General features: G+C 38.2%; 2 protein-coding genes across 2 annotated transcripts; both read right to left on the reverse strand.

Moving 5' to 3' along the window:
• Window positions 1-471: 471 nt before the first annotated feature.
• Window positions 472-73,782, reverse strand: LOC139730920 (intermembrane lipid transfer protein VPS13A-like). Its single transcript, XM_071641805.1, has 10 exons — window positions 73,622-73,782; window positions 68,073-68,262; window positions 38,892-38,935; window positions 37,962-38,004; window positions 35,807-36,007; window positions 12,338-12,402; window positions 6,488-6,586; window positions 4,657-4,716; window positions 3,548-3,692; window positions 472-710 (listed from the first exon to the last, which is right to left on the reverse strand). The coding sequence occupies exons 2-10, from the start codon at window positions 68,170-68,172 to the stop codon at window positions 472-474; spliced, it is 996 nt and encodes a 331-aa protein (XP_071497906.1). The 5' UTR covers window positions 68,173-68,262; window positions 73,622-73,782.
• A 20,393-nt stretch (window positions 73,783-94,175) lies between these two features.
• On the reverse strand, window positions 94,176-94,976 carry LOC139730930 (NXPE family member 3-like). The gene has a single exon (XM_071641815.1). The coding sequence runs from the start codon at window positions 94,974-94,976 to the stop codon at window positions 94,176-94,178; it is 801 nt and encodes a 266-aa protein (XP_071497916.1).
• Window positions 94,977-144,179: the final 49,203 nt, after the last annotated feature.

Genomic DNA, 144,179 nt, shown 5'->3' on the forward strand with positions numbered 1-144,179 from the left:
ACTGTCATTTTAAGCATCTGCAAAATACACACCAGGTACAGTTGTATGCTCCAAGAATCACTGCGTGACAGTGATAGGATGTAACTGATCAGTTGTACAAGTGATTCACGTGATATCAATCAGATGTATCACAACATACAAGTAGCATCCTTGTGCGCTTTAATATTTCCCAGGAGTATGAGGTTGTAGTGCTCGAATCTTCTCGAAGTATCGAGTCGACATACATTGTATTACTTGCTTCATTAATGATACCATTGTAAATAGCATGGAAAATGCACTATATAAATGTATTCCATTTTTTCATCATCATTATTATAATTATTATTATCATTATTATCATCATTATCATCATCATCATCATCAGTAATATTATCATTATTGGAATTAATATCTCCCGATGCAAATCACCCTCAGCAAAACTCCCGATGAAACTAAACAATCAGCCTTCTTAGAGTGCAACCCCCGACGATCTTACCATCTTCTTGCATTTCCTTTCACTCCGACGCTGGGCCTGTACTTCCTATAACGCTCGTTCACCGCCATCAATTGCAGCGACCTCTGCAGGTCGATGGCCGCAAGGAACTGTTGCCGTGAGAACGAGATGGAGAGGGCTGAGGTGAGGATGTCCAGCACCACCTGGGGCTTGCTGTAGTCCAGCTGGTCAGACTTGTCGAAGGTCAGCCGCGCTGTCGTGGTCACCGGCTCCACCACTGGAAATGATTTGATATGATTTGAAGATGATCAATTTGTCACTTTTGATAACTACATCAGATCTGATGTTAATCCAAAATTGCAATTTTGCAGAGCAAATGAACAGTACACTTGTAAGTTTTACACTTGTTTCATTTGTGCTAAGAATGTAAAACCTTGTAAATTTAGTGTCTGAGTGTGTTATCAAGACTTACACCATGAAGAGAGAGAAAAAAAAATATCAAAACACATTTTACATTTGTTGTTTCATTTCTAAATTTTAACAAATGATAACCAGCATTTATTACCACATCCCAAAGTACACATGCCAGGTACACTGTAGTATTCAGGCCTGTTTTAATGACAGGGCTGACTATAAACTGATAACTAAAATGATAAATATCTGCAGTTGTATCATCAACTCAATGATGTACTATGTACCTGCATGTGGTAGGAGGTACAGTGTATAGTCATTCTCACGACAAATTAAACTGTATACTTCAGAGCCTTTTGCGAGACTACAATGTATATATTGAAGTATATCAAATGAATGGAAATTTTATGTCAAAAGTTCTAGAAATCTTAACAACATTTCACCAGGACACAGAACAACACCTAGAAATGTTGGTTGATATACACGTTGAGAAAAGCAGAGACTGTGTTCTGTTCTGGTACATAATACGTAACTACAAGAAATAAACAGTAGGGCCTAAAGATCTCCAATTCATGTGTACTGTACATGATTTCATCTTGTACAATTATTGTACTTTTCCGTTATTGGTTTTTCATAGAAACATTTTTATTTTTTTAAAAAACCAATATTAGTAGAACACATCAGTGAAAGTTTGAGGAAAACTGGACAATCTATTCAAAAGTTACGAATATTTTAAGTATCTGCGCAGTCACTGCTGGAAGAGAAGACTACTACAGTGTATGATGTCACATGCGTACAACTGTATAAGGAAAATAAAAAGAGAATTTCACAAAACTTTACTTTTTGAATAAAGTGCACATTTCTTCAACTTGCTATCGATGTATGTTAAGGGTAATATTATTCCCCCTGCCTTCTGAAAGAGAGAAGTCGAGTGTTCTTTTGTTATGCGAGAAAAGTGAAAATATGTTGAACTTTCTCTATTCTTTCTTTATATCGTTGTACTCATGTGTCATCACAAGCTATAGTAGTCTTCTCATCCAGCCTTGAGTGAGCAGAAACTTCAAAAATTCATAACTTTTGAACGGATAGTCCGATTTTGCTCAAACTCTCACTGGTGTGTTCTACTAATATTGATGCATTTACTCAACCCACATGTCTATGAAGGTGAACTTGTCCTTTAAGAGTGCAATGCTCTGCCTTTACTGTGTGTGGTCTTATACGTAATGCAGCACATGATACAATCAAATGTTTATCTCATATTCCTTGAATACTGGTATAATTCATACAGTCTGTAGTACTATACAGCACTTACAGTGCATTTACACCTCACAAGCTGGTGTTATGATGTTTGTACATGAATAAATTTGAAATTCCCCACAGTATGAGATATCAATAATCTCCTAATTTGAGAACAGCATTACACATAAATCCTGTAATTCCTCTAAACCCAGTATCATTGCATTGACAGAGAAATTGAAACATCCTAATAACAATCTCTTCTCTGCAGACATATTTCATTTGCACTAAAAGAGAGAGAGGAAAAAATATATATAATGTGGTTGAAAATAATCATTTCCAGCATGACAGTGCTTCATCAAGTTCATCTTTTCATCAAACTCATTTCCCCATGATCAAACTAATCATTTCTCAAGGTCTGGCTTACGTGGTAAGATTAGGATGCGGTTTGATGTGAGCCTCCACTAATAAACATGTCACCATGCTTTCATGGGAACACGAAAGAATGTGTCAAAGTTGCTAGTTGCACAGGCTGATGATTGTTGGCACTCTAAAATCTAAGCTCTTGTCAAAATCCATTTTAGAAATTTAATTTTGATTTGATATTGCCAGAAGAGTAAAATACAAGTGTAGGTTGTGGCTCCATGCACTGCCTGATCGAAAGCATGGTGCAATGTAAGAAAAACGTTTGCTTCATACTGTAAAAGCGGATATTTTCGCGCGGCTAATTTTTCGCGCTTGGCCAGGTAAGAAGAGTTTCGTGTGTTTTTAATTCCGCGGAATCAAGACATTACGCACAGGAACATATGGCAAGCAAAAATATTCGCGTGCTTTTATTTTCGCGCTAGTTTCTGGTTGCGCGAAATGCGCGAAAATTTCAACACCGCAAAAATTTCCACTTTTACAGTAATCCTGTTAACCCGTTGAGGACGAGTCCCGAGTATACTCAGGTAGGAGTCTATGGGAAGTGCGTGTTGTAGCAGTATTAGCCTGTCCTCAACGGGTTAACTGTACACGTTTGTGAGGTGTCATATTTTTCTATTGCAATTTGCAAAATGCATATTTAATGCTAGCGCAGATTTGAACCCTATAGTACATTGCATCAATCCATACCTCACCTGCATTTGGAAATGGCGCATCCCTTGACAATATGCATCATTGATGTGCACTGTCATGTTCATTCCATTATCGCTAATTAATATTCACATACACTGTACGTCAGACGTGTAGTATGGTACATGTACATTGTGCAACTTACAAATGGCAAAAAAGCAAATAAACAAAACAACTTTTAACACTATGCTACTAATCTGAGACAGCCACACTGTTCCATCATTCTATTCCTTTTCTGGAACATACATGTAAGGATGTCTTACTGATGACTCCAACGTATGGAGCAGGAGAACTAAACATTAAACAGTACACGGAGCATTTCACCCATACGTGAAACTACAATAGTGTGCTCACCAAAGTCAAAAGGTTGACCCTTGACCTCATGACCCAATATGGAGCTTCTGAGGATCTCCCTCCATTCTCCCGAGGCCACGTAACGAGAGACTGGATCCGACACCGATGTGTTCCAGTAGGCAGAGAAACCAATGGCTTCCATCAGCTGGGGAATAAAAAAAAAAAAAAATGCAGTTTCAGATACAGTGCACATGAGGTGAGTCAGTGGACATTTGCAGTCTTGCGGATACTTGTATAATACATACACACAAATTGTGGTATTATCACTATTCAACTTCATTTCTATTCTCAGAGTGGTGATCAAAAGTTACAATGAAACACTGTCATGTTCCCAATATACACTGTTAAGCTATCTTGTTACCAAGATACAGTAGTTCACTCTGATAACAATGAGAAACTGGAAAGTATTCTTTATATTCAATAAGAACACAAAACCAAACAAAAAACTAAACACACAACAAAATGGACCAACTGTTTGATAGGAAGGCATAAAATAAAAGTTCCTTTTTATTTTTTTTATCAGAATTTGAAATATGACAAGGAACATCTCACAGTTTTGTATTTCCAGATTTTTTTATCTTTCTAAATTTTGCAACTCTTCAATCACCTAGATACATACAGTTATATGTAAGTACAGTGTATACCCTTTCCACATTTTTGCATAACATACATATTTTTTTGCTTCATTGATGGGTTTAGAAGATAATAACTGCCGTCTTTCCAGGATATACTTCTACACGTAGCTTGCAAAAATATAACTGGCAATGTACATACTGACTGTCTCACTTCGGCTGTTTTCTGCCAAAAGGATTGTGATCTGTTTCCACGAGGAAGAAAGGATGCTTTTTTCCCCCTCCTCCTCCTCCCTGCTTCTTTACTTAGCAGTGACAGAGAAGACAGATGATGTGCCAACATCAGTATTTTTTTTTTTTTTAATCTTAAAAGAGGAGAGATTGTTGCTTTTTGCTGTGACAGGGACAGAATGAGGCGGTCAAGAGTCGACACTTGTGAGGCAAAAGCGGGGATGGTCCCTGAGGACCTCAAGAAAGGAAGAGGTGGCATTCCTCCCGGCAGCACAAGGCTGGGGTGATGCCTTCATCCTAACTCACCTTTCTCATGATGGTTGCCGTGGCGTCCATCTGGGCTGGCTCCCATTCTTCATCTGTGGTCTGAGGAGAAGGGGGGGGGGGGGGGGGGAGGGAGAGAAAGAGTAAGAGATGTATACAATGCCATGAATATTCTTGCTAATCTTTAACACCATAACCATGGTGCTCAGCATCTCATACAGTGCACACCACAATGCACAATGCCAGCTCCCTTGTACACATTTTGTTACATGTAGTTTTTGATACAGGGAAGAAAATGTCTTCATTACTGATACAACCGTGTACAAATGCATGCCATATCTTTGTGAGCAATATGTGACATTTTGTGGAAGCTACAAGCACCTTTGAATGTTCTTTACAAATAAATGGCACTAAATACATGCTGTTCATCACCATCATCATAATCATCATAATACCTTTTGTGGATATATTTTGCAAATCTGGACAACTACTAGTATATGACAGCTTTGGTAGAAAAGTGGTAGAAATCAAGAGAACAAAAGCTAATGAATACAAAGTTTGAGTACTACCACTATTCAAGAGGCAAAGATGGTAATTTTTCACCTTGGAGATGAAGCACATTGCATTTGTAAAAAATGAAACAATATTGTGGTGTGTTGCTGATTTTGAGATAATCAGACAACTCACAAAATTCACAAAAATAGCAGCCACCACGCGGTATAAATATGTATTAAAAGGCAATGACATACACAGCATTTTAAACTAAAATCAGAAGACATGAAATTTGGAAATTCTGATTCTTTTTCTACTGAATAGTCCCTTTTATACCACATTTAATCTACCAATATATAGTGGCTGGGGTCGTTTTTATGAGCTTGTGCATGTACCATTAGTGAGCAGAACTCTGCTTTTCACTAGCAAAAGCGATGCCATCATGAAATATAGTGTATCACGAGAGTTCATGGATTGTACTTCTTTTGTTTGTTTGTGTGTCTAGCAGAATAGTTTTGGCCACAGAAAGGGTCAAAAACCTTGAATAAAAGAACAATTTTTATACTGTATGTTTTTTTCTTTATTCAACCATGCTATTACGGAAAAATCCAACTACAATCCTGTCAAAACGTAATTTTTTTCTCCGCCCTCTCCATCCCTCTCCCTTCTCTCCTTTGCCCTTCTCATCTCTCTCTCTCTCTCTCTCTCTCTCTCTCTCTTTCCTCCAAGCATGCACATCGTATTTTTAAAGCACACAGACTATTAACCTAACAACAACAAAATTCTACCAAGACTTGTTATATATTTCATCCTATTGCCTTGCAAAGACACACACACACACACACACACACACACACACACACACACACACTCAAAGAGTGTTCCATTCATAATGAGTAAAAGAAAACAACAGAAGAAGAAAAACATACAATGTAGTTTGCATCTAATACATGTACAATTTATACCTAGACGTGCTATATATCTCATCCTATTGCCTTGCAAAGACATACACATAAACACAAACTCTCTCTCAAAGAGAGTATTCCATTCATAATGAGTAAAAGAAAACAACAGAAGAAGAAAAACATACAATGTAGTTTGCATATGACACGTGTGCCTAGACGTACAATCTCATCCTATTGCCTTGCAAAGACATACACATAAACACACACTCTCTCTCAAAGAGAGTATTCCATTCATAATGAGTAAAAGAAAACAGAAGAACAAAAACATACAATGTAGTTTGCATCATTCCTTTATACTGCAGCTTCTACCACTGTGCTTGGTAATGACAGAGCACTGGATTGATAATGCAGGAAGTGTGCGCAGTGTTTGTGCAATGCTCGAGAGACTTCCTAACGTATTTTCCGGACGTACTCACCAGGGCCGACAGGCGATGGAGCGCCACACCGAATGCAAACGGCCTGCCCGGGTAGGTGCTGCAGTCCTCGTATCGTATGTGCACATTGGAGACGTTGACCTGGAGGAGGGTTGGGATGTGAACAAAGCATCACCTTTGCTTCACAGAAATTCAACACCACATGTGTGTAAAGTACCCTAGCATGTTCACACCGCACAAATGTTTCACGCTGTCCGCAACGTCATTCCTTGCCATAGGTGAATATCTCAATTCATACTTTTTTTTTTTCGATGAGATTATGTATATTTGTTTATAAATCCCATGAAATTATGCATTTAATATTTGTAGATGGAAGTGCATCTACATTGATCTTTTTTTTTCTAAATATAGAAACAATAGTGGCTTCAAGTTGACTACTGTATAATGCCAAATATTTCACGAGGTTTTTACTTTCGCGAATTTTGTGAGTGGTTGCTATTCACTACATTTTCTCTGTTCAGTACAGGACTACACGATCGTGAATTTAACCACTCGTGAAATCGTCGTGAAGTCCCGATTCATGAAAATTTAGAATTGCTATTATATAATTATATGACATGTACAGTATCAACTTCATGTTAGAAGATATATAACTAAGCCATTCAGGAATGGTGATAGCACAAATCAAATTCTTTGCAGGTTGTGCAAATAATTTTAAGCATTTGATTATAGTCACAAGCATCATATCCAGTTTTGCTGTGTTTCTTGAAGAAATTCTGGCAATAAAACTTCAGGACAGATTTTTTTTTCTCTCTCTCTCTTTCTTGATTCTAATGTCTCATGCCACTTTGCAAGACAAAGTTTGATGTCTTGTTGTCCAGAAAAATTTCAGGTGTCTGTAAACACTCTCATCTACACTGCCACCATGATACCTGTAAGATGCTAAACATTTTGCCTACAGGTATCGGGTATGCCACATAATAACTCTACATGGGAATATGTTACAGTACACTGTCAAAGGATTAATAGGCCACTCATATACAGAAACAAGAAACTGAGATAATTTTTTTTAATCAAATCTAGTTCACAATTCTATTTTCATATCATATAAACATACATATAGATACAATATTGAATATTTGCTAGTCTAATTTTTCACGAATCAGGACTTCCCAACAATTTTGCGGGTGGGTAAATTTGCGATTGTGGAGTATTGTAGAGAAAGTGTTGGGATCAAAGTTAATATTTTTGAGTATCTTTAAATTTGCAAATGGCACCGGACTAGCGAAATTTGCGAAAAATAAAAACCTCTCAAAATATATTTGGCATATACAGTATTAGGTGATTTCAGTGAGAGTTTGGGCAAATAACTCTGGGATCAACTTTTATGTTCCTCTTCTTGGTCTTTTCTTCTTTATTTGTTTTATCGAGAGAGGAAAATAACCCAGGAAGGTCAGAATTAGAAATGTGGCTGAGGACAAGAAAAAGAAACATTGAATTTTTTTTTAAACATAGCAACTGTATAATATCCTATATGAAGCTTATTGAAAATTAATGCATTTTTGGAGCCATTATACACAGCAAATCATGCATAGATCATAGAATATACTGCTTATATTCAGCCATGTTCCACAGCCACATATATATACAGCCCTCTAGTGGGTATAGATGAGATATATGGCCTCTAATGGCTTCTATCAATCTCACAGTCATCTGTATCTGTGGCAGTAATGGTTTCTGCTGCAATTTGCCACACGCATGATCCATTTTGCGCTGGTGCCTGGTGCTAGCTCTTATGCACAAAATCTATTACATGGCATCCACCTCTCCTACCCAGAAAAACATACACAAACATAAAGAAAAAACAAACAAACAGGCAAACAAATAAATAAATGAAACTGCCCATGCAGCACTGGTTTATGTACTGTACACATATTGTGCTACTTTGCAAATGTATTCAACTTTATGACTGTTGATAATTTTCTTTTGTTTTGTCTGTCTGAAGACAGATTTTTTTTTTTTTTTTTTCAGTTGACACAATTTCACTGCAAATCTCATACTGGAAAAAGATTATAGATGGGACTGGTTTATATACAAATTCATTGAATGCACAAAATCAGAAAGAAATTTACATATAATCTAATAATTTGAGAGAGAAAGAGGATTACCAAAAAGAATACGTTGTATGTTTATCGACAAAAAAGGCTTTTGAAAAATGTTTTTCAAGTGAAACAAACTACATTGTATAGGAGAAATATGGAGCTGAATTGGGTAAATAGGATGAGATTATCATTAATTTGATCACTCTTCTTCTCCCCCAACTCCTTTTTCAATATGTCATCATTTCCTTCATTATTCTAATAGATTTCAGGGAACCATTTCAAATCACTATGAGTATGACAACAGAATACTCTGACAATTTAACCCATTCCATACTGAATTCTGAAATGCCCATAGACTTTGATACGCAGGCCACCAGATTCCCGTACGGAAAAGGTTAAAGGTCCTGTTTACTTTTATGAGCAGTGATTTAAAAAGTTTTCACGAGATCACATTTGATTCATATGTGTATGTCTGTTGTATCACAAAACATCCATCCTACCAAATAAAAGTTTTTGCAATAAAGCCTTTTAAGGAGATATCAGTATTTTTCTCAATAAACCATAACTGTAGACAGGTGAGAATGGAAACATTTTTATCATTAGTACCTATTGTTTACATTTTGTGTATTTACACGTAACAATATTTAACATCGATAATACGAATTCAAATTTTTGCAGTGGTTGTTTCTATCCCTATCTCACATTCTAGAACTATTTTAAAGCACTAATGCTTGGCTTTTGTTTCTTTGACAAATGGTAAATTATGCCTGTAACACCTGCTTGTATTTCACACTTATAGGGTGATACAGTTTATGAAGAATATAGATGACCTGGGATCACATGCTCGTCGATGCCAAGACTCTGACATGTTTATGACATGTCAAGATGAATACTAAAGTGTGGGAAGTGCACATGTATACGACATATACATGTATACCAGCAAAAAAATTGTGAAGGCGACAAAATTACAATTTTAGACAGAGGCCTTATGTTGCACATCTCATATGTCCTACAGACTTTCAACAAAAGTTATCATAGGACAGCAATTGATAGTTTGGCATCTGTCACATGTGGAAATCTAGGGTAGTGCATTCATATCAAAGTGCTATTTTGGTGTCATCCAATTTCGATGATTGCTTGAAGCCACTGTGCAGTTGATTGAACGCCAAAGAGTCTGATGTGTCCTGCGCAATCACTGATAGTGGAATTGCGTCACAACTTGTCAGCTGTTGGCTCAAGTCACTAAACCTTTTTTTTTTTTCCGGGATCCACAATGTCTCGACACTGAAACACTTGCTTTGAGAGCTAGAAATTTGATCAGAATTATAAAGAAGCTGTCAAACATCATATGTGACTGTGCACCTCAAAACGAACATAAAGTCGCACACACTGATTTTGCGTGAGGACTGAAAATAAGTGAAATGGGTCAACCTAGCCGAACTTGACTTTTTCATATTTTCTGAAAGAACGGGTCTTCTTTTACATTATGCTAAAATTTGGTATCATAAAACGGGCAGGAAAGTGTGTTTTTTAAGCAGTTTTTCTCGAACATTTTTGGTGGAATAGTGTGATTAGGTGTGTCTTTAGAATCCCCTTTTCATTTCTGAAAAACCTTGTCCACACTCTTCACTTTCAACTCTAATAACTTTTGAAAGGATAGTGCTACTGCTTTGAAAGTTGGCATTAATTATGGACAGAATGTGTTAATGAGGCATGCCTAATTTCAGTTTAATCTAATAATCCCTTCATTGTTGTTACTCTGGTGGTTTACTTCCTGTTTTTTGTCCCATTCATCGCACAGCCAGCACGGTTTGGTAAAGATTAAGCGCTTGAATAGACACTGTACTTCAGAGCCTCTTTTCTCAGTTCACACTTTTCCTGAGTTTGTGCTTTCTTTCCAATATTTAGATAGGTTAGGAGAGTCCATTTGATTTGAGTTATACATCATTTTAAAGCTTAAAGTCTGCTCTATCAGAATATGGTCTTAACTAAAAATTCATGCCTGGCGACTTTTTGTTTGTTTTGAGGTGCAGGGTCACATATGTGAATACAAGATACCTCTGCTCACAGTGCTATTAAAGTAAATATTTGTGACTCATATTTTCTTGAGATATGATTAGTATTCAGCTTGTGATATTGCAGTCAAGTATGCAGAGAAACTGTATCTGATTCCACATTTGCTTGGTATACTTTCGACCAATGAATACATATCTATACAGGCTCGACACTAACTTTATTTTTCGGTGGCCCGATGGGGCCACCAAAATCATCAATTTAAAATTTTTGGTGGCCCGAGAGAAAAATTTGGTGGCCCGAAAAAAAAAAAACATTGATAAAAGTCCATTTTTTAAAAATAAGTTGCACACTCACTGCATGCATTTATGCATTCCCAGCGCAAAAAGTTACGAATTTATTGACGCACTTTTCAAAAAATTTTGGTGGCCCGAGGTGGGCCACCAAATTTGCCCTTTTCTGAAATTTGGTGGCCCGACTTTCATTTTTGGTGGCCCCGGGCCACCGGGCCACCGTTAGTGTCGAGCCCTGCTATATGTATATGTCGCTTGAAGGATAGCTATACATGTACATGTACAATGTATGTTAGTCAACAGATACACCTGTAGATATGAAATACAATGTATGGGATATCACAGAGCGATTGCAATTCAACAAGGCACTTCACAAAAATAGCCAGCCATCAAATGTGGCATAAGAATAAGATGTAACTACACGTACCATAAGCAGTATATTTTCGTTGAAGTCCTACATACTCATGTGGGGGGTTCACAGCCATGTCATGTACAATTTACATCAAACACACACTATGCTTCAGTGATGAATTGGCCATCATGAAAACATCTGCAGACCACACTTTCTCATGTCAAATTAGTCACTGATGTAGTTCACAGAACAGCTTTTGGCATACACAGTGGGGGTGGGGGTGGGGTAGAATAAAATAACAGATCAAAACATGACACCATCTCATGCAAGAAGAAGAAGGATCCAACTCTATCATCTTTCTCTCCAGATATTCTCTGGCTTAGTTTCCTTGGTGATAATAGGTACCAGTATTTTTTATTTTTTATTCATTTTTATGAGAAGAATGGGTGAATATGAGGGATATCATTCATATCACACCTAATCAATTCCTATCAAAATATCTTGGTGACTTTTCCTCATCAACAAAATTTAAAGATAGCACGGATGGGAATTCATTTTCTTTTTTTTAATTCCCTTTTTACATGGCTATCAGAAACAAACACACACTGGCATCATTCAATATCATCATATTCACTGGCCTATTGAAGGAGATTGCATCTCAATAACACAGGATCTAGGTATAATGTACCTTTATGACTTTTATATCTGGTCTCTTTCAGGTTTGGATCAAATTTAATCTAATCACCGTAATCTGAATGTAGATGTAGAATTCATTCTGCTATCCAACTTCAATTTTGATTTGTTACATATACATTTGAATGTCCTTCTTTGCATCAATATTTAGCACCATTGCCATCAATTATTTTACCATATCTTATCAAATCTCATCATAATCATCTCCATCATCATCTTTGTCATCATCACCTTCATCATCATCACTTTCATCATCATCATCATCACTATCATCATCACTATCATCACCACCACCATCATCACTGACATCATCATCATCATCATCATCACCTTAATCCCCATCACCATGGTATCGCTGCAGCACAAAAATATAGATTGCATCTGAGGTGAGGGGGAAAAAAGAGACAGGACCGCATTCATTGATCATATCATGTCTCACCTGTATATTGTTGATGATGGCTGCAGTGAGCTTTTCTGTGAAGGACATATCATGGTCTCCAGAATCTGTAGACATTACAGAAAATGAAATGAAATTCATTCAATTCAATTCAATACTCAATTCAATTCATTTCATTTCACATAGATCTCTTAAAAATGCACCAACATAGACGTAAATTGTATGTAAACACGGAAGTATACAAAAAACAAAACACAAACAGTCCATGTACAAGGACAATTACACATACAGTAAAATATAAATACAACTAGAAATGTCGCTATGGCAACTGGTATGCCTCCGCCATAATGCATGATTCTCCTAATAGGTCTACATACACTTTTTGTAGTACATGTGGACAATGTGTGATTACATTTTCACAAAATTGGCAAAATATTAAAATTACAAGTTTGTCACAAATGTGTAGAATGTTCACCTTCCTTGACCTAGCTTTAATTGGATGAATAGGAGAGCATGTATTTGGGATTTAAGGACTTTAACTTGACTTTGACCCATTCATACGTTCATGCATTGAGTAATTTTCAAGGTGTGGAGAAAAGGTGCAATTTCTGTTACCACTTTCATCTGGCCTTTGACCTTAAAATTCATAAGATAATCACTGTCAGGCAAAACATGCATAAATATGTAGTACTTTTCAAGATAACTTGAGCCACTTTTGAGATATGGAGGAAAAAATTAGTTCAGCACCTTCACTTGATCTTTGACCTTTTGACCTTTGAGGCAAAAACAAAAGGAAAAAAAAAATTCTGGAGAATCTCTATAGGTTATACATGCATACACCAAGTGTAAAAAAAAAAAAAAATCCTGCTGGCATTGCATAAACATGAGGGAAATGTAGTACAATTTTGAAGTGTTGCCCTTGACCTTTGACCCCTGACCTTTGACCCCATGAACCCCAAATTCTCTAGATAATCACTGCCGGTCAGTACATGTATACTATGTTTCATGAAGATACCTTGAACAATTTCTAAGGTACAGAGAAAAAAGGTGAAGTTTCTATATTTTTACTTGACCTTTTGACCTTTGACCTTTGACCTCATGACCCAAACTTTCACCAGAGAATCTTAATTGGGTAATACATATACACTAAGTTTCAAGAAAATGTCTTCAGGCATTGCACAGATATGGTGGAAATAATAAAATTGTATGTATTTGACCTTGACCTTCTGACCTTTGACCTTGAGCTTGTGCACCCAAAAGTTGACAGGCACAACTTCACCCCCTAATATATCTACATGCCAAGTTTCATTAGGATTCCTCAAAAGGTTTTGATAGTTACCCTGTCCACAAAATTTATTACGGACGGACAACTCAAAAACATAATGCCTCCGGCACCACTTCGTGGCGGAGGCATAATAAAAACAGTAAGAACTGCAGCAGATGTGAGGGAATGACAAAATGAGAAATATTATAAGGAGAGATAGTACAGACAAATGGCGCAAAGGGGTGGGGGTGGGAATACTGTTTCCCATCACCCAAATGTGTAGACAGAAATATGCCCACAACAATGCAAACAGTTTCTGTTTTTTCTTGGGGGGGGGGGGGGGAGAGGGGTGAGAACATTAGCTTTACAACCATATCTAGAACACCATGAACCAGAAGAAGATTGGCATCACATTGAAAATAGAGACTAAAATTCATGGTCATCTGCCTTCTACTGTCCTATGCAGCTTGTAACTGAATCTCTCTAAACTGTCAGTATATAAAGTTGGTTTGTTGAGGACAGTGCGAGAATCTGCTCGTCCACTGAAATGTGAACTTCCAAAAATACCGGTAGGCGGTGTGATCAATAAAGTCTTTATAGAACTTCCTTGATCTATATTTTTGGCCACAGACACACAGATGCTAGCACTATATAAAACTGCATTGCTGTGGCCACTAAGAAGCAGGTAAACATGGCTATCATATCAACACCAGACACCACACTTTTAGATCTAGATCGATTCTTACTCACTTCTGTGTACAACCACCCTCCTTGAGAACTGTTGATGTACATTACCAGTGTGAATTAGAAAAACACCAATATCAATGATAATGACAACCATCACAACAACATCAACAACTGCAGCAGAACTGTTGGCATTGTACAAATAGGAATTATCTTGGTTCTCACTAGGTAAAAGTACAAAGTTGTAGCACAAATACTGGCAGTTAAATTGAGCGATCTAAACATTTTGTATAAACAATAGATACTCCTTGTCATCATCAGCATCATCATCACATTTATCATTATATTTATTAAAAAAAGAGAAGTATTGGCAATGAACAATCTTTGGCTGCATTCTAGTTTGTTGCTGTTGTTTGTTTGCAATGACTACAAGAGACACTCATAAATGATTACATAGTAATTGGTATTTGGGTGGTAGACACCACATATTCTTTCTACAGTATGTGTTTGGCACTGGACGTTTCAGCAAGCATGTACTTGCCGTTCTCAAGGTTCTTCATTAAAATTTGTTCCTTCGTGTCCTTGCTATACTTAAAACAACAGCAGCTATGGTGGATTTACAGCCCTGGATCCAAGGAGCTTTTATTTACAATACGTACAAACTGTATGTGCATGAAACTACAGTAACATGGGGGAGGTGGGGGGGGGGGGGAGGTGGGGGTATCTCAAACAGAAGTGAGCTTTGATACTGTACAGTAACCCTGAATTTTAATTCACTGAGCAATTAAATATCACCTTCATGTGAGTAAGAAAACCCTCAAATAAACAGGCACAAAACAGGAAGAGGCCAGCAGCACAAAAATGAAAACAACAACAACAATAACAACAACAACAACAACCAACCAAAGAAACAAACAAACAAACAACGAAACCTAAACCTGAAATGAAGGTTTAACCTATTTGGGGAGCTCTGATTAAAAGGTTAAAACAGTACAAGAACATCCATACAATCAGTGCCAATGATGGGATGATGATGATGATGACGATGATGATATACTAATGATGAAAACTATAAAAATGATGTATCTATTCTCATAATAGTAATTGAACGCATAATACATAATATGCACTTGAATAATGACAAAATGATGAATAACAAAAGCACCCTCATTACAATGTTTTTATGATGCCAAGGGAAGGTCACCCAGGATTGATGCTCCTATGTCTACAAAGACTTTGCCAATATCAAATATCTCTGGCATTTGTTTGGTACTTATTCATTTAATACTTGGTATGCATCTTTGGTCGAAATGGAAATATTGGGTACAGACATTTTGTCTATGCTGAAAGGATATAATTAAGGGTGTTCAGCTACATGTATGAATAGCTAAATCATCAACCAAAATCATAATAAGATTGGTATTTTTTGTGCACATTGTGAGGTGATGACATCACGGCCTCCGCAAATTTGTGCGTGAGGTTGTGACTACCATCATTAGTTGATGGAAACATGTGAAACTTTTTCTGAAAAAAAAATCCTACAACTGCCTTGAATTTCTTGTCCCTTTTAGACAAAACTTCCATCATTTTATTCATCTGATTTTACTCTTTTCGTTAAAATCTTTAACAAGATGTGGAAACGCAGAGTTAGTCCAGTGCCTCTAGATACAACAGTACTCCCATTTGGGCTGTTTGTCCGCATAAAGAGTCTGGACTGATATTTGATTCATGAGTCTACTGCAGGGCTGCCAAATCTCATGCACTCAGTGTGAGATTTATGCAATTCACTCAATTCTAATAATGGTCTCTGAAAAACATAATCTCATGCTGAACTCCAAAATAAAAAGTAAGAGAAAAAACCCCAATAAAACACGCCAAACCAATGTCTCCAAAATCCCTGATAATCTGAACAATTGATATACAGCAGCCCGAATTTTTGAGATTTTTCTGCAGGTGCACCCTCTCTATTATGTGAGTCATGACTAGAGTATGTGCCAGATTGCACCATTCAAAATGTAAAATTGGCAAAGTTTCCTCAGTGAGGGGATTCTCTCCCCCCCCCCCCCTTTGCTCCCTCGCAGTGTCTCACCCCAAGCTCTTACTCATCATATATGGTTCACATTTATTATGGGCAGATGGAGAAAGCTATGATTATTCTAAACCCATATGCCTCCTCTACTCTGAATTTCACTTAATACCATTTTTCATAACTTTTTCTCAAATTATCATCAAACAAAAATGCATGATCACGCAAAGTATGCTGCTGAATTCATTTGGTTGACCCATATGAGAGCGTGCATATTTCTGAAGGAATAACAGAAGTCAATGATCTTTAAATAAAGCATATATAATATCTATGCTGAGCTCGTGCTGTTAGATGGATATATGTGACCCGCGACAACGGTTTCAGGCAAAAGTCGGGCATTTTGAAAATTCATTTTCTCACTGAATCACATTGCCCATTTCCTAAGCTTTGCATTGATATAAAACACTTGTATTCTTCGGCACCATAAGTGGGCATAGAAAGCGAAATAAAATGCACTTTTTAAGTTGTTAGCCAGACAAAATTGCGAGAAAACGGGCTTTGAAGATTCACCTCTTACTCAAAGACAATGTCCGAGCGGCGATGCGAGGTGAGAATCACCCATCCGTACGATGGTGCCAATCGATGTGAAGCTCCGCCTCTAGCAACCACATCGCCTTCTGATTGGCTCACTGAGAGAGTCAAATTTCCCGGGCACCCTTCCTCGGAGCTCAGCGTATGGAGCCGAAAAACAATGCGGTTCGCTCTGGTTCGTTTTACCAGTACGTCTTTCAAGATGGCGGATACGATAATTGCACGTATGGTGTACATGTGTATGGCGCACGCATTACGCAATGGCGACATCCACACGCCATGATCTGGTCCATGTAACAGGAGCGGGTGGCGAATCCACACATTTACAAATCGCGTTTTCATTGTTGTTGATTTGACTTTATCATTGGCGACCCTTTTGAAGGCAGAAAAATGCCAGAGCTGGCAAGGGTCACGCTTCCTTTTTGATTTGTTTTTACAAGCCGTGCATATGTTGCCTTGATCGGTGGTGTTGATTATATCAAAACAAACAAACAAACACGTACGACTCGTTAGTTTGGTGCGATCTTGATGTGTAGTATTTCAATATAAGAGGTTACATGTGACCTCTCCTTTCCTCTCATCATCCTTCCCTTGAGTCAGTCTGCTGTCACAATTTTTACTACATGTACAAGTAGACTTTTTTTTCTTTTTACACGATTATGTCGTGCTACATGATTTTTTGTTTCACTTCCGTTGTCGAACATTGCGGAAGAATAGTTTGGAAAGAAAGCCAAACGAAGAGCACGCACTACAGAGCGAGCGTATAAACCACTATAACAAGAACAATGGAGCATGTACATTGTAATCATGCACGCGTGGACAAAGCATTCCCAAAACGCTGCAACTGGTGTCTCCGAAAGCCGAATTATGTAAATGTGTGCGACGCACCAGCCAATCGCATGCGAGACCCTGCGCCGTAGCAACGCTGGGGATATTGGCGCGGCGTTCGAAAGAAGCTCGAAACTGACGAGTGCGATTCAACATAGGGTGCTTAAAATTCCATTTTCGATAGGAAAGACGTAGTCTTATGCTATGAAATTTAGTGTAGATGTAGAAAACATATCAAAGATTCGATTTCTGCAAAAAACCCAAATCGACAAAAATTATGGTAAAAATCTTTGTGCCCCGCCTAGGAGGGAATTTGCTCTTGCGACTTTTGCCTGAAACCGTTGTCGCGGGTCACATATTATTCTCGAATTTCATCCGCCTGAAAGCTCTCTTATTTTAGGCTTCAGAGAGGTTCAGACAATTGTTACGACCAAAATCACTCTGAGAATGATCGCACAAAAGGAAACAATCAACTGATGTTCAGGCGGTTTATTAACAGTGATATTGTGGGTACAGACTGGTAATCGGTTTCACATCAGTACAATAATGATCAATAGAAACAGTTATAAATCGGTAATAGAATCACTTACACGTATTAAATAATCCTTTGAAAGTGTCCAAATACGATGTTCGATGCACAGACGAATGATCCTTGACGCACCGATGAATGATTCCTGCGACGTAAATCCAGAGGCACAGGTTACAATAGTCCGCGTTATAGATCCGGGGTAAAATCCACGATATACGTCCACGGCGAAACGTGCAGAGTCCAAATGTTGTGACGACCACGTCCAGTTGATGCGTTGAATGATGATTCACTTAATATTGTCCAGCTAGGAATCCAGCCCGTCACAGCTTTTCCGTAGCAATGTCCATTGACATAAAAATGGTGTCTATCCCCAATGAAGGCAAATTAATTATCTGCAGGCAAAATGTCTCCCAGGCTTTATCTCCACAAACATAACAGGTCAGCAGGTAACACAGGACTGACTATAACAAGTCGCTTCAGAGCCAGAAGTGACGTAACTCTCAGAGCAGAGGTGTTGGGTACTCTGCCTACTGCAGAATTTCTCTAGCTTATATACTATCTATTCACCCCTTCTAGCACATTCTATAACTCTCTCCAACCTACTAGCCAGTCTAAGTTCCAGGAAACCTGGATGACTCACTGCCTAACTATGTACAAAACATCACTGCCAAGAATAACTACCAATCACATTGGGCTACAGGGACAGTGCCTCACTCAGCCAAATATGTTAGCACTTCCCAGAACTTTCTGGAATGGGTGAAATCATTCTAGATTGAGTGAGCTATAATGTATTTCCTGCTACATGCATGTACTGTATAGCTACATTGTATACCACCTAGAAAATTCTCCACTTATCTGGTCAGCCTGTATGTACTATATAATCTATACCACATAGAATGTTCTCCATTAATCTGGTCAACCTGTGTACATACACATTAAAACAACCATGCATACAGTACATCATACATGTACATAACTACTAGTGTGTACATTTGTGACACCATCCCCCATGGGAAAAAGAAAGCCTTGCTGTAGCAAGGGTTTCTTTTACCTTCACAATTTCTCATTGTTATTTACAATGAATGTGAGGTAAAGTCCAAGTCAAGCAACAATAATCACATACTATCACATGCCTTTTGGATAGCTGTATTAATTCCATGTTCTCTTTCCATGGATACTATTTACAATGATATTGCTTGGTTTCTCGGAGCTTATACAATCATATCAAACTGTTTTGCACACATTAATGAATATGCTTAACACATACACTGGAAATGATATGCGGTGAAAACTTTTCACCTTTGATACTCTCTTCATGTTACACTCTTGACAGAGCGTCGGCAATTACATTGTTTTTGCCTGCCACATGTTTGATTTTGAGTGCATATGGCTGCGTCATCATGCTCCATCTGAACAACCTGTTGTTCTTCATTTTGAACCGGTCTAAAAAGACCAAGGGGTTGTGGTCAGTATAGACCGTGATCTCCCCTTTGCTATTTGTCAAGTACACTTCGTATTGCTGGAGGGCAAGGATGAGACTGAGAGCCTCCTTCTCAATTGTGGAGTACTTCTTCTGGTACGTGTTCAATTTTTTGGAGAAGTAGCTAACTGGTCGTTCAGTGCCTTCTTCATCTTCTGGGAGCAAAACCGCTCCCACTCCTACATCGCTAGCATCTATTGCCACCTTGAATGGCTTTGAGAAGTCAGGAGCTGCCAAAACAGGCTCATTAGCAAGGACTGCCTTTAGTTTCTCGAAGGCTCTTTGACACTCATCAGTCCAGGTGTACTTTGCCTTGCCCTTCAGCAGGTTTGTTAGGGGGGTGACTACAGTGCTGAAATTCGGTACAAATTTCCTGTAGAAACCAGCCATGCCCAGAAATCTGAGCAACTCCTTCTTGGATTGGGGGATGGGAAAGCCTAGTATAGCCTCTACCTTGGCTTCTCTTGGCAATACTTGTCCCTGACCGACTACATGCCCGAGATACACCACTTTGGCCTTTGCAAATTCACTCTTTGCCAGATTAATCACCAATCCGGCCTCCTTGAGTCGATCAAAAAGTTGCCGCAAGTGTGTAATGTGCTCCTCCCACGTGTCACTATACACTAATATGTCATCAATGTATACGACACAGTTGTCAAGTCCGGCAATGATTTGGTTTGTCAGCCGTTGGAAGGTGGCTGGAGCATTTTTCATGCCGAATGGCATTACTTTGCATTGGAACAAGCCATCTGGTGTAGCAAAGGCAGAAATCTCTCTGGCTTTGTCGGTCAAGGGCACTTGCCAGTATCCCTTTAGAAGGTCTATTTTACTGACATACGCAGAATTTCCGACCCTGTCAATGCAGTCTTCTAGTCTGGGAATGGGGAAAGAATCTGTTTTCGTCACGGCATTCACCTTTCGGTAATCTATGCAGAATCTTTGAGACCCATCCGGTTTGGGCACCATGACGATTGGGGAGCTCCAACTGCTTTTACTCGGTTCTATTATGTCATTGTCTAGCATGTATTGAACCTCTTCCCTTACTTTTTGCAGTTTGCTCGGATTTAGTCTGTAAGGGTTTTGCTTGATAGGGTCAGCATCTCCTACATCGACATCATGTACAGCCAGAGGGGTGCAGCCTGGCTTGTCCTTACACAATTCTTCGTACTCGTGTAACAGACTAGTCACATCTTTCCTCTGATTTTCAGGTAGGTAGTTCAGTGCCTCATCTACTTTCCCTAACATCTCTGAGTTAGACAACCTGGCACTAGAGGGCTCACTTCCATTCTCATCTTGAGCTTCTCCCTCTTCATCTACTTCTTCTACTACCACCTGAGCTACGCCTACCGGCTGACTAGCCTTTCTCTCGTAGTACTCTTTCAGCATGTTTATGTGACACACCCTCTGATCTTTTCGTCTATCTGGCGTACTGATCACATAGTTCACCTCATTGAGTTTCTTTTTGACACTGTATGGGCCACTGAACTTGGCTTTCAGTGGTTCACCTTGTATGGGCAGCAGTACAAGAACTTTGTCACCTGGGTTGAAAGTTCGGGCTTTGGCATTTTTGTCTGCCTTTCTCTTCATAGAGTCTTGTGACACTTTCAAGTGTTCCCTAGCTACCTCACAAGCCTTTGAAAGCCTTTCACGAAACTTTGACACGTAGTCAAGTAGGTGGACCTCATCATCCTCAGTCATGAATTTCTCTTTGATGAGCTTCAGTGGGCCCCTAACTTCATGACCGTACACCAACTCAAATGGGCTGAAACCCGTCGACTCATTTGGGGAGTCCCTCGTTGCAAACAGCAGGAAAGGGATGCCCTTATCCCAATCCTCGGGATACTCCTCACAAAATGCCCTAATCATTGTCTTTAGGGTCTGGTGGTAGTGCTCCAACGCACCTTGGGATTGGGGATGATAAGCTGACGACTTCAGCTGCTTCACACCCAAACGATACATCACCTCTTGAAATATGCCTGACATGAAATTTGACCCTTGGTCAGACTGCACTTCCTTGGGCAACCCATACCTAGTGAAAAACTGCACTAGAGCATCTACCACAGTCTTAGCAGTGATATTTCGCAATGGAATAGCCTCTGGAAACCGTGTAGACATATCCATGATTGTCAAGAGGTACTTATGACCTGACCTAGTCCTAGGCAAAGGTCCAACACAGTCAACTAGAACCCGACTGAATGGTTCTTCAAACGCAGGTATCGGAATCATTGGCGCCGGCTTCACCGAATGCTGTGGTTTACCAGCCACCTGACATGTGTGACAAGTCTTGCAAAACTCAGCCACATCCACATTCAACCCTGGCCAATAAAAATGCCTCATGATCCGATCCTTTGTCTTTCTGACGCCTAAATGGCCGCCAACAGGTAACTCGTGAGCAATCCTCAAGATCTCACCGCGGTAACTAGGAGGGACAACAACTTGACGGACCACCGTCCAATCCTCATCAGCTGGCCTATGGGGAGGTCTCCACTTCCTCATCAAAATGCCATCTTTGACATAATAGCACTCAGGGACCTTTTCAGCCTCAGCCTCAGAACACGCCGTCTGAGACAAGCCTTTCAACTCAAGAGTCTGCCTGCTGTGCTTCAACCAAGGAAGACTTGCTAAACAGCCCATCACTGTTAGCCTCGGAGCCTAATACAGCAACCCCATCATTCAAATCCTTGAAAAAGGTTTCTGCCAACCAAACACCGGAATTCTCCTCCACATCAACAGAATCCGCATCATCTTGAACAGCTCTACGAGCCTGAGACCTAGTCACAACACAATCTGGGAAAATCCCAGGAAACTCCTCCTGCAACTGCTCAGTTTCAGCAACCACCACTGGTTTATCTGAAACAACTGGAGACGCAACCACCTTGTCCCCAGCCAAGTCATTCCCCAACAGGAAATCAATCCCTGCCATGGGCAACTCAGGAACAACTCCAACAGTCACAGGACCAGAAACTAGGTCACACTTCAAATCCACTCTATACAGTGGCACTGACATATAACTGCCATCAACAGTCTGAATCAAGACTTTTGCATTCACTGCACTATCTGGTGGAAAAGTCATACCACCATCCACCATCAATGACTGAGAGGCCCCCGTATCCCGCAGGATGACCACTGGCTTACCTGCCTCACCAGAAGTACATGGGGTCACCTCACCATCAAACAAAAAGCTATGATAGCTCTCATCCACCTGCTTCATCCTATCTTTGAATTTGGGAGATTGACTTTCAATGGCCTGTGTTTCACTGAACGGGACACTGTTTTCGGGTAGGACACTTTTTGACATGACAAATCCCAAGTCCTTCTTTGTTTTGTTTTGCAACTTCCAACACTGTGACTTTACATGCCCTGTCTTGTTACAGTGAAAACATTTGATGACATTTGCACTTGTACTGGACCCTTTGTCAGATTGAGGCTTTGGTGCCGATGAAGTGTCAGAACTCGTGCCTTTTTCAGGACCAGCATTCTTTGGATTGCTCGACTGAATTTTGTCTCTCTTATTTCCAGAGAAATTCCTGAAAGGTGGTCTGTTGTCATTTCTGTGGGTCAGCTCATACTCATCAGCCATCAAGGCTGCTTTATGGAAACTTGTCACTTTGTGATCATCCAAATGTGACCTCACACTGAAAGCAACACTCTTTTTGAATTCTTCCAAGAGAACAACCTCACGTAGGTTATCAAAGTCCTGATCCACTTTCAGGGATCTGTACCACCTATCAAACATCATTTCTTTTTCACGAGCAAACTCGACATGTGTCTGGCCTGGTCTGCGGTACGAATTTCTGAACTTGTGTCTGTACGCCTCTGGCACCAACTCATAAGCATTCAACACTGCCTTCTTGACTGTAGCATAGTCACGTGATTGCTCTTTTGAGAGAGATGAGTACACATCGGCTGCTTTGCCGACAAACACACTTTGAAGGAGCATGGGCCAAAATTCCTGTGGCCAGTTCAAACTGTCAGCCACCTTCTCAAATGACACAAAATATGCATCGACTCTGTTTTCTTCAAACTTTGGCACCAATTGAATGTTCTTGGCCAAATCAAATTCAGAGGGAGCCCTTTCATGATTTCCAACAGTCTGTGCATGAGTCAATTCCATCTCACGCAATTTCAGTTGTTGCTCCATTTCCTTTTCAATTCTCTTCATTTCTATTCTTTCCTTCATTTCTAATCTCATCTTCTCTTTCTCCATTTCCAATCTAGCAAGTTCAAGCCGTGTTTGATCAGAAATTTGAGCTTGATCTGGAGTGTCAATTTCTTCTTTGAGCTCCATGTGACCAGCTACTAAGTCAAGAATCTCTGCCTTTCTTGCACCTTGTGGAACATCAACATTCAAATGCTGTGCAATAGCAGTCAAATCACATTTGCGTAACCTTTGCAAATCTTTGAGCGACAAATCTGTCCTCTGAACAAATGCCTGAACATCCATTGTACTGATTGACATTGTCACACACAATATGCAATTGAACAATCAAATCAACTGGTATTTTGTTTGTACCAATATTCTGGATTCCGGAACGTTCCAAATTCTAAGTTTTGGCTTTAAATTCAATTCCCGGACAAGCCCCCAATTTTGTTACGACCAAAATCACTCTGAGAATGATCGCACAAAAGGAAACAATCAACTGATGTTCAGGCGGTTTATTAACAGTGATATTGTGGGTACAGACTGGTAATCGGTTTCACATCAGTACAATAATGATCAATAGAAACAGTTATAAATCGGTAATAGAATCACTTACACGTATTAAATAATCCTTTGAAAGTGTCCAAATACGATGTTCGATGCACAGACGAATGATCCTTGACGCACCGATGAATGATTCCTGCGACGTAAATCCAGAGGCACAGGTTACAATAGTCCGCGTTATAGATCCGGGGTAAAATCCACGATATACGTCCACGGCGAAACGTGCAGAGTCCAAATGTTGTGACGACCACGTCCAGTTGATGCGTTGAATGATGATTCACTTAATATTGTCCAGCTAGGAATCCAGCCCGTCACAGCTTTTCCGTAGCAATGTCCATTGACATAAAAATGGTGTCTATCCCCAATGAAGGCAAATTAATTATCTGCAGGCAAAATGTCTCCCAGGCTTTATCTCCACAAACATAACAGGTCAGCAGGTAACACAGGACTGACTATAACAAGTCGCTTCAGAGCCAGAAGTGACGTAACTCTCAGAGCAGAGGTGTTGGGTACTCTGCCTACTGCAGAATTTCTCTAGCTTATATACTATCTATTCACCCCTTCTAGCACATTCTATAACTCTCTCCAACCTACTAGCCAGTCTAAGTTCCAGGAAACCTGGATGACTCACTGCCTAACTATGTACAAAACATCACTGCCAAGAATAACTACCAATCACATTGGGCTACAGGGACAGTGCCTCACTCAGCCAAATATGTTAGCACTTCCCAGAACTTTCTGGAATGGGTGAAATCATTCTAGATTGAGTGAGCTATAATGTATTTCCTGCTACATGCATGTACTGTATAGCTACATTGTATACCACCTAGAAAATTCTCCACTTATCTGGTCAGCCTGTATGTACTATATAATCTATACCACATAGAATGTTCTCCATTAATCTGGTCAACCTGTGTACATACACATTAAAACAACCATGCATACAGTACATCATACATGTACATAACTACTAGTGTGTACATTTGTGACACAATATAAAAGGAAGATGCTGCTAGTAAATCTGAGGAAAAGCTGATGTCGGTATGAAGACATCTTATTGCAGCTGCCAGGAACAGTAAATTGGAAGTCGACTCACGTCTTCTACGAATCGAAGAGAGTGGTGAGTCACTTGCGTTGTGCATGAAGAATGAAATTTAAAGAACTCGGCACGGCTCATGAAGTAAAGCACTGGGTAACCAAAAACCAAAATATTCCTGTCTTTGGCTGTATTGTGCAGTTTATTTTGATATCACTCATTAAACTATAATAAACTTTAAACATACTTTGCATATCTGCAATCATCAATTAAATTGCCCCTTTGATTTTTTTCCCTGCTTCCACCCTCATTGCTACAAACTGTTTTAAATCTTACAGTCTGCACATAGGTACATTATTGAATGATATCCTTCTGGCATGTAGCATTATATAGGTATTCATCTTCACACAGGTTTCAGTGGAAATCCTGGTTCTGGTTACTAAAACGATTGTGTTTGTCTTTAACACAAAATAAAATGGTACACCGAAATGAGCAAAGGCAAGGTAAAGATTTTAAAAATGTTGCATTAGAGCACATTTGCCTGAATTGAGGCTATAAGATATCAAATGTTATGCATGCATGTGTGTTTATGTGTGCGTGTGTGTACTGGCATACAGTTGGTTTGAGCAATACTTGCATACACAGTCCCATAATTGCTTTGTTTCTGTCCACTGAGGATGTACACTAGAGTGAACGCTTTATATAGTCAGACTAAACCTTGTACACATTCAAATTAGAAGAGGCCCTGATGCGGGTTATTATCAACCCCATGAATATAATCTCTCAACTCCCTCTTTCACTGGCCATGTTCAAATTGTTTCCTCAAACTCCTCTATGAAACGAAGGTGATAAAGGGTAGCAATGTAAAGGATGAAAAACTCTTCATTTTTTTCACTGCAATCAGTACATGATGACCAGCCTGAGTCACTATACACAGTCAAGGTGGAGAAAGCTGGAGATCAGTGGTTTTAAGATGGTGCATGCCCCTCTAACTCTTTATGTGCCATGTTCGCACATCTCACTCAGTCGACGGCGTGCCAACTTCGCATATTCCGCTCAAACGCACTAATCCGCTTAAACCGATCGATAAATCGCCTAATCCCGCGGTACAATGAACGCTTTTCTCTCGCTTTTGTTCCTTTTGCATACAGCTTGCATTCGATGTGGTGATTGACTATCAAGCGGTGTTCCCAAGTAAATTTGCGTGTAAATTCCAAGTTTTTCTCACGATTTCATGTGCAAAAGTCATGCCTTTACAGTAATGTAGCAACTGGTCATGAAAAAAAATTAATAGAAATAGATTTGTCATACAATTTATATCAAGGCAAAGCTTGGCATTCCTCTTCAACTCTGCTCACTATCATGTCCAGCTTAACACAAATTTGTAGAAGTTATAGATTGGAAAAACAGAATTCGTTCTCAAAGCATGACTGCCTTCGTGTCTCAGAATAACGTGGCACACAGGGGGTTAATAGCCACCATGGCAAATAAAGAGTTAAGAAACTGACTGATAGTGATGACTAGTATGTGGGTGGCATTGACTTTTCTATGACTCTTCTAAAGAAAATGTAGCAGGGGCTTGTCGGGAGGGCAGACATGTTGAACTCCTACGTGCAAGATAATGATCATGATGAGTCCCGAGTATACTCAGGCAGACTGTGTCTATGGAAAATGTGTGACGCAGCAAAATCAGCCTGTTGTCAACGGATTAAATGTAAGAATGAGAGATTAACAGAAGGCAGGACAGAAGGACAGAAAGAGACGAGCCAGAGAAGGACATTGCAGGAGATGCATAAGATGACAAGATCATAAAATGAATGTCAGATGGAAAAAAAAAAATATTTTGATGTGAAGTGACCCATATCATAAATTCTTCACGTGCCATGTTTGCACGGTCGACTCAGTCGATGGCTTGCCAACTTTGCGTATTTTGCTCAAGTGCACAACCACACAAGAACCGGTCGATGGATCGCTACTTCTCAACGTGCATAGAGCTATGGTGAAGGGTGACTATAGTGGAGTTTCATCTGGGTTTTTGAAGTAAACTCTGATTCGCTGACAAGGTCGTGTCTTTAAAATAGTCACATCTCTGAGACCTACACATTGTATACAGTGCAATCATGATAAAGAATAAAATTTTGCAGTCTGCTTTTTAGGTTCTTGAATACTAGTCGTCTGCAAGTAAAATCTCCATTATTGCTCCATCATAAAATTTACATCACAGCAAAGTTGACAATTTCCCTGACAATTCTGTTCACTACATTTCTAGCACGAATATTTCTATTGACCAACTAAATGGCTTTTAAAAAACAAAATGTTTTCCAAAAGTGCTTATGCCTTGCAGTCTTGGAGTAATGTGGCACACAGGAGGTTAAGACTGTGGCACACAACTAGAGTTTTAACACAGGTTGGAGGAAGGGAAAGGCAGCATATGAAATATACAGAGGAAGAGTAAGAGAAAGATATGAGAGAAGGATAGATAGATTAGCAATGAGAAAGGGAGAAGAACACAGGGGGAGAAATTGAGAATGCAAGGGACAGCAGTCTGAGGTCATAGAGAATTCTATGTTTGCCAAGTAGAGTAAAAGCCTAGAGTGGTACCAGGTGTTAGATGCATTTTTAATGGCCACTCAGGAGCAGTGCATTAAATACACAATCAGGTCTTGGCGCATATATACCATTGGATTTCCTGGGTTGAGCGTACTCACCGATGAAGAGGAGTAAAGAAAATTAGAAAAGAAAAATAAGGTCTGCAGCTAGTGATCTAATCTATAGAGTGCATGAGGTGGCTAAATCCAGAACATGACATTTAGAGGTAACACAAAGCTAATAACCTCTGAAACTTTAACTACAACATTCTATCCACATCGTGGGACCTTGCACGCACATCACAAATAGAATTCACTTGTTCATATCATTTCAGGAAATATATGCCCCCACCCCTCGCTAAACATTAGGAAACAAAACACACATACATACACACACACACACTCACACACACAAACACACACCATCAAAACAAAAATACATAGAGCAGTGCCAATGGTTCTGAAACTGCTATCAATCAAGCCACTCTACTTGTATATTCTTATACTGTAAAAGTGATGATTTCGTGTGACATAAAATTTAGGCAAAAATGCATACACAAGCTTACAAATAAGTCACTGAAAACTTAATACGAAATAATCAACTTGCTGACTTTCAATATCATTATTATTATTTGTTTTTTTTAAAGATGTGTGTGTGCACAATATTCGCAGTTTCTATAAAAATGCTTCCTACACATTGCTGGATGGGCCAGACATGCCATGTGTAAACATTTATGCTCTACTATACTTTTGATGAGCAATCTAGATGTATGCAAAAGAGAACTTGGTGTCATGCATTATTCTTGGGAACTATATCAAGCTCTACAATCTGCACATAAAAGATGCTTTTGCAGTGTTTAGGTCTAGGAGTGTAATGTTTTTTTTTTTAAATATGGGGTTCATGGTTTCTGTGAATTTAATCAATGATCACTTCTTTCAAGTGTATGAAATGTGTGATGGAATGAAAAATGAACACATCACTGGTATAGATGCTGCCAATACAACACATCCATCCACATGTGATTTGTCAAATACTGTGCTCATGTTATGGCAATTAACAACAAGAACAACATTTGATCTATTTTCAAAGCACACAACAAAATTCAATTTCATCTCTAGCTAACTAGGTCATTATACGGCACGGTGCCATTACAGTCCAATTTGCACACCGATTTGCGGCAAGTGGGATGATCATGATTTCACTGACAGGCTGGTTCCTGCATCGGCTATTATCAAATAGATTGAGCATTCATAGGCATTCACGGTGGGGCAAATTCTGCAAAGCAGACCGACCACATTGCAGCACAATATCAGCAAATCTAACGAGAGGATTGTATGTGACTGCTGCATGGGCATTCCACGGTAATGCAGAGGATCTAGCTCAGGTCACTAATATAAATATAATATTCATCTGTTAGAAATATTTGTTCCCCTTTAATTGAAAAAGAGATTGTTTACAGGTGCACATGCATGTACTGTAAAACATTTTGGCGGCATGAAACTTTCGTGAATTGGAGCTGACGACCTTTCTTATGGCATGAAATTTTTTGCGAAGTGCCTCTGGCATTCAATGCATATAGTGCAGACAAGAGTCTTTGCATGCATTTTAATTTCGCGAATCATGGCTCTCGTGAAATATGCGAAATTTAAATGCATGCGAACATTCCTATATTTACAGTACCTTGGTGATACACAGGAAGAAAATATTTCAAGTCATTGTCTACACCATACTAGACATAGGTTTTTCTTCACAACATCAGACAAGACAGCCATACAAAGTGTATGCCGCTGTCAGACATCCCTGCCCAGGAAATATTTCCTTGAAAGAATTTATTAAATGCTATTTATGGCACACAACCGGAGAAAAATCATATAGACTGCGATGTTAGGAAACAATCAGACATAGAGCGGGCAGTGCGATTTGACATTCATCATCTTTCCGTTATTTCCTTGAAATGACCTTTAGAGAGCCATTATGTTTTACAGATTTGCAATATCAGTCTGGCAAACATACCGACTCTGCTTTGAGTATATAAATATCTCAGTATCAACAAAGATGCCATATAGAACTGCTCGCTGCCTGATGTTTTTGATACATCATGAGAGCGAATATTTTGTCTGCTAATAGCTTGTCTTCATATCTACTTTGATATACAGTCAAATCTGTCTATAGTGACCACCAAAGGGTGATTTAAAAAAAAATGGCCATTAAAGACAGGTGGCTGCAACAGACAGGGTGGTTAACAGCATGTTGTTGTTTATTTCTCTGTTGTTTTTTTTTTTTGGGGTGGGGAGGGGATTGTGTTTAGTAGATGATTATGGCAGGTTTGACTGTATGCATTATTTCACCACTGTAATTGTAATATTGATAGAAATGTACATGTAAGAATATTTGCATACATAACAGAATATATATACAGTATTCATCGCATAATCGGGACAGGTTGGGAGTAGCAAACACGGCCCCTTTAAGCGAGGTGCCCGATTTCGCGATGAGCATTCACCATACACTAACGGCATACGACATGTACATGTAGTGCACACACACATACACACACACACGTGTGCATGAATACACTACCACGCTACCCCTCGGCGCGACCCTCTAGCTCATTCACAACTGAGGAAGATTGTGACGTACGCACAGATCACAGTGTATTGAAAGTTGAAACACTCAGAGACAAGGAATTTGGACTTTGCCCTCAAAGTGTATGACTGAGATTAAACAACGTACACAGCCTGAGTTGTGTGAGCGAGGCATGTTTTTTAAATACATGTATCAACAAAATCAAAGATCGCTTGAAGAAAAATTGGCCCGTTTATCAGAGGTCCCCGCCCGATTATCCAGTGAAAATAACGTGCATTGGAAATGTTTCTGGGAAGCGTATGTCATTTAAGCGAGGTTCCCGATTATCAGATGCCCGATTATGCGATGAATACTGTATATGCAAAATGTTTTGCAATGTATTCTGAGACTACCACTATCTTTTGATCACAGGAATCAAGTCCTTTGCTTTGACCTGAGCAGTGTACTAATGTTGTGGTGGAAGAAAAAGCAATACAAGCATTGTGAAAGTCACAATTAAACAATAATTGATGACAAATATGGTATTGCTACTAAACAAGCTATGGCTATGACTGCTGTGCAGTGGAGTATAGAAATCATGCTAGTTTCACATCTAGCCTAGATATCACTGCTTGTTTTGATTGCACATAGCAAGCTCTGCACAGGTCCCTTGCCTTTTACTGTCAACTTCTGTTGGAACAAATATTATTGTACTATATAAATTTTCAACTATTTGCCAGTTTATGCATATCAAACATTTAATTCATGAATAATTCATTTATTTCCTTTCATCTCCATCATTACAAGCCATGCTGTTTGATTTTTTTTCATTTTGAGGCTTGAATAATTAATAATACACTAGAATCATGGCCCAGGAATATATGTACAGTGTATGTACTATATTTAGGATTATACTCTCTGTGCACAGCATTGCATCTAATATTTCATTGAAATTTCCAAGAATCCTAACTGTGTTTGGCAGACTGCCAGAAAGTCAGCAACGACACATGAATTAGCCGAGTGTAGTCCCTTGAGCTGAAAGGATGTGGGCCTTGAAAAGGCTCTCTCAAATGCTTCTGTAACTAGATCCCACAGTGTGATAAAGAAACAAACAAAAATCCTGATTTGGGCATTTGGTACCTGGATATGCCCAAGGGGGCGACTGAAATAGGGGGGGGGGGAGAAAAGGGGGAGGAGAAAGACGTGACAGAGAGAAAACGGAGGAGAGCTCACAACTGAGGCAGACAGGCAGGAGAAAGGCATGAAAACAAGGTAGAGTAAATTACCACCATAATCCCGCTGATTTGTATCCTTCAGACTGTACTCATTAGACGGATTTATGATTAACAGCAGCACTGTTAATGTTTAATGGCTAGCCCAATATTGCAAGAAAAAAAACATGGCTGAAACTGTTTCATAAATATTCTGTTGGTAAGACTTGATGTTTTTGTTTTTTTTTTCAATGCCCTTGCTGAAAATTGGTTTCATTCAGCCAGAGAGGGCAAACACAAGACACGGGAAAGCAGCCTTTGACATTTTCACGTTTGAGTAGCATTCAACATTCCCAGTGTAGTTCTTACATACACACAGTTGATTGAACAGAAATGCCCATGACGCAATGCACGCATCACGGAACACCCCCGGCCTTTACATGACACTTGAATTTCAAGTGGCTTACACGCTGATACAGTGAAGGCCCAAGTGGCATAAAGATATCACTGGGGAAACAGCCGCATGGTTGAGGGAATTAAGGAACGTTGCATCACACATTGTGTTTGTGGCAACGCTATCACCCCAGATTTGACAAAAAGCAGAGAAAATCAATTTAATCCATGCAGTCTTCATCTATCTCTCTGCTGTCTTACATAGCTTTTAATAGCTTTAATCTGTTCCTTGGATTAAAGCTGCTTTCAGATATCTCTCTCACCTTCTCGTATACTTGCATTATATATTCTGAAGAGCTTCTACTCCTGTGTAATTTTATCTCTTTCTCTTTAAAATGTCCCTTCCTCAAACTCCAGTTTTTGTGGTACATTCATTTTTGTGTATTTCGCACTACTTCTGGCTAAGCGCGAATTCTAAAACCCACAAAAATATCTTCACAATTTTCTCTGCACATTTTGAATGGGTTGACAATATTGTACATTTGATGCGAATTCGAGAACCTGCAAATATGTTTTTGAGCCGTTCAGCGTGACAGATTAATCATTTGAAAATATAATCGTTTACAGTACTTATCTCTCTGTATTTCATCAACCATTCCTCATTCTTCTCTTGGTCTCTTCTTTATTAAGGGGAACCCCATAACAGCCTAGCTGCCACCAATTGCAATTTTGAAGGCACTTTTATACTACAAAAATGTTTCCCATTCTCCCTATGATGGTTATGTTACTGGCAATGGTCACTATCTAAATGACTATTTGCACAATGCGAAAGCTATAATACTCTCTTTTTTTTCTTTGTTTGTGGTGATACTGAACATTAAGGCTTATCTGTATACTGTAAAAGTGGAAATTTGGGGGGGGGGGTCTTAAATAAATATAAAAGCACTCAAATATTTTTGCTTGCCATATGTTCCAATATTTGAGGTCTTGATTCCATGGAATTAAAGATGTGCTATACTCATCTTATCCAGCCAAGCGCGAAAAATTACTCACACAAAAATATCCCCTTTCACAGTAGCATAGTAATACCTTTCTCCCTTCTTTTTTGTCCTTGTATCAACTTATTCACTGTTTTCAAAGACAGTCTTCAAGTCAGTCAACTGGGCAAGATTAACCAAAAGTCACATATTTAGGTACTGCAAAGTATTTTAGCAACATCGTCTGATAGAAATATACTATTGTACCTTATACTGATCTCTCTCTACATGTATTTCTGTCACCATTCATCATCATCTGGGTGCTTGAAAGAGCTATTTTCCTGTACTCAACAGAATTCATGCCATTCTGGTCACAATGAACTCACATATAATTTACAGCAGCATGGTACAGCTACTGGTCTAATTGAGCATGATTTTGATGTCATAGAAATTACATCATACCCTATCTTTACACCATAAACATAACAGAGGTGATGGCATAATTACCTATGGCATCCCTGTGATGTGCTGATACATACATGTATACACACACACACTTACATACACACATACACACAACTACACACAAGCACGTATGCACAAACAGCATAAAATACACAAAGAGGCAATGGGAGTCACTGTATCATGATGAACAACGCATGATGCCGTCATGATTTCCATGAATAACTCATTATCATTAATATTCATGAGAAAATAGTGACATTAATACCCCAGATTGGAAAACATTATCTGGGTATCTAGGACATCCTATCACACCCTCAGCTCTTCCAATAGGCACACAACACAGTCACACACAGTATATTACATTGTCTACAACGTATGGCGACAATAATGAACACACTGTAGGGCCTTAGCCCCAAAATGCAGCCGTCTGGGAGAGTGTGCTCTGTGCTATGCATGATTAATAAAGCGGAGGGAAGACGTTGGAAGGACCTGAGCGGTGGGTTTCCACGGTATCAATCCCTACACAAGACTAGCTAGTCAAGGATATCTCATATCACATCGTGCCACTTGAGGGGGATCAATGCCCAGATTGCGGATCGGTGGTAGCGAGCGGATTACAACCACATTTGCTCGCATCCTCTTGGGGTTTATAAACCAATCGCCGCGAACAGATCTCTCGAATAATTTGTTTCTCGTCAGCTTTTTTAATCAAGTTATGCGATAAATGAGACATTCTCTGTGCTAATCTGAACCTTCATTGGCAAGCATGAAGGTACTCAGTATCTAGCTGCACTGTGACAAACTATCAATGTGATACCATTATGATTCTGTATTCTGTTGAAATCAAACAGATTACCTTATAAGGAGCAATTGGTGTGTTCAGTAGCCATCGCCACAGAAAAATAAAGAAATTGTGATACATATGTTATCTGCTTCATCTTAGGCTGCGTTTATCAACTTTCCCCTGTTTAAACGGCTTTCAAAAGCCGTTTCCAAAGCCCTTTAGAAATGGCTTCCAAAATAGTTGCGTTTATCAACTCTTCGCAAACACAATAACTGGCCTGTACTGCACAGCTGCATCGCGCAATTCGACCCGAGGAGAAGAGATCATATAAGGCGTGCATTGTTCATAACTGCAGTACAATACTACAAAGCCGTTTCAAAACAGCTTTGCATTTATCAATTTCTGAAAACCTGTTTAGGAAACCTGTTTGGAAAGCCACAATTTTGCGGCTTTCGAAAAGGCTTTCCGAAAGGGCTTTCAAAACAGCTTTGCGTTTATCAACTCGTAAAAATTCCTTGAAAGCTGTTTGGAAAACCTGTTTCTGCCGAGAAAAAGAGTTGATAAAAACACCCTTAATGGCACATGGAGACACTGTGTGTTCCAAGGAAAATTTCATGCCACACAGTTTTTATCAGTGTTTGGCGAATGGATTTCCACTTTCTAAGAGACACTCCCAGAGCTGCCTACCACTTTGTGAGAGACAAATAGGATGGACTATTTGCACCTAGCAGCTACTAAGAATAATCCAATAAATTGAGCATTGTGAAGGTACTGTAGTCTGAAACTAAAACATGGGTATTTTACGGTCTCTCATTTTGTCTTAGACATAAACTTTGTCCCAGGAACATATTTTTTAATGTTGTATTGTATAATTAGTATTATAATAATCACCTATTACGGATATCATTCAAATCAAAATTCACACTCACACAGTAGGAAACTTGCACAAATGTTGCGGATTGAGCTGGCTCCCTCATTCTTGGATGAGGTACAAACACATTCAGGGACATTGTTTTTGTTTGCTTTTTCAAAAGTTTTCTGTAATGTTTTTGGTTAGATACGTAGGCCCACCACGGTATTATCGTTTGTTTGATTAGCATGTTTATAAAACATCATTGTACAGTTATTGTGTGATTGTATGTATTCAGATTCAGTGGAAAAACTGTACCTGTCCATGTATGCTGTATTTTGTGTAAATATCATAATTTTGAACTTTTATGATTGTATGTGAAGGGCCCCCAGGAAGAACAGTACCTGCCTATTGATGAGGCTACCCTGTTGAAATAAGACTGAATAAATGAATAAAAAAAACCACACATATACACACACAAGTACAAAAGGGGAAAGAGAACTCTAGATGAAAAGCCGCTCTGCACGGGCTTACCTGAGTCTGAACTTGATGACTTTTTGGGCTTTTCAAGGGACGACAGTTTTTGCTGTTTGAAGGCATTGGCCAAGTCTCGAGCCTTTTCCTCATCGTACGGTCGGTCAGCGAGCGGACTGACCAACACGAGTACATCCTCGACGTTGACCACCACTGGCTCGGAGAAGAGACCGGTCCAGGAGAAATCCACATAGATCCTACCTGAAATTGGAAATGCAGAAATGAAAAAAAAAAGAGACAAACAAACAAGTGACTTCAATGGGAAATTACACCCAATATGAATGTGGATTAAGTGTATGAAGAAATCTTTGAACACATGAGTGCAGTTTGTGGAAAATCAGACAATCCATTCAAGCGTTTCTTAAGTTTTAAAGTTTTGAATTTTAAGTTTTGGTATTACAACAGCTGGATAAGAAGGCTAAAACAATTTGTGATATCACAGCAGGACAATGATATTTAGAAAATAAAGAAACGAAAATTCCACAAACTTCCTATTCTATAATAAAACATATTTCTCCAACCTGTTACTGATATACATTGTTGAGGGTAACATTATTCCCCCTGTATTCTGAAAGAGGTAATAAGCCAAGTGCTCTTTCATTAGGCTAGATATATATTGTTGTCATCTGCTTATCCATCGATGGCTATACCAAAACTTTTGATATTCGTAGCTTTTGAAAGGATTGTCTAATTTTCACATGACTTCAGATATGTGTTACTAATATTTCTGCATTTACTCAATCCACATACATACTATAGTTTTACTCCCTGAAAGGAAATGTATAGTTGCCATAGAGATTTGTTGTGGGAACCTGAACTTTGTACATTTGTATCACTTCGCACACGGTTAAATGTGAGCAGATGAAAACTTCAGAAACAAATTATTCTTTTGAATGCCTTTCAGATGCAAAGTCAGAAAAGTCTTTATAATTTTTTTAAAATACTTTTTTTGGCATTTCTGATAAAATTTGAAATAGCTGCTGCCAGAAGAGTACTTGAATATGAGATGGCGATATAATGACTGTGTGATTCTATAGAAGTCCTCTCTTTGAAATGATGGTTGTTTGGTCAATTCTAAATCTATATTCAATATGTGAAATGGGTAATGGAGTAGTTTCACATTCTGAGTGATTTTCTGAATTCACTGGACCCATTGTAAATAACACCCACAGATGATTGCAATTCTTCCTTGATGGCTCTGAACATTCAGAAGACATAATGAGACAGGAGATAATATCGGGTAGCCAGTTTCCTGGTAGAAAAATGCTATTCCCTGCATGTGCACTTCAGACCTTTTTGCACGCAACACAAATGTCATTTAGTGAGCATCAAATCACCCTCCTTCTGATGCCTGTTAATGTGTTTCAAGGAAACCATTGACTCTAAGCTCCATAAGTGATGAGGTTTATGGGCCAGCTCTATTTTTTTATTGTATTGGTGCAGATGCCATTACCCATCTTTGAGATGCGCTCAAACCTATTGTTCGGAAAATGTCAAAGTATCAAAGAGCAGACAGCATGTTGGATGAATTGTTAAATGTAAAAATAGCACAATCAAGGTACTTGCATACAACTAGCTCGATCTCGGGGGGATAAATGTCGCGCACAAATATTTGCCAATGCAATACGGCCCGGCAGCCAAGTGATAGTCAACAATTCAGATCAGGCGATCGATGGATGACTGACACACAACACCTGCAGGCCTATTATTATGGCTTGGAAACACTGCTTACAAGTATAAAATCAGACCAGTGGCTTTCATGATTACAGAAACCATACAAACCATACAAACCACACTGACATGAGGTATTGACAGAGAAAGGCAATATAACAATAATGATAATGATAATGATAATGATAATGATAATGATAATAAGAATAGTAGTAGTAGTAGAAGTAGTACAATGTAGTAATGATGACAATAATAATGATCATAATAATAATAATAATAATAATAATTATGATAAAATAATAACAATAATAACAATAATAATAATAATAATAATAATTATGATAAAATAATAAAAATAATAATAATAATAACAATAATAATAATAATAATAATAATAATAATAATAATAACAATAATAATAATAATAATAATAATAATAATAATAATAATAATAATAATAGAATTGTACAGCTGCAGCACTTACCTATATGTCCTGCAGTAATTTCAATAGGAAGGTTCAACTCTGCCTGTAATAAAAAAAAAAGAAATGAAACAGAAACTGCATAATATTGACAAAGCCAAGCAGCATGATCATTGTACTCCCAAGTCCCAAGAAATATGGATTACCACTGTGACATACATTGTATCTCATGACCACAATGTGCTCAGGATTATTTCTTGTATAACAGAGATTAAATCAATGTGAAAGTCCAAGTATATTTGATACAGACTGAATTAAATACACATGTACAGTATACATTCCTTATGAAGGATTTGTATGTAATATGTACAATGTATCTATTTGTCTATGCCACAAATGTTTCTAGTTTTAAAAACAAAGTCTGCAATTCAATACATCTTTTGCTTTGATTGAGTATTCATACAAACTGTAAGTAAACCTTTTAGTAGTAATATTGTGTACATTTGAATATTTACTTGCTCTGAATCAGTTGCATAATATCTTAAATACTGTAGTGCTGTTAGGTAATAATTATGTGTTGGCATGTTCTACAGCATTGTCATGTATCACAATGTTTGTTCATGTCTGTGTAGCTCACAAACGCACTGTACATCCGGCACTGAAGAAAAAACATTAAAAATTAAATAGCTGCAGCGTTTCTAGTCATCACAAATAATTTTTATCACATAACAAATAGCACTGCTACCCACTTTTCTGAAAAAAAAAATCATAAACAGAAAATCAACAATATGTAGCCATAAAATGAGACTTTTATCTGAATAAGTTGCATTGTATCTAATAGTGCTGCTGGATTATTTGTGTTGGTATGTTCTACAGTGTACAGCAGTGTAATGTATCACAACATCCTACTTTTATGAAAAAATAAATAAACACAAAATCAACAAAGTGTACCTATAAAATGAGATTTATCCTCAAACTTATTGGCAGACTTACCAATGCCTCTGGCTTCAACTGCAGATCAGTCAACTCTAGGCTACCTGGAAAAAGAAAAAGAAAATGAAATTGTTTTATTGACTGGTACTCCATTGTATATGGTACGGCCCTCATATATTATATCAGCAAATGAAAAGCATGGTTATTAATATTCTCTGTGAAATAACACAGGGTCTGTTATAGTCTCAGTGTAATTACAAAACAAAAAAAAAAACACCATTGAGCCAGTTTACAAGATTGTTTTCTTCTTTAATGTTGACCTTACAAGGCAATTAACTTTGGTGCACATGATTTTATACTATAATTCAAATCAGGTTACGATTGTTGGGTCTAAATAATGACACGGTCGGTTTTCTAGGTACTGACTATTTGCATGTCGGGGTTCACATATCAAAAAATGTTTTATACAAACATGAAAATCTTTCAGAAATATTTGTCTGGGAAACTAACCAAACATTTACCTGGTAAACAGAAAAGTGGATGTGTAGAAATTTGTGCATTAACTTGCAATTCTGGGGCATGTTTATGTACAATGTATGCTATGAGACTGGGTCAAAGCAGTTTAATATCAAAATTGCATACAGTAGAATAAAGAAAGTTATCAGACCTTGTATACAGCAATGCATCACATATTTTCATTGAATTTTGATATTTGAAAGTCAAAAACTACACAGCATGCAAATGACATTAGGGGAATGATGTCAAGAACTCAAAACTTTTCTATTATACAAAAAAAAAAAGTGTACAAAGTATTATGAAATCACGTTCTGGATACTGTATCTATAGATACTTTGGCAACTAAGATTTCATCACCCCAGAGTCTGTCATTATTGCTTGGTTATTTTCAGGACAATAGAAAATTGATGAAAAGAATACTTGTTTGTTTTTATCTAATATCAAAAAGGAAAGATCAGTGCACATGTTAGTGGCAGACTCCTGAGGCCATGACACAATAACATTATCTCATTAACTTGAATGTGCAGTTGCTACAACTACTTTACAGTGTAAGCCAGTCCTTTGTGGCCACACATGTATTCAACTTTAAAATTCCAATATACTTCCTCATTGCATGGCTGATTTTTATGTTAACATCCAGATGGCGTTGAGTTAAAACTAGAAGACATGGTTTCATGTGGCAGCATGTTGGTTCATGCCAGGGTATGCATGCCTCTCCCTTTCTCTCTCATCTTCTCTATCATTTCATCCTGTGTGTTGTCTTTTCTTATTTTCCCCTGCTTCATACCTTGTCCATAGAAGGATCTCTCCTCTTTTTTTTTTTTTTTCTCTCTCTCTCTCCAATATCTGTCTCACTGGTTTCACTTTCCTATCCCTGTTCCTTTTCAGGTCGGGTCACACCTGGCATGTTTATCATTTTATTAAACTGGTCTGGCTTTTTTTGTTCTGGTTTGTTTCTATTTTTGGGTGTGTGTGAGTGTGTGGCGTGTGTGTGCGTGTGTGTGTTTTGCCGAAGGTTTTTCAATGAGTATACTGTACAAGCTATGTACTTAAAGCCAAATGTTCATATTAAAAATGATGATGATGATGTTGTTGTTGTTTAGGGGTATTTTATCAATTGCAGCCCAGTGATGTGTTACAATGTACCTACTGTCATTTGTATACAGTATGCCATCCATTCACACATTAGTATGCCAATTTTCTGACGCAATCTACACTGAACATAGATGTTTACTGAACCTACTGAAATGTATTGAAAGAAAAAGTTCTGCAATGGACCTCACTCATATTGAATATGCAGAGTGTAATTTTATCAATCTGACCTAGTTCAAGTACATGTAACTTCCATCTCATTATGGGCCAGGAATACATTAGGTTTGAATGATTGCAAATACAGTGTGTGCATCGGATCCTCCGTCAAAAATTAATGATTTCCATGACGACACACAACCAAGAAGCATGAAAATCAAAAGAAAATAAAACTTGTTGACAAGAAATGCTCATCGCAAGAAACTTGAGCCCCAAACACCCGTGCATTTGACGTCACTGCTAAACTAGTCGACTTAATTGGGTGTTGCAAATTCACCTGCCCGGGGCAAGCACTCGTCACTACGGAGCAAGTAAAATGATTTTTAAAAGCATTTTGCTCCTTAAAATGCATTGTACCCTTGCCCATGTGCCCATTCAAGCACATATTTTTATACATATTTTGTCATGCACTCCGTAACCCTTTGTACGCTGTGAGTGCCTACTGGCAATGGAAATCGTAACACAGAATTGTATATACTGTCCAAAGTCCCTGGCACAGAAAGTGCTTAAATAGAAAGTGCTTAAAGGACAAGTTCACCTTAATAGACATGTGGGTTGAGTGAATGCAGCGATATTAATAGAACACATCAGTGAGAGTTTGAGCAAAATCGGACAATCCGTTCAAAAGATATGAATTTTTGAAGTTTCTGCTCAGTCACTGCTGGATGAAAAGACTACTATAGCTTGTGATGTCAGATGAGTACAACGATATAAAGAAAGAATAAAGAAAATTTAACATATTTCCATTTTTCTCGCATAACAAAAGAACAGTCGACTTCTCTCTTTCAGAAGGCAGGGGAAATAATATTACCCTTAAAATACGTCAGTAGCAAGTCGAAGAAATGTGCACTTTATTCTAAAAGTAAAGTTTTGTGAAATTCTCTTTTTATTTTCCTTATATAGTTGTACACATGTGACATCATACACTGTAATAGTCTTCTCTTCCAGCAGTGACTGCGCAGATACTTAAAAATTTCGTAACTTTTGAACGGATTGTCCAATTTTCCTCAAACTTTCACCGATGTGTTCTACTGATATTGCTGCATTCTCTCAATCCTTATGTATATGAAGGTGGACTTGTCCTTTAATACTGTAACCACATGACAGAAAACTGATACACAGCCTAGAGCCAGTCTTCTCCCGCTGACTCCCCCCCCCCCCCCCATCCCTTCTCATGTTTACTACCGTCTGGTGACTATCACATGACTACAGGGGTTCAATCAATCATCGGAGTCCCATCCATCAAGGCACAGAGATCACATGTATGATTGATTTGGCCAAGCAAGAAAGGCGGAACTAATGGCCGGATACTTGAACTGAAGTACGCTGAAAATGATACTGTAAAAGTGGATATTTTTGCGCGACTAATTTTTCATGCTTGGCCGAGTCAGAAGAATTTCGCGTGTTTTTAATTCCGCGGAATCAAGACATCACGCACAGGAACATATTGCAAGGAAAAGTATTCGCGTGCTTTTTTTCGTGCTAGTTTCTGGTTACGCGAAATGCGTGAAAATTTCCACTTTTATAGTACTTGTTTGCTATAAAGAAAAAAAATGCATCTGAACTACACGCACCAATCAAAATACATGGTTCTTATAAGGCAGTTTTGGTATGATAAAGGATCATGTCATATACAGGGGTTGCACTTAACTTTTTTTTTAACTAGCCAGGCGGACTACTTAGAATAAATTTTGACACTGAAGCAACATTTTGGCTAGCCAGACGGACTAGTAACTTCAGAATTTTGCGATTTTTAGCTAGTCCGACATGATTTCGGGTGGCCAATGGCCAGCGGACCATCGCCAATTTCGAACCCTGATATACTGTCCGAGACACAAAAATGCAGGCACAGCCATCTTCACACCAATACAAACACACACATCACATACAAAGATACATGTGGATGTACAGAGTATGTGGACTTACTTGTAGCATAGAGCTACACATGTGGCCCATTCTCAGTAAAAGTGTGCAAATACGGAATTTTGGTGTCGCCGACATTCCATGACCGTTTGCGGTTCCCTGAAACCTATTAGATACTATTTAAATGTTTATAATATATCACGAGGACATTATTTGTTAAAAATAAACACGATCAAATGCGGTTGTCTGCCTTTTTGTATAAAATTTTGCTGTTAAACTTCGTTAAGACCCCCAAAACGCAGTGTCGCCGGCTATTTTAGAATTATGTTTTATTGCTCCTCTCCGTCCACAAACACACTTTCCAAATATAATTTGCATGGACGATAAGCAAATCATATGTGCTAATCACAATACTCGAAAAGTTCCAAAATTTTTATTGACTTCTTTTTTATAGCCTTTTGAAACCTGTCGCCAAATTCACCGCCAGATACGTTACCAGTTTCTTTAGTGTTACAGCATTGCGAAAATAACAAGACTATGCACTGACACTGAGTATATGAAACCCTGAGGATATACTCCATACATTGCAAGTACTTAGATTTTTTTGTGCAACAGCTTTTTATTGAGAATACGGTACAATGTTTGAAATATCGGTTTTCTACATTTTTATTTGGACAGATACGTTACATACATTTCACGCCACCCACTGCGACAGATATTGCAATGTCAGACAAATTGTATATTATACGCTACTCCTCGGAATGACGCATCGATTCAACATTAAAGTTTAGTACAAGTGAGAAATATTCGGTAGATATCGCTCTCATAATATCATGATCGACCATATACGTTACCACAGATACGTTACCGCAGATACGTGACCGAATTTTGTTCATTGGTCTTGTGCTTCCACGGGATCAAATCTGGTCAAAATTCATCCCTTCACATTACATGCTTCGTTTTGTGGGACCTCAGGATTATATTCTTACACCAAAAGGACAGGAAGTTGAAAAAGAGCAACACTTCCACATGATTTTTCTTTGTGCGTCAGTGTCTCACAACTTAATGCCAAGTATTCCGACAGATACGTTACCACATAATCAAAATGCTGAAAAAAAATTGTACATGTTTTGACAAACAAATCTCTGTGTGTTCACAAATTCCAAAGTTCTAATCTATAAAACCCAGCCACTTTCATATTCTATGCAACAACTTTTAACGTTTATTTTACAAGACGAAGCTATGATTCAGCATATCAGTTTTTTGCTTTTCAGATTTAGCAGATACGTTACGTATTATTCAGGGCACCCACGGTGACAAATAATGTTATGTATAACAAAGTGTTCATAAAACAATTCTGCATAGAATGACGCTTCTATAAAAAATTAAAGTTATGTTCAAATGAAGAATATTCAGTAGATATTGCTCTGTAACTTCACCGACGGATTCATTTACGATACGCCAGATACGTTACCTAACTTTGAAAGAGTAAAAACTAGTTTATGAAAAGCTTCCGAGAAAAGTTTCAGTGTTCTGTTGCATATTTATTCTAGTGTTTTTCAACATATGAAGAACTACTCAAGATTCATTGATAAGTTGAACAATTATTTATTCATTTTCATTAAAAGGAGTGAGCCAAATACGTTACCATAGATAAAACAACTTTTTAGTATTTCAAGTTCATAGAGACTGTACCTACTTCCTTCTAAGTGCCTGCAAAAATATATTTTTTAAACCTTGTTTGCATTATCCATCAAAACTTAATGAATATTTATAGTCAGATGGATAAATACATTCAAACGTAAGATGAGAATATTCTGTGAATGAAGAACTCAGCTCTCATATTTAGGGCTCTTTTCCACTACATTTCATAGTTTAAATATTACGTACAATGTTTAAAATTGTTAATTTGGGCTTACATCATTCATTTTTACATCAATTCATAAAGTAAATAACTAAACAGGTGATATTCATTAATTCATACACAACTAAAATTATTAGTTATATTTTACCAGATACGTTACCAAAGGCAATTCGATGTTTTTCACTAGTTATTTCCCCAGGAAAGCAATTCATATTTGTTTCCTGTGCAAATTCCAGATCGGATCGTTCCCTTTGCATGATTTGTGGCATTCAAAACTTTATTTGTAAGCGAAATTTGTTAAAAATACAAAGTGAATCTTAAGGTTATATTTTATTTCAGCAAAAAACATATTTCAACCTACCACACAGAAATAATTTCTACTAACTAGCAAGGGATGACAACGTCTTTACCTCTTGAAAAATCCCAATATCTTTATGGGGGACAAATGTCTTTTCCTGAACAGAAATTGGATCAAAACAGTAAATTTAATTCAACGTTAGGAGTCCATTACAACATGTAAATTTGCGGTAACGTATCTGATTTGTGATCAAAAATCATATATGATGCTCTATTTCAATCCATTTTTACTCAATGAATGGCCATCATTTAGAATGTTCCACTTTTTGTTTCGTATTTGACCGGTTTTGAAGTTACCAAAAACACATCTTTGAATGTATTACTTTGTGGTTGATTTTTCGGTTTTACTCACGTGGAATTGAACACTTAATCTGAGAATGGCCCATGTACAACGCATGTACAGTTGTACATGTACATCATATGCATGTACCTCCATACCAAAGGTTGTAACAACACACAACACACGTGTACATACATCCATGTACACAGCCCAAGAGAAGACAGATTCTGTAGATTCATTTGCATGCAATGAGACAGGTGGGTTCATCTGGGTGGCTAACCTGCAAATGTGATGCACAGTCACCACCATCTATATCGGGATTCCAATAAACTGAAAGACCACTATAGAACAATATGAAGTCAACGATCCTAATGGGCATTTGGTTATTTATCCATTCTTATACTGTCCCCGACAAATAAAGAAATCTGAATGTGAATCTGAATTTCTTTGTCTAACCCTAAACTAGTGTAGTCAGTGGATGACTAAATGTCTGGTCTCATAAAAATCAGGAAAGATTGTTACATGGGAAAAGAGGGTCCTACTGCTCCCAAGTTGTGTCGATTAAAGGACAAGTTCACCTTCAGAGACATGTGGGTTGAGTGAATGCAGCAATATTATAATAGTAGAACACATCAGTGAGAGTTTGAAGAAAATCGGACAATCCGTTCAAAAGTTATGAATTTTTGAAGTTTCTGCTCAGTCACTGCTGGATGAAAAGACTACTATAGGTTGTGATGTTACATGAGTACAACGATGTAAAGTAAGTATAAAGAAAATTCAACATATTTCCATTTTTCTCGCATAACAAAAGAACACTCGACTTCTCTCTTTCAGAAGGCAGGGGGAATAATTCTATTACCCTAAACATACCTCAGTAGCAAGTCGAAGAAATGTGCACTTTATTAAAAAAGTAAAGTTTTGTGAAATCTTTTTATTTTCCTTATTTTTGTTGTACGCATGTGACATCACACACTGTAGAAGTCTTCTCATCCAGCAGTGACTGCACAGATACTTTAAAAATTAATAACTTTTTAACGGATTGTCCGATTTTCCCCAAACTTTCACTGATGTGTTCTTCTAATATTGTTGCCTTCACTCAATCCACATGTATGAAGGTGGACTTGTCCTTTAAGTGGAGGCAACTGTACTTTGTAATGTGTGGTTTGCCTGTTATTCATGACAGAATTAATCAGGACTGGGTGCAAGGCCATATTGCAGTAACAACAGCAAATCTCAGGGATTAAACCACACATGAGACACTCATGAATGATTTCAGTATTTGGTCTGTTGGAATGGAATAGCGCAGCTACGTACTGCAGGCAGGACAATGAAGTTTCCCCTGTTGCCTCATTGTCAATTTTGCATCAAATTTCTTGGTAGACTCACATTTTCTACGCAATGCCTACATACTGTAGGCACATACTTGAGGGGCCGAACAATAAAATCAATAAGAAAACTTCAAGCATATGACAGATTCTACAATCATACTGTTTAAAAAAAATATAGTGGCTTACACACAAAACTTGCCATAATGACTTTCAATCACAAAATCAAATTTTTCCTGGCATATGTGTGCAAACATAAGACTGGTCAACCATGCTAGTATGAATGCATCTTATATACGGTACTGTAGATGATGACTGGCGGGGGAGGGAACATACTGAATGTTCCACCCAAAGGGTTTGAAATGCTATTGAGGGAGGTTATAAGTCCCGAGAGTCGAGGGACTTATAGCCTCTCGAAATAGCATTTCAAACCCTGAGGGTGGAACGCTTGGTACATGTTCCCGACAACAAAAGTCATCATCTGTTATAATATGGGTTAGTCAAATCACACTTTCGTACACATTGTAATAAATATCGGTCATCTGCTTTTTCACATTGTATAGAATAGGCAAATTTATCCTATCGACTGCGTGAAAAATATTATCGTTCAATCGTTTGGTATCGTTTGTCATTTGTTACATGAAAATATTTTCCCATGGGAGAACATTGCAAATATGTTCTGCCCATGGGCAAACATAACCAATGTGCCTCCATCACATGACTGTGTTTAGCCAATCACTAACTGGTATTTGACTAACCCATTTAATATAACAATTTGTATGTTATATTTCAGCATGTATTACCACGAGCAAGTTTGGAAAAATTTGATTTCGACTTTCATATTGTAGTCCATGCAATCGATGCTTCATCAATAGGTTGATGTTGCATATTCTTCAAAACAAAACTTGGCCTGGGGTTTGAGTTTCTTCAGTTTGTCTCCCTCTACGAATGAAAATTTGTCAAGATCGCAACTGCTGATCCCCCCCCCCCCTTGAATAATATCTTTCTTTCAAAACTTGGCCTGTTTCCAACGTGATAAAGGTTTTCATCATATACATATATGTAAGCTACTCTGGCGGTATGATATTTGATGTACTTAAAATAATATAATGATAAAATGATGGGGATTTGAAAAATTCAGTACAATTAAACTAGTGTTATATCAATGTGTACGCTACTACTGATGAGAAAGATATATCTCATGATCTGTATAGGACTCTCATCAAACACTTTTAGAACAGAGAATATAATAATGCGTCTGTATTATTCTTTTTACAAACAGCATTTTAACTGTATATAAACTCAATAATACTTATAATTTGATAATCAAATAGATTACAGGAAGAGTACAGACCTCTGCCAAGCAGCTCACTATCAATACATTCGTAAATTTTCTGTATGCATGCTGAAGATTTCCCTACATTCTATTTCCTAATGATAATAGGCCCATTTCCACGGCTTAACTTCCACAAGTTATTAAAATTGTGATGTTACACCACCAGTGTGTAATGGGTCTATTGCATCTCACTGGAGTCTAGTCTACCGCATACTACAGATACAATGTACATGTTGCACCTCAAACGTGAGCTCAGTACGCATACGCACACCTCGAGTACACACAGCATGAACTTCACCATTTGTTGGCCCCACTTGACAATGAAAGCCCTTGAAAAAAAACCAAAAAAACACTCATGGATCCAGATAGTGGCCTGAATCACTGCCAAAATCATAATGTTTCTTGCATCATTATCAACTATTTCTGTAAGCTTCATCTAAATCTGTTCACAAGTTTTTAAAGTTATTAAATTGCATACAGACAGACAAACACACCAATTTCAACAAAAATATTTATTAAACCTACTTGGCGGAGGTAAAAATGGGGGCACTGGTGCAAGTAATGCCATCCTCTTTGCTCTTTTCCCCTCCCATCTCGTATCATCATTCTTGGAAGAAGGATGTAAATAACCAGATCTAATCTGATTTGGCGGGTGGGCTATAACTACTTGCAATAGGCATGTGGCTCATCCATCATTTTTATTAGATCCCATTAGCCCAGGGGTGGCCAATTATCTCATCGTACAGTAAACACACCTGGCTTTGCTCATCAATGTGTATACAACATTTGTGAGAGTACATGTAGGTGGGAGAAACACAGTTATAAGGGGGTGGGCATTACTTACATGTGTAGCTTTAGGAGCAACTCTTCCATCAAAATTTCCTAGGAAATGTACATAGTCATGTCTACGGAGGTACATTGTGTACTACTGTTCCCAAGCGTATACTAACATTAGGCATAATGGTATCATATACATTTACAACATGTACAAGTTCCAAAATTCTGGAATTGTTACAATAATGTCAAGTAGTCCAAGGCAGACAAGGCAAAATAAATGGAAACAAGAGATTATTATTGGTACCCTCTGTACAAATGGAATTTCCTATCTAAGCTTCACCCCTCTGCTTTTAATCTCTTGTTTTCATGGTGCAAACATGCTGTACAGTTGTACTTGTGAATTCAATTGCCATGCTGTATCTGACAGAATCATACACATTGTGAAAGTACCATTATTATAGGAAAACTCAATGATAGAGAATCCACTTATGAATAGCAGTCATGGATATACAAATGTAAGCAAACACACACACACACACACACAAACATACACCACCACCACCACCACCACACACAAACATTTGTACATTTGTACAATAAAAACTCTATTAATACTGCCATGCCAAAACAATACAACACACTGCATATTAAATGAACATATTGGGTGGTACTTTATGCACTTTAAAACACAAAAGTTCAGCCTGTTGTAGAGAAAAACAAAAACAAAAACAAAAACAGATGATTTCTCCCCAGGTTTAATGCTTGATACTTATGTGTACACCTCCATGGTAAGAAATGACTACTTTCATATCTACTGTTGATGTACATCATGTAGGTCATAGACCACATTGCAGAATACTGTCACCAATTTGACACATGGTAAAAAGGCACAGTCAACTTCCTGCACGCACTTGGAAAGTTTCTCACTTCTCGCGAAACTATGAGTACATGCACAGTCGTAGTTTTGCGTAGTGTGACCGCATGTGACTGAAACTTCGAAAAATTTGTGACATGATGTTCGGATTCATTCCTGTTGTTTATGCACATTGTACATTCTTTGACATTATGTTACGCATGCTGTTGGCCACGCATAAATTTGCAATGGGGGGGGGGGGGGAGGGTTCAAACTGAAGCTATAGGGACTGTAAAACGAGGAATGTTCGCGTGCATTTTATTTTCGTGGATTTCGCGAGAGCCAAGATTCGCAAAATTAAAATAACACCTGAAAGTTCTTGTCTACACTACACGTATAAATATATGCATTGAATGTTAAAGGCAACTCGCAAAAATTTTATGCCTTGAAAAAAGGCCGTCGGCTCCAATTCATGAAAATTTCATGCCACGAAAATATCATGTTTTACAGTAGTTTCGTATCATTTAAACCACACATACTGTAGTTTTGTTGGTTGGTAGTGTAGCCGCATGATCAAACTTCTGGAAGTTTATCATGAAGCAAACTACACAAGAGTTTCATGCAGTGAGACAGTGGCTAATTGTGTATGTGTCACTCTACTCTGGCTGATGATACTTGCCAAGAAGATGAAGTCGATAATCCACTGAATTCTGACTATAAAAACAGTTTACTCTGGATTTTCAGCTTTTTCCTTTATCAATGGCTACATGATTTACTTCGGCAAACGAAAAAGCTTTCAGGTTTCATGCTGTGGGCGGTGAGTTTATTACACAACTTGATGAAATGTCAAAACATAATCCTGTCCATTAAATGAATAGTTTATACAGCCTTAGCACCAAACCGTGTCTACAGTCTCTGCAGTAAAGCATGATAGTTATCAGCACAGCAAGAAGGGTATGGAAAAACAGTGAATAAAACTGCACCTGAAGCAGATCCTGTTTGACACCTTTCTGCGAGCATCAAGCACTCTCATTAATCTCTGGGTGTCTGCGAACCGCAAACAGGTAATTATTGCCAGGAATGACCACAGGGGCACACGCTTTGGAGGCTCGCAGGGCTGGCGCACCTGCTATGATCAAGAGAGATGCTGGCATTTGGGGAAAGGTGGGGGGGGGGGGGGTGATAGGAAGATCATTACCAGCCATCTGAATGTCTGTAGTGTGCGATACTTTGCAAGATGGGTTTGCCCAGCAAGTATCAATGCAATCACCATATGGTTACATTGTGATTAAAGAGAAAACACTGTCCGAAATTCAACACATGCATGTTAAGTTTCAGATCTGAAAAAAAAAAAATTAATCAACATTTCCAAGGTTAGTTTCTTAAAGCATCATGGGATGCTACAAAGTCATTATGTCTGCAAGTTACAAGGTTGTAAGTTGCACTGAAACATGAACAAAGCCAACAAGTATACTTCAGCTCAAAATATCATTCCTTTTTCAAATATCAGAGCTACAATGTATTTCTCATCATGTTGGGGTCTCAAGTCTTTGTTATGTGCACTATTAAAGCAACATGTCAGCAAACTATCAGAGGTTATACAGTGTAAGATCATGTATTTAGCATTGGAGTATTTTCTACAATCATATGGAAAATGATATTGAATTCTCGATGATTATTTGGGATGGTAATTTGACTCTGTGTTGCAATTACAACTTTTCCCCTCCAGCTCCTCCAAGCTGTATTTTGAACATCAGAAAAGATGGTCACAGTACAACATCGCACACAGCATAAATTTGTAAGCATTAACTCCTGGGGGGTTTCTAATTTCAACCGCATGCTTTAAGGTACAGCTGTACCAATGTTTTCAAAACAAGTATAATGCCAAGAAGAAACAAGAAAGAAAATGATCCTAGTAACATCAACTCTTTCGGAATTTCATGTCGTGTGGCTACGTGTGATTTGTATTCTGATCCGTGTTTACATTACACATGCACTATGCAATATGTACTAAAAAAAAAAAAATCCACCCAACAACAACAACAACCTACATTTTGTATATCATAATATATGAAACACACTTCCTGCATTTAAAATCAAAGTGCTCCGGGGTATAATGTACAGTGAGGTATTCTATGATCTTCTAAGCTCTTCTAGAGCTTTGAGGTGGGGTAATGTTGCAGGCGCCACTGTAAACTCAATGAAGTGAATGACATTATGATGATAAATGGCTGCAAAGTGCACCGTGGAAGTCAGAAGCACTCAGACAATAACAAGATTGTTGAAAAGACGACTGAAATGAATGGGCTAGAGCAAATAGAGACTCTCCTGATGAATCCGGAAGATTGCAATTTCAAAATTTCCTTCTAATCAAAGTAAATGCATCTCCTTTGGAAATGTCTGATAAAGATATCTACCTTCTGAATCTTAACTTTGGTCTTCTTGTTTTGAATGTGGTGGGGGGATCTAAAGCAGTTTACAGGAAGCAATTTCATCTCCTTGAATGTGCTCTCAAAATCATAAAATATCAAAATAATTTGACTGAACTCAAAACAGAGACAGTATTTAAAGGGATACAGGTAGTACAGTCTTGGTTTACCCTGGTAGATGGGGATTGCACGTTTCTAACTTTGTGTGTGTGTGTGTGTGTGTGTGTGTGTGCATTTGTGAGATAATGACAAACTTTTATCACATATGAAAGAACATGTAATTCTTAGAAAAATTCAAAGTTTATTTGATGAAAATTGGTCTTGAAATGGCTGAGATATCAAAATAAAGCAATCCCAATAAAATGCGACAGGCCGCGTCTTTTATTAGGATCGCTTTGTATTACCTTGTTTTTGGATTATATATCTCAATCATTTCAAAACCAATTTTCACCAAATAAACGTTCAATTCCCCACAGTATTGTACACTCTTTAAAACTTCATAGAGTTGTTTCTAAATATCTCACAAGGCGTTTAAAGCTGAGTCCTCACCTCAACCAATACTATATTTGTATGTACCATCCCTTTAATGTGTTTAAATAACGCATACTGTACCATTTGCTCGAATACTTTATATTTCAATGTTATTTGTGAAGGGATCGACAATAGATTTGCAAAGCTGCAAAGTCTCCCTAATTCTGCAATAGACTCCTCGGGAAAAAAAGAAAGAGAAGAAGTAAACTGTCTCTTCATGACCTAACAAAAGAACTTTAAGTTCCCTTGATTTGGGTATTTATTAGCACCTTCTGCAATGGATTATATTTGAAATAAAATGCCTTCATCTCCCTCGACAGTTTTGTGAAACCTCAAAGATTTTGATGAGACGTGTACAAATGTACATGTACATTGTTTGTGTGAATTTTGGTGAGCCTGCATTTTTATACTCACTGCCATACACTGCACATGATGTACAGCAGCAGTAGCTCAACACAATCTGTACCTTTGCATGACTGCTTTATTTTCTCTACAGATTCTATGGCAAAAATAAGTAAATTTTAGTAATATTTTACTATAATATGTCACTTCATATAAAGTACTATTGCAAATCTTATTACGGGGTTTTATCGGCAAAGCCTTCACAATGTAAAATCCTTGGTAAAGCATCCAACAACTGGGGGGAGGGGTGGCGACTTCATGAAGCATTTTGTTACATTTTTTTTTCTTCTGACATTTGAACCATTACACATAATTATATTTAAGCTTCTGACTGATTGGCTGAGAGCAAATTTGTCAGCTAAAATATCAGATAAAATGCTTCGTGAAATGCCCCCTTCCATGTAATAACCTCAATACCATGTACAGATAACCATTAGTAGCATTTTCCTAAACATTCCTAAAACATTAACATGGTTAACCTCAGGAATAAAACGTTCATCTGGTATAAAGATGGGCAATACAAAATTTATTGAATGATAAAGGTACTGGTTATTCAACCAGAATTTGCAAATAACCAAGGCTGAAATGATACAGATGTATTTTGAGTTGAGTGGAGTAAGCACAAAACAAGAACAACAACCAGCATACATTTAAAGGCAATGTTCACTGCAAGAATTCACAAGCTGAAATTTTGTGTACTGTGCATGTACAGTATACTGTAAAGGTTGCTTTCAAATACAGACAACAGTACCATTCATTCTGCCATTCGGCACAATGTAGGGTTTTGGTATACGAAATAATCCTTTCGGCACTGGAATTTCATTATGAATAGTACATGTACAAAATTGATTGAATGTGACAACGGGGACACCATTGCTGCTAACGAGAAATGTTCAATTTCAAAGTATGATCCGCAAGCACTTTGCTACAGTACAATTGAGCCGTTATCGTGTTTAGTTCACACAAGGATTTACCCTGGGATGCGTCCCAAGGTTAATTGGACGCACTGGACCATGGTGGGCAGCCGGCCCAGCGCAAAAAGGTCACATGTCATGTGATCGCTCTTCATAAAGCAGAAGGACAGTCAGGGCCAGGCTGATCTAAAGTGCACCCCTAGCTTCCAATAACCTGTCATGATGGCCCATTAACGGACAACGGTCTTTCAAGTGCTGGTATATTAAAGGGGTCACATGTCATCTATTAGGTGTGGGTATCACATGGCCTATAAACACACAAACAAAGACACACTATGTTTATTACATACAGTAACGTTATAAACTCTGGATCCAGTTTTAGGGAGACATTGTGTGGATTTTATGAGCAAGGTCAGCAGTAAAGCGTGTGCTTGAATGGGATACACTGTTCCTAACATGTACTGTGAAAGTGGAAATTTTTGTGCATTTTGCCAACCAGAAGCTAGTGCAAAAATAAATGCACTCGAATATTTTTACATGCCATAGATATGCTCCAGTACTTTATAGCTATTAGAAGTCCTGATTCCCTGGGATTAAAAACATGCGAAATCCATCTTTCCCCGCCGAGCGCAAAAAATTACTCTCGCAAAGATATCCACTTTCACAGTACTGGTACTTGAAAATGTTAAGGAGACACAAATTGTCTCATGAAGTTCTTGTGTCTTCTTTAATAAAGTAATTTTGAGCACATAATGTCTCCCTGTAGCTGGATCCATCTCGATAGTTAATGTATGTGTGTGTATACAATAGTATACATTTTTTACATAATTTACACCTTGTGAAATGCATACAAATATGTCATACACGTATACAAAATGTATGTAGGTTTTTTTTTTGTGTGTGTGTGTGCACGTGCGTGTCTCTCTCTCCCTCTCTCTCTCTCTCTGTATTGTGTAGATTACCGACTAACTTTCCATCCACACTGCAGACTTTGTGCAAAAAGAAACGACTTTATCTCCCGTGAAACACAATATTTTCGCGGCAGGGCGAGTCCAAGATAACACGCACGTTACGTATGGGACATTCAGAGACTTTTATGACCTGAAAAATAGTGTTAATGGCCTTTGATCATATTGAACTTCATCATGGTGATTGATATCTAGAAGAAGTATAATCATGTAAAACATTGAGAGAAATGACCTTGACAATTATATTCTAGAAGAGAAAATATGTGCCGTTACGTATGGGACCAGAAAATTTTTGTTTTTTTGAACATTTTTTTCAACCTCAAAACTCTCTGAAAGTATATCATTCTCCAACTTGTAACTCACTGTGATGAAAGTCACAACACTCAAGATTATCACAGGTAAGTTTCATGTCATTAGGCAAAAAGCTCTAATTACAGGTTCTAATTAAAGACAGACATGACGTGTTACGTATGGGACAGTTACGTATGGGACAGTTTGTCCCCCATTCATTTAGTGTGTGAAGAACCATGTTTATGGGTATTTTGCATAATTATTGAAGTAAAATCAGTTGAAACTACTCAAATACTGATCCAGATTGTCAAGGAAACAATATTCCCCAAATATTCACCATCATAATCATATTCAATCATATTTTTATATTTTTATGACCAACCTGGGTATGCATGCCCTTTGTCCCCCATTCATTTAGTGTGTGGAGAACCATGTTTATGGGTATTTTGCAAAATAATTTTGCAAAATACCCATTTAAACAAATTTTTGCATAATTATTGAGGTGGAATCAGTTGAAATTACTCAAATACTGATCCAGATTGATAAGGGAACAATATTCCCCAGATATTTACCATCATAATCACATTCAATCATATTCTATATTCTTTATGACCAACCTGAGTATGTATGCCCTATTTTTATCAGGATAGTTACTATTGAAAAATTTGAATAGTTTAAAGTGTTTACTTCCATTGATGAAGGGCAGTTTGCCATTTAGTTTCAATAAAAAACAACTTGACACAAGAAATATTAAGTTTAATAAATAAGCAATACGTGCTTCGTGGAACCCCAGTGATTGAGTAGATATGTGATGTCTGTCTAGCAGTCAGGTCATTGATTCGAGTCACAACTCAGTATGTATACCCATTAATTTTGTTGTGGCTACTACTGAAAACTGAATAAGGACAATTTGTGTATCACTTGCAATTAAAAAAAAAATCATTTTACTTTTAATCTTTTTCCTATATATTTCACAACCATTTCAAATTGGATCTCCATCACATAAACTTTGAATTCCTCTAGTCTTAGGATTTTATGCTCTTAAACAACTGCAATATGGTATGACCAGACACAAAATACATATTGTGTATAGTGTACAATCTGGACTGGATCTGTACAGTTGTATGCATGGTTACTTTAATGTATATCAAGTCTTAAATAGCAGAGACAAAAACAAACAGCTAGCTGAGAAACAATGTTTATTAAAACATATTGAACACGGAAAGAGAGGGAGAGAAAGGCTATGTGATCAATGGTCCAAATGTTACACACCCCTTGTATGCAGAGGAGTAGGGAGATGGCAAAAAGACATACCACTTGGGGCAACTCAGATTAAATGCTGAACAAATAAGGAAAGGGGCTGGGACATGGGAAGAAAAACAGAGAGAGAGAGAGAGAGAGAGAGAGAGAGAGAGAGAGAGAGAGGGAGGGAGCTGTAGCAAGACAGTGTACAATGCTGTTGTATGTACAAGTACATGTATGATGGGAGAGAGTACTGTACATGTATTAAAGCCGTTAGCAAGACAATCATGATCCAGAGTCTTTCTTTGAATTACAGAGGCTCAGTAAATAAAACGAGGAATGTTTACATGCATTTTTAATTTAGCGAATTTTGCGAGAGCTGAGCTTCGTGAAATTAAAATGCATGCTAAAGATTTTGTCTGCACTATATGCATCAGTTGAATGTTTAGAGGCAGCTCGCAGGAATTTCATGCTGCGAATAAAAGGCTGTCGGCTCCCATTCACAAAAGTTTGATGCCGGGCAAGTCCAAGATAAGGTCCCCTCAGAAGGCAAAATTTCATCTTTGCTCAATATTGACATGTTTGGTATCATTTTGAAGCTTATGAGTTGAAGTTTTGATTTCCGTGGAGGAAAAAATGATATTATGTAAATTTATGCAAATTTCAAGGGCTTCATTTGCATAAATGTGAAACACAGCGTTACGTATGGGACATTTATAAGAATTCATATTAATTCAAAGGAAAGCAAATGATATTTGATTAATATGTGGACATAAGAAGTTCATCACATAGTTTAACTTGGTATGAAAATTTAAGGATTATGCAAATGATAATGCAAATTAGCTCGTGTCCTATCATGAGATGTCCCATACGTAACAAAATGAGGTCATTTTTTTAGGTTTTTTCTGAAATTGCTAAGGTTGTTTTAATGCCCTTTTGGAAAGTTCTAATTCATTGTTTAGAGAAATTAAATATCAGAGAAAAAAGAAAAAAAGTGAAAGAAATATTTTTTATTAGGCATTGAAATAATGTTACGTATGGGACAAATGCGTTACGTATGGGACATCCTCATACATATTGCATGTGAATGCATGTAGCTAGCTGGGAAGGTCTCTCAGTACACAAATGGTCAATCATCCTGAAGAAAGCATCCCAACATTGTAGCTACTTTTTGAGTTATAGACACTTGAAACAATACATGAACTTGACTGAACAATTTTCAGAAAGGGGGAGGGGAAAATGGCAAAATACACAATGAAAAATCAGCATTAAAGGGATGGTATAGTTTTTTGTAGAAATGGGGATTCAGTTTTCAACATTTAAAGAGATGATTGGAAACCAATTATATGTATTACTTAATAAAAGTGCTACCAGTACCAGAATAATTATCAGTTCGAGATGACAACACGAAATCCTCTCAAGTCAAGCAAATCTCATGATCAAGTTAACCCGTTGAGGAGGAGTCCCGAGTATGCTCGGGCAAGTGTCTATGGGAAATGCGTGTCATGGCAAAATCAGTTCATCCTCAATGGGTAAATCTCATGATCAAGTTAATTAGTATGCACTAGGAGTCTAATATATTTTTTTATATCTTGAAATGAATGGATTTTCTGCTTTTGTCTAGCAACTTTCGCTTCTGATCAGGCATTGTGCTTATTGTACCACAAACTTTCCATATCCTCCCCAGTTGGTATAAAAGAGATTGTAGAGTTTAAAGGGATGCTTTGTGCCAAGTGCTGGCTTGCATACGGGGACTGATACGAGATGAAAACACGCTCGCTGCGGCTCTCGATTGTCAAACTCTATATTGATTGTGCACACGGAGCTGGAAGGTGCACGGAGACCAGCTCAGTCAATTCAGCAGGCTCTGCGTGAGAATATACAATGTTGAGTGAGAGTATAGCAGTGCATCACTCTGTGTGTGTGTGTGTGTGTGTGTGTGTGTGCGCTACAGTGATACGGACTACAAAGAGTACGAGGTTGATGAAGGGGAAGCAAGCGAGTATCCGTACGTGTGTATGCACGCATATGTAATGATGACTGAGGGTATTGGGTATAGCCAGGGAGAGCTGTTTAGCAGTGAGAACATTGCCATGCCATCACTACTGTATCAGGTGGGGGAATATTCACTCTGAATTCAGTATTAACAGCTGTTCACTCCTTTAATACTAGTAGAAGATGACAATACTGCAGTACACTACTTGTAGTTCACAGGAAATGTGCCTGTATGAACTTTACCTTCAGAGAAGAATTCTGATTTTTTTTTTGTGTGTATTTTTTTTTTTTTTTTGGTGGGGGGGGGGGGGGGGGGTCGATGTTGCTGACAGTGCCAAGACGGCAGTGATTCTTTCTATAAGTGGTCCATACAAACATATGGTAGCATTCTACCCTAAATTCTGCATCATGTGTAAGTGGGCTTCCATAAACAGTCTCTAGAGCAAAATCAGCCCAACAGAAAAATTGAATTTGAATGAAAATATGAAGTAAAATAGGAATACAAATTTACAATAATTAGGTGATACGCTATCAGCGTATCACCTATTGTGATTGTCAAAATCTCTCTTTATTTCTTTTTATTCTTCTTTCTTTCTGGACAATTTTGTGTCATCAATATCTCAAGAATGACATTACGGAATAACATGACATTTTCAGGGAACATGTCTCATGACAAAATCTAGCCACAATAAGGTTTTCATGACAGTAACATATCTATGACGTCATCTAGGCGCCATTTTGTGATTTTCGGACCATGTTACATGATCGATCATAACTTCATATCTAAAGGTCATGTCTGTATCATTTTCGGCGGACATTAAGTTCAGGTCACGCTCTATCATACATTTTAATGCTAATTACCTAAGACATTATTACGCGCGCGTACGCGCGCGTCAAACTTTTAAAAGGCTCAAAACAACTTACCAATGGGAAATCTCGAAGTTTCAGACAATTTTAAGCGTTTCGCGCGTTCGCGTCCGTCCGCACATTTTCGCGCGTAGTGCGCGTAAGCAAACTGAAAATGCACATTTTTTGACAGATTTGGATTCCTGATACATTAAGTAACAATATCCATTGATTTCCGATCAATTTCGACCTATAACAAAGGAATGCGCTGGCGTCAAAGTTGAAATTTCGTGTTCGCGTCTATGTGGAAATATAGCGAAAAACATGTCTTTGTTTATTTCGCCATAGCTCTTTAAAACGTCAGGTGACCCTATGTTTTTATTGCATATTACAAAAGCATATGAATTGAAAATAACGTCTCAAGTATCAATATTTCCCTAAATACATTATGACGTCATCATATCATCATCTGAAATCAAAAAAGTGGAATTAATTTTTTTGAGGTACTGTTTCTGACATTCATTTGCTCGTATCTCTGTTGTTTAAGCTCAATATTATCCCAAATTCAGATATGTTGTACTTTGAACATTTGCCTTTTAAGTCCAAGTCATGGTTTTGAAATTTGATGACGTCATCATACCTTAAATTGTGATTAAAGGTAAAGATGCAAAATCGGACAAGTTTACGTGTATTGTCTATGGGAGGTGATTTTTTTTAAAACCATGCATTGACTTGACAACGTTTAAGCACCTTTATCTCAGCTGATTTTGCTTCATTTCCTCTGAAACTTAAGTATGTTGTAGCTGAGACAATAAGCTTCAGTAATCATGCATTTTATTTTTTGAAATCTCATCATCAGGTTGACAATTTTGCAGTTTAAAACTGAAAATGAGAATGGAATGTGGACAAAACGATTCCCGATTCAGCTTTCACATACATAAGTTTACGTTCCTCATATTTTCTCGCCGAGACGTATGGCCGAGTGGTTAAAGGCGACGTCTCAGAGACTTGAGGTTGCGGGTTCGAACCCCACAAGATCACGAAACAAAATACTTAGCTATTTTACTTTTTTTCTTCAATTTTGTATTACATATTCGTCCATGTAGAAATCACGTTCGTATATAAACGCACCTATACACACACACAGACACACAGACACACGCCATATCCCTCTTTTTTGTGTGTTGGAGACCACATTGCTTCGACTGCAGCAACATTTTGCAGGTTGACTTTGTCAAACCGATCATAGTATGTAATGACGACGACTGAGGTGTTGTACTTTGAACATTTGTCTTTCAAGACCATGTCATTGTTTTGTACTTTGATGACGTCATCACACTGAAAATTGTGATTAAAGGCAAGGTATCAAAACCAGCCGATTATAGGCTTTATGTCTACGGCGCGTATTTTTCCCAAGTTGCCAGAAATGGCATAGCGACATCAGTCGTTACAAGGCCGCATTTCCGTCTAGCAATGCAATACATGTTCACGCGGCCACGATTGTTGAGTGGGCATTGACTTTTTCCCCCTGTAATATCCATACATTTCTTTTTTGCCTTACCATTTCCGGGGATGTCCCGTGGCCGATTGGTTAGAGAAACGGTTTTGCATGCACGCTCAATATAACTTCAAGGTGCCTATATCACATTCTTTTCTTTGTCGATCACAGATGACCGACACCTGATGACCCCAAGCGTATCACCTAACTCGTCAGCGTGACGAGTTTCATATCTCGTATCTATACATTGGTTTTTTTTTTTGTCTTACCATTTCCGTGGATGACCCGTGGCCGAGTGGTTACAGAAACGGTTTCGCATGTACGCTCAATATAACTTCAAGGTGCCTATATCACATTCTTTTCTTTGTCGATCACAGATGACTGTCATCTGATGACCACAAGCGTATCACCTAACTCGTCCTCAATGTGACGAGTTTTCATGTCTCGTTCAAGATTTTGTTTGTGTACAAACCAAGAGGAATTTTTTACAGCCTTTCTTTACAGCTTCTCTGCACAGATTTAAGATAGCAGTAAAGTAAGAAAAGCACATTAACAAAATTTTCACACATTAAGAAATTATCTAAAGAAAAAATAAATACTTTATACTTCCCTCTGCTCTTGCCTCATTCCTATAAAGAAATTGCTGACATTTGAATAAAAAAAAAAAAAGAGAAAAAAATGTGGAGAGGAAGAAACCAGGTATTGCAGTGTTTTATAAAAACCATTCTTTGTTGTTACTGTCGGTTAGAACTGCCAAAATGAACTTAAATACAGTTTCAACACAATGACAGATTTTCATGTTAAAACTGTTCGAATATATATGCCATCCTCACTATTTGTACGTGTACTTAGTATATCCACATGCACCCATACAGTATACAGTACACACACACATACAAAGACAGTAGCAAGTGGCAGATTATGCATGGTTTCCATCTTAGTATTGGCAATCCTTTATCATCCAGGGTTGTGTTCTACGCTCTCTGTCTCTCGCTATCTGTCTCTGTCTCTTTCTTTCTCCCATATATTCATCAAGCCTGCAAGACAATGTACATACATGTATATGGCCTTTTTTACGATCAGTGGTGTAACTTTTGTACTCAGAGGGTCAAAATTTCAAACAAAATATTTTTTCATTATTCTGTTTGATTCTGGTTTGAAAGTATTCAAATTTTTGAAAAAATAACATTTCAGACCTTAAAGCTGAAGGGTTATTGGTGTAATTTGAGGAAAACCCGGGCACCTGAAGTAAATTTAAGCAAAATTCTGCTTTCATGAATTGCACCACATTGACAAAACTCTGTAGTCAAACTTCACCATGCAAAGTTTTTATGGTTAACAACAATATATAGTTTGTGAATCAAAACTATTTGGGGGTTGAATATGAAGTGAATTTTTAAAAAAATACATGAGATTTATAAATTTTTGCTAAAAATACCAATTGACATGTAATTTTTAAGATTTTAACTATTTATTGGAGGGCAGGCCAGGTCAAACTCTTACTATAACAAGTCTTTAAGAAGGGCTACCTTCCTATGTAGGTTAAATGAAATTCCAATCATTTCTTTAAAACTTGGATTTTTCACACATGGATGTTTCGGAGGTGACAGTTAACATATTAGAATGTTTCGGAGGTGACATTAATATTAACACTCACTTTTTTTGAGAATAAGTGACAATAACACAAAAACTTCTTCTTTTTATCAATGTTTTTAATAATTATAACTCGAGAACAAGAAATTAACTCCTGTTTCAAGCAGATAAACCACACAGAACAAGTGTTTTTTTACACTTCATTAATTAGCATGGGTACCGGTAGTTTGCCTTCCATTTGGACGAAGGATGTAAGCTAAATATTGTAATCTGAAGAAACATGGAATTCCATTTTCTACCTTAACTTGAGATGAGGGTGTGAGATCATTTTAGTAATGTTTCTTTGCTCTCACACATTTTATTCCACAACACCAGGGAAGAATCACTTCGTTTCGGAGGTGACATTCAATGTTAACATTGTGTTTAAAATATTCATTTACAGTAAGAATATGACTGACCTAAGCTGGATATTGTAACCTGAAGAAACATGGCATTCCATTTTCTACCTTAAATTGAAATGAGGGTGTAAGATCATTTTAGTAATGTTTCTTTGCTCTCAGAACATTTTATTCCACAACACCAGGGAAGAATAACTTCGTTTCGGAGGTGACATTCAATGTAAACATTGTGTTCAAGTATTCATATTGTATGTCCCCCCAAAAAATTTACAATTAGACTTTTGCATTGATAGCACCCAATATAATTAAATCAGCTAAATTCTACTTTGGGGTCTTAAATTATAACATCTTAGCTCTATTTTGCAGAAAGCCCCAGTCAAATTGGTTAAGTGATCTCAAAGAAATGTGGATTGTTATAAATGATGTCAGGAGTCTGATTTTTCCAAGTTCAGCACTTGGATGCTCTTGGAACTGCATATTAATGTGTAAACACATGCAGAACTTGGAGGGAAGGGATTCCTCACATGCTCTACAAAAATCCTCCATTCTCTTTGACCTCTGAAGCAAATTGAATGGGGTTTTCTGTAAGGTGTGGGCAATGAGTTATAGTTTCAATCCCTCAAATTGTATTTTAGATTGATTCACTATCTTTAAAGTTATCGTTGCGGAGGGTACCACTGTAATTTTTTGGTGGGGACATACGGTATGAATACCAAAAGCAAAAATTCTTATTTGACTTGTGTACGTTTTTGTTTGCACATAGTTTTATAAATAGATTAATTCAAGGATGTTCATGAATTCTTCATCATCCTTGATAGCCACCATACAAATGTTATAATACTGGTGAAAGGTGTTTGGTTCATCTGGGATAAATTTTCTATACACCAGATTCATTTAAACTGTTGACATTACTAAAATATATTTTACGTACCGGTATCATTCTGAATTGATTGAAAATTACCTGCAAATCATGCATATTTAACAGTCACTTTTGAGAGTAAAAAGTATAAGATAAGAAAAACCATTTTATTGTTTTTGAGGTGACACAACACAGAGACAACCCAACTTCTCAGGTGTTAACTATTTAGTGAACATTCATGTCTTTCCTCATGGCTTTAATTTTCAAATATAAGCTCTTTCTTTCAGTTCTTACTTGTTATTTTGTTTGGTTATTCTCTTTCATGATAATGGATACCAGCTCATATTTTGTTTGAGATTGTAATTCATACTAATCTTTAACAGGTTTTTACAGTTGGATTAAGAGAACAGTTTGTGTTTCCCAGCTGAAGAGAGCAGCATAATGCTTTTCTGTGAACTTGAGGGGAAAATTTGTTTTTGTTACAGTAATTTTCCCCATCAACTTCACAGAAGGTCCCGGACACAAACTGGTCTCAAATAAACCTATATTAAAGGGACCGAAACTGGAAAAGGACAAGTTCACCTCAATAGACATGAGGGTTGAGTAGATACAGCAATATTAATAAAACACATCAGTGAGAGTTTGAGGAAAGTAAAGGCAATCCATTCCAGAGTTATGGATTTTTTTAAGTTTCTGCTCAGTCAAAGCTGAATGAGAAGACTTCTATAGCTTGTGATGTCACATGTGTATAAGGATATAGAGAAAGTATCAAGAAAATTCAACATACTGTATTTTCACTTTTCTTGCATAACAAAAGAACACATGACTTCTCTCTTTTGGAAGGTAGAGTAAATAATATTGCTGATACATCAGTAGCAAGTTGAAGAAATGTGCACTTTTTTCAAAAAGTAAAGTTTTGTGAAATTCACTTATATTTTCCTTATATTGTGGTATGCATGTGACATCATACACTGTCGTAGTCGTCTCATCCAGCAGTGATTGCGCAGATATTTAAAAAACCCATAACTTTTGAATGGATTGTCCAATTTCCCCCAAACTTTCAATGATGTGTTCTACAATGTTGTTGCATTCACTCAATCCACATGTATATGAAAGTGGACTTGTCCTTTAAGAAACCATTTTCTTTTCCTTGAAATTCCAGTACTTAAAGCCAAATTCTAAGACAAAACATAATTACAAAACAAGGTAAACACCTCATCAAAATTATACTGAAATAGAACTACAAATCTTGTTTTTTTATCTTTCCCTTTCCAGTCCTGGGGACTTGTTCCTCTGTTTACTTTAGTTGTCACAAAACTTCAATAATCTTAAAAAATACAATGTCATATACAGTTGGTTCAACTTGGAAAATGTAATAATTATTGTCATTAAAAAAAAAAATCACATAATTTTGTTTATGATCACCACGTTGTACATGGAAATACAACAACTAAGAATTCAAGAACAAGTTGTGCACGAGCTATAGGCATGTGGCCTTTTTGTGGAGTTTGATTATTTGATGATTTTTTTTTTTTTACATTTCTTTTTAAAGATTGTGGACTAGGGCATGCATGAACTGCCACATGTATCACTTTGGTATCGAGGGAATTCTGGAGAGCTATGTACTGTATACAAAAGTCCCTTCTGTTGTGATGATTTTGTAGATATTAAATGTATTAGAAAATATTAATAGATAGTGAAAAGGAACTGAAGTCTTGCCTTTCACTATCACATAACAATATGGTGTTAACAAACAATGTCACCTCCGAAACACAAGAAAAAGCAACCTACATGGAAAGCTGTGATTGGTAAATCTTCACAACTAAATTGCTTTTTGGAAATCAAGCTTCTAAGATGAAAGCATCTATATGTTTACTTAACTAAAGCAGGAGAATTGATCTTGATTACAATATTATATATACAACAGATGGGTGTATTTTGTGCATTCTCATTGTTAAAAAAAGTGAAAAAATGTAAATTTGCCCTAAAACGTACAGTCTAGTGATAAAAAAAAGAGTGAGCGTGTTGTAGTTAATTTCTCCACTTTGAGACTTATGCTATTAAAATAAATGAAACCACTGGTGTACATGATATGATTTCTCTTCAACAGAAATGAACAAAAAATCTTGTCAACAGTGTTTTGTCACCTCCGAAACAGTAATTTTTAGTTTTTATTGAATCTTTTATCAATCTCTAGAAAATTCTCACTTCCTGTTGCCATATTACTGTTGTCATCCAAAAGAGATTCCTGTCAATTGGACAGAATCAAACAAAATTGCTTTGTCTTCGAGAAATTATCAAATATAATATGCTTGTTGTTTCGGAGGTGACAATTGTTTCGGAGGTGACAAGTGTTAACGGAAAATTGTAAATTGCTCCGAAATAAAAACAACAGGCTATATTTCTACTACCTTCCTTCAGAGATAATGTGAGGGGATATGTTACATTTTTGCAAATGTGATGTTTAACTGATGTCAAGAATAAAAAAATCAAATACATAAATCTGTTGTCTCGGAGGTGACAGAAATGTTAACGGAAAAGTTACATAAATTTGTAAACGCTCACCACAAAATGATAAGTTATTTGAATTAAATAATCTTTGGATCAAAGTTAAGTCAGATTGATTACTATTCTGTTTTGATGGAAATTAGCTAAGTTGAATTTTATAATTGTGAACTAGAGCCAACTCAAAAGAGGGGTTAATTGTTAACGGAAAATGTCACCTCCGAAACATAAAGTTTGGACAATTTCAGTATTTAAAGAAGACAAAGCAGAACCTGGTAAACATAATAGTTCTTAATGTTGGATACCTGTCTATCACAACAGCAACAAAAATAATGAAAAGGAATAAACAATTTAATTTGCTAGCTCTGACAAAAATACTATGTCAGAGTGAGTACACCAAAAGTGTTGGATTTCAAGGATGTAAGTGCCTGCCACATCTGAAAGAAAAAGAGAGGAAAGTTCATTAAGGTACCCAAGGTAGACACTGTGGGTAGTAAGTTTATGAGAAAAAATAATGCATATCTGTCAGTGTATAAGAAAGTTATACACCAATTAGTGCCAACACTGTGTTTTACACCACTGATTGTAAAAATGGCCATATGACCAGCTTAAAAGGCATCAAAAACATTCTGCACACTACAGAGATATTTTCTAATTGAATGTAACAATTAAGTATGAATATATTTCCAATGCGATTTACAATTGTATCAATTTTGTTCATTTTTTTAATGGTATTTACAGTGATCAGTTTCACCACAGAAACAAATGGTCTCAGTGCTGTTCAGTATTTATGTAGAGTACCTGGTATGAAGCACTTTGCATGTAAAGTGTAGAAAGCTTTACAAATGTTACACATTCTACATACAACAGAAGCTACATTTTTGTATCTGTGCATTTAAGTGTACAATATACTTTCACTCCATGACATACACATAATGTACAGTACCTTCAACAATAGGGTACAAATCACATGGTCTTAATGGCAAAAAAAAAAAGAAAAAGAAAAAAAGATTAGGACATGATCTGTTGTGTCTCTGTCTACTACATGTGACCCACTACAACAAAAGGATCCTAAAGTCGCTGACGGCCGAGCCGAGAAAATCAAGTTTAAAGTCACATCATCAAAATTGGTCAAAACAATCGGATTGCTGTTTTTGGCATAATTTTGTAGTCTAATGTTTTGTCGATCATCTGCCGAAAGTTCGAAGCTAAATGATCAAAGGAAAAGCAAGAAATTAGCATTTTTCTGGGCCATGATATTCCGACTTTCAATGTAAGAGAAACGCGTCCGAAGATTTGGATTGAGCGCCGCAGCTAGACTCCGCCCCTTGCAACGAGGGAGTGATCTTATTGGTCAGTGCGTGGCATCCTGATTACCGATTGGTTGTGCGTAGACCGCTGGCGCTAAGCTTGACTGAACATGGCGGAGGTCACTAGGAGCGTGCCTTCTATTGTCAAGCGGTGAAAACTGTCTCGCCTCCCCATGACCATGATAGCGTCGGAAGGACAACTTTGAAGGTGTTTTTCTCGAAACTCTGATTTCCTCAACCACTTGACATGCGCTGATAAAATCATCTATATCTCCGCAACCGAGTACTTTTATGAGTTGTGCTATGTATGAAATTAAAGTAGAAGAGTATGGGAATAATATCATGCCATTTTCAGAAAATTGTCCTCCCCCGACTTTCGGAACCTTTTGTTGTAGCGGGTCACATATGTACACTGTATGTAGAACCTCATTGAAAAAGGTACATGAAAAGGATATAACATACAGTACCTTGATCAATAGTCCGATACAGATCACATGGTCTTAATAGAAAAAAAAAAAGATTATGACATGATCTCGTGTCTCTGTCTACTAGAACCTCATTGAAAAAGCTTAAAACCTCATATACATATACGTGTATGTGCTGCTTACATTGTAAACCCCCTTGTTTGATGGCCCTGTTTTCTAAATTGATCGTCAAATTTTATTATTATTATTTTTTAAGTACCCTGGATCCAGACTGTTACCGGAATCACTATGAAGATTTAATCATCTGCTCCTTGTGTCATAATTGACTTTTCCTGTAAGTTTCATCAAAATCCGTTCACAACTTTTTGAGTTATTTTGCAAACAGACAGACAAACGAACAACAAACAAACCAAATTGATGCTGACAAAAACATAACCTCCTTGACAGAGGTAATGAAACTACATGCACTTGTATGGAGCAGCAAACCAAAGAAATGAGGTTTTGTGGGACTGGATTTTACTTGTAGGTTCTAAAAGACTATCACAAGATGACTTACTGTTAAATATGCCCAGTTCCAGGTTCTTGCCATCCAAGTTCTTGATGTACTTGCTCAAGTACTTATTGAGAAGACCTGAAATGATTGATTCCAGTACCATGGTTGGCACAGGGGGGTGGGGGCGTGGCACTACTCAGAGAGAAGATGAGTTCTGGAGTTGCCGTCCGTCAGAGGGGCCACAACACAGGCTCTGTATCAAAAGAACAAAAAAAAAGAAAGTGTAATTGACAAAATTAGGGCATATATCACTAGGATTTACAAAACCTATAAAAATGAAAAAGTTGGCTTCACAGCTCTACTGGAAACAAGTGATGAAAAGCCCGGAGAGGTATAAACACTGTACATCTGTAGCTTCCAATATTTAAATTTCTGTAGCATCAGACATATCCCATGTTTGGTTCTGTCATCTTTCTTATTATGTGACCAGTAGATGCCTGAAACATTCTAATTGTACATCTTAAACATACTTCCTGTAGACAATGGATGGTAAATAGAGTACAGAAGTGTCAAATGCAATTACTGCCAGGGATATTCCTTTGGTAACCTTTGATCACGAGAATTATTTTGTGAATTGTGTGTGAGAGAGCTTTTTTTAGGCAGATTTCTACATTGTAATTAGGCTGATTACCGGTATATTCGTACAGCTAATGCCCTATGACGTACATCCCACACATACACACGTATACCAGATGTGTACATAATCATGTTCATCTAGTATGATCCTGTGGGATGTGTGGTGAATAAAAACATACGTGTACTCAAACTCCCCTTCACCCTGTGTATCAGTGAACAACATGAATAATGTTGTGGTGATACTACACACACTGTACCATTCACCTATTACCAGTAAGGATTTTATTCCCTAATTTTACTCACTGTTAAATATTGGTAAGACCTCATACAATCAGTCCCTCAACACTATTGGCTAATTTTTCACTTCATTTCATGTCATTCATTTCCATCATTTCTATCACTGAGAAGGTAAAAAACATACTTGAGGAATATCATGACAGGCTGTATTCTAAATACTGCATACAGTTTTTACACATTTGGAAATGCACACGGAATAAATTGAGCTGGATTTAGCAACTTTCATTGAAACTCAAAGGTCAGCATACACATAGTGGGCATTTTGTAGAATCTACAATCCAGTGACATACAATGAAAGGATTAAAAAAAAAACCACTCACTGGAAATGGAAAATGCGTCCCTTAGAGGTTCATTTGTGTGCCATTATTTGTTCAAGTCTTATTAACCATACATATTCATCTTGAATATAATCGTTCCAAAGCCTCTGAAATGGCAAAAATTTGTTAAAATTTCAGCTGAGTAGACTGCTGAAAACAGCGTACATCGCTATGTTCAGCAGGATTGGCTTTATAGACCTTGGGAAACTGCTTTATTATTCCCCTTATCTGCTGTTAGAATGTGATTGGTGGAATCTCTAACAGTGTGGCTTTTCTAATTTGTTGTATGCCTACAGGGCTGTTTTCACTGAGCAGGTGAATGACTTGTAAAGGTCGCAATTATGGAAAAAAAAAATGGCAAAGTCTAACATTTGGAGAAGTTTTTCTCCCATAATGTGTTCTAAAAATGGAGCTGAAAACCATCCTTGCACACTCTGTGCATAGTTCTCACGACATACATATGTGCGACAAACATGTACTGTACCATTGCTGAATTAATTACATTCAGCCACATAAAAGACGAACAAATTCAACTTTTAATGTGAACAATGAAACTTTTTCAGTAATCAAGGGCAAAATGTTTCAAAAGAGAAATGATAGTTGTCTTGAGTTTTAAAAAGTCTATGTTCTCCTTTCTTTGTCCCTTTCCCTTTCATTTTTCTCTGTTGTTTGTTGGTTTTTGAACTCATGCTTGTTGTGTAATCTGTGCGTGTGTTCCGACTTCTCTTCAGAGTGAAGGTGACCTACTCCCACAATGTATGCATTTGCTTGTTACTGGGTTCCCCCATGTATATTAATATTAATGTTCAAATATGGCCTTGTAACTAAACTCTGATTTTAATGGGATGGTATAGTTTTGGTTGAGACCTAATTTCAGGTTTCTAACATTTTTTTTGTGAGATAATGAGAAACCTCTTATGAAATACACATCTGTATGAAAGAGCATGTAATTCCATGAGGAATTCAATGTTTATTTGGTTTTAGAGCGTATCACCATCGCCTCACGAGCGCATTAAAAGTGCCACATTCGTAGCTTTGACGGGGTAGCATCATGCAAAGCGTGACTCAAGCGCATCAAAAGCGGCTCCCATCGTCCATGAAAATTAACCACTTGTACAGTATTGCGTAACAGGAACCAACCATGAATGATAGAAAGTGATGCACAGACCACGAAGGTGGACATGGGGAAAAACGTAAAATTCATTTTTCCACGTACACTCAGTACGAATCTGCTCTGTTTACTAAAGTGTTTGTTTGTCATGTCTTACCATTGCAAGACAATGAAAGTAATTAAGTTGTAATCTTTTAAAATATATCTTCATAAAATTGTCTCATTGTAGGATATGATTTGTAGTTTGCTCGTAAGTCGGTTCTTTAATATTATACACATTTTACCCTTTTGATTTAATGGATGACTTAACTAATAGTGCAATTTCACATCAGGTTCTAACTGGTGTGTTCTCGAAAGCTAAAGATGTAAGAGTAGAACCATATTCTGCATATATCCATGTTAATTTGACACTGACATCTGCCTGAAGAAATTCAATCATGAAACACATTTTATACCCCGATCGCTTGAGATCATAGCATGAGCCCGGCATAAACGTATCAATGTCGCTCCGATCGTATCACTGTTGTAGCGAGGTCTTGATAAGCGTACGAATATCGCAACACAGTCGGTTCGATCGCAGAAGCAGCGTGTGTCGTCGGCCTGGAAATGCGGCAACAACATGGCAGAGTCATATCATCATTGTGGCGCTATCGCCTACAGCGCAGGTTGAGCGTGGAGAAACCATAGTGTAATCGCCTCGGAGGCCAAAAATGGAGACAGATGGCGATCGCGCCACGATTTGTTAAATCGTCACAGATCGCCATGGTCGCCTTCCTAGTGAGATGGGGGCCTTATGTACAAGTTTTACTCTAGACAAACATGTTGCTATTGTCTAGTTCAGTACTGTAAAAGTGGAAATTTTTGCGGTGTTGAAATTTTCATGCATTTTGTGCAACAAGAAATTAGCTTGAAAATAAAAGAATGCAAATATTTTTGCTTGTCATATGTTCCTGTGCGTGATGTCTTGATTCTGCGGAATTAAAAACATGCGAAACTCTTCTCACCCGGCCAAGCGCGAAAAATTAGTTGCGCGAAAATATCTGCTTTTACAGCTAAGTTGTATGACTATAGACTAGGTTTAGTCCACAATCATGAACTTAGCACACATACAAATGTAGGCCTACGCCTACAGTCTTTAATTTCTAACTTATTCTTAGTTTAGAATCCAGTATTATTGTAATCGTCTTTAGAAATAGAATCTATGTGCGTTAACATTTAGAATGACTAGAATAGAGACTGCAATCTGACCAGTGGCAGTATCTGTGAATATGTGACTGAAAGATTGCAATTGGTCTGTATCTGGTCTTCACGGATCCTTACTAATACCTCCTTGACCTTTATACTCCTTACTTCGGACAGACGCCAGACGTACCTTTCTGGCTGACGTTAGGCCTAGAGCTATGTCTAACGTTAGTGTGATGCAGCTGTTACTGCTTGCTCTAACGTTAGAGTGGCAGTGCAGTGCCTGTTGTGATGATCTGCGCATTATTGCATGGGCTAAATTTGGTGGGCCCTTTTAAGTTTACTTTTCTTCGAGACTGATGGCATCTGTCTCTTCACGGTGGGCTTTAGTTCTAATCTGACATTGGGACATATGAAGATGTACCGGTATGTGACCCATAGCCTACATGAGTAAAGGCCTACATGTCCCAACCTATTCTGTGACCAGCCCCAACCTGCCGTAGCGTTGGGGAGAAGCGCCCCGGGGTTAGTGTCAATCGTGTTGAAATTTTCGCGTATAGATATTTTCGCGAAGGGTGTCTGGAGCATTTTTGTAACTTTTGAAATTTTGAGAGAAACGAATTGTGAATTATTTCATATGAAAGAGAATTACATCATTAAGACATATTTCAAATTTCATGGCGAAATGATGTTTCTCTCTTGAGAAATTTAACTTTGAAATCACAATAATATCACCCCCTTTTTTTACGAGCACGCATGAAAATGTGACCCAATCATGTTTGCAAACAACGCCTAAAAGCAGCATTCGCGTGTGGATCTCCAGCGATCAGATAATGAGCCACATCATCGGATTCAGCATATCCTCAACTCCTAGCATGTCTCGGGGCGATACAAGTACAGTACCGAAGCAGACACTGAGATATGGGGATAGATGTGCTTCTATCGATGTTTACATCAATTTATCGTCAGATTCATGAACCGCCCCTCTGATAGAATATGGAGCAAAACTTCCTCTTTCATATGATACTTAGTACCACATTTGTCAGGATTCGTTAATGGCATGGTCTGGGGATTTGGCAATAAATGCGAAATTTGGCACAAAAATGCTGGGTCAAAACGGCGTAGGCACGCGGCTCCATTGCGGTCTATGGGACTTGCGTGTTATTAGATAGGGGCGCGTTTTGGTCGAGGGTTAGCAGTGCGCAATCAGACACCCTATATGGAGGACATTTTCACGTGTTGTAATAATTTCGCGGTTGCGAGGGTCTAACTAACTGAACTTACTTATTCACGCGTTATTTTCGGGTGTTGTTATTTTCGCGCTTCACAATGACGATTTGCGAAATTCACGAAAATAAAACCACCGCGAAAATTTCAGCTTGTACAGTAAATTTTACTCTTTTTAATTATGAGGACCCCTAATTTCACAAGGTCTGCTTTTCTATAGGGTCTCCTCATCTTTCTCATTTTTTCTGCTTTAACCAGGCAGTAGACCTAGTGTATTTCCATTATATTTGTACTTGTTATTCTCTTGTTAATTGACACATTCAATGTAGAACCATATTTATATTGTAAGGAAGGAAGAAAGATGAATAAACTTGAAACATGACACTTGTTTGAAGAGTCAGAGACACACATCACCACATCATCGCGCATCGGTCTACTTTTCCTCAACAAGCAGTTCATGTTCGACGATCATCTCTGAGTCTGACTTTAAACCAGACCGACTCTTTTATTTTGGCATTGTAGCCATTAACTTATCTATTGTTAATTTATAGGTTCTACAGTAACAACCTTGAAGCTGAAATTCCACAGTAATGAATGCAACGACAGAAGCACAGTCCAGAAAATACGCCCACCCACCACAATGAACTAGGCTAGACATGATTTATTCGCACGAATTGCTGTCAGTGTTGTTTGTATTTGTAATGTTGCTTTTAGTTTACTGTGTCGAGATGGATGAACTCGGTCCTGCAGCTGCCTGCGCCAGTGGCTAGAGTGACTCCCTATCTTCGCACCAGCAAAGCAAATCGAGGATAAAAAAACTCAAATACACTCGTTACACTCACCAGTTAGCAACCCCTTCAGTGGAAGTCAAACCTTCCTTCTGACATCCTTGCAAATTATGTAAATCCGGTGTGATAGGAACGGTGTACATCCAGAAAAACCACACAATGCGATTATTGAGTATTCGTATAAAATTCCCCAGGTCTGATCCGATCTGCAACATCTGTGACTACAATGTAATCGTTCTACAAGCTACACACACGTCTCATCGCCCACCGTGCACCGCGCACCCGCTTACCGACCGTGCAGCTGCAGCAGCAGATCGACCGCACACAGCGAGCACAGCGCAGCATCATCCGTAGGCGTAAAGTGATACATCAAAAAGGTGGCGATTTTATTTACGTCGATACAGCCTCGATAAGCACTGACAAATTTACGGAAAGCCATCTGTAAATTTTTTGTATTGTTGAAATATCAAACGACTTGTTACCGTATTCTGTCAATACGTGTATAATTGAACGATCTATTATCAATTTATGCAATTACAATGTACGTAAAAGAATGGCAAATGATGTTGTGGTACATAGTGATAGACACAGTATTGAAACAAAGCAGGACACACTACGTTGTGAAGTTGACTCATAGTTATTCAATAAATTGTCATTCATGATAATTGAGCATAATAATTGAGTTGAATTTCTTTTTTTTGTTTTTTGTTTATATGTTTTTCTAATCATTACAAATCATTTGTAAATAACTTGATTATGTTTGTGATATAATTTGATTAAACATACAATTAAAAAAAAATATATATATATAGCGCTGCTTGACACATAGGTAATGATGATGACAGTTAGCGCGACAGTGGTAATAGGGGTCATGTTCATTATTCCAATGGTTCATTAATCCAAAAATTGAAATGTGGTTCGTTATTCCAAAGGTTCGTCATATACTGAAAATATGAATTCCCTATTATAGAAGTTCGTCAATGCGAAAAAAAAAAAGATTCATTATCGTAGTAACATTACTTTTTGAAGTATTATTCTAATGGTTCTTAAACCATATTTTTTATTAGTTTAAAAAATTATGGGACGTTATTCCGAAGATTCTTTAATGGAAGGTTTCTTGGTAAAAAAAAAAAAATGAAATGAAATAATGCTCGTTATTCCTGGGGTTCGTTAAGCCTTATTTTGTTTTCAGATTGACGAATCTGTGGAATAACTTCCAGAAAAATTAGGCTTAACCAGTAATAGCAATAACAGTGAAGATATGTGTTGTTATTATCATTATTATTATCATTATTATTACTAATATAATCATCATTATTTTCATGGATTTTATTACCATGATTATTAACATCATCAGGTCATCATCATCGAAATTCATTATTGTGCAATAGTTACAACCCAAGAATAATATGATGAAGGGGATCCTTTGTTTTTCTAGTTCAGTAAAAAGACAAGAAAAACACAAAATACTAATTTTGTGTTTGTTAACAAAAGGCTTGTGAGGCCAAGCCATCTTCTTATGACTAGAATGTCACAGTTTTGTGAATGATATGAAAAGTTGAGAGTCTCAATTCCATCTTATCCTATTTTCATTTTTGATGAAACTTCTACGTTTTGTTCAATTGTGTTTGCTGTTGTTGTTTTACAAAGGCAACTTGGAAATGGAGTGTAATACTAAGTTCACATTCATTGTATAGACCAGACTGTGATATTGAAGGAGGACAATAATAGTACAAACCATGGTCCCTAAAACCTTTTAAAGGATTTGTTTAAGTATTGGTTAAGGTGAGGGTTCCGGCTTTTAAATTTTTAAGAGATACTGAAAACCACTTTTTAAATTATGAATTCACAGTTTATTTGGTGAAACTCTTTTTTTTTCACCATATAGACTTTTAAAGTGACTTAGATATTCTAAAGCAAAGTATAACAAAGCTTTCCAATAATGAAAGGTGAACCCCAACTTCTTTTATATAGGATTGTTATATCAGTCATTTCAAAACCTATTTTCCTCGAATAAACTTTGAATTCATTTTAGAGAATTATGCGCTCTTTCATAATAAGATTATCTTATAACAGGTTTCTCATTATCTCAAAAAATCATCATCAAAAACTGAACGTTGAAAACCTGAAGCCCTATATCTCAACCGAAGCTGTCCCACCCCTAATTAAGACTTATTCAACTTACATGTGGTTTAAATTGCTGCCTCCTCGGATGTCGTTCATATATGCTGCCCCATAGGCCTACACATTCGATTTGTGTGTATTTAATTATGTGCGTGTTTGTGTGTTGTCAATATTGTGCCCAAACTACGCAACTATTATTTGGTATTTTGTACAGAAATATCAGTTTGAATGATTGTCATGATATTATTCAAATGGCAATGAATAAACCATTGAGAAAATGTGCGTGGTTGTGTGTGTGTGTGTGTGTGTGTGTGTGTGTGTGCGAGTGTGCGTATGTAAGTAGATTTTCTTTCTTTTTTCATTCTTTTGAAGGGTGGGGGAACATCTTATAAACACAATCCATATTGATTAAACCGTTACTGAAAGAATAAAGCAGTATTGAAAAAAAAACAGATAAAGTGTCAACAAAATAGAATGTTTTAGGCATAAAACAGCTGTAAATAAAATATTGTAAACTATGACATTGTGGGAGGGGGAGGGGAGGTAGCATTGTTGAATGGAAGTAAATTTCCAGATATTATATTTATTTTTTCTTGCCACTCATTTGTAACAAATCTTTGTGATATATATTTTTTTTAATTACGCATATCATTTTCGTCACAGCTTGATTTTGTTGTCATCGAAATGTATATTTGTATTCATTTTGTTTCAAATTTAGTTCTATTCACTGTATGCTATTTATGTTGTGTTTTGTCAGGTTTTTTTTTATTGTTACTATCGTACCTGTTCCTCTGTTTCTGATTCAGTTTTGCAAATTCTTATGCACGGCCTTGCTGAAAAGCAGCTTCAAAGCTGATAGCAGGCTTTTTTACGTGTTTAAATAAATAAATCAAATCAATATCAAATCAAATTGAATCCGATAGCGAAAAAAAGAGAAGAAAATGTTACGCTGTCTTGTAGTATGATATTCATGCAGTATACTCATATTTTGTCATGTTTGTATTCTTGAAACAACACTTTACTTAGTACGTATAGGCCTATATTCAAACATACACAAAATCAATGATAAGATAATGAGTATTTGATTGTCTGTTAATTCATTGAGATAGAAATTTGATTTTTGTCCAATATGCACAATACAGGCATGCAGCTAAACACACACATGCACACTTAGCCTACATAATGAGCCTTCATACACACAAAACGTACCTTCGTATACATAAACATACAAAGACAAACAGACATTCACACAAATTCACGCATGATATCTTATAGATATTTGACCACATTATACCGAAAAAAAAGACAAAACAAAACAAAACAAAACACACATACACACCACACCACACATTATAAAGCGATAGTGCAGCGGATTAAAGATTCCCAATATAGGGACGTCTTTTGGCATGCCATAGCATAATTATCGTCTGCTCGCCCGAATAATTAGAGTGATAACAAAAAATAGTGCGGACATTTTCCTCGCCAACATCATACCGGTATGATACTTCACTCCTTTGCATTATGTCCGAGTTTGTCACAGGTTCTGCTGAGCTTTTTTGTTTGTTTGATTGTTTGTTTGTTTTAGCCTGAATACTCCTACAGTGTCGTCAGATTGGTCACTGAGGAGATGAATCAAGGATATGTAAAACTGCACCTGCTCGTGAGAAGGGATAAGTCAAATTCTATCTTTGCTTATTCTATTGGCAGTATTGGTATGTTCTTCTGTTCGTTATACAGCTGTAGTAAGTCCTTGGCCCACAACTCCCCTCCGTAATGCCTCTTCCCAAATTCCCTGCCTGTTTTTCATTACTTCGTCTCCTTCTTGTTCACATCTTTTTACCTTAGTTTATATTCCCCCGCTTTATCCCTTCCTCGATGGGATCCCTGCATAGTTGCTCTACCGCATTCCCCTCCCTCTTTCACACACACATACGCACGCACTCACACACATACGCACACACGCACACTTGAATTACAAATATCTGTTAGTATGGTAATGGCACTAGTTTTGTGATTGTGCGTTGTGTTACTGAAAGCATTATAATGTGCGAAATACTACGGAGAACACAGAGCTGACATAGCTATTTTTTTTTATTGATTTGAAATAAAATTTGAAATAAATTATTAATTGATAACAGTGTTGTTGCAGCCAAAGGGTTAGGTGAGGAGATTTCACATAAAAAAGTATAAAGTTCTGTCATGCAATCCTTGTACACGATACTTGCCATTACATCCACCTTACTGCAAACCTGGTATTTTAGCAATACGAACATAAACATGTTTTAATGCATTCAATACAAAATAAAGGAATGGATGCGGCTTATGATGATAACTAAGAAACTACTGTGGATTTTTATATCCTGTCACAGTGTATGTGTGTGCACACTCACAAAGTGGAAACTGTGTGAAAGGCGTTTATAAACTTTTACCTTTCTTTTTTCAAACCTTTAGACCTCTCAGAAATTACATTTTGAATGTTTGAGGCATAGTTTTTATCATCTTTTTTTTTCAGTTGGTTAGAAACAGCCTTGTTGGTAACTTATACATCACTTTTAAGGTGAGAATGTATTGATGTATGATATTATGAAGGTGATACATATACATATGTATATATATATACACACATATATATATATGTATATACTGTATATATATATATAAATATATATATATATACATATATATTTTATAAATACACTTGTATAAATTATGGTGTGTTACAGTGATTTCCTCCATATCATTAGCGGCAGGCTTATAGGGTGTACTTTTGTGTAGAAAAGATTTTGTAACAAACAACCTTACATCCCGTCATCTCCGTAAAATTTTGTGAGAGGTATTTCAGCTGCTACTGGATGAAAATCCACCATATTCTCACTGTTTTTGAGCAAGTTGTACGCTGTAATTGAGAATAATTCTCTATACCGGAAGTAAGAAGGACATGCTAGAACCCCATATTTATCTTCTGGAGGAAGAGAATCAACTTTGAAGCACTGGAAATGAAAAAGCAAAGTAAAATTTCTCTTGAGATTGCACAATTGCTTGACAGTATAAGTGTCCTCCGATGGTGGACTAAGGAATAGCAATTCGCCCCCCCCCCCCTTTTTGCGATATCACAATTATCATTGCCATGGTCTGTACACTATACGTTTTGGTTTCAACAACAACAACAACAACAACAACAACAACAACAACAACAACAACAACAACAACAACAACAACACAAGCTACTTACGTTGGACTTGTAACGTTCTGGACTGTTCAGTGCTGAGAAGGCGACACTGAAGGACGCCCCCATGGTCAGCAACCGTAGGAATTAATGTCAGCTCGCTCCGAACATCGTACGTAGATACACTGGCGGTTCCTAAATAAAACGGAGAAATAAGTCTTCAGCATATTGAGTGATATGAAAGATTTTGGTCCAGCTTTTCTCTTTGTCGTTAATGATCAAGTTACACGAGGTCATAAGTTAGGCCGAAAAAATAAACATGACTCTTTTTAAAACTAGTGAAGAGCAAGGAAATCAATTTTGCTCTTCCTTATTTTAGTATTGACTAAAATATTACTAATTTTTTTCTTCGGTAATTGCATCTAAATTGAGTCATTTCCCTTCACCTTTGTGGCTCGATCATAGCAATATCACAATTACATTTTGAGGTCATTGCATGCCGAACTTTCAACAACATCAATGGTTCTGCTTGGGGTAGAGGTTTTGAAACATGCATAACACACAATCCATTATCCACAATAATTACAGAAAAAAAACAGGACCGAAAGCATATTCGAGAATTATAAGAATAACATAAGAACACAGGATGTATAGATACATTACTTTGTTCAAAACAGTGCGAAAGTGTAATTGAAAACTATAATACTTCTTTCATTCCAACTTATAAAGCTATTGTTATTTCGTAAAATGGAGATACTATAATATTATGAAAGTTTGTGAAACTTCAAGAACTGAAACAGCATCCTCTTTAGAATTATAGGTTGTAGGACGAGAAAAAGAACAAAGAAAAAAACAATATGCACGTGTATGTAGAACATAGCCTTTGTGTGTGTGTGTGTGTGTGTGTATGTGTGTGTGTGTGTATGTATGTGTGTGTGTGTGTGTTTATGTGTTCATGCATGTTTGTTTGTTTAAGTGCATAAACAGAGTATGAAAAAGAACAGAGTAAGTCTATTCCATAGATTGGATTTTTTTTTCGATTTTTTTTCTTTGAATGCGAGGTTGATTTAATTTGTTTTTTGTTTTGTTGTTGTTCATTTTTTTTGCAAGAAAAATGAGAACTTGCCCTTCGATATCATCCACCGACATGCCAAGAACATTTGTCGGGGTCGTGGCAAATTTTCCCAGAACCGTCATATTCTTCAGAGAAATCTGATTGATGCCACATCTATTGTCGACACAAGATGAGGCGAATATAATACGGTTCTTTTCGGAGAGGGCAATTCTAACCGTACGATGAGCTGAAATTCAGAGAACACGATAAATGAAAAGCCAGTTGTCATACACGCTGTGTCTGATAAAGCCTATGCAATCGATTTCATTTTCCCTGCAGCACAGAGAATCTATGGGAAATATCTGAAGATATAGGCAACCAAACTCATCTTCTTGTGAAGCTGCCGTTTGGTGCAAAACGGCATGATATGAGTTTCATTATGCAACGTGGTGCACGAAAGTCGCAAGAGACTCACAAAAATATAATTATGTTTACGTTAAGACGTCCGAATGTGTTGATTAATGGCTAATGCACGGCTTTGGTGTGAGCTCATACTTCTCTATATTTTCAAATAAGTGTCATCACTATTGTTTTTTTAATTAATTTATCTTTACACAAAGACATGATATTTTGAAATATAGAAATTTGCGTAAACAAAAGAGCGGTAGGCTTCCTTCTTTCAGAATAATAATGATAAGAATGATATTGCCATCAACATAATATGTCGGTAAGACGTTTAAAGCAATGTGTTTCTCCCATATATACTGTGACACCACGAATTGCTGTAGTCTTCTTATCTAGCAATGGTGGCACCGAAACTTCATGACTTTTAAATGAACTGTCCATTTTTCCTCACATTTTATTGATGTGTTCTGTTAAAATGTCAGCATTCACTCCATGTACATACATATCCACGTTCCATTCCTCTTCAGTACCCAATGTGAATTTTAATAAGGTGGACTCTCAGTTAATGATGAAAATAGCAAAAAATGAATGATCGTTTCCATCTTACGGTAAACAATCTCGGAAGAAGCATTCCACAGTCGGAAACGAGATATTACGAAGTTCCAATCTGTCCAATACAGAACTTGTTCAGTCCGATCAGCCACCATGCCCGTAATGATGGTAGTACAGTTTAAGACTCTCGTAAAGTGGAGGTCTTCCGTTCTTGTCACGTATAGGCCGCTTGAGCTGGCCAGAAACAGCAGATCACTCCCTGTCAGAGCAAGAAAGAAATCATTATTATACAGTTACCTGGCGTAGGCCACGAATGCTTAAAATATGTAGCTCAGTGGTTTCGAGGTTTAATGGATAACGAAGTAAATGACATTTTCTTTCGATATAAGAAGTTATGAAAAAAACAATGTCATGATACTGACAGAGGGAACACTTTCGAGTTGATAATTTTGTTCCACAGAAAAGAAACAGATTTTGTTATTGATCTAAACATCGTTTTCTCCTTCAGTTACAGTTCGTTTTTTTCGAAGGCTCATTATGCCGGAGGTTTGATAATCCGAAAATGAAATAAGATTCTTTATTCCCAATTGCGTTCGTTATTCTCGTTATTTCGAAAATGGAAAAGGTTCCGAAATTCCGAAGATTGTATTCAGTACGCACTTTGTTTTTTTTCAATCCTGGATTAACGAATCTTCGGAATACTAAACGTATTTCGTTTTCTTATTTTTTTTTAACAAACCTTCGGAATAAAGCCGCAAATGTTCGGATTGACGAACATCTTGTGTGTTTTGGATTAACAAAACTTCAGAATAACGAACATCTTCTTTAGTTAAAGTCAGTATTTGTTGTTTGCAGATGAGTCAGGGATAGAAACAACCGGCGTAAAAATGTTGAAAGGTATAATCAATTAATGTTGTAAGTATTGGTAAATACATGTATAGTAGGATGTGAACAATAGTGTTATCGAAATTGTTTCTAGAACAAACCGTCTGCAGTAATTCAATTCAATTCAATTCAAAGTTTTATTTCATTTTTCGACAAAACATATGTTTCACTTCTTTTGATAAGAGAGAATAAGGTAAATAGAACATAGTGAGATGAAAAGACTGTACAACAATTGAGGACCTATATTATAGTAATCATACATTGTATAGTAAAAAAAGATACAGAAGTGATCAAAGTGAAGTACATATATACCGTTGCTTAAAGTGCGAAAAATGGAGGGACCCACTAAAAAGACATTAGAGCTTGTAGTGTGTGGGCCCCTCTAAAAAGAACATTGATGGAATCGAATCATCGTAGATACAAAAGATAACAAAGTGGAAGAAGTCTGGAAGCCCACTGAAAATTAGATTACAAGATATACACATCCATAGACGCGAACAAACATGAAACAGGACTAGACAACGAGACAACTGCTGAAAAAAAGGTTGTACAAGACAAAACGGGGGCATCCCACGAGACCGACACCCACGAGCCATACGGTCCACGAGACCGACATCAATAATAGGTCCATGAGTCATACAGCCCACGAGTTATACGGCTCAGAAGTCATACAGCCCATGAGTTCGACACTACGCACAAAAGGCTCATGAGACCGACACTAAGCAAACATAGCCCACGATACCGACACTAAGCAATAAAGGCTCATGAGACCGCCGCTAAGCAAAGAAAGGCCACGAGACCGACAGTAGGCAAAAAAGGCCCACGAGACCGACACTAAGCTAAAAAGGCTCACGAGACCGACAGTAAGCAAAGAAAGCCCACGAGACCGACAGTAGGCAAAAGAGGTCCACGAGACCGACAGGATAAACAGCGCCATCTACATGTTAATCACCTGTACAGGGTGTTCCATGAACGGAAAAATAACATACTGGCGGATGTAATTTCGTAACGCTATCAATTGAAAGATGGTGACCATCTACGTAATTATGAACGTCATCAAATATGTATTTCTACATACTTCTGGGGAGGGGGGCAAGTGTGTCAGGGAGCGACATTGTTATCAAGTAGAAAAATTGAATCGTATTCTTCATGCCACCACCCCCCCCCCAAAAAAAATGGAAGAATTAGTATTCTTCATCCCCCCAAAAGAGACAAAAAACACAAGTTAATTTAAAAGAGGACAATAACGATGTATGGATTAATTTTAGAGCTTTGATAACGCTATCGTGCTATTTCTGATAGGCTTTCCCAGTTTTTAGCCAGAAGATGGACAAGAAATAAATTTTCCCTCTTCTCTTTCCCGATTCACTCGTTACTTATTCTATTTTAGATATTCTACCCTCCTGCTTTGACGTTTTGCAGTAAGATCTATTTGAAATTTTCTCTGTAACTATAATGCAATTCTACTGATTAAAACGTTTTATATCGCAGGGATTCACCTCAATTTTGTGGCTTGTGTTATTCTCCTCCGAACAGTACATTTTATCGTGAAATACAATAGCTGTTTTCATGGATGCATCTGGTTTTTCCCGAATTCCTAACGCTACCTTAATAGACGATTACGTTATTTTTTATTTTTTATTAATACTGAAGCAACACCCTCGCAGGTTTATTGTGGAAAGATCTGTTACACACTTTTACTGTACTTTGTTCATTTTTTTTTTTACAAACACACACCCATGCAAACACAATTAAAGATCCTGATCATTTCGGGGGGGGGCAACCGATGGGGTAACACCCTGCCGGAGATGGCAACTCTTCTTTTCCATCTCTCATATCTTCCTATGCTATTATCAGGACACCGTATACAATTTATTGGTCTATATGTGGCGCTGTTCATCCTGTCGGTCTCGTGGGCCTTCTTTGCTTAGTGTCGGTCTGGTGAACCTCTTTTGCGTAATGTCGGTCTCGTGAGCCTTGTATACGTAGCGTCGGTCTCATGGACCTTTTAAGTGTAGTGTCGGTCTCGTGGGATTTGTTTGCTAACTGTCGGTCTCATGGGCCTTTTGTGCGTAGTGTCGGTCTCGTGAGCCGTATAACTCCTGGGCTTATTTTGCTTGATGTCGAACTCGTGGGCTTTATTCACTCAGTGTCGAACTCGTGGGCTGTATGACTTGTGAGCTGTAGAACTTGTGGGCTGTATGACTCGTGGGTGTCGGTCCCGTGACGTGCACCCGACAAAACGGGAGGGACAAGACTGGCAAACTGAATGCTTTATTGAGAAAATTAGTTATATCTCCTAATACTTGCGGTTTTATTGCCAAATTTTTATATGATATAACGTTTTGTGGTACAACTAAACTATCATTCATGTGCATCAAATGTGACGATTTGAACACTTTTTTTAATCACTTGTCCCAATGGTAAACACTGGCTTGAAGTCTAAAGTCATTAAACCTAAGTGAGAAGTTTCATTATTTCTATTTAATTTTGTAATTAAGTAATCAAGATGTTTTATTCCATAACTTGTTCATTGGCGATCAAAGGCATTGTGAAAATAGAACTAAACAGCGACAAATGACATATACCAGACACTTAGTTGTGTTGCAATCAAAGAAGACTTTTAATGATTCCATCATACGAAGGAGATTAAATTGGTGAGAGAAATGGCGTTACGGTATCAAAGGCACTACTAAGGGAGGGAAGCTTTATAAGGTACAACCAGTTCGGGAACGTTAGCACGGAGGGGGAGACAGATCAGAATTATACAGGACCATCAGAAATTCAGATCACCCTCGAAATGACAGTAAGAAAAGGGTGAACCGACTGTATGCAAGTGTCCTCGCATCAAAGGATGTGTGATGTAATGATAAAGAAGTATATCAGGGCCCCATTTCATAAAGGGTGTTAGGACAGCAACTCTTGCTGGAATGACAACTTCCCATAGCAACAGCCAATCAGGAAGCTGGATTCCTGTTATCACTATGACAATTGTCATTCCAGCAAGAGTTGCTATCATATAAATTTTTTTTATGAAATGGGGCCTAGAACTTCAGGTTACCCTTGTAATGCCAGGAAAAAAAACATACTTGTATAGATTAAGGGTAAACAGTCTATATTATACAAGTGCCCTCGCATCAAAGGATGCAACAACACAGAACTTCAGACAACCCTTTTAATGCCAGAAATATACATATTAAGTAGAAAAAAAGGTGAAGAGTCTGTACGTGACTGTCGTCGCATCAAAGGTTTGAAAGTGCTGGATACCTGCCAAACATTTCTGGCTCCTCGGCTCGCAAATAACGAGAGCGTGGTATGGAGGACGTGTCATCTCCTTCGGTATCAGCATGTAGTCGCTGTTGTCGGCACAATATTCATTCATTGCTTGACAGGACTGCGTATGTACGTGTTGTATCTCCACTGGTCATTTTAAGACGTTGGAAATCAGAAAGAATAGAAAAGCGTATTATTAACTATTTTTCCTAGATCTTTTGACATAGTATAGTTATCACTGTTTCTTTTTGATCGAGTACACAGGACCATGAATCATCAATCCTGAGATCCCTGGTTTAACTTCCTGACAACAACGAACACCCAAATATATAGATAGAGCCAAAACTAATTGCGCATTTATTAAGTTGACTTGAATAACAACTTGATAATGATTCATGATGATGATAATAACAAAGAATATATCAAGGACATGATCAAAATGGTGACAAGACATTTGCTCGTCCAGCAATTGCTCTGGTCTTATATTCTGCAAGGACTTATGGTCAGGGTTACGGTGGCGATAGGGTTTTAAGTTTGGTCTGTTGTGAAGACTGGGATTAGGGTTAGGGTTATATTTGTGTTCAATGAATTTCAATTCAAATTCAAATGAATTTATTAGGGATTTTCTGCATCGAATATATATTACAAATGAAATACAGGCATTTCTTTTTGTTTACAAGACACTAGAACATACAGTGTGTACATCCGGATATAAAACGGAGATATATACGTGTACAGATTAAAGAAAAGAATAAGAGAACACGTCAATTGGGAACCACTCGGGACAAAGTGAATCAAATGATCTGACTGAATATGGCACATGTATTGGCAGTGTGAATACAAAAGACTGTCGTCAAATAAGCTTACAGCTTGAAGATACGACAGCCTTGAAAGAGAAGAAAAAAAAAAGAAAATGGGCAAAACATACATCTTGTACACTTATCGAAAAGAAAAGAAAAAGCAAGAAAAAAACAAAACCAGTGACACTCTGGAATCACATTGCAACAACATAAATTTTATAGACACTATATAGAGAATGAGGTGAGTGAGGTGAGTGCTGGTGCAAGTGGAAGAGCCCAGCAGACTTTATTGCAGTAAGCAAAAAAATAAAAAATAAAAAAATAAAAAAACTAACAACAACAAACAAACAAACAAACAAACAAAAAACAACAACAACAAAATATAAAAGCAAAACAAACAAACAAACAACTAATATTTGAAGGAATACCCGTCACGATTACAGCGGCGAGGAGGAATTTTGTTGACGTCATCATGATGCCGATATCCGTTTCCTACTGTGTGGAGATAACTTGGCATAAGTTGTATATTCATGATGTTTACTTGATAACGTAAATACGTTCACGAGTTCTACAATCACAACACACACGCACACGCACACACAGACACAAACCAAAAACCTGTGACTGAATTGTGCGTAGATGGTGTAGTAAAAAGTGTAGTAAAACAGGATATGTTATTGTCAGAATAATAGGCCTATTGTGACACTTCAGTTAAAATCACGAACTGACATACATTACACAACTGACAACTTTTTTTTTTTCATTTCATTTCGGTAATAAAAAGGAACTTGCTCAACCTTCGACTGTTATTCTGCAAGTCCGTGCATGTATACAATATAACAGAAGAAAAACATAGATTCAGTAGATTCAGTGTATGATAATAATAAAAAAAAAGAAAAAAAAGGAGAACAATCACAAACAGAGAGAGAGAAAAAAAGTCTACACATAACAGCACATAGAGAAAATACAGACATTGACATGAGATTGACATAAAACAAATGTCATAACTTACTGATGTGCGTATACATAATTATGTATGGACAGCTAAGTACAGTATGTGAGTGTGCAACTGGGTGTGTGTTTGAGGGTTTTTTTGTGTGTAAGATTGTTGATTTTTTCAGAGAGCCCATAAATCAGAAATTTGAAGACAAACTCAAAATAGATAAACACACACACACACACACAAACACGCACATAACGAAGGGGGAAAAATCTACACAATTTCATGCTTTAATATCCACATTTATCCACAAGTACAGTCCGACTACAACTTCGTTCCGGTCATCATTTTGTCACTGCTCGAATATCTTGTAAATGTTATGTATAGGCTTAGACCATAATCTCTAAAAATTATATATATATATATATATATATATATATATATATATATACATACATATATATCTAGGGAGAGAGAGAGAGAGAGAGAGAGAGAGAGAGAGAGAGAGAGAGAAAGATTATACAGACGACCTACATGTGAATACTGCAATGTCCTGCGCCTTTAAGAATGCGTAGGTACACCTTATGTTAATTTGAACGCAAGGCAGTGGATCGGTATTTTTCTGACGCAAGGGTAAATAAATAATCATCAAACGACGGTTTGGAAGATACTCTCTCATAAAGAAGATTCAAGATAACGCTTCCTATGCCATTTGCAATGCAAGCACGGGGAGATTATTGTCATTCCAGTGAAGCACATTTGTCAATTCGCGAAATTGATTTCTTTCCTATCAATAACGACGGATTATACAAGCTATACAGTATCGTTTCAATTGAAATGTTTTTCGTTCGTTTGTGTCGTTTTCTCATGGTTTCTTTTTTCTCTCTCGACAGGCGTTAAGTGGCTAATGCGTGATTAGATCTTTCATTTGTGATCATGAACTTTCAGAAGCGATGAGAAAGTCACTTGAAAAAAGGGAACTTATGGCAAGAAGTCGCGTGCGAGCATGTTATTGCTATGGCAACAAGAATATACCCAGATAAGTCAATTTGAAAATCTGTTGGAAAAGCAACATCGACTGCAGATGGTATCATTTCTTCTTTTTGATATTTATCTATTTTTCATCTTTTTACGAGATCTTATCATTGTAGGACCTACTTTTCGTGATAATGTAACGTGATGTTGTAATTTTACCTGTATGGAATATTCCTATTATACTAGATTTCACCGGAGCTAGAGCAAAAAACTAAAAGATGTAGGTCTCTTCCCTGGTTGGTTCGTCGCCATAGTTACCGTTTCTCTCCCTTTTTTTCAAAGTTTAACTTCTCTATCGGGACATTGTTATGTCCTGCCAATCTATATTTACTTTGTAATGGTTATATTTCTTTTTGTTTAAAACCATCAAAACACATCGGAAAGAGACGTGCTTGTATACAACAGTTCAGTAAAATATTCAACAGTAAGTTTCACCAAGTTAAGGCTCTGTGATATCAAATTCAGAGTTCTAAACAAAAGAATTTAAAGATGAAAAAAAAAACACGTGTAAACTAGAGACATCGAATATACAAAAAACAGAAACCAGAAGCATGCAGGTAAGAATGTAGTAAAAATCTGCCAGTGTTTTAAGCATGACAAAAACTCATACCCCTACAAGAACATCTTGTTACATATCAGTTCTACAAGTGTATATAGAAGTAATTTTGAATAGTAAAAGGGGGAAATAATAGTGCTCTAAATGTGATAGGCAATAACTACATGTATAATTGGTACGCCATAAAATGAAAATAGAATGCATATGTTTGTTGCTACAGGCGTTACGTGATGTCTCTTTCGCAGTAAAATGAGTGGTTTTGAGTTTCATCTCGGTTTTTTCTTCTTCTTTAGTAAGCGCTTATGCCGCAATAAACATTGTGCGCAAATCATTCGAACATACTGAGGAAAAAAAAACACACGTAGCATTATCAACTTTCCTGTACACTGAATTCTGTTTTAGTTTTTAATTTTCGATGTATTTTTTTTTTCTTGTCATAGATACGAATATTGTATCAACTTACATTCAATTAAAGTCTGTCAGTTATTCAGATGAACTCACCGATTGCGTTACAGCGTAGACTCGAATCCGGCTCTCCCAACACCAAAGAAGGCAATGTGACATCTGGCGAGATGATGTGCAATTTGTCAAGATTGTGCGTATAGGCACGTATCGTTCTACGCAAAGGAGCATGGGGGGGGGGGGGGGGGGGGAGGAGGAGCAGAGACTCCAACTCTCCCGTTTTTGACGGCAGATCTCCCGCCGAAAACCCATTTTTGAAAAATCTTCCGTTCTCCCGCTTGAGATTTGATTTCTCACGCCCTGGCTCTGTGTCTCCCGTTGGAAAGGATTTCTTTCTTATTGCTATTGTATGTTGAAAAAATAAGCCTTAGATAGCACCAGAGAGCATCTATAGAACCCTAGGAACTTCGCGCTTCGCACACATCAACTTGGAGTCTTCCGTTTGCTAGGGGTTTCAGGCGGGAGAATCTCCAGATCAGAAGGTGCTTTGGGTTGGAGTCTCTGGAGGAGTATACAATTCGTTGAATATTATCAAATACATACCACAGAGTAGAGACGCCATCGACTGGGCAGAACAAAGATGAGAACAACCCCCGCTCTTCCTTCCCTTTCTTGGACGCTGGAGCAGCGTTAGACGTATATTAAATTGTTTTTTGACTCTCGATCCTCGGTGAAATCTCATCTCGCCAAAGGTGCATTTTCCAAACTATTTATACGGTCTCAGGAGATAACCCATTTGTGATGATACTGTCTGATATATTCACACAAACTTTCCAGCTATGGTCATGGTCATACAAGTTTCAGTAAAATAATGTCCTCTTGAGGTTTGAGGCAAGTTGTCCTTGGTTATTGGTACAGTGATGGGGGAGAAGCGCTGAGAATTCTAAAAATGTACAAGCTCCCACGTATGGGTGGGATGGGGATACCGATGCCCCCCCCCCCCACACACACACACACACTCACCCTCACCCTGATCGGCTCCAGCAATGCGTATATATGGTTACACTCTATGGGGATTTGCAGTTTTTCAAATATTCCACCAAAAGTGTGCACCAGATCGTGGAGTTGCACTAATACAAAAATTCAAAAGCTCCTTCGTGTCGGAGGGGGATTGTGTATACCCCTGCGCCCACACCGTCCAAGTGCTCGTCCCCTCCATAGACTTAGTACATTGCATAAGCATGGGAATTGACGATTTTCTTAAATAGGGCTCCCCTCCCCCCCCCCCAAAAAAAAAAAAAAAAATCTTTTTCGGGGGGGGGGGGAGGTGAATATGTCCAATGTGTATAGTCAGTGAGATCTGGCATTCACACAGCAGATGAGGTGCTTCCTCTGTGCTGTTTGTATACTTGCTGCAGCTTGTATAATGAGCGAATCCACCTGTTAGTCTGTGCGAAGGAAGGATAATACATGGTGTACTATATTAAAGTATATACATAATCATAATAGGCATACCTGTTACATGATTTCATGGCATTTACAGCTCGTAAAGACTGATGATCCTATTTTTGGAAATTATACCAAAATTTTATCTGATGCGTTCAAGCAATTTCTTAACCACAAATGTATGTAAACAATAGATACTTACAATATTGGGCTGGTACAGAGGTTTAGGTATAATCCATACCAAAGTCACTTTAGTCACTGACAGTGTATACATGAATATTATACTTTATGTATCTATAATCTACACACACACACACACACACACACACACACACACACACGCACACACACACTTACACACACACGCGTCTATGGTGGAAACCGAGGACCTGTTTTACCCACAAGAATTTTACCACATAACCGAGGACCTGTGTGTAAATAGGACCCTTGTCAACTGAGGACTCATTCGTAAATTACCATCCAACCGAGGACTTATTACAATAATGCTAATCGTGGACCTACAAACATGTACCCCTACAAGCAAAATCACACACACACACACAAACACGCATATATATATATATATATATATATGTATAAACATACATGCATAATATATATATATATATATATATATATATATATATATATATACATGTTTGCAAATTGCGTCAAGCAAACAAAAGCCAATTCAGGTATCCCTGTTGAAAGGAGACTTTAATCTTAGGCTAATCAATTGGCTCACTGTCGTTGTGAGTTGATGACATCATCAATAAATCACAATTTATTTTTTAATGAAATCATGTTGAAATTTACAATTTGATAACTTTCTTCTTTTACGTCTAATTTTGATGAAACTGCCCTCATTTTGTTCGTCTAATTTTTCTCTCTCGATTTAAACACGGATTAATTTGTATCTTATTTCATGACACCACAACGCCGGGCCTTTTAATAAAACCACAAGGCGAATTTCCATCAAACTGCTCATTGACACGATAAAGGCGAGGGAATAGTTAAGTTTTGCAAAACTGGAAAAATGCCTTATGACAATTTTTTTTTTCTTGAAGCAACTCAACATGGACTAATCGTGAATGTTCATAGCTCGATACAATTTTGCAGAACATTTTAAAGAACAGAGGTGTAAATTTAAACCTATAAACAGATTCCAAAGGGTGTGTTAAAATGTCACCACAAATATAAATATTCTTCGCACTGTGTTTAACCATTTCCGTGCCAGAACTCTCTGGACGGTGTGTATATAGGGCCTACAACAGTACATTGTGAGCCAATCTGCACTCGAAGCACACAAAAGATTATGTTCTCACTTTAAAGAAGTTAACACTGACGTCTTAGCAATCACCTCTTCCAGTGTTTCCCTTGTGCAATTTTTCCTCTGTCACATACCTCTGTTTTAACCTCTGACCTTTTTACTCCTTACACTTTAACCAGCTGTTCACCCTTGGCACTTCACATCTTGAATAGTAATTAGTTATATAAAAAATATTATTTACTGCTGTTATTTGTAATTCTCGACATGATATAATTAACGTCTTGAATTGTCAACTGTTATATTATTTTATTTCTGGTGATTCTACTTCCGACATAACTTGCTAACTTCAGACGAAAAAAAAACTTCATCACCTAGTAATCTTTACGCATATACTATCAGCTGACTATAGTAAGTAATCTTTCTTTCTTTCGTTGATTTTTTTTCTTCAAATAGATATGCGCAGACATAACAAAAGCCACAAAAAGCCATAATTTTCTTATCCCATGGCTAGCTGATACTAGGTTACCATTCCTCTTTTTTTTTTCTGTGTTATCATATCTACTTTAGATAGTAATTATCATCAAAATTACCATTATCAGCACTCATGTAACTGAACTACAAGTACAATCTTCTATACTTCACCTTATGGCACGTACACAGAATTATTTCTAGAATCCGTGGCTCGTGAGTGTTCTTGTTCGGATCGTATATCTATTTACCATGAGCCTCGTTCCTTCGTTTCATCCTGTTATTGCATTTTTTCATCTGTCTGTTTGTTTGTTTGTTTGTTCTAGTCTACAGAAATGTATAGAAGAAGCATGGCTGCCGACTCCCATAGGCTCTTCGTTCTAGAACATTAAAGTAAACAGAACTGCATCAGTAATGAACTCCCAACCCGTGACGTTCAAAAACCGGATCAAGCTCTTGTCAAGGCAATCCTATTGATCACAAAGTTGTTTTGATTTGATTTGATTTGATTTGATTTGATTTGATTTGATTTGATTTATTGGTTCCTGCATTATATCATTGCTCATGCAGATACATATTATATTATATACATTGCTGGTGCCATACATATATAAACATTAATTGTTAACACTAGGCGTTTTCACATCAGCCTGATAAAAATCTAAGCTCGAGATATTTTCGCGATCGCAAATTAGCGCGCTATTTCATTTCCTATTCACATCAGCCCGAAAAGAATTAGCCCGATTTTTTTTTTCGAGCTAATTCGACAGCTGAGCATGCGCAAACACTGTCGGGTATAGAGCGCACGCTTTCGGGTCACACACGCTAGTCATGATGGGATACATCGCGATAATTTCTTGAGGCGATTTCACATTATCAAACAGCGCGCTAGTTCGATATGTTATCCCGCTATTTCAGAAATTTCCCGAGTTGGATTCGAGAAATTTTCTCGATCAGAGCGATACTATTAGCGCGCTAATTTGTGTTCACATTATCAAATAGCGCGCTATTTCGTGATCGGGTTAATTTCCCAAGTCAGAAAATAGCGCGCTATTTCGAAACATCGGGCTGATGTGAAAACGCCTAAAGTAAGTTTCTTCATTGCCTTTACAATGTACAACAAAATATATGAGCGATGCTGCTGCAATGAATAACACAGAAGGGCTACAGCTTAGCATTGCTTGATTTGCATGCAGCCCTCGTAACACATAACATATAGGAAAATGGGGGGGGGGGATGACTTGCATAGATACAGGATAGAAGAAAGGAGAGAGGAGAGGTCTGTCTGCTTTCGCTAATGCACAAAAGGCGTTTTCACATCAGCCCGATATTTCGAAATAGTGCGCTATTTTCTGACTTGGGAAATTAACCCGATCACGAAATAGCGCGCTATTTGATAGTGTGAATACAAATTTCCCGAGTCCAACTCGGGAAATTTCCCAAATAGCAGGATAATTAATGCGAACTAGCGCGCTATTTGATAATGTTCGGGCTGATGTGAATAGGAAATGAAATAACGCGCTAATTTGCGATCGCGAAAAATATCGAGCTTGCATTTTTATCGGGCTGATGTAAAAACGCCTAATGTTAGATCACTTGGATCACTGAATAGTAAAGCATGGCAAAGTATTTTCTCACCGAGGTACAGGTGAACAGTTACAGGTCATGGTCGGTTACATTACGTAATAAATTCAGAACGGCGATATTTCCACGAGGGAATTTCATACACAATACAATTACGATGACATTATAAGCTCACTGATATCCAGAGAGCAGCATTGTCTTTACAGCTTTCTTAAAAGAGTGTATAGACTTTAAAGTTCGAATTTCAGAATTGTTAACACATTTAAGCCAATCACAACATTTTTAAGCTTCTGCAATGCTGCCTGAAGAAACGTTTGAAGAAGATATACGATTTTGCTCAAAGCTAAGCAGTCGTCGTTGCAAAGCCACGAAAAGGTGCAGCATTCTCTCTAGCCAATAGTAAGGGTCAAGGGTTCAGGTGTGAGTTTTTTTCCATTTGTCTCCCTCTCCAAAAGAAGAGGGAAACAAATTGAAGAAACTCACACCTGAAACTTCTTTCCTGTGAATAACATCTTTCTTTCATTAAATGTCAAGCGTTATTGACTCATTACACATCACTCTGTTCTCATACGCTACATTCGGGAGACTAACTTCTCCACTCTGGCTGTGTACGGTCAGTGAGTGCCGACCGTACATGGCCGTACATAATTACTTTTTGTTCTTCGGACATATAAATGACATGAGATAGTTTAAGAGATTGAATACCACGGGTGGCTTGGGATGGACTATGGAGCGGAAATTCTGTGCCACTGTCATATCCCAAGCATCGATGAGAGACACCTTTGGATAGTCTGAAAACACCTGTCGCATCTTCTGGTCGATCGTTTTGATGTACCATTCGCTATTGCAAAGCAGGTGAAGTACATTTTTGTGCTCTCGAGTGTTGGCGCTCTTTAAGACGACCAGCGTCTGCGGGCTTCTGGCGTGTAGTCTTTCAACAGCATCTTTTATTCCTCTTATTCTCTCCTCGTACAGTTCGAGCGAAAAAGTTGTGAAGTGCGTACCGACTCCTATCACAACTACCGTGTTTTCATCTGCTTCGAGATCGTCTATCCTGTTGACGACATAATCGAGAGCGTCAAGGCGTAAAAACGAAGACGGGCGAGCTGGTGCAAAATGGAAATTGAAGTGAATTGTGATGTTATGCGTTGAGTCTATGGCTGTCATAGGGCCAGCTACCCTGGCTGTGCGGTCCGGGCGCTTTCCTGTCCCGATCAGGGTTGGCTTATACTGGCTTGAGAGATAGCTGTAAAGTTGGCGCACGGTCGAGTCCCCGTAGATATAGATACGTTTATTAGATATGCACGAGAGAGCGCCCTCTTTGTCGAAGCGCTGTATTTCGCACTGGTGTGAGTACCAGACATCGTGGTGAAAAAATCCCGAAGGAGCGGTGTTCTTCAAGTGCTGTCCCGGAAGGTACGGGGGAAGCGTTCTCTGAAATCTTGTCATGTCATCAAACCAATCTTGGGAATATCCATGAGTTTGTGTGCGTGTGTGAGTGCGTGTACGTAAAAGAGGAATACGGCGCGGAAAGAGGGGGAAAAAAGAGTTGTGGAGTTAGATGCCATTCATTGACGTACATTCAACAAATTACTTGTATTCTGTTCGTACGGCTAACGCCTTAACCAAAGTACGAACAGTAACATTACAACGTGATTAATGAAATAAATGACGAAATAACTGAATTCAAGAAATCATGACTGATGTTTGTACACTTAGCGCACTGCTAATCCAAAGTAATAACAAATGATTATGAAATGACAGTGTACGTGTGTGTTTATTCCCACAGGAATTGCTTTAGAGCCATCACGTAGATTGTTTGTTACAACACACTATTAAACAAGGAACATACAGAAAGCATACACGACATACAACGTGGTTGACACCAGCTCCGAATGATATCACACAGCCAATATTGCCAGTTCTGGTTTTTGTAATGTTTTCCTCATTTTCACTTTCCTTTGTCAAATTTGTTGGGAACTGTTTTGACAAGAGCTCTGATGAGAACATTTAGCGGATTTTTTCCCATCATGTCTATACACTGTCTTACTAAAGCACTAGCTAATCGGGGCTTAGTGATTTTGGTAAAGGGAAATAAGTCAGGCATTTATAATTTGCAATGAATAAACCGCTAGTCTTTTGTAGTTTTGATATTTTAGCTATGATCAGCATCTGTTATGTATTGCACGTTTCTATAATTTATATATTAGTTTTCTGTATTCATTCTGTTTTGTACAATGTGACATGCTTTTAACTGAAAGAGAATAAACTTCGAAGTTCTAATGTTAGATTGTTATTTGGACGAAAGGATATCTCCAATATTATTTATAAAGGCCTACAATAAAAACTTTTGAGTTACTGCCACCTCTCCATTTACCTGTGCGTAATGACCATTATAATGTACAAGTATATCTGCACACGTTTTTGCTGTAATACACTGTACATTTTGTTTTCCTTGAATCTGTATTATTATTGGAAATCAAATTTCACTTGAATTTGAATTTGAATTAACTTGAACTCGAGCTTTCATAACGGTGCCATTTTGGCCAGTTACAGTGTTACCCGAGATCCAAAGGACAGAAAATAACGTAATTTACATATTGTATTTCGTATTTATCATTTTACAATTTATCATGATTTACATATAATATGTATACGTATAATAGTTAAGTATGTGTGTGATTCATATCAATGTCAACATCATGCTACATTAATGTAATTAGAGAATATATATATATATATATATATATAATAATACATACATACAATTTCTATAGCGCCGTTCTCCACTTTGATTAAATGCTCAAGGCGCTTTACAATTGTACATCAAAGCAAACAGACTGAAGATACAAGTACATCACCGTAATAGAAGAAGATGAAGAAGCAGAAAAAAAGACATGAAAGTCTGTCTTCAAAGGACACTGGTCTTCAAAATGCACTGCTAAACAAATATATATATATATATATATATATATATATATATATATATACAGTACAGAAACGTAATAAGAAAATTGGTCTGCTCGGCATCTTGATGATAATAAGTTAACGAATCAGTAGAAGAAGAACGCCGTAAAAAAATAATAAATCCTAGATCTTGAAGATCTTAAGAACGGAGCATAGCTCTCAAATACTGAAAGGCAAGGTCACACTCTTCATCAGTGCCCATGGTGTGACAAAAGATCTCAATCAAACCCGTTTCTGAAACAGACATGAAAACACGTCTGATCATGGGCAGACGGATTTTGAAACTCACGGTACCATCTGTTTAGCGCGGTGACTTCTTTGAAAGGTGAGTTTCAAAATCCGTCTGCCCATGATCAGACGTGTTTTCATGTCTGTTTCAGAAACGGGTTTGATTGAGATCTTTTGTCACACCATGGGCACTGATGAAGAGTGTGACCTTGCCTTTCAGTATTTGAGAGCTATGCTCCGTTCTTAAGATCTTCAAGATCTAGGATTTATTATTTTTTTACGGCGTTCTTCTTCTACTGATTCGTTAACTATATATATATATATATATATATATATATATATATATATATATATGTATATAAAATATTTTTCCGTGCTCTCGCACGTGTTTGTAGCAAGCATCTATTATGTAAAACGAAGAAGATGAAGAAGCAGAAAAAAAAAGACATGAAAGTCTGTCTTCAAAGGACACTGGTCTTCAAAATGCACTGCTAAACATATATATATATATATATATATATATATATATATATATATAATATATATATAAAATATTTTTCCGTGCTCTCGCACGTGTTTGTAGCAAGCATCTATTATGTAAAACATAACAAAAGTTAGAACTCACCTTCCGTATCATTCTGGACGTCAATGGTGATAGGAGACCCTTTGATGGAAACTTTGTGCCTGTATCAGAGTAATGAGGGAAGTTAAATCGAGTAGGGAATGAATTTTCTAATTCCCTATGTCTGTATGTTTAATAATCCGAATAGGGTATACAGAGTTCGTTAAGCCCAACATCTATGGTATTATCCCGAAGGTTTAATAATAATAATAATAATACAATACATTTATAAGGCTCTTAGTACCGATGTTTCTAAGCGTACAGTTTACCGGAAAAATTAATATCTATACCAGAATAATACAAAAATACCAAAATAGCAGTACAAACATACCAAAAAAAAAATAGATACAGTGTATAATTACGATAAATAATGAAAATCAAAATCAGTGTGTACCTCCATTGACCGACCCACAACTGGACTATTCCAAAGAACTATCTACTAAAAAGATAAGTCTTAAGCAAAATCTTAAATTGATTAACGGAAGTGGCTTGATGTATATAGGCGGGTAGAGAATTCCAGAGAGAAGGGGCAATTGTAGAAAAAGCACGATCACCGTATTTTGTGGAAGTACGTGGTCCAGGAGTCAATTGCATTGTAGAGGATGAACGGAGGGATCTTGAGGAAGTAATGGAACGTAAAGAAACAAGATCTGTGAGATACCTGGGGTCTTGCCCATTCAGAATTTTGTACGTATTATTTATAAGCAAAAGAACTTTAAAAGATATGCGGTGATGTATGGGAAGCCAGTGGAGAATACGGAGGATTGGAGTTATGGGCTCGGATTTCCTGGAGAGGGAGACAAGTCTTGCGGCAGAATTTTGTACCCGTTGAAGTGGGAATATATGTGTCTGAGGGAGGTTAGAAAATATGGAATTGCAATAATCTAGATGACAAGAAACAAATGCATGAGTTAATTTGGCAGTTGTAGGTCGGTCAAGTAGTTTCCTCATCTTCCCAATTTTGAACAATCCAAAAGATGCTGCCTTACAAATGTGCTTAATGTGGTGTTGAAGGGTAAGATTTTTGTCAATGATCAAACCAAGATCGCGTACCCATTCACTACACTTGGTAGAAACATTATCAGAAACTAAATCTGGGAATGGATTGGTGTTTCTATGTTTGGAATATATATATATTAATCTAAAGGTTCGTTTATCCTAAAATGAAAAAGAGAACAACAAGCAAACTAAAGCAGAAGAGCTCGATATGCCAAAGGTTCGTAAATTCAAAAAGAAAAAAAAAAGAAGTTAAGAAGCAACGAATCTTCGGAATCACGAATCTTATATAATTTTTGTTGTCAGTGTAACGGGCCTTTAGAATAATAAACCTGCGGAATAATGAATTGCAATAGAGTTCTCCACAGGCCTACTGTTACTTACTTTCGAGAGTTTCTCTCCCCCTCCCCCCCCCCCCACACACACTTTTCTGTAGGCTTGGTAGGGATTGATTTTGATCCCCCACACATCATGAAGAAGTGAAAAAAACTGAAATATTTTCATATTTGGATAGCAAAAACGAGTGAATCACAGGGAAAAGAAGAAGGAAAACAAAAATAGAAAGAGAGTTGGCGAGATCTGTTCCTTAAAAAAGGTGTATATATATATATACATACTATATGTATATATATATATATATATATATATATATATATATATATCTAACCCTCTACTCCCGACCCAACACACCGCCCTGGGCTGGGGCTACCAGCGGCAGGGGATGGCTGGGCTCGCGCCCGGTCTGTAAGACGCGAGGGGATTTGGTTAGTGCACTCTTATAAATAGACACACCTGCCACATCATCAGCAATTCATTGAATTAATTTACGGACAAAAATTAAGAAAACGTTACATCAAATTCATAAAATTAATTGCCTTTTATTCAAGGGGAAAATCTCCTCTTGTTCAATCAATTTCTATCAATGATTACTTGACACTGGCGATTCAAACACTATTACACAATTTAACTGGGCATGCGCATGACAATCTCATCTCGGTTATTGTACTTACATACAGCTTCGGGTGCAAGTGCAAAAGGGGGGGGGGGTTAATTGGGAGGGGAAATTGTCCGTGGATAACTGCAGTCATTTACGGAAGTCCTTCCTTCGCTCAGTCCTTTTCGCTGGCGCTACACGTAACTCTGCTGATGGCTGCCTTCGTCGCCTTCGACCCGTACCGCTTCCGTCGCACCGGCGGCTCGTCGCAGCATCTCCCTGACGGCTAGTATGCGGCTGCGTCGATCTGGCTGTCTGGGCTTCGCTTCACTTGCTCCTCGGCCTCATCGGGATATTAGTGGGCATCAGGGGTGGGGGTTGTGCACAATTCACAATCACTTTTTACACGGCAACTTGTCGAACAGTGGCACGGACAGGCGTTCCCATTCGGACCAGATTCCGAGTTTTCCGCTAATTATAATTATTGTCATTCGAAATTACAAGCCGTTCTCCACGTCAGAAATTAAAGTTCGGCCCACGGCACTTCATATTAATAAATAGTCTGGCAGAAATCAATCATTGTTCAGGACGACACCCCACTGTAATTCAATTCAGTCCACCCGTGTGTTGCCAAACGCGGTCTTTCCCCACAAACGTTCAGAAGGAAATTATGCCAACGGGCTACATCTTCAAATCTGCTGCTCTGAGGACTTCATCTTTGCTAAACTTAAATATCTGACAGAGTTCTCTCTCGAGCCGGGCAAAAGTTCTCGCAAGAATTTGCTCGCAGAAGTCTCTCCCAAAATGTGCGCAGAAATCTGGGCGGAATTTCCCCCAAAAGTGGGTGCCGGAAATTGTCTTGAAATGTCTGCAGAAATCTATCTCGAAATGTGCAAAATTCTCCTGAAAATCTAAAATTCTGTCTTCTCCCTACAATGCATGCCCTTTTAAACTAACCCTTAAATCCCTCCTACAATTCCATTATCCAATCATTTTAATTAATTTCCCACACCTGAATTATTGACAACCCTCTTTCGACCAATCCGCTTACCTGTCCCCAACTTGACCCTCTCCTCTCACCTGCGTAACCTACCTGCGTTTCGAACCCAACCTGACACTCTCCCTTCCTCCTAATATTTATAAAACAAAACCTAGCTTCGCTACGAGCCCTTTAACTTACTCCTCCAGTAGGATTCCCAATTTAACTCACACTACCACAATATTCTCGTTAAACACCTCAACTCCTCGTCAAACATCTACTCCTAACATCCTGCCGGTCCTATCTATTTCTTTATTCCCTTAAAAATCACCTGATGTCTATCAAATGTCCTTCTTCTTTATTCCCTTTGTCTGATTCCCTACAATGTCCTACCATGCCCTAAGCCCGCTGTCGGAACCTTATTCCCTTCCCTTTTATTCTCTTTACTCCTTCACCCTGTGCTTTGCCCTATCTTCTTCATGACCTTCTAAATTCTTATTATTCTCTTTATAATACCCATCCTATTCGGAAGCCCCCTATTTTCAGCTCGTTACATCTTCCCCCCTGTTCACAAAATGATGTCCTCATCATTTCCCATCAGCCCGGTCTTGCTTTCCCTACCCTTTAACCAGGAATGCCTGTGGGGAACCAACACTGTCACATCGCCAGCCACTGTCCGCGAAAATATTTACAACATATATGCATAACATCAAACCCTAACCACATGCCACATAAATTTCAACAACACAATGACTGCTAAGCTGAATACTCATGACATTATACACTATTCAAACGGAGGCACAGCGTCCTGGCTACGAAACCTCCCATAAAGAGGCAACCACATGCTTAACCAAAGCATTTTCCGAATTTCTTACCGCTACGACTATTTACATGCACTGGTTGATGCTCGCGAATACAATCAAATAAGCATATAATCATCGTAATATCATTCACAACATTAAATAACGTCAACCAAAACGATGAATGGGTAGGCTAAATTCTGGCCCTCCTTCCTATATAATAACATCACATCAATTTTCCGAAGCACATCTCCTTAATCGTTGCTTCATTACAAAAAATATATACTATCCTCCTTCACTACACCGTCAACTCGATGACCAATCGATTATGTGATATGGAACATCAGTGACCGCCCCTAAGGCACATATCCATTAACAAATTAACAATATTCCCTGTGCGAACGTAAGGGCAGCAAACTGGTAGGCTAAAATTGGCCAATTTCCTATTCAGAATTGCCACATTGACTTGTCAGCACAAATCTCCTTAGTCCTTGCAAAGGTACAAAAAATATATCCCTACTTCCAACTCCGTCAGCTTGATTACTAAATCGATTAAAAGAGATAGCACATCAACCGACCGCTCCGTAACACAAAACACAACATCATCCAAACATTACATTATAAAACAACAAGCATAAAACATCAAAGCCAGCAGGCTGAATTTGGGCCATTCGCCTATTTTGAAATTACTGTATTGATTTATGAAAATCACAAATCTGCTTATTCTCTAGGGCGTCCCCTCTGTGGAGACTCCGCATCTTCCTCCAATTGGAGCATAATGAAACGTAAACACTCTGCAATATAGCGCTTTGCAACTCTTCTCACATTATCATTACAAAGCAACACTAAAACCAATACAACAATACTTTCTGTTACAGATAAGAAAGCAAAAATACACTTCACTAACAAAATTATACACAAGACATGAACAATAGTGGACCTACTTAAGGTCTCCACCACTGGCTGTACAATACCTCTTTGTACTTGGGAATACGCCAACCTCTCGGGAGCGCGGGAGCACCTTTGTGATCTCCTCACAGGAGGATCATCCTCTAACGAGGCGGCTTCTGGCTCGTCCCGAGGGGCAGGCACGTCCCCTGGGGCTTCAACTTGTTCCTCAATTTCTTCGTTACACGGTTTGGTATCTACTACCTCTTCCAATTCAATACATTCTTCCCTATCATTACTATCTCCTTCCCTAGCCTCTGTTGTTAAATTATCAATGGATGGGTCCAACTCCCTAACATTATCCTGCGACCCATTGTCAATTATTTGATTAATTTCACCGGTGACATTCGGCTCTACACGCCAAGCGACGGCCTCACCCAGCCCTACATCCTGGGGTTCATCCTCTACTACTTCCACTAAGGGGGTACCTGTTTCTCGGGCTTCTCCTAGCCCCTGGGCCACGGCGGTGATTACCGAGTGAACTACTGTGGGTGCCACATCACCCTCTGTCTCCTTACTATGGGACTCTGTCTGGGGGTGGGGGTTCCTTGACAAAATGTCAGCGTCGATGTTAGTCCTACCTGTTCTGTAAGTCAAGGTCAACTGATAATTTGCCAAAGCAGCCAACCATCGGTGTCCGGTCGCGTCCAACTTTGCAGTGGTCAACACATAGGTCAGGGGGTTGTTGTCGGTGTACACATGGGTCTCGTTCCCATAGAGAAAATCGTGGAACTTCTCCGTAACGGCCCACTTAAGGGCTAAAAACTCTAGCTTATGGGCGGGGTAATTGCGCTCTCCCTTGTTAACTGCGCGGCTACCGTACGCAATAACGCGCTCCCTCCCTTGATTGTCCTTCTGATATAACGCGGCACCTAAACCGGTCCTACTCGCGTCCGTGTGCAAAATAAAAGGCTGGGAAAAATCCGGGTACTGTAACACTGGGGCAGAAGTTAATTTGGCCTTTAATGTTTGAAACGCTTCCGCTTGCCGTGCCCCCCAGGTCCATGGTGGGGGTGGTTTCATGCTCTTCTTTCCCTTCTTCCCCCCTGTCCCCCCTAATAATTCGTACAATGGGCGCGCTACGCGGGCAAAGTTCGGCACGAACTTTCGATAATAGCCGGCCAAACCTAAAAAAGCTCGCAGCTCGCGTTCGTTTGTGGGGGTAGGCCATTGATCGATGGCGGCCGTTTTCCCAGGGTCCGTTGCTATGCCCTCCTCCGAAATCACGTGGCCCAAATAACTAACCTTCGACTGTAGTAAGTGACATTTGGAGGGCTTCAGCTTGAACCCATGGGTGGCCAATCGGTCAATGACCTTGCCCAAGCGCTCGGTGTGTTCTTCTAAGGTGCTACCAAAAACTATGATGTCGTCAAGGTATACAACGCAGCACGTGTGATTTAACTCACCTAAACACCTCTCCATAGCCCTTTGGAAGGTCGACGGGGCATTGCAGAGTCCGAAGGGCATCCGGTTACACTCCCAATGACCAAAAGGGGGTGGCAGAACGAAAGCAGTCTTGGATTTATCCTCCTCCGCTATTTCGATCTGCCAGTATCCCGCCTTCAGGTCAAGGGAGCTAAACCACCGGGCACCCCCCATCATCTGCAGCACCTCGTCCACCCGCGGCAGGGCATAGGAATCCCTAACTGTACGTTGATTGAGTTTCCTAAAATCTATGCAAAAGCGCATGGACCCGTCTTTCTTGCGTACTAACACTACTGGGCTTGCGTATGGGGAATAAGATTCGCGAATTACGCCTGCGTCCTGCATTTCTTGTAAATGCTTCCGCACCTCCTCGTACTGACCGGGAGGAATTCGCCTATATCTCTCGTTTATGGGGGTGGGGTCTACCAAGGGGATTTTGTGTTCCACGATTTTACTATGGCCTATGTCCGTCTCTGAGGTGCTAAACGCACCACTGTATTGTCCTACTAACTGTTTAATGCGGTCGATAGCTGCTTCCGGGGCGCTAGACTCCGAAAAATCTAACTGGGAGGCAACTATCTCGGCCTGGGATGGGGGACTCTCAATTACCTGCTCTTGGGACTGTACAGTAGTGAGTTCCTCACACAAATATACCTCCCCCAATTTGGCATGTCGGGGAATCCACAATGTGCTGTCTGTCGGGTTTTGAACTACAACTGGGATACTCTGCTCTTTTTGCACCTCTTCACTAACTGTCACTAAGCCTGACTCGACAACTAACCCTGACGGGAGGTTGTGAAATTTCGGCTCAAACACCACATCATACTGGACTGGGGATGGACGTAACTTAATCTTAGCGGACACGACAATGGCCTTTTGGGCCGGGACGGGGACCGCTTTTCGACTGGCATTTCGAGCTACACCTAAATTGCCCTTAGCGTTCGGGGAGTTTGGGCCGCTGACGGCCGCGTAGACTAGCTTCCAGGCGGCAGTCACGCCCTCCGTAGTCCCAGACTCTTCGAGAAAACGGGGTCCTACGGTCTCCCTCCCTAATCTAACACATTCGCGTATTACATTGACACCTACACACATGGGGACGGTTTTGTTGTACGGGGTCTCGGGGACAATTAAAATCAAACTACTTACTGGGATTTTCCCTGCTTGGGGGAGGGCCCCGTCAAATGAAATGTCTACTTCAACATAGCCAAAATACGGGACGGCATTCCCATTTGCCGCCTCGACCCTTATCAAATTGTCGATCTGGTGTAGGGGGAACCTCGATAAATAACGTCTATAAAACCCCTCTGACAAAGTACTGACCTGTGAGTCCGTATCTAATAAACATCGACACGTCTTCCCCCCTATTCTTGCAATGCCCTCATTCGCCCCTCCTATTAACCTGTCAACAACCGTGGCTTCTTCGCTGCTACTACGAGGAATCTGGCTACTTATTTCCTGACCCACGGCCTGCCCCACGGACGCGGGTCCTGTCCGTTTAACGGCTGTGCATGGGGCGGGGGCATGGGTGGCGGGGCATGCTGAGGGGGCGGTGGGCGATAAGGGGCAGGGGGATGTGCAGCCATATAGGGTGGGCCGCGAGGTACCGGAGGGAGGGTACACTCCCTCGCAAAATGACCTACCATGCCGCAGCGGTAACATGCCCCTCCCTGCCTAGGCCTAGCTTGATTATTAATATGATTCATCCCTCCCTGTTCTAACTTTTGTAATCTATCCCTAATTTCTTCTAGCCCTGCTACTAGCTCCTTGGGGGCAGCGCTCGCTTGCGCGCTAGCCGGCTGGTGTTGCGCGCGAGGCCGCGACGGTCCACTACCTCGGAACTCGCGCGCTTCCGCCGCCTCCTGTTCCATCGCGCGCGCTATTTTTACTAACTCGTCAAAGCTCGTCGCGACCTCATACCGATGCCGGATCGCTTGCTTCACGGTTTCGTCCATCAGCCCCCTCCAAAACACTATTCGCAGTGTCTCATCTTTGGAGGAGGAGGGGATCCCTCCCCTCTTTTCCGCGCGGTCTATCAGCAGCTGGAGACGCGCGCTGTAAGCTGCTAGCGCCTCCCCCTGGAGTTGTCTAGTGCAGTGCAATTGGTGTAGGAGCATCGCCCCACTCTCCAGGGTCCCATAAAAACCTTCCAGCTTTGAAACAATGCCGGAGACCGTCGTATCGGGAGGCATGTTAAGGACCATTTGTCCCGCCTCCCCCCTCAACGACCGTCTGACCAACCTATTGAGGGAGTCAGGGGGGCACGTTTCGTCCTGCTCGAGGCATTCCACCTCGTATTTCCACAATTCGAACGAAACTTCGCCCCCCTTCGGCTTTGGATCCCCACTAAAAAAGGACAATTTGTAGGGGTTTTGCACCACAACTTGTGGTTTTTGTTCAGGGACCCTGGGTTCCGAAATGTTTAAAGAAAGGCAAGTGCGAGGCATGCATGCTACCCCAATTTTCCTCCCCAAAAGTGTCGTTTCATTCAATTCTCTAGCCTTAGCCGCCTCCTCAGCTGTCTTGAAGCCACAGTAAGCTGTGCCAGTGGGCTCACTGGTAAGGGAGTCCCTCCCTAGTTTTATATATGTCAAATAGCCCACACCCTCAAAAAACTTCCTCAATTCCTCGTCTTTCGTATCCGGTTTCAAGTTTTGGACTAAAACCAAACAATCTCCTGCCAATGAAGCCATGATATCGGAATTAAGTCCTAATGTAACAACAAAGCAACAAAAAAATCAGTCCACAACCTCTAATAATCTGAATACAACTGTAACTCAAATTACACACATATCAAAATTAACCACATGAACAAAAACATAATATAATAGGCCTACTATGATACCATTTATCCACTACTTCATAATCCCATGTGCTTATACCAAGCACCAACAGCGCCTAGTCGCCCTAGGTGTACAACAAAACAACTTGATCCGTTGTCTTACATAATTATGACCCGGACTCAGGCAAAATAGAGCACTGGGGCAGGTGATCGGCGGGAAGAGGTGTGCGGTGCGATGGCGCGGGTAATTTTCTTGTAAAGCTGCCAGAACGCATTTCATGACACACTGGGCGTATTCCCGAGTCGCCGGCTGGGTCAGCAAAGGGATACAGATTGGGATCCCCAGCAAGGTCAAGTAAAATGAAACAAAGTCATAATATTCCAAAGTGGCGCAATAGTGCAGCGCATCGCTCAGCGCTTCCACGCTGCGGCTTGGTCTTATGTAAAAGCGTGTGACTATATGTCGGAGGATACCCTGCGGGACTTGCAAGTACCCGCAAAGATAAATGAAATCTTCAATTGGTATGTTTGTCTGGGATCGGGTCAAGGGCAGGCGCAGAGAATACCTATAGAAAACCCTAAAGGCGTCTCGGGGCCTGCGAATCTCTTCCGGTAATATCAATAAGTGGATCAGCTTATGACCCCACCCTCGTTCTCGGATAGAGGCGAAATACCCCGAATTCGCAGCTAGCTTCCGGATATCTCCCCAGGGTATGGAGATTCCCCTGCTGCTCTCGTCCATGCAAAAAAATATCAACAAATCAATGCGAATTTTGTGCCAAAAAAAAAAACTGGAACACGCAAAACAAATCACGAAATCTAATAGACGGTATCCACTAAAAACAATTTATACCACAAAATGAATGAATACTAAAACCCTATTACGGCATATAAATCCACGCGACAACGAGCAAAACGATCAACGACACCAACAAGGTTATCGCGGAAAACATCATTAGCCACCAATGTTTGACAAAAAAATCCATACAAACTTCAGTATCCATGGTTAAAGCATCAACCAATCTCACTGTAATAGAAAAATGTTTGATTATAACCCTACCTGCTGTGCCTCCTAAAGTTCGCTTTAGCTATCCTAACCACTGTACAATACTCACTGATAATCAGCCTCTCAACACATAAGCTGAAATTGAACAATCACTTCAACATCGCAATTCTCAACAATAAACAAATTGCCAACTGCTATTAGACCAAGAGGAGATTTTTTTTTCTAATGCATCATTTTGCATTATTTATAATTAATTAAAATTTATTCAAAACATCGTGCTGATAAACGCGGCAAATGGGAGTGAGTTCTGTCTAACCCTCTACTCCCGACCCAACACACCGCCCTGAGCTGGGGCTACCAGCGGCAGGGGATGGCTGGGCTCGCGCCCGGTCTGTAAGACGCGAGGGGATTTGGTTAGTGCACTCTTATAAATAGACACACCTGCCACATCATCAGCAATTCATTAAATTAATTTACGGACAAAAATTAAGAAAACGTTACATCAAATTCATAAAATTAATTGCCTTTTATTCAAGGGGAAAATCTCCTCTTGTTCAATCAATTTCTATCAATGATTACTTGACACTGGCGATTCAAACACTATTACACAATTTAACTGGGCATGCGCATGACAATCTCATCTCGGTTATTGTACTTACATACAGCTTCGGGTGCAAGTGCAAAAGGGGGGGGGGGGGTTAATTGGGAGGGGAAATTGTCCGTGGATAACTGCAGTCATTTACGGAAGTCCTTCCTTCGCTCAGTCCTTTTCGCTGGCGCTACACGTAACTCTGCTGATGGCTGCCTTCGTCGCCTTCGACCCGTACCGCTTCCGTCGCACCGGCGGCTCGTCGCAGCATCTCCCTGACGGCTAGTATGCGGCTGCGTCGATCTGGCTGTCTGGGCTTCGCTTCACTTGCTCCTCGGCCTCATCGGGATATTAGTGGGCATCAGGGGTGGGGGTTGTGCACAATTCACAATCACTTTTTACACGGCAACTTGTCGAACAGTGGCACGGACAGGCGTTCCCATTCGGACCAGATTCCGAGTTTTCCGCTAATTATAATTATTGTCATTCGAAATTACAAGCCGTTCTCCACGTCAGAAATTAAAGTTCGGCCCACGGCACTTCATATTAATAAATAGTCTGGCAGAAATCAATCATTGTTCAGGACGACACCCCACTGTAATTCAATTCAGTCCACCCGTGTGTTGCCAAACGCGGTCTTTCCCCACAAACGTTCAGAAGGAAATTATGCCAACGGGCTACATCTTCAAATCTGCTGCTCTGAGGACTTCATCTTTGCTAAACAGAGTTCTCTCTCGAGCCGGGCAAAAGTTCTCGCAAGAATTTGCTCGCAGAAGTCTCTCCCAAAATGTGCGCAGAAATCTGGGCGGAATTTCCCCCAAAAGTGGGTGCCGGAAATTGTCTTGAAATGTCTGCAGAAATCTATCTCGAAATGTGCAAAATTCTCCTGAAAATCTTAAATTCTGTCTTCTCCCTACAATGCATGCCCTTTTAAACTAACCCTTAAATCCCTCCTACAATTCCATTATCCAATCATTTTAATTAATTTCCCACACCTGAATTATTGACAACCCTCTTTCGACCAATCCGCTTACCTGTCCCCAACTTGACCCTCTCCTCTCACCTGCGTAACCTACCTGCGGTTCGAACCCAACCTGACACTCTCCCTTCCTCCTAATATTTATAAAACAAAACCTAGCTTCGCTACGAGCCCTTTAACTTACTCCTCCAGTAGGATTCCCAATTTAACTCACACTACCACAATATTCTCGTTAAACACCTCAACTCCTCGTCAAACATCTACTCCTAACATCCTGCCGGTCCTATCTATTTCTTTATTCCCTTAAAAATCACCTGATGTCTATCAAATGTCCTTCTTCTTTATTCCCTTTGTCTGATTCCCTACAATGTCCTACCATGCCCTAAGCCCGCTGTCGGAACCTTATTCCCTTCCCTTTTATTCTCTTTACTCCTTCACCCTGTGCTTTGCCCTATCTTCTTCATGACCTTCTAAATTCTTATTATTCTCTTTATAATACCCATCCTATTCGGAAGCCCCCTATTTTCAGCTCGTTACATATATATACATACTATATGTATATATATATATATATATATATATATATATATATTTCCCTCTAGAGTATTCGCTGCATTTGAAATGACAAACACTAATTATCTTGGAAAGTTTCATTCATATTTCCATTGATTAATCAAAACCTAAAGCAAGAACAACAATGACACCAACTTAAAAACAAGCAAACAAACGAACAAACAAACATCAAATGGGACTCTCGGTATTCTTCAATTGTGGATGCTTTCAAATTTTCTTTTCATGTCAAATAAAATTTGTGAGGCTATAACACCAAAATATCCTGCAACTTATTTCCCCCTAATTCCTATACAGCTGTACATGTATATTTGAATAGTCTGACTAAGTCACAGAACGAGTTAACTCCATTCTCGGTAATTCGAGATATTTGTGGTTAAGAGTGCTAAACAGCAACGAAAATCAAAAGAATTTATGGGTTACATTAAATCATACCTTGAGGAATATTGTACTTCTTATGTTACAGGTAAGAAACTTCTGAAAGTTTTTAGTTTTTTCTATCTCATGATCTCACTTTGAAATGTTTTAAAAAGGATATTCAACTCGTCTTGGGATCAAATTCTCTCTCTCTTTAGATGAAACTGTCACTTTTATGTTTGATGGATTTCAGTCTTTTTATCAGAGCTAACTTGTACATTATAAGGTTTGATTTTCATTGAAAAGGAAATACATTCAAAAATGGCAGTAATGTGACACAATTTTTTTTTCAATTCAATTCAATTCATGCTTTATTTCATTTTTCGAAAAGAACATAAACATTTCACTTTCTTTGGTAACAGATAATAAGGTTGCATAGTCAAGACAAAGTAAATTGAGAAAAATAAAATCGAGGAACCTTGGAATAAGAAATACGTTGTAATGAAACTTGACTGAAGTGATAAAGACGACATAATACGTAAGACATCGAAAAATGGAGGGACCCACTAAAAAGACAATGCTTGTAGAATGTGGGCCTCAAGTACAGAATGTCAATAGAAATTGAACTGATGCAAAAAGGGGAAGAAAGACTGGGAATAAAGTAAAAAAGAAAAAAAGTCTGGAAGCCCTCTAGGAAGATAGAGTATCAAACAGACATACATACTCAGGCGAGTAAACAGAAAACGAATGGCGAAAACTTTGAGCAAAGAAAATGGGTTTTCATCGGGATTCGAACCCGAGACCTCCGGATTACTAGACCGGTGCTCTACCGACTGAGCTATTGAAAGCCCTAGATCGGTGTTCGTCCCAAATCCTTAACTCTCTTTGCTCGTGTGGTCAGAAGCTATAGTGTGTGTATGTGTGCCACACACACACACATTAACCTGACATAGACCCAAAGGACGTAAATCAACTTTGGAATAAATGTGAGGGCTCACCGAAGCGATGCAGATTTTTATTTTTTGTAATATAAATTGAAACAAGAAAGGGAAAACTGACCAGAAACAAATAATAGATAGTATATATATATATATATATATATATATATATATATACTATTTCTTGACCTTTAGCCACATGTGTCTCCATTTGGCAAATATGGACCTGTCGGTTTTTGCAAGCAGGCTCTTCTATGTATATATATGTATATATATAGTGTATGCATGTGTATATAATCATAACATGGGTGCATGAATATTATATAATATGTATAAGAAATGATGATTATAGATAGAGAGAGGTAGAGTTGTGCACCAGAGAAACAGTATATATAATAATTATTGTGCGATACAGCTTTGTTATATCACGTGGGAATAGCATGAAGATTTTGTCAGCAATAATTTTGGCATATATTTTATTTCTAAGTGGCAAAACATCATCCCCTCTTTATCTGTACCCGGGTTTTATGTAAAATGAGACTGTATTTACGGAAAAGATAGAATGTTTGTAAAGGATTGCGATTTTTTGATGTTGTATTGGTTAACTGATAGGTATTGTTATATACTCAGTTATTATATAATGTGGATAGAAGGAATTATGTAATCATATATGTATGTATGTGTGTATTTGATATTTATGTGTATGTATGCATGCATATGTATATGGATATATTTGTGTATATACATATATATACATATATATATATATATATATATATATATATATATTATGTGGCAAGAGTATGAAGATTGTTTCAGCAATAATTTTGGTATATAAAATAATGTGTATATTGTATATTTCTGTGTTATGTACCTAGGGACAAGTGGCAACACACTATCCACTCTCTATCCACACTCTATCTGTACCCGGGTTCCATGCCTGCTATTTTGATTGTTGGTAAATCAGCTGTAGGGGTTAATGACCACGAGAATGTTCATTGTATCGTAATTGTTAACAATTCTTTATCTGCACTGACACGACTGACACACTTGTAACACTGAACCTAATTCTTTACACTACCCCACTCCTGCCTGACATGCACCACCGCACACAAACCTTCCCCCAATATCACATGATCACTCACATCCCGCCACAAGACAGCCACAAGACATGCAGGCAACGCAAACGTCTGCTTAGCAGGTAATCATATTATTTAGTTTATTTATGATATATGTTTGATAATTTTTATTGTATGATATGTTTGTATGCTATATATACTCACTATACACTCATTTCCAGTTATACATTGTTGAATGTGTTGCAAAGTGCCAAAAAATATTGCCAAGTATGTCATGTAACTATTAACTCATGCTCAACTTATATTTAATATATTGTGTTTATGACTTCAGATTTGTTATGCTCAAAAACATATATTTCGTTTCACAAACAGACATTAAAGCTGAGGAAGACCACGGTCGAAAGCTTCACAACTCTGCCGGTTTCATGCGACATCTTCTGTTATCTACATTGTCTCAACTACATATATATATATATAATCATATATATATACATACATAAATAACCAATGTACTCTATAACTACTAATTTAGATTTAAGACATCGTTTTCTCACATCAAAACAAGCGCCTTTTCCTCTTCCGTTACCATGGGTAGGATATCGAGGGTAGACGAGGCGTTCGGGCCGTAGAAATGCCAGTCATCACAGCTAAGGGAGAGGTTGGTAGGGTGCCGACAGAACCAGGGGTAACCAGTTCTTCGATCAGTAAAGTTACAAGCAGACCCCTAACATAATAGGCAACAAACAAACAAACAAATAGAGCGTTAAACGTGATAAAAAGTGTGCAAACGAACCCTGTTTAGTACTTTCGTAGATCACAAGTCAAAGCAATTTGTAAGCCCCGAAAACACAGCATACAGTGCGCTCCGGTTAGCGGTTACGGCGAACAAAGTTGTAACGAAACTCGAAGTAAAGATATCCCCTTCATTTTCCAAAATTATCGATTATCTTTATATACTTTATTTTTCGGCTATAACAGAGTTTCGATATAACGATAGAAAAAATGCCCATTCCTACGACTTCATTTAAACGGTAGTACCCCCTTCAATACCATGGAACGTTCTTATTCAATTTAATTGATTAATTGAAGCTCTGTACTTTAAGTCTGTATTGGGTGAAACGACATCTGCTCTTGCGACAAAAAAAAAATGTTCGGGTCTTATTTTCTCGAAGTTCTTAAGGTATGGGGCTAGGGTTGTTATGGGTTGTAGGTTTAATTTGATGTGAGGATGCTGATAATTTAATATGGTATTAGAGTTAGCGTTATGTTGGATAGAATTTATGTTTCGCTTTAGACGTACAGATAATTATTAATGGGAGCAATGTGTCACAGGATCAAATGTCATGGAACCCTACATATAAGGGTGGGGATGGGAGAGGTAACGGGGTTGGTTATTAAGGAGGGTGTGTGTGTGTGTGTGAGTGTGTGTGTACGTGTGCGTGTGTGCGTTTGTGTGTATACGTTCATATGCGTGTGTGTGTGCAAGTTTGGGTAAAATCTTAGATGGATTCTATGATTTTCGGGTTACCCCATTTTTTATATGTTTTTGTTTCTATTGTTGATTGCATATTGTTTGTACATTCAGGATGAACGTTTTGAAATGATCAAAGAAATTAAATAAAGAATATTGAGAAACAAAAAAGAATGTGTGTATGTGTGTGTGTATGTCTGTATTGTTGTTTTTGCTTTTTGCTTTTTTTCAACAGTAGATTGGATTATGGGAGAAATCGGATTCGAACTTACGTCGGTCAGTACGTGAGGCACGCACGGGCGATCTTCCACTATGTTAGTTCCGTTCACCTGCTTGGTGAACCTGCCTGCCAGCACCACTCTGTCCTTCGGTCGTATTCTCTCAAGTACCCGAATGGCTTCCGAACAATGGACAAGGGTGACGTATATTCCGGTTACTCCCGGCCACCTTAGCGTGACACTAGCGAGGTACGTTCCGTTGCCGAGATCGTTTGTGACGTCAAAAGCTGTCGACGACCTGCTGGTCGCGGTGAACAGTTTTACCCGGAAGTAGTCTCCTCCGTAGGTCTTCGTTACATTCAGCTTGTCTTTGGCGGTGATACGGATTTCAATCGTTTCACCAACCTTAAACCGACTTCGGTTACCAAGGAGCTCCGCAGTGGAATAAACTTTACTGGTTGGTAACACCTTCTGTGAATTAGAAAGTAGAAAAAAACCTAGCATCATATCCTAATTAATCCGGAAATCTTATCAAATTCCGAAAATGAATGATCAAGGAGACTCGCCAAAAAAAAGAAGAAATATACCTATAGTTTTCACAAGCCACATATATTCACAGGTCTCCAAGATATACATACCTTTATATTTATTTTGTGTAATGTTATATCGTCTATATCACTTCAGTCAATCAATTTTCATTGCAACATATTTGTTACCCCAAGGTTCCACAATTATGTTTTCTCAATTTACTTTGTTTTGATTATATGTAACCTTATTCTCTGTTACCAAAGAAAGTGAAATGTTTATGTTCTTTTCGAAAAATGAAATGAAGTTTGAATCGAATTGAATTGAATACACCATTCCATCTGCATTGCCCATAGCAATTGTTAGCTGATGACATGTTATGCTGTGTACGAATGAACGCATTATACAATGTGTAAGTAGGACTATACCGAAGGTGTTAGGGCCATGTAAACAGTACGCAAATTTACCCGTCAAAGTCTCAACTGTGGATGGATTTAACATTATATGCCCTATGAAAGATAAGGGCTGCTTTCACGGAGCATGCGAACGGTGCGCTATCAATGTCGAAAAAAATGGCAAAGTCCAGCATCCGTATTTCAATGTGCAAAAGTTTGCCAAAATTGTTTTTGTGGTACTTTTTAATAACTCATATCTCAATCTACTTGCTTTTGCTTGTAATGATTCCTCAGCAATAGGTTACATTTCCTTTGCAGGTTACCTAACAGTCATAGGAAAGGTCTCTTTAATCATTTTTTGTAAGATTTGATTCACGATAATAAGGCTTAAATGACATTTAGCGCATCGATTGAATTTGCCGCAATATTTCTAAAATGTATAGGTGTCATTTAAAAAAAAAATTTCCTACAAAAGTTCTTCTATATAATGCCGTACATTATCTTTGATCTTACATTTCTTGAGGGTGTACTCGCCCGAGGAATTCCTCGTATTCAGAAAGAATATTATTATCGCAGAAAATAAGCTGAAGCCTATAAATGTACAATGTATTGTTTGTAACAATCATGGAGATATGGCATACAATTTTTTTCTATTTCATAGAGATTTTTTTATAGAGATTAATGATTTGAACCTTTTACATTTAGGTTCAGTTTATGTACAAACTATCAAATCATTCCCTCTCCCTTGTGTTTGATTCTATGTTGATCAATTACTTCTCTTTTGATAACAGCTTAAAAGGAGCTAAAGTTTCAATCCTGTTTCTTTTAAATTAAAGATTTTCCTGTATTACAAAGTTATTTGGTATAAAATACAATTATAAATAGGCAGGGTAGACTGAGAAGACCCTTACATTAACCAGAACGGGCCATTATGGATCATCCATATACTCAGACGCAAGTATGGAAAGCCTTTGTCTTTTAACTAGCATCGATTGTCATCTAGATTGTAATATATATGGTTAGATGGCTTACATTAGGAGTGGATATTACATCTACAGAAAACATGCATTACATTTTAGGGTACTTAGTTCTCTTCAGTCATAACATTCAAGGTTACATTATGTTACTACAAGTACATTGAGGTTTAAATTGTATTGCATTCACGGTGAAATATTATTGTACTACGGTTAGGTTTGAAATGTATTGCATTAAGGGTTGATACATTGTATAACATCAAGCGATAGTAGTTCATTAGGGTTGTCTTCGGTTATGGCATTTAGAGATAAAAGGTAGTACATACGGTTGATGCGATTATTATGTTTAGGGTTAAAATGTACTAGCCTACATTGATGGTCGGTATTGCATTTAGAGTTTAAATGTATTATATTTAGGATTGATATCACATTTAACGTTATTATTAATTTTATGGAATGGGTGATTCAGATTTGAATTCTACTTGAAAACATTTTGCCCGTGCTTTTTCGAACATTTGCGTATGCACATTTTAAGTCGCGTGTTCTTCTTGTATAATGTGACTGGCGGCAATGGGACACACGACATTCGCACATGTTACGTCGTGAGAACTACTTACTAAATATGCTAGACTGTTTTTCGGCTCCATTGTCTGGACACACCCGGAGAAAAACTTCACCGAATGTTGAACTTTTGACATAATTTTTCTTGCAACGTTCGCGTCCTTGGCAAATCATTCGAGTCGGATATTATGGTAGCTTGCGGTGATATCCACGTCATGGCTGGTTTGACGGGCTCGCGGGGTCATTACAAGAAAGCAATATCTATATACCTTGCTTACAAGTAAAGTTGTCAGTATTTCTTTGCTCTAAATCACAACATGAATGAGCTGCATTGATGAATTTGACTTTGTTACAACATTATGGGGGAAATAAGAACACAGAAGAGACATGACAACAACAGAGATAAAGAAAAACCTCATATCCCTACCTGTGACTTTCGGGGCGGCATCGGCGGATTGGCAGCCTTCGAGTGGAATGAAGCATATAGGGAAGGAGGATGACAAGAAAACGAGGAATAATGCAGTGTACTGTATATTCATATCAATATATGTACATGATGACTAATAACACAAAGTTATATGATTTCTCTTTTCGTTAATGTAACGTATACAAACGTGCAAAACAAGGGGGATTGTCAAATATGGTAATGCTGAAAAAAAAACAATAACAAACAATCTATCGTTGAAGTGGTTTAACAAACGTCCTGCTGACCCCATCAGTCTTTGGCAGTGGTGTTAAAACAATCTGTAGAAGGACGAATTGAAAAAAAAGCAAACTTTTCCTTTGACACCAACAAGTGTTTGCAGGACTAAATGTATAATTATGTCTTGTGACTGCCCTCAAGGAGAGTTTATCAACTCTGAGACATAAGACAGAAGAAACACTCGTGTGTATGCACTAATTACGTGCTGTTTTCTCATGGTCAGACTTCCGGTGTTTTGCGGTGTCTGGAGTGAAAAACAAACCTATACGATCGTATCCAACCCTTTCCATGAAACTGTCAGATATGGTCTATCTGTATCACGCACGTAGATTCGTACGTGGGGCGGATTCAGGAATTCTGTGAAGGGGGGGGGGGGCATCTAATATTTCTGGTGCCACTTCTGGGTTTCATTCTTTTTTTATTTCTTTTGTTTGCTTATTTTTTACGGAAAAAAAAGGGGGGGTGCGCCGGTTGCGCCCCCTCGGGATCCGCCACTGCACTATATATGCTTGTGCCATTCATATACCGGGTGTTCAAAAAAAAAAAAAAGCGGAGCGGAGTATTTTCAGTATTTTGCGTTCTAAAAGTGGTATATTTTTTGACATCATTAGAAAGAACCTCTTCCGTACAAGACAATGAAACCAAAATCATTAAATTTGGTTCTGCATTTTTCTACCCCAATTTCTGTAAATGCAGTCATTTTCAAATTTCGACGGATTTTTGCAGCTTATGAGATCTAGGCTGCGTTTATCAACTTTCCCCTGTTTAAACGACTTTCGAAAGCCCTTTCGATAGCCCTTTCGATAGCCCTTTCGATAGCCCTTTCCATAGCCCTTTCGAAAGTCCTTTCCATAGCCCTTTCGAAAGCCCTGTCCACTCCCTGTATTTACTGTATTAATGTGCCGCTTGTTTTCGTCGGCTGCGTCTATCAACTTTCCCCTGTTTAAACGGCTTTCGATAGCCCTTTCGATAGCCCTTTCGAAAGCACTTTCCATAGCCCTTTCGAGAGCCCTTTCCAAAGCCCTGACTGCCTGTACTATTAATGTGCCGCTTGTTTTCTAAGAAGGGAAGGCGAAAAGCAATTACCATCATAAAGACATATCTTCCTTTGAGAGTGACGAGTCATGATACAATGCCACATGAATCAATTGTCTTCCTACCTGTGAGGCAGCTCCAGTTTAGCACATACTTCAAATATTTCTTTCTATCGAAAGCCGTTTACACAGGGGAAAGTTGATAAACGCAGCCGACGAAAACAAGCGGCACATTAATAGTACAGGGAGTGGACAGGGCTTTCGAAAGGGCTATGGAAAGGGCTTTCGAAAGGGCTACGGAAAGGGCTATGGAAAGGGCTATGGAAAGGGCTTTCGAAAGTCGTTTAAACAGGTGAAAGTTGATAAACGCAGCCAACTTCGAAAGGCTTTTACATACAGGTTTCTGATAACCTGTTTAGGAAACCTGTTTGGATCGTCACAAATTTGGGGCTTGGCGAAAAGGTTTTCCTAAAGGGCTTTCAAAACAGCTTTGCTTTTATCAACTCGTGAAAATTCCTTGAAAGCTGTTTGGATAACCTGTTTCTGCCGAGAAAGGAGAGTTGATAAACGCGCCCTAATTTCGTAAAAGGCTTTCCTAAAGGGCTTTCAAAACAGCTTTGCGTTTATCAACTCGTAAAAATTCCTTGAAAGCTGTTTGGATAACATGTTTCTGCCGAGAAAAGGAGTTGATAAACGCAGCCAATGATTTGGGTGCTACACACGATCCATACGGTGAATATTGTGTAAGCTCAGTGATCCAACAAGAGATACAGCTTTCACATTGGGCGCGGGCCAGGAAAAAAAAAAACAGTATGTGGGTGTGTGTGTGTGTATGTGTGTGCGCGCGCCCAATATGAAAGCTGTATCTTTTGTTGACATGGATCAACGAGTTTACACAACTCACCGTAAGGAACTCGTGTCGCACCCAAATTATTATCTCATACCAGGGAGGGTTTCACCTCCCTGCTCATACGTCGCAAAAATCAGGCGACATTTGAAAATGACTGCATTTACAGTAATTGGTGTAGAATAAAAGATACTGAACCAAATTTAATGGCTTTGGTATCATTGTCTTCTGCGGAAGATTTTCTTTCTAATGATGTCAAAAATGTATCACTTTTAGAACGCAAGGTACTGAAAATCCACCGTTCCGCCTTTTGGGGGACACCCGGTATATACCGTTCATACCATTCACACTTCAGTCAGTTGGCTCCGCATCGTTAGTAGGGCAGATATGTAGCAAAAATTGGTCGAGATGCTCACATCCGGAGGAAAGTATGAAATTTTGCATATAGGGGTAGGCCCTATTTTGAGGCTATAATTTCAGATATGAGATCTGATCCCGGGGGCGGCCGCCATTTTGAGTTCCAATATGGCCGCCATCACAAAACAAATTCAAAGATCTCTATCTTCAGTTCTGAATGACCTGTGGCACCAAAATTTGGTACACATGAGCGTTTTGACATATTAAATTTGATGACAGATTGATTTGAAGTGTCTGACAAATATCGAATGGCCGCCATTTTGAATTCCAATATGGCCGCCTCGACGAAATATTCAAAATCCCTATCTCGATTTCTAAGCGGTGAATGACGCTGAAATTAGGTGTAAACAACTCTCTTAATTTCTAGGATTTATTTTTAAGTCCTAAGGATTTATTTCTTTAAGTCCTAGCGGACTGTAAATACAGACAAAACCCTAGGACTTAAAAGTAAGTCTTAGCTAGGACTTAAAAATTTAAGTCTATGTTCGACTTAAATTTCAAGTCTATAGGATTTATTTTTTAAGTCTTATTAGATTACATTTAAATCTTTCTTAGACTTGTTTTTAGAATAAATCCAGCTTGGATTTAAACGACGAAAGACTTATATTAAGCCTTCCTTGGATTTATTTCAAATAAATCCATCATGGATTTAAACTCAGACTACTGAAAATGACAGCCAATTGATGCACTTTCTTCACGTGTAAAGGTCTATTTATTTTATCAAAATCAAACTGATGCATTTTTCACAAACATCGATAAGTTACAAAATATAGAGATGATTGTCATACACATGTAGGCTCCAGAAAAAGTGAAATACGACATGATGAAAACAGAGCATATTTTGCAATAGTCTCAGATGGTCACATCTTCACATTCATGTTACTGATGCTTCTTTCACTGTGTTCTGTAAACAAGTTACTAGATGACTGGAACCTTCATTGCCAAATAGATTACTTTTTCACTTTTTTTATCTTGCAAGATGACTCCATAGACTCGATTCAGACTTTCTTTTTATGTATTTCTTTCCCTGGTGAGGATCGTTAAGTCGTAAGATGGAAACTATGAACAAATAAGATTACATATGAATTCTATTAACATAAATTTTAGAAATGATGCTGTGTAATAAACAATACAGCCTGCATTAACTTGACGTTTAGATTTACACGCTTTGTCCCATGCATGCAATTTAAAGAATTATTTGATTTTTTTTTGAATGCATAGTATAAATTTAATCAAGAGGGAAGTAAAGGCCAAAATTAGTGTAATCAAATTAGAAAAGAGAAGAAATTTTCCTACACAGAATGGTGCAAAGACTATGAAAATCAGCTACGAAATAAGGAAGATATGCTTCTTTTCAATTTCACACATTTCCAGGAAACAGATCTTGTCCAGTCTTTATGAACGTCCAAATGAGGGAATTGATTATGTCATTCCTTCAAAATGTTTTTACACTTTTCACTTGCATGTATTTGCATATTCATACGGACTAGTCAAGAAATGTTTTCTGAAAATGTGTTACATTTCCTTATTTCTTACCAGACTTTCCTAATTTTTCCACTATTCCGTAGGGAAAATTTACAATTAGATCCAAACTGTATTACATACAACAGTAGGGATCAAGAACTATGTGAACTCTGAAGTAAATTCACCTTAAAACATTAAGAAGCTCAAATAACAACTATCATTCTAAACTTATTTCTAAAATTCCTTGAATATCGATTGTCTGAAATGGATTTACATAAGTACATTTCCATACTGCATTTTGGTAGACAAAATGTTTGACAAAGAATATACAAATTCCTGCTTAATCTATTGATATTTAAGAATCCATCTCAACTGATGACAGGGAACCATCTCAAGAGACTGTTCAAGTGAGATGGACCACTAGTTTCTTAATTACTTTGTTGTCATATTTCATAACAAAGCACTACGTCGAAGTGATGCAATCTGAATTTTTAACTAGAACTATCACTCATTGTGATTAATATACCCCCAACCACAACTGAGGGAATTAGCTCAACCAGGATTATTTTTTCTTACTTTTTAATAAAGAAAAAAATTACCATGGCAATGCACTGTTCCACCTCTCAAATCAAGTGCTCAAAAACTGAGTGAGCAAGATAAATAAACTGACGATTTCTATGGTTTTTATTAAAAATTGTGTAACCATGGCAACACAATGTTGGACATTAAGAAAAAAATGAAGTTTGCACAACTATAGGCCCTATATCATAGCCGTCATATGTGCCAAATTTCAAGCCAAATGCTAAAAGGGTGAGGGGTTTAGTTGAATTCACATTAGTGTATCATTTTCATGCAAAATATACTGTTACCATGGCAACACATTTTAAACACTGACAAAAGATTTTTTGCTCATCTAGGTAATGTAGAGGTAACATGTGCCAAATTTGAAGCCAAAATGCTCTAAACAGAGACAGGAGAATCGAAATGTTTGTATGATTTTCATTGAAAATGCACCGTTACCATGGCAACACATTGTTTAACAATGATAAAATATGAAGTTTGCATATTTCTGAACTACAATGGTTGCATGTGCCAAATTTCAAGCCAAATGCTCAAAGACTGAGGGAGTTACCTGAATCCAAAATATTTTGGTATGATTTTCATTCAAACTATGTTGTTACCATGGCAACACAATGATCAACAATGACGAAAGGTTAAGTTTGCACATCTACGTACCATAGTGGTCAGTTGTGCCAAATTTCAAGCTAAATGCTCAAAGACTGAGGTTGTTACATGAATCCACAATATTTTTGTATGCATTTTAGTGAAAAGATGCTGTTACCATGGCAACGCATTGTTCACCATTGATGAAAGATAAAGTTTGCACATCTATATGCTAAAGTGGTTGCATGTGCCAAATGTCAAGCCAATTACTCAAAGAGTGAGGGAGTTAACTGAATCCACAATACTTTTGTATGATTTTCATTCAAAATATGCCTTTACCATGGCAACACATTGATCGACATTTATGAAAGATTACGTTTACACATCTACATACCACAGTGGTCTTTTGTGCCAAATTTCTAGCTAAATGCTCAAAGACTAAAGGAAGTTAGCTGAATCCACAATATTTTTGTATGTTTTTTGGTTTTAAAAAAAAGCTGTTACCATGGCAACGCATTGCTCACCACTGACGAAAGATTATACACCATATATATACCATATATATACTATATACCATAGTGGTCATGTGTGCCAAATTTCAAGTCAAATGCTCTAAATTTGTTTAAGGTGCCCATCTGCACTGAATCTATCCTTCCTCGTGGGTTCAAGCACATACTTTGGCTGGAAAACCAAAGTTTATTTCTTTATAAATAGAGAGTTTCATAAAGTGTTTAGCCACAACGTCATAATGAAAATAGCAACAAATCAGCGCTCAATAAATGTGATGGACAATGGCTCAACAACACTGTGGGAGTGATGAAAATTAGGTAATCGTTGAATAATTACAAAAGTGTTCAGGGGAACTTAGACTTTCTTCTTTCAATTTAAATCATATCTATATGCCAACTATCTGGCATTACTTTTGTTTTCATCATCAACCAGACATAATATACAGAAAACAAGCCAAAGATGAACAATAAACAAATTGAAACTGGACATGTATAAAAACTTGAAATATTGTTCAAACGTTCACGTAGCAAAGCAAATGCAAAAGTGAGGCACACACATACATGATAGTACCTCTACAGGAAACATTGCGGCATTAACTTTCCTTATTGTGTTAATTGTGTTATTTTTATTTAAAAATGCACCAAAAAAAATTAAAAGGAAGCTTTACTACAACCAGGGCATGACAGATATGCTTCTTGTGTGCATGGATTTGTAGCTCAATATAAATGGAAAAGTGAGGCACACATAACATGACTCAATATCCATGAGTCAAACATTATGCATGATAGTATCTTCAAAGGAAACATTGCAGCATTTTACCTGTGTTACTTACTGCGATTCAAGAATTCACCGAAAATTAAGAAAACTTTGCTGCACATCAGGGCAAGTCAGATATGCTTCTTGTGTGCATGGGTTTGTGGCACAATGTCGGAAAATCTTACTAGCATCATACACTGACGTGTTCTTGAAGTTCGTGGCTAATGCCCAGACCGAAGCCCTCACTTGGGATTGTAGCAGTTCATGAATATGCCGCCACAAAATCAAAGAATGCTTCAAGCACCCAAGCATATTTGACGATGAAGACACAGTGGGCTTTAAAGAGTCTGTCAATTCTTGCTTCCGGTCATCTCCAGCCTGGACTTAGTATGGTGTTGTCCAGGATGAGAAAATACTGGATGTACCAGGTAAGTCTAGTCACTCCCTTATCTGACTAAGCAGGGCTGGCTGAAGGTGGCATCTTTAGCATCACTGAACTTCGCGCTTCTCGCTCGTGATGTATACGTTTCGCGCGGATCAACTTTGCGTTTCCCGTTTGCTAGGGCTTTCAGGCGGGAGAATCTCCAGATCAGAAGATGCTTGGCTGGGGTTGGAGTCTCTGCATCAGCAATGCCATGAACATTGGTTCCTACCTGAAAAGAGATTAAACATGTATAGCACTACTGATATTTCGAACTAAATTTCACTTGAATCGTTTGAGCAAATGACAAAGGCTACAATTATTATCAAATAAACTTTGCATCACACAGAGGGAAGTTAATTTCTCAGTGAAAGGGCACTCTGGATGGAAAAAATATTAAAATATAATTTTACATATTGATCTTAAATACAATGTACTAATAACATATACATCACATACCTTTTAGTTTGTGATGTACAGGTAAATATTTCTGATATATTTTGGAATATATTATTTTAAAACATTTTGTCTTATCTGGTAAGCCTCAAGCCTTGAAAAAAATTCCCAGAAATTAGGTTACTTTTTGCCATCATCGGGTTGGGGCCTACTTGATATTTACATGTTCCAGACTCATAAGATATTTGATGTACATATTATTACAAATCAATAGAAGTGAGCATGCATTTTTAATCCTTAATTCAATGAATTTAAAAGAAAACTGTCAAAACACTGTAGATACCCCTACACAATACTCATTGCTGAATGTTCTAAAGTTTGTTTCAAAAACACCGATATATCAGAGAAGAAAACTTTGCATTTCTCACGACAGCATGAGAAATTCAGACTTTTAAATTCCACCTGTTACTGAGTACATGCAGATTCTACACGAGTCTTGCTTTGTAAGATATGAAGCTCAAATATTCTTCTCTAAACATGAGCTGGTACTTAAAAGCCCAATGAAACATGCATATTGATAATTCTCAAAATTGGAAGCTCAATGATTTGATCATAAACTGATTTCAAGTCTATAAACATTAAGCATATACTGTACTTACAGGCACATAGTCATTCTGCACCAGGTACTGCTGGGCATCCCTCGGGAGCATGAGAGGTCCTCTCCCTTTCTTCTACATGGGGATGTTGGGTCTGTGAAGCATCGCTGCAAGTAGCGACATCCCACACAATTCCTATAGAATGGAACACAATACAAAATATTTTTTTTAAGTATTTCACACATTCTCTTTAACATATTAGATATAACGTATTGTATCAGCTATGACAATCCCTAACATTCAGTTTTCAACTTATTATCAATATTAGTCTATGGAGAGCAAACTCATACACATTCACTTTCCTGAAAGGTGTAATAGCAATGAAGCATAAACAAATGAGAAAGTTTTACTCTTACATTTTGGACAGAAATTGTTCCAGTAATTATAATCAATGCCACAAGATCTATGAGGATTGCCGGAAGGACTTACTGTCTCCATCCATGTCTTCATATCTTCTTACGATGTCTTGCAACTAAGGGTAGTTTCGCTTGGCAAGTGCAAGATTCTATTGACGTAAAATGGCCCCCATCTGTTCACCATCTCCTGCACTTTTCTCGGTACAACTGGGCAAAGTCCGCATTGATCTGAAAATAAACTCAAAAACTGTGAAATATCACTGATAAGTGGAAAATGAAAAACAGAAACGCTTGACAAAAAAAAGGAAGAAAACAAATATGCTTCGGGGGTATAAACGGTCGCCATAGCCACATTTCTAGATCTTTATGTACCAGTAATTAATTATTTCTTATTGGTCTCGAGGGTTGTATTTCATGCTGGAGGAAAAAATGAGACCGATATCTGATTTTTGTTTCAGATGTTATCGTTAAAATCAATTTTTAGAAATACCAGGGATGTCTTGCATAAACACCAAAAAGGGATAGTCCTGACAGAGTACTCCTTGGAGTACAAATTTATACAAATAACAGGTAATTTGCATTCCCTTTATCTTAGAAAATATCAAAAGTAAAAAAAAAAAAAAAAAAGGCCTCATATATTGTAAAGCTTCACAACATTCTCTCACTGGTGTATGTGATGCTTAATGCATACATCTCAGCCAGAAGTGTAGATCTGTAGAATTTTGAAGTCTAGATCCTTCAACTCAAATGCAGATTACCACATTGATTATGCTACAAAGAGAAAGACTGGAGTAGAATATCTTTATCCAGGTGCGAAATCTTGTTCCATTGCATGAGTTACTACTACTAGTAATCCCATACATTATTTGTTTCATACAACGCCTTCAACGATAACACTAACAGACGTACTAGTTCAAGAAAGAGTCTTGAATTTGAAGTCAGTGCAGAAATGGCAACCATAAGGCCTACTACTGAGTGGTAGTATTTTCATGGAATGCAAATCAGTAGCACATTCACATTACGTACACATGTACGCAGCCGAGTGCAAGTAGCATTGAATGAAGCTGTTTATTCCAGTAATATGAGTGACAGGATGCGCGCTTATACTAAGAGTGTTGAGTGCACACGCCAAAGGTAATTGTGTATTGTGACATCAGACTCAGTAGACCTGGATCTAGTCATGCAATGGAACAGAAACTGTTTATAACATGTACTATTTTAATATGGGAGTCAATGGAAATTGGTGATGTCAGCCATGGCCCATGCGATAGAAGTTTTTAAAGTTCAGAGCTTGACGCCACTGCACTGGCATTGCAACATTGGTGCCCTAAACCCTGGGGCGCTCATCACACAGGGGGCTTCGTGTTCGGGCTGGTTGCTGTTCTTATTTTAGCGCCCATAGGGTCTACGTACTAGTATTGGTGGCCTATAAACACAACGTTAAAAATAAAACCCATCTAACAGCATATGCCCTACATTTTATCACAGCATTGGGCATGATAAGGCCTAGAACTGTGCCTTTCTACGTAGAAATTGATAAATTAAACCTTACAAGAGTGTAGGAAGGGGTGAACCGACACTAGACGACAGTTAGGCCTACGGCTATGCTAGTGTCAGTAGCCTGTTTTGCCCATAGTTACCTACTCCATAGCTTTACCTTTCAGTCAAGACACCAACATCGTAAATCATTAGGTAGAATGAGCGCTTTATAAGAGTCCCTGTATTATTACTTGCAGTTTCACCGAGATAGAGCCCCCCCCCCCCCCCAACAATACTAGTATAACGTTTATAGCCTACATGTCACTTGTTACAATGTTTAGATAGGGTCTAGACACATAAAGCCATGAACAGCTAGCTAACGTTAGCACTGGCGCTTCAGGGATGGACAGCGCTGTATACAGCGGCAAGGCTCAAACTCGCCAAAAATGTAGTGCACATCTTAACATCTTTTATCTTTGGTTACTGAGTCCCAGAGTTATCAACCACATTCTTAAGCATTCATACAATATATGCTCACCTTTAAGCAACTTGGTCAAGCTTCCGTCAGATCATGCCCTCGAAAAACTCCGGCCTGCATGACTTCTGCCTTCAGGACCAACTGTTCAAGTCAATAATGTTTGCAAATGGCCGGTCGATGTATACTAGGACTGGTACAAGTACTGTACTATAGTACGGTACATGTGAATGTGTGTGTGTATGACTACGCTATCTAGCATCGCGCATGAAGCAAAGTGACGGCCAGCGCCAATTCCGGTTTTAGGCGGTTCAAGATGACGTCATTTACAAGTCATCTGATTGGCTGAAAGTTTAAGTCTTTGTTAGATTTAGATTGCGAACTGCTTCGACACTCAACTTTTAATCGAAGCCACCTAAAATAAGTCTTAAAGACTTAAAATATTTTAAGTCGTAAGAAAGATTTAAAATTTAAGTCCTAGAAATTAAGAGAGAAGTATTCTAACATACTGAGTTAAAATATTAACTAATGTGATATGTCTGACAAACGCAATGCCTGCTATTTTGAATTCCAATGTCGCTACGAAGACAAACATCACGACTAACATTCATGGGCATGTCAAAAAGTGCAGCAAAAAAGAAGCATAATGCACCTTTCACTGACGTCACAATACAGCAGCGCGCACTCTATCAGTTACAAACGCGCGCTCAATCAGGTCGAGATAGAGATTTTTAACACTCCAACATGGCAACTATGTATAAAAATTCAAATTGGCTGTCGTGCAGCTTGTCAGACATATAAGTCTGTTATGGAAGTCATCATATCACCATGTTTTTATGTGTCAAACTTCAATGGCTTATGTCATTCAGAACTGAAGATAGGGATTTTGACGGCGGTCATATTGGAATTCAAAATGGCCGCCGACCCCGTGGCCAGATCTCTTGGATCCGGCAATATTTGAAATCAGCGCCTCAAAATACCCCTAAATGCAAAATTTCATACTTTCCGCCGGATGTGAGCATATTTTTCACATATCTGTCCCACTTCACTCCATCTACACCGGAAGTGACGCATGCCCGCGAATCATGAATATGTTCATAAGCGGGCCAATAATGTTCGAATGAATAGGTAGCAAGAACAACGCCTCAGTGGCACCTTTGTATGCAAATCAGAATCGGCGGGCAACATTAACCCAAAAAAGTGCATAATTGCCAACGTTTTGTTAAACATAAAAAACCCCAACTTTATTTGATATACTTCCTTTCAAATCAGTTCGACTCAATCAAATTCACTCTGGTAAGACCCAGTTCACTTCAATCAAAATTGTATAGATTTACTCGCCAATGTCAAGAGCTAACCAAAAAAAAAAAAAAAAAAATCTTGAATGTGTGCAGCGTTTTCTTAAGGTGCAGTTACAGACAGGTCTGATATCCGTGCGAGGACATGGGAAGTTCCCCACAGAGGGAATTTATTTCCTCATTTATTGTACACAATGTAAGAAGAAAACAACCGCTAGTGCGAACGGGTGAAGCTTTTGCCAGAAAAGAATACTAAACCACCTCCCTGTCTATACCAATTCCGAAAGCACCCACGTAATAATCCATTTTATGTCTACAATATTGTACGTTGCGTGTTATGCAGAATATATTGTTATTTTCTGTTATTCCGATTTTTGGCCTACGCCATTATTAGTCTCGGCAATAGGCACTTGCATTTTTTCATGTTTTAGACTGTAGAAGAGAGAGCATTCGTTATTTACTGATTCGTGAAAAAGAAGCATCCGTCCTGCGTGCGATTTATGGAGTGCGGTGAACTTATTTTTACAAAAGTGATATAGCCTATTCAAAAGTAGAAATTCGCCATGATGTGACTTCGTTTGTGACCTTTAAACGCAGTACAAAATGAAGTTGAGCTCATCCGTGATATTATGTAAGAGGTAGCTAAGTATCATAGCTAAGGTTCAGGGTATTGGCAGGTTCTAAACACACACGACACAGGTCAAGTAAGTATTTAGAGTCAACTCGAAGTGAGGTTGGTCTTTTCTGACAGGTGACCACAATTTTTATTCAAATTCATGAAAGTCTTTCAGAGATCAGGGGCCCGTTTCATAAAATTTTTCATCAGTGACAAGTTGTCATAGATGTAACAAGCTACTGAATCCTTGCATCTGATCGGCTGAGAGCAAATTTGTCATAGAAATGTGGCAGTTGTCACCGATAACAAGTTTTATGAAACGGGTCCGGGAGATCGTACGCTCTTCTTATATATATTATGGCTACCATACTAAAACACTGATCAATTCAATGCTTATTTACGACGATGATGGGACATTTTGTCAATCAGTGTGACCACATGCAAAGTTTTCAACATAATCCCGAAGTGATTACTTGTTACTTGTTGAAATAATCCCAAAACTGCAGCTCCGTTGAAGCTATACCGGGATGAACAATCCCTGCCGTGTGTCAACAAGGGTGCAGAGGTGCCATAGTCATAACCCACATATTTACAATAAAAGTGGTTAAACCCGTGCAAGTAAAAATAAGGTTGGCTCCTTACAGGACACTGGAACCAGAAGAAGGCTGCATTATGATGATATGTTGGAGTGCAGCCTCTCTGAATTGTGTTGGGTTGGTGAGTTGAACAGCTGCGCCTGGCAAACTGTTCCACAGTCTTGTTGCTCTTGGAAATAGTGAAAACTTGTAGGGGTCGATGGTTGCTGTGGGTACTGTGTACTTGAGTTGGTGGTCATGTCTTCCAATATAAGTTGCAGGTGTGATGACTTGTGGGTGTGGGATGCAAACCAGTTGATAATGAATTTTATGGAATAGGACACACTGTGCTAGAAGTCGACGGTTATGAAGGGTGTGCCAGCCTAGGGCAGAAACTAGGGCTGAGGAAGACGTTGTTCTTCTATAGTCCCCATGCACGAAACGGGCCGCTGCTTTCTGGACTAGTTCAAGTGCATTTATGGCTGTAACAGTGTGTGGATTCCATGCTTCAGCTGCGTATTCCAGTTGTGGGCGGATTAACGCAGCATAAGCTCTGGTCTTGACCTCCATAGAACATGGTGACAGTGTTCGCCGGATAAGACCGAGAGTACGGCTTGCTTTGCGTCTGGTATTCTGACAGTGCGTATTCCATCTCAGATCTGGTGTAACCGTAACTCCTAGGTATTTGTACTCAGTGGGCCTTGGTATTACATCGTTGTGTAGACTGTAGTTGAAGATGCTTGGGGAACGTTTGCGAGTGATCGACAGAACACCGCATTTCTTTACATTGAAGCTCATTTGCCAGACAGATAGACAGCTGGGTGAGATCATGCTGCAGGATTTGGTGATCTAACTCTGTTGCAATGTCTCTGTATACAACATCATGTTCCAAACCTCAAGAAGCAAAAAGTTAAAAAAGAAGTTTTGTTATCTTTTAGTGTGTTTTCTGCCGTTTGATTTTCGAATTCTTTGGTCAGTAAATATCAAATGTAGCAGATTCCAGCATGAAATCGTCATGTATAACTAGTGTGCGAACCAAAGCTTCATTTTATTGAGAGGTTTGTGCATTTTCATCTATGAATGTAATATACTATTGGCTATACCTATTAAAGGTTTACATGGAATCATGTAGGCGTACGTATAGGTAGGCCTATAAACATGTGGCTAGCATGTTTTCATGACATTTGCTCCTTCGACAATTGCTCCCCTTAAATATCTCCACGCTATATAGCTCAACATAAAACCTACATACAAACATAAAAATATTACAATAAATTTGATTAAGTTAGGTTTTGATTTAGATTTTTCATCCTTCTTTTAAATAGAATGTAAATTAACAACAACAACAACAACAAATCGGTGATATCATTTTGGTTTTTTTTTTTACAAATCTGTTTTCTTTTGTTTTCTCTTCTTTTGAGTTGAGAGCAAAAATTACAAGCGTCATATTCACTGGTACATGGATTAGTTTTAAGTGGGCGTAGTCGATTGGGAAGAGAAAATACGTCTTTCAAACACAAAATTTACCACTGCAGCTCCACGCAAGCTTTCAGACAATGCGTGGCTGCAGAAAAAAAGAAAGAAAAGAAAGCATGTCAAGAAATCGGTAACGGAAGAGCAGTCGCCCTTTGTTAACAAGTCAAACAACAAGTCCGTCTTTTGTGCATCGCCATTTTCTCCTGCTATCTGGGGCCGCGATCACAGAAGTTAGCCAACTGAAAGAATATATTCATTATTATAGGGTGGCGTCGTGTAAACATAACTAAAGTCTCACTGTAAAGGTTCTTTGTTGGAGCATTGGCTGATTGCTGAATTCCAAGGATACAGGTCAAGTGCTCATAGTAGGCGGATTCAAGTCAAAGTTTTCATTAATTTCTGTACAAAAAGGGATAACGTTATGCAATGTATGCCATTGTGGCGTACTATCATGGAATAGTCTTGTACCAATATGAAATTTGACAAACATTATGAAGTGATATAGTTATGGCGGACAGAATAGTATTTTATTGGCAGCCAGCATGATCATATTCATCTAGCCGCTGAAACTCATTGTGATAAGCAATTACATACAGTTAAAATCAGAACAAGTGCAGATAGGAATGTGCATTCTTTTCACCCAAATCGACACAAGACATTCATGCAATATGCTTTTATATATAAACTATCACTTTTGCTTGACTTTTTTTTCAACTGCTCTTCTGAAAGATAAGCCATTTTTTAGACTGAAAGTTCATCAAAGTCAGATAGAAAATATTACAGTTACACGCACGAAATTGTTAACCCCTTATCTCTTCACAACACAAAATTCGAATCGAATAAAGTGATGTTATCATGACTTCACGTGTTATCTCCCACTTATTACTGATGCGGACACAATTAATGACAATTTCTTGTTCTGATTTGCAATCAAAAAGAAGGTTCGTATTCTCGCCCCACATATATTATTTGCTGCGTTGCAAGAGCATATACTAATGGGCAGTTGTTATGATATTGACCAGAAAATTCGTTTTTAGTCCAAACGAATCAGAAAGTTGTTAGTTGATGAAAATTATTGATAACGTCTGCTATTTAACTACCATTTAGTATTTCGTAATCTTTAGTACTACTATTCTATCATTCTGGAAAAAGGAAATAGTGTTGTAATCTTTTCTGCGATGTTCTTATTTTATGTCCGGTTTTGCTAAAATGTTCTACCTTACAACAGTGTGTATAATAATTCCTTCCCAATATCTTAACACATATATGTCTTTTTCGTTTTATTTCATTCATTCATTTTCCATTTTCGACAGTAACAGAAAATTCTTCTTAAAGAAAGTCGAATGCATAAATTACATTACAATGCACAATGAACGAAAGTTATAAGTTTGAAAAATGATAAAGGCATAAGAAAAGGAAATTCTGGAAATGGGGAGGAACGCTAAAATACAATATAAATGTACTTGTAGGGGTATTTCTCCCAAATGAAATCCTCTGTATTCTAAGATCGATGTACTGCTGATCTACAATTTTTAACAAACATGTTGGAAAAGCAAAATCGATAAGATTCGAATCTGTCATGAATGCTGCTTTCTTGGCAGTGTTTCTATACCAAGATTATCCCTGGTTGCCACCAGGGACATGATGAATTTGGAACTTTAATACTCGTGCCCTGAATTCTGACGAGGAATGTCTAATTCTACTCCATTTTGTACAGTCAACTTGAACATGATGTCGAAGTAAGCTTATCCCCCTGTAATGCTTAACATGCCGGCTGGCTTAGTTGTTGTATAATAGCCGTTTGTAGGAAATCAACTCAGAATAACTGTCACAACACTATTTTTTTTTTAAGGTTCAAATAATATGTAATATTCTCGAAAAGCAAAAGGCCGATGATGATGGATAAAAGAGCATTTAGGGGCATATTCGTAGAAGAAAAAAAAAAGGGCACAAAAGTTGCCTGAAAAAAAAAAGGAAGAAATCTTACCGACGATATCGGAGACCCACCGAACTGGTCGTTTACATTGATTACTGAAAGGCCGATGGAATAAAGGAAGACCAAGGTTGCGCAGCTAGCCGAGAAGAGAGCAGAAGACACTCTGTGGGACGCCATTTTGTTTAAATTTGAGCATACTGAAAAAAAAAAACCAGTGGCAAACACATATGATGATGATGATGATATGATAACAATTACAATAAAAACATTAATCAAACTGAAAGTTATAATGATAATGATGATATGATACTACTACTACTACTGCTGAAACTATGCTACTACTACTACTAATGAAACTATGCTACTACTACTACTACTATACTACTACTACTACTATTTATACTGAAACTACTCAGTATGCTACTACTACTACTACTACTACTACTAAGCTATACTAATATTACAATTTGTAATAATAAACAGGTTTTTTTAGTGCATTTGCAATCAAGCTGCTCAATGCGCTTTATCAAAATAGTCAAAACTGTCTCAATAGTAAGCCGATATATACAGTATTACCACGCAATAGGATAGACCTATCTTTTTAATTTCTGCATCGGTGGTTACGTGATAAAGTCCAGTCAAAATATAACAAAAAGTGGGTTAACCACAACTAATTGCAACAGACATGATTCCACTTGCATTTGACCCGGAAGAGCTATTATAAAAGTTCCCTAAAATTCGAGTGGTGCATCAGTGTCTAATTTGCATAGATTCAAAATGGCCGCCATACAACCTATTTATGCCTATATCTCGGGATATCTCACTATAACCCACAGAAAGTAAATTTCGGTGTCTAAACCTATGTTTTTTAGGTCAAGGAATACAATTATGTTATCTATAGCAACTTTCAAGCATCCTTTTATAAAGTTTTTGCACATATTTGCATACAATTACATACAAAATGGCCGCCATATTCCCTATTCAAGCCCGTATGATCTTCGTATATCATTAATGTACTCAGGAATAAGTTGCTATATATCTGGACATAAGTCCCGCAGAAAATAGATTCTGGTGTCTAAACCTTTGTCTTTTTAGGTCAAGAAATACAATTATGATATAAGCAGTAACTTTCAAGCTTCCCTTTTTACATTTTCTGCATACATTTGCATTTAATTAAATGCAAAATGGCCGCCATAATGCCTCTACAGGCTTATATCTCTATCTGAAAAAGGTACCCAGTGATGGTGACTGTGGTCTTAATTTTACTGCTAAGAATCACTGATGTAGGATACGTTGCACTCAGAAATAATAACCTATAATTCACTTAAAATTTGCATATGTTTGTACATAAATCTATTCAAAATATCGTGAATATAATTTCAGATACACGAATACGAGGTGCACAACGTAATATAATTGTATTCCTTGACCTAAAAAACATAGGTTTAGACACCGGAATTTACTTTCTGTGGGTTATAGTGAGATATCCCGAGATATAGCCATAAATAGGTTGTATGGCGGCCATTTTGAATTTATGCAAACTAGACACTGATCCACCACTCGAATTTTAGGGAACTTTTAGTATGTTATTTTAGTTGCTCTTCCTGGTCAAATGCAAGTGGAATCGTTTCTGTTGCAATTAGTTGGGGATCATTTCATATTTTGACTGGACTAATAAGACATGGCTTTACAAAGTGTTTTGTAGGCTTTGATTTACAAAATAATTTTTCAATTTCAATTTCAATTTATTTTCGTATTTCTCGATGGAAAATACATGGTATATAACAAAATATAATACAGAATGTCCAGCTTGGATATATACATGAAGAAATAGGAATACAAAAGTAATACATAACGGTCGATGTGTCATTTTCAATCAAAGTAAAGGATGCGAAGAGAAATACGATGGAACCTACTAAAAAGCAAAGCTTGTTGAGTGTAGGTCCCAACAAAAGCCTAGTGAGGGGAACAGGATGAGGAGCACGGGTACAATTAAGACCAAAGTAAGGATAAACAAAAGAGAATGACTCTTACTCGGGGCTCAGAAGATTCTTCTCACATGCATTTATGAGAACAAGTAACCACATGCTGCACGCTATGGCAGTTGCTCTAATAGCAATTTAGACATGGGAGTGATAATGACGTGAATACTTAAGTACTATTAGGATTTAAACATTCCGGCTTCCATAGACACGGGGAAAGATTTGAAAAATGGAGAACATGAATCAATTGCAATTGAGCTGGTGTGAATAACAGAGAGCCTCCTAGCTGGTGACACAGATTTTGAAAGACCAGTCCTTCACGCTTGATCTAGCCCTGACAACTGAAGTAGGCCGAAATCATAGAGTATGCCTATTCGTGATATCTTTGCAACCGAAACCAAGGGGCGTCACCTCTGGCGTGTCATGGGCGCAACTTTTGCTGGTGTTTTGACTATATTGTGTGTAACGGTCCTATAGCTCTGGCCTCTTCTCTCACATCACAATGATAATGCAGTCAGTACACTGAGAATGCCTTTGAAAAGAGGTATAAGCCATTTTGCATTTCTCCTCGATTGAAAGTTATTGTTCATCATTGGGAGCTGTGATTTTAAAACGGTTTGAGTTATCACATTTGATGCATTGTAGGTCAGTACTGTTGTATATACCACAAAACATCCTTCCATGATAACAATTTTGCAATAAAGCCTAAAATATATGGCAATATCATTGTTTCTCAATAAACCTAACAGTTGCTGTAGATGGTTTATACTATAAAGAATGTTATTGTAATTTTTGTTTACATTTTGTATATATATTACAATACTTATCATTGGTTATACTGATTACAATTTAACATGGGTTGTTTCTCTCTCTAGATATAACTCACATTTTAGAACCATTATGAAGCACTAAAGTTGGGTTTTTGTTTCATCTGCAAGTGGTAAATAATTCCTTAAATAAAGCTCTTCAACTTGTCTGAATCGAACAAAACGATCCGCAACGAGACCTCCAAACTCTGCTGACTCGCCGGAAGTGCAATTCCTACTTCAATGATCCAATTATAAAACAGAGCTAATAGTTAAATGCAACTGATCAACAATCATGAATTTGAATAAATATCTAAATATTCGTTAAAAGAATGCAATCAGACATCGAGTACGGAAATGATTTCTTGAATGAAACAGTGATATCAGGCGCAAACACATTAAATGCAAAGTAGAGATGATGACGTCATGGCTTTACAAGTCCTCCACTATTCAAAAAAAAAAAACCTACCAAAAGGTTATTTTCTATGGAACTTAGAGCTGTGATAATAGGTGGTGACATGATCAACATCATTTAATATGCACAGTTGGCCGGTTGGCAGACATTGGTGTGTCTTGAAAGCGGCTGAAACTCTTAAAAGTGTTCTGCATTTCTTATCATATCCCACATTCTCATGCACCTGTAGTTCTTACGTTGTTTTATTCGACGTCATTCGTAATTATTGTAAACTATTTGTTGACAAGCAGCGGCAGTTTGTCATTCTTGAGTCGAGTGTTCACTCACCATAAGCTCTCTGCATTCACAGAATACGCTTGATATAATAAATCAGGGGAAATTCACTTTCACACATTCTATATTCGTCCAGACTGATAGAGGAATGTATACGTATCATCCGATTCTCCGGGTCTGGCCTGATAGAAATTTTTATCTTATTTTGGAAGGCAGGCGCGTCTCCGAGAAAACGTTTTCCGTTTTCGTAAGACCTAGCTACTACATAAAACCGCGCCACATAACTGACATAAACAAGGCAGTTGTTGCGATAATTTATCATTCCACTAAAGAAACTGTAAACTCGCAGTCCATTATCATGAAGCAATATACTCACCGGTTATCACCGGACTAAAGTTAGATCTTCACACCGTCACGAATGATTCTCAAACTTGGATGATGACAGAAAGAACATAAAACTTTTTTTTATTCTACGAGACATGAATCCAGTCCAATTCTGCATTCGTCCACCGGTCAGTAGTCATTATACTTTTCTCTCCTACACAATCTGTATTACTTCTGGCCAAGTTGTGCGTGCAGTCTAGGAAAAAAATGTGCCAATTGAGATAGCTATCCTTCGTCACAGGCTTTCCCGATATACTAATTTAAGGGCAACGGGAGAGAAGGCGGTGCACGACGGCTTCGAGAGGATCTCTGAAAAAAAAAAGGGAGGGGCTGGAAGATTATTTTGACACTCCTCATTCTTCCATGCATATACGAATGGGGGGGGGGGGGTGAAGCCCTGGACACAGAGTAATAATGTAGGCCCTATTAGGGAGGTGTGTGTTTTTATCACACCTCCCATCTTGGGATGGAAATGCACCTCGTTACCTCCGCCAAGGGAGGAGGTTATGTTTTCGTTACCGTTTGTTTGTTCATTCGTTCGTTCGTTTGTTACCTCCGCCAAGGGGGGAGGTTATGTTTTCGTTACCGTTGGTTTGTTTGTTAGTTAGTTGGTTCGTTCGTTTGTCCGTGTGCAAAATAAATCAAAAAGTAGTGAACGGATTGAGATGAAACTTGCAGGAAAGGTTGAGAATGTATCACCCCTAAATGTAATATCAACGCTAAATGTAACATCGACCCTAAATGTAATACACCTTAACCCTAAATGTAATACATTTTAACGCTAAATGTAATAATCGAGTCAACCCTAAATGTAATACATTTTAACCCTAAATGTATCAACCGGAGACAACCCTAAATGTAATACATGTCAACCCTAAATGTAATATCGACCCTAAATATAATACATGTCAACCCTGAATGTAATATCGACCCTAAATGTAATACTTTTTAACCCAAATGTAATATCGACCACATAGCCCTAAATGTAATAACAACCCTAAATGTAATACATTTCAACCCTAAATGTAATATCGAACCTAAATGTAATACACCTCAACCCAAAATGTAATAACAACCCAAAATGTAATACATTTCAACCCTAAATGTAATATTGACCTTAAATGTAATACATCTTAACGCTAAATGTAATACCGACCCTAAATGTAATACATCTTAACGCTAAATGTAATAACAACCCTAAATGTAATACATTTTAACGCTAAATGTAATAACAATCCTTAATGTAATTCATGTCAACCCTATCAAATATGATGTATTCAACGCTTAATGTAATTATGACCTTAAATGTATACAAGTGATTATAGAGAGGGTAAGCAACGCAGAATATCGGGCTAAATGTCAGGGGGTATACGAAGGAGATATGACTCAACTTTCTCTCGCACTCTTGAAAGAACGATAAGAGTTGGTTAGACTTGTTTTTGTTGTTTACCCAGGTAAAAATCACACAGTCTTATTAAATCTATCGTTTGCTGCAAAGTTAATTAGGTCCATGTGACATAGTTCTTAGATCTATTAGCTTTATCATGCTATCACATAAACATTTTGTATTCCAATCTTTATTCAATGTTCATTATTGCTTAGAGTTTTGTTGAAAAAGAAAAAAAAATGGGCAAAAGTTAAGTCAGTTTGCCTTACTCATACATTCATATATCATAGGAAAGTCAATATATAAATGGCGACTCAAAGATGATAAAAAAGACATCTATTTCTTTTTGCTTTACTGGCATTTTTAAATTTATTTCGTGTACCCTCCCCAAGACCAATTATTGTCCCAGTTTCGTGTAAGTATAGTCGTGATTACCAGGAGTCGTGAACAATGTCATGAGGCTAATATTTCGGACAGAAATTTGCTGCCATGTCAATGTGTGACAGATATTTCGTCATTGAAAACATTACATAGATAATGATGGTTCGTTAAAAAAATTGCGAAATATTTCTAAATCTTTCTAATTTCTAATTTTCTCAATCTACTCGCTTTATCATCCCGTTTCATCAGTAGGTATATGTTGGGTTTTTTTTTTTTGCAATATTATTCCTATTCAGAATTTCCTTACAAAGAATTTTTGCCCATTTCTTTTCTTTTTCATCAAAACTTTAAACAAACATGAACACGGAATGAAAATTGGAATACAAAATGTTTATGTGATTGTATGATAAAGGTATAGATTAAAAAGAAAAACTATGTCGAATGTACCTAATTAACTTTGCAGCAAACAAAGGAATTAATAAGACTGTGTGATCTTTACCTGAGTAAACAACAAAAACAAATCTAAGCAGCTATATATTGCTGCTCTTTCAAGAGTGCTATAAAAAGTTGCGTCATATCCCCTTCATATTGACCTTTTGCCCGATATTCTGCGTTGGTTACACTCTCTATAATGAGGTTTTTACATTTAGGGTGGTAATTACATTAAGCGTCAAGATGTATCACATTAAGAGTTGACATGAATTACATGTAGGATTGTCATTACATTTAGCGTTAAAAAGTATTACATTTAGGGTTGTTATTACATTTAGCGTTAAGATGTATTACATTTAGGGTCGATATTACATTTAGCGTTAAGATGTATTACATTTAGGGTCGATATTACATTTAGGGTTGAAATGTATTACATTTAGGGTTGTTATTACATTTAGGGTTAAGGTATATTACATTTAGGGTTAAGATATATTACATTTAGGGTCGATATTACACTTAGGGTTAAAAAGTATTACATTTAGGGTCGATACTACATTTAGGGTTGACAGGTATTACATTTAGGGTCGATATTACATTTAGGGTTGACATGTATTGCATTTAGGGTTGTCTCTGGTTATTACATTTAGGGTTAAAATGTATTATAAAATGGGTTCAAGAATGTAGCCAATAGGAAGCGCTGAAATGAGTCACGTGTGCTTTGGTTATTCTAGTCCCATTGCACTGCGTATTAAATCCTATTGCCGATCGTCTGTGCGCGCGGCGGCTCCTTTGAATTGCATGCATACGCGCTGTCAATCCTGTAAACAACTTCAAATTCGGGCTGCCGGCCGGCCGGCCTTTCTTCCCTTGTTAATTGTGCATAACAATGTGTGGCGTACGTATACTATACGTACAGTACAGTAGACCAAGCATTGTGGGACCGGACGCGTACATGGAGTCACTTTGATTGCAAATCCAACGATTTAGCAGGTTAATTCTCACGCCGTTTTCAGAGTATGTTGTCTAGTAGGCCTATATGAGGAGTCTATATCAAGTCTTTAAGGTAAAGGGTGCATATTCTATGTAAAATAAGTAAGTTTTCATGCGGGAACTTAAGTGTCCGGAAACCCAACCCCCATCATACTTATATGTGCGGGATTTCCGAGTGCGACGTGCGTAAATGTTTGGGACGAACATCTTCGGACGTCTTGACCCACAAAGGTACGTGAAAAACGCTGAAAAATGCTGTTAGTTTTCGAATTTTCGACCCATTTTATAAAACAAATTATGCACAGGATTATTTCGTGGCGTTAGTGGAGATGCAGCTCACTCCCGGGTATTTACAATGTAGTGCAACATGCACTCGGCTTCGCCTCATGCATGTTTCACAATTGTAAATACCCTTGAGTGCGCTATACGCCTCCACTAACGCACTCTATCCTGTGCATCATTTGTTTATTACATTTAGGGTTGACTCGATTATTACATTTAGCGTTAAAGTGAAAACTAAGTTTCGGTAAGTGCTGGAGAACCCGTCTAGCACCATTTCATTTTTACTTGCAATATAGGGGAGAGCGGGGTGAGTTGGGACGCGGGTCAAATGGGACACGTCCTCTGAATCAAAAACTGTTCAACCAATCAGCGATTGGCTAATATCTACAATAAGTCCCTAGCAACCATACATCACATTAAGAAAGCCATGCAGTTCGGCAAATTCTAAGTGGTCATAAATTGCTATTGAAAATTTTCCCCCAAATATGATTTTTTTTTTTAAATCAGGTTAATTAACCTGTTGTCTTTGTATTCATGATTTCAAGGGCACAATTGAAGCTGGTGGTGAGCCTTATTGATATGCAACTAATATAACTTGTTTTTGACAAATGCCTGCATGGTTACTGAGCAGTTGTACATATCTATGTATATGCCATGTGAGGGACAGTTGGGACAACGTGTCCCATTTGTCCCTCATAATAGCATTACATGTAAAACAGTTCAGATTTTCAAACATGTTGTTCAAACTTGTTTTGTTGAAATAAAGATCATTTTAAAGCATGTTTGACTGTTTTCATTACCAATGTTTCATTACGCCTTCAAACTTTGACTTTTCCGACATGTTTATAGGATGTCACACTTTACCCCACTTTACCAACACCGTCCCATTTCTCCCTTGCCGTTGTCCCACTTTACCCACGGGTGGGTCAACTTCTCCCCCAAAATAAGGTTTTTTCTTTTCATTAACTGCAGAAAATTGAGAACAGTGCCACCCCCAGTTTATAGCTCTTTATGTAACCTACCATATGAACCTTCATGCAAGCCCGCAAGGAAATGTAATCATCTCTTTTATAAAAAGATATCAGAAGAAAATCGGCGAACTTGAAATAATGTCCCACTTCTCCCCGCTCTCCCCTATCGAAAGAGTCCACGAAGAAACTTACCTGGCTGACGCGGTTTGCCGGAATGATGAGTCGATTTGGAGTATTTTGAGAAAAATAATAGTAGGAAAACCGACTTTTATTCCAGAAGGCTCCAGACTAACTCGGTCTCGGGAAAAATTCGACCCTACTTCAGACAATTCACACGCAGTAAGTGACCGCCACATTCTACTGGCCACTGCAAAGTACCAATCTCTTTGGGCCTAACTGAATGGACAGGAAAGTGCGTGTTAACGTAATCCTGTACAAAACACTTGAAACAAAAATGACAGCGCGCGGTCCTCAGTTGCTGAGACGCGCGGTCTTTGGAGTTTTTGTTGTTGTTTATCAAGGGCCTTTGATTGTTTTAGAGGTGCTTGATAGGCGCACACTAATTTTGCTTGCGCGCAAAAGAGGTTTTGGATGCGCGCGTTGTAGCAACTCGGACCATTACTGCGAGAAGCCAGAACACGAAGCGCTAGTTTATACAGGCGGCTCCCATAGGACAACACTGTACAATCAGAGGGACAACCATTACAACTCATCCCGCCGTCAAAGCGAAGCCGAGTTATCCCCAAGTCCGAGTTTAGCCTGACCCCGTTCGGGTAAGTTCTGAGACTGAACCTTTTTGGTTAATATTTCGCATTTTCGTCGTTACCCATCGAATATCTTGTAATAACATCGTTATCCTGCACATTTCCTAAGCATACGTTCACATTTGGGAGCGAAATTTGACAACTTTTGCAGGCCTACCAGAACTTTGTTTGGGCTTTAAAATGTATTACATATAGGGTTGTTATTACATTTAGGGTTAAGGTGTATTACATTTAGGGTCGATATTACATTTAGCGTTGATATTACATTTAGGGGTGATACATTGAATGGCACAAGTACCAAACGATTAACTTTTGGTGGTGATCCGGGAATTTTGGGGGAATTTGTGAAGGATTTTTTATATTTTGGCAGGTAGGGTCAATGAACTAGGGAGTTCAGGCTGCGCGTATTTGAGGTTTGCATGCGCGCACTAAAGCGCGTGCTCTAGTTTCTGCTGGGGCGAGGCGCGCTATGCAGCTGAGGGTTTATGACGTAACAAAGGCTTCTATATTGGGAAATCAGGCGGCTTTCAGCACACAATGCAGTACGTATGGGTGGAAATCACTGATCTCAAACAAGATCAGTGCAGGTGGAAATGGGCTGCATGCTTGGCGGAGGTCTGGGCTCTCAGAGTGCTTTTCTAGTTTGTCCGTTCGTTTGTTCGTTCGTTCGTTCGTTTGTGCGCAAATAACTCAAAAAGTAGACGACGGATTGGGATGAAACTTGCAGGGAAGGTTGAGAATGACACGAGTAACAAACGATTAACTTTTGGTAGTGATCCAACAATTTTGGGGGAATTTATGAAGGATTTTTTATATTTTGGCAGGGAGGGTCAGTGAACTTGGGAGTTCAGGTTGCGCGTATTTGAGGTTTGCATGCGCGCACTAAAGTGCGTGCTCTTGTTTCTGCTGGGGTGAGGCGCGCTGTGCAGCTGAGGGTTTATGACGTAACAAAGGCTTCTATATTGGGAAATCGGGAGACTTTCAGCACACTGATATTATAGTCCGGGAGCCAGCGGGGGTCAGCCTAGCTGAAAAGGTTACCAATTTTTATGTATATAGCAATTTAGTACATATGCCCCTAAGTATGGAAATGCACGTCTGGCTGGTCATCGGTGGTGGGTGTGGCCAGGAGGGCCAAAAAAAGGACCCCTCAAAATTAGGCTAGCCTAGCTGGAAAAGTAACCCCATGAAAACAGTTGGAACTTGTTCGTTACACTTACAGGATAAATGAATGACCATTGCCAGACGTTTTAAGTGGTGGGGGGTAGCCGCCAGACGCTCTTAAAGGCCCAACTCCAGCTAGGCTAGCCTAGCTGAAAAAGTAACCTCATGAGAACCACCGGAACTTGTTCGTTACACTTACAGGATAAATGAATGACCATTGCCAGACGTTTTAAGTGGTGGGGGGTAGCCGCCAGACGCCCTTAAAGACCCAAATTTTTCCAGCTAGGCTAGCCTAGCTGAAAAAGTAACCTCATGAAACCCACTGGAACTTGTTCGTTACACTTACAGGATAAATGAATGACCATTGCCAGACGTTTTAAGTGGTGGGGGGTAGCCGCCAGACGCCCTTAAAGACCCAAATTTTTCCAGCTAGGCTAGCCTAGCTGAAAAAGTAACCTAATGAAACCCACTGGAACTTGTTCGTTACACTTACAGGATAAATGCATGGCCATTGCCAGACGTTTTAAGTGTGGGGGTAGCCGCCAGACGCCCTTAAAGACCCAACTTTTTCCAGCTAGGCTAGCCTAGCTGAAAATATAACCTAATGAAACCCACTGGAACTTGTTATTTACACGTACAGGATATATGCATGGCCGTTGCCAGACGTTTTAAGAAGTGGGGGGGGGGGGGGGGGGTAGCCGGCAGATGCCCTCAAAGACCCAATTTTACCAGCTAGACTATAGCCCTGGCTGGAAAAGTAACCTCCTGAAACCCACTAGAACTTGTTCTATGTTGGTATATCACCTGATAAACACTGTCTACATAGTATTCTGCATGGTGTTCTTTCAATAATTTTCCACACTTTTGAGCTATATGACCACCAAATTCACTCCTCAGATCATCTAATGATTGCTGTCAAGTGTTAATATTGGTGAAGTCCGACTACGTCAACAGTCAAAAAGTCAATGAACTAGGCCTTTACCATTTGAAAATCTCTGTAATCACAAAGTCGATACGTGGACGAGACATCACTTCGCTTTTGCCTTGTTAGATGGTGAATATTTGTAAGCTTCCGTTTCTAATTCATACAGCACCAGCATACAGTCATGTCTGAGAATAGCGGTAAAGAAGATTAGAGTCTTTGGCAACAAGTGCAAAATTAAATTCTGTGCCTTATTTGCTAAACAAACGTGGTAGGAGGACAACGACCTGTTAGGCAATATGGCGGACCAATAGCTCTATACTATTTGTGTTATAGAATAAATGACAATGATGTAGTTCTGAAGCATACTTTTCATTAGATGCTTTTGCAGTGACTCAATGTATACTTTTAATCGAACTAAGTATGTATCCATGACTTGCTCATGAATTACGGCAGAACGATTCGGTGAGGAAAGTTTTCTGTCATGTCATTACGGAAGTAGTGAACGTGTCAATATTTTGCTATTTGTTCCATAATTATTTCTGAAGTGGTTAAAGGTATTTTCCTAAAACATTTTTTC

The sequence above is a fragment of the Diadema antillarum genome, unplaced genomic scaffold (assembly GCF_040938485.1).
Source record: "Diadema antillarum isolate AM-2024a unplaced genomic scaffold, OU_Dant_1.0 scf00000022, whole genome shotgun sequence".
NCBI classification, from domain to species: domain Eukaryota; kingdom Metazoa; phylum Echinodermata; class Echinoidea; order Diadematoida; family Diadematidae; genus Diadema; species Diadema antillarum.

What these genes read in the sequence shown, in the direction of transcription:
- LOC139730930 (XM_071641815.1), bottom strand. Translation starts at nt 94,976, where the DNA reads ATGACAAGATTTCAGAGAACGCTTCCCCCGTACCTTCCGGGACAGCAC.
- LOC139730920 (XM_071641805.1), bottom strand. Translation starts at nt 68,172, where the DNA reads ATGGTACTGGAATCAATCATTTCAGGTCTTCTCAATAAGTACTTGAGC. An exon ending in GGAACTGGGCATATTTAACA is followed by an intron (nt 38,936 to 68,072) that starts GTAAGTCATCTT and finishes TTCTTTTTCCAG; the next exon opens with GTAGCCTAGAGTTGACTGAT. An exon ending in TCCATCGCCTGTCGGCCCTG is followed by an intron (nt 4,717 to 6,487) that starts GTGAGTACGTCC and finishes CCTTCTCCTCAG; the next exon opens with ACCACAGATGAAGAATGGGA.